Source organism: Lepus europaeus, chromosome 4 (genome assembly GCF_033115175.1).
Source record: "Lepus europaeus isolate LE1 chromosome 4, mLepTim1.pri, whole genome shotgun sequence".
NCBI lineage: Eukaryota > Metazoa > Chordata > Mammalia > Lagomorpha > Leporidae > Lepus > Lepus europaeus.
The window spans coordinates 97,933,345-98,077,523 of record NC_084830.1 but is presented as its reverse complement, the minus strand read 5'-3'; the positions used below and the strand labels follow the sequence as shown (position 1 = coordinate 98,077,523).

At 43.7% G+C, this 144,179-nt stretch overlaps 1 protein-coding gene across 5 annotated transcripts; it reads right to left on the bottom strand.

Moving 5' to 3' along the window:
- Positions 1–61,944: 61,944 nt before the first annotated feature.
- Positions 61,945–126,669, bottom strand: LOC133757757 (zinc finger protein 717-like). 5 transcript variants are annotated; one of them, XM_062188530.1, is made up of 6 exons: positions 125,838–125,944; positions 107,401–107,455; positions 97,874–97,931; positions 72,663–72,789; positions 71,697–71,789; positions 61,945–69,498 (listed from the first exon to the last, which is right to left on the bottom strand). In XM_062188530.1, the coding sequence occupies exons 3-6, from the start codon at positions 97,886–97,888 to the stop codon at positions 67,235–67,237; spliced, it is 2,499 nt and encodes an 832-aa protein (XP_062044514.1). In that variant the 5' UTR covers positions 97,889–97,931; positions 107,401–107,455; positions 125,838–125,944; the 3' UTR covers positions 61,945–67,234. The 5 variants fall into 5 exon arrangements, with proteins under 5 accessions (XP_062044514.1, XP_062044512.1, XP_062044515.1 ...); XM_062188528.1 differs by lacking the exons at positions 107,401–107,455; positions 125,838–125,944 and adding an exon at positions 100,585–100,760; XM_062188531.1 differs by lacking the exons at positions 107,401–107,455; positions 125,838–125,944 and adding an exon at positions 100,593–100,670.
- Between the last annotated feature and the right edge of the window lie 17,510 nt (positions 126,670–144,179).

Here is a 144,179-nt window from a genome sequence, read left to right as displayed (position 1 = left end):
GACTAGCCCCTGGCCCTCCACTCTCGATATGAGCAAGGGAAAGGAGGTGTCCCTGGGACAGGCTATTAGCTCTGCAGAAGGGGACATGGCGGCAGAGGCTCAGGGACCTGCTGTCCCAACCATGTCTGATGGCAGGCAGGGAAACGGAGGCCTGGGAATGGATGGGTGGGCTCAGGCATGTGGGTGCTGCCTGACCTCGCAGGGGCCCAATTTCTCTCCTTCCCTTGGGTGCCACTCAACTCAGAGGCTGAGCAAGCTCGGCCAAGACCTTGTGCAGCTTCGCAATCAGGGGCTCTGGCTATGCGGCTTCAACCCTTGGGGGACAGGGATGGGCACCTGGTTGCAGGCTCCAGCGCTCAGAGGGGATATGCAGGTGAGCCCTCCCCCCAGGACAGCTTGTGAGGCCTCTGGAGACATGGGCAGCAAGGGGCTGAGGGCTGAGAGCTCAGGCCAGGACCCTGCCCCCAAGCCTCAAGATCCTGGAGCCTGCCCCACCCATGGCAGGTTCACTCACATCTACGAAGTCCTTCATGGCGATGTCCAGCCTATCCAGATACAGGATGAAGGTGCCAAGGAAGGGGACGACTCCCTGTGCCATGAGGTGGTGGTGGTGAGCAGCTGCTCTCAGGTGCCACCAAGGCCCGGCCCCTGAGATGCTCTCCACCCCAGCTCCTGGAGCCCTGGCCACATTCCCCATTGGGAAGCTTCCCGCCCCTAAACTGCCTTTCCCAATTCTCCCTGCAGTCAGCCAACTGCCTCTAGAAATGGACAACCCTGGGAGCCCTGACGGCATGATAACCAGTCACGGTGTGGGGTGCCAGCCCCAGCTCAGGCCCAAGTCTGCTGGGAGCCCTTCAGCTCAGGCCCTCGGCCCTGGTCTCTCTCCACTGGGGCCTCTCAGGTACTGTGGTGATGGGCGTGGGCAACAAGGGAGGCAAAAGGCCCTGCTCCCTTGACGTGGGCCCCCAGTGGGAGGGAGGAGCCCCTGCCGCCCCAGGCACACTCGCCTTCTTCTGCAGCCGCTGCCGCATCTGTGTTCTCTGGGGGTTCTGCTCCCGGGCGGGCAACTTGCAGATCGCCATCTGCCAGGGGCGGGGTCACATTCAGGGAGACAGTCCTTTCCTGACCGGCCCACACTTGTGCAACTCCCCTTGGGCCCTGCATGTCTGGCTCACTTCCGTTGGCACAAGGCCCACCCTGCACTCCCCTCCCCTCACCACGTGCTCTGTATGGATTCATGCAGCTCCCACTGGTAAGGTGGCTTTGGGGGATTGGCCACACCTCCCTGTGCCTGCTCCTCAGCTGGAGAAGGTGCTGGGCTGCCCTCCCACCTCAGGTCACCCTTGGGCTAAGGATCCTCAGACTGACCTGTGCCTCAGCATGTCCCTGGGAGGAGGCCAGGCCCTGCACCCCATGCCCTGCCCCCCTGGATGCACATGAGGTTCCCTGTGCAGACTGAGAGACAGGCTCATCTCATCGTGCTTGCTTCTCTCCTTGAGAAGACAGCACTTCTGCTCCCAGGGTAGCCAGTAAGAGCCAATGCTTGGCATCCCACTCGACCGCTCAGCCCCTGGCATTCCCGAGCTGTGCCATGCGTGGCACAGGCTTGGCAGCCCTCCCCATGGAAGGCTGAACAGAGAACACTGTAGCAGGCCTGGTTTCCAAAGGCCCTCTAGGGCCCCAGGGCAGACGGAAGGAAGGAAGCCCTTGCTGCCTCATCCACCTCACAGCCTGGGGGAAGCAGGAACAGCATGGAAGCCAGAGACCTGTGGGTGCTCACAGCCCCCTCTGAGAGCCAAGCTGCTCTCGCGGCAGCCCGTTCCCATTGCCCTCTGAGCCCGACTCCATACCACTACCTGTGACCACAGCCCTCTCTTTGCCTGTTGTCCTAGCAGGCACACCCCAGGTTTTCTGTGCAAGCACACTTTCAGTGACACCCAAAACCCACCTCTGCCCTGATGCCCTTACAGCCACACCCCTTCCCCTCCTGCCAAGCCCTCACCCCTGTCCCAGAGCCTCCACTTTACCTTCATGGGCACATCTCTGTTGACATTTTTGTCCTGTGTGCAAAGACGTTGAAATTTCCTGGCACTTTTTCTGTTGTGAGGGGAAAACCGGAAGGAGATATTTGGATGGAATGGTGAGGTGGTGAGTTCAAACTCCTTTGGTTTAAGAACAAAGATCAGAGGATCCACCCTGCCTGGTATTATCTTCTGTTTTGAGTGTGGTGTGTGAGTGTGTGTCTGTGTGTGTGTGTGTGTGTGTAAAGAGTTGGAGTGCCCAAGCAGGTCCAGTGCTGCGTGGTGCACAGGTGCAAGTACATAGTTTGGAAGCCACATGTGCCTGACTAATGGAAATGTCATCCTGAGGCAGAAACCCAGTCCTCATGTCCCAGGGCAGCTGAAAGATGGTGCTCCCCACCCCTGCCCCTGGCAGTCCACGCCTATCCCTGTGTCCCAGCATACCAGCCTCTCTGAGTCTTGGAGGATTAGTGCTTAGGCCTGAGGGTAGCCCCGGGTCCAGCAGGTGCTTTGAGAGATGCACACCCACCTGGAGACTTCTCCCCACGTTGTTTTTAGCTGGCGTACCGGGTGGCTCTGCAGAGCGCAGAGGATGGTGTGGACCGAGCAGTAGTTCTGGAGGGCCAGGCACTCCTAGGGAGGGGAGCGGATGAATGGCAGGTGGCTTGGAGCCCCACCTGAGCCAGGCTCAGCCAGCTGTGCTGACATCCCCCTCGTGCATCAGAGAGTTGGCCAGGGAGCCCCAGGTCAGTGATAGGTCCCCCATGAGCCACGCTCACATGGGCTAGGATTGGGTACAACCCCTGTCAGGGGCCTAGGCGGGAAGTGAGCATTTAGTTCTGGGACAAGTGAGTCAGATCAGGCCGCCTGGTTGATGCGAGGATTCCCGGGATTGGGCAGGATCTGTGACCACAGACTGTACACCTGAGAGCTGAGGAAGCAAAGTGGCACGTCCTTGCCATGCAGAGGGGGAGCCCCTGGGCCAGCCTCAGCTTACCTTGGCCACCTTGATCCAGTGTTCCACCACGCGGGCCCTGTCCTCTGCCTTCATGCTGGGGTCCCCCAAGCACATGGTAGTAACACAATGGGCCACACGGTGGTAGTGGATGATGACAGCGAGCACAGTGGGGGGCAGCTGCGCATTGACCTCCTTGTTCTGCTGGATCCGGATGGAGCTGTGGCACTGATAGGGGACCACGTTCTGGAAGAGCTCCTGGGGGCAAGAGGGTATCCCTTGGGCACAGCCACCCTTGCTCAGAATGCAGTGAAGCCCACCCCCCCTGGCAAGTGACAGTGCTTGAAGCTGCAGCTCAGGGAGCTTGGCATGCAGCTGCCCAACGTGGGAGCAGCTGGGCTGTTTTCTGCCACTGAGGGCGCCTCGCTCCTGCCAGCCCGGATCCCAACCCTCTCACCCCTTGAGCGAAGAGACAGAGGTGTGTGCTCCCAGGCATCCCGCCCAGTATCTCATCCTTCTGCCTATCACGGCATCTGCCCTGGAGTCCTTGTCCCTGTGCCAGTGCTGCTCCCTGTGGCAACTCCAACAAGGTGCTGTGTGGCATGTGTGCGCTAGGACACAGGACACCTGTGGCATCCCAGGCAGATGGGAAGGCAGTGGGTGGACCTGGATGCCCTACACCTAGGACCGCCCAGCACTCTGTGGGTCAGAACCAGCCCTGCTTTCTGCCAGGCCCATGTCAGTCGATCTGCAGAGTCACTGTGCAGCTGGTGTGGTTTGTGTGCCATCTCTGCCAGCCATGGGAGCAAGGCAGCCTTGGGAGTGAAGCAATGAGGCCAGTCACATAGGTGGTGGGACCTGAAGCCTGAACTGGAGCAAGGCCGCTGGATTCCGGTGGGGGCAGCTGTGGGGAGGCTGGTGCCAAAGGGGTGTTCGGCCCTGGCCCTGCCGAGACAAGCCCACTGCTCACCGCGTCCATCAGTGTGAACTGTTCCGCCAGCAGCTTGGCGGGGAATGTCGTGATGCCAGCCGTCTTGTGAGGCTGCTTGTTTGCAGGCCCCCGGCATTCACAGGAGACTTTGGTAGTTGTCTTTGGTGCTGCTTCTGCGCATGGGGGCGGCCTCAGTTTGGAAGTGGATCCTGGCTCCAGAATAGGTTCTAGCTCTGGGAGCAGTGGGGGATCTGGCTCTAAAGCCAGTGTTTGGCATGACTGCAGCCCGGCAAGTAGAGCAGGAGCTGGGAGAAGAGAAAGGGTCAGCAACATCAAGCCCTTTGCAATGGCCTCTCCCAACCCAGGAGCGATCCCATTGCCTCGAAAGGGACTCCAGTCCCAAAGCCCACTGAGGGAATCTTGCCCAGGGCAGTGCATCTCACCAACTGCCTCTGCCTGTGTGGCATTTGGGTAGGCCATCCTGACACGCAGAAAGTACACACGGATCTGCAGGTCTCCTATGGGCAAGCGGACCTGCTTGTAGCCGACCCTCATCTTCAGAAGCGGGAGATCCATGCGATCGCAGAGTTCTGCCTTGTACTTGGCTTTGCAGCTTTCCAAACAGGAAGCCATGTTCCTGGGGAAGGAGAGCAGGCAGCAGAGTCAGCCTTGACCTTTCCCTGCTTGCTGTCCTTCCAGGACTCCCTGTGTGGGGTGGGGCACAGAGCCTGCCTGTGAACTCTAGCTTCTTAAAGACAATGCCATGCTTTGCTGTTTCCCAAAGCGATTTCTTTCCTGTGAATCCCAAGAGTTACAGAGAGGGAGGGAGAGACACACACCGGGGCAGAGATCTTGCATCCACTGCTTGACTCCCCAGATGGGCACAGTGGACAGCACTGGGCCAGGCTCACACGGGGAGTGCAGAGCTCCATCCAGGTCTCCCACATGGGTGGCAGGGGTCCAAATGCCTGGACCATGTTCCCCTGGTTTTCCCAGACCGCGAGCAGGGTGCTGGATCTGGACTGCAACAACAGATACACCAACCAGCACCCATGTGGGATTCTGGCATTGCCGGCAGTAGCTTTCCTTTCGATGGCTTCTCCTTTTCCTTTCAGTGCCTTCCCATTCATTCCCATGGTGTTGTAAGGTGGAGGCCCCTAGGCTCTGGCTCTGGGCAGACTTGGGAGTAGGTTGCTCCTGGGATGGTGGGTTGGGTCTGGAGGTCAGGGAGGGTAGGCAAAGCTGGAAGCAACTGCCCTGGGCATGGCTATCTGGGTTTTGTCTGTGAGCCCCAGCGTGCCCGCTCCTCGACACAACGTGTCTGCTCCTGTCCCTAGCACTGCTCTTCAGCACTTCCATTTGGGGAGTGACCCAGCACATAGAAGAACTCATTCTCTCTTTCTCTCAGTCGAACTCTGCCTATTAAAGAAAACATTTCCAATTCTTGCAAAAGGGGAAAGCAGGATCGCCATCTGGGAGGTTTCCAAACATAGGGTCCCATGGCCGGTTCCCACCTGAGTAGAGAAGTTGGTTCGTGAGGGTGCAGAGAAAGAAAATCAAGAGGTGTGACGCAGTGTGCCAGCAGCCCTGTCCACAGAGAAAGGCACCCGTTCCATGCCCGCCATGTCTTAAGTCGCTTAGGTCATCTACAACAGGTCAGATTCATCTCTGCATCACCGCAGTGCTGAAAGGCAGGTACCCACCTGTCAAATATCTGGTCTAAGTAATAGGGGCTGGTGGAGAAGTCGCTGTATGCACACAGGAAGGTGTTGAAGTAGCAGATCCTTTCTCCCGGGGGGCCCGGGACCAGGGCATCCACCAGCATCTCTTTAGTCTCTGGCTGTAGGGTCCGCATGGCACAGAGCTCTGCCAAGTACAGCATGGACTCATTTCCATACTAGGGAGGACCAGAAAGGACGTGAGTCAGTGGCAGCTCCAGGGAGCACAGGCAAGCAGACCCCCGGGTTGGGAGAAAACCCCAGTTGGGGCCAAGAGCCTGAACAGGGACTGAGGGATGAGAAAGTCCTCCCAGGGGGCCAGCAGTGAAAGATGATTCCGTGCCCCTGGGGGAGCTAGAAATGAGGGCCACCGTGTGATTTGCTTTGCCACCAGACTGCAGGATGGAAACAAGTGGGCAGAGTAGGATAGGAAGCCCCAGGGGAGGCCAGATCCTGAAAAGAAGCCGTATTCAGAGGTGTCTGCCTGTGGCGTAATGGCCACAGGCATTCTGCAAAGTGCTGTGACTTCAGCCATTACACCGACACACGTGCAGACCCTGTCCCCAGCCAGCCTGGTCCTTGGAGTTTGTACTCAGCAGGGCATCACTGCCTGTTAAGAGCCGAATTGTGGCCCCCATCACCAACACACACGTGGGGTTGTTCTGACCCCCGAGCACTTGAGTGTGACTGCTGCAGTTGGGCCAATAGTCCGCAAGGAGGTGATTGAGCTGACCCCAAGAAATGGGGTGGGCCCCATCCCATTACCTTGCTGTGCTCATTTGCAGAGGCGACAGGGGCACAGAGAAACCCAGGGGAGCATATGAAGCTGGGGATGGAGATGGCAATGAGCCCTCCTGAGAAATCACCTCGGCCATACCCTGACATGCAGCCACCAGAAATGGGAACAAGCGACTCCTGTTGGGAGAGCTGCCCAAGCTGGGCTCCTGTGCTTTGAGCAGCCTAGCAGACTGCGCTCCGTGAGCAGACACTGAGGCTGTGTCCTACAGCACCGCTGCCGTGGCAATGCAGCTGAATCCCAACGCTTCCCAGCAGCCATGCAAGTGTGGCCACAGGGGCAATGTCATCACATGGAATAGAACAGGTGGGGGCCAGGCTTCAGTCCTGTGTGATATCTTCACCCTTTTGGGTGAACCCTCTGCCCTTTTTTTTCGGAAAACCTTCCTGGTAGGATCATTGAGTCCTAAACCTTGGAGAAGACCTGGAAGGCAGTGGAGCTGACTAAGGACTGCACAGGATTCTTGGACTAGGTGGGAAAACATTCAGCACCACGGCCACACACGATGCTTGTGTGAACAGAGTGTTTCCCGACACCCAGTTGCCAAGGGGAGGAGACTTATTGGAGAGTGGGATGGAGGTCAGTGACTGAGTGGGAGAAGGCGAGGCCAAAAGCCAGGGGCATTCCTCCCTTCGGAAAGTGGTTCTAGGCACACCGTGGTCATCTCGTGCCCCAACACATGGGTACTCCTGGGCCCCTCGCTCACTCCACACCAGCATTAGCCAAGTTGTTGGCCTGACTCACGTGTCCATCGACGATGCCGATGGCTTCCTCCTATGTTCTGTGTGTGGACTCCAGTGTGGAGCTCTGCAAAGAGAGTGTGTGGCAGCCCGGACCAAAGGCATCAGTGTTGTGCTTGGCTGTCCCCACAGAGAATAATTCCCCCCATGAGGCATCCTGTTACCCAGGTCAGGAAAGTAGGGGCATCTATACCCACCTCCAGGCAGAGAGGACTCCAGAAGACAAGAGGAGGTCCCCCAACACCCACTTGGCCCAACCAGCTGTCCACAAAAGAGGGTATGAACACGGTAGGCACAGTAGGCTCCTACACGTGAATCGTGTTGCTGGGCAGCAAGAGCCCCTCTTCTTCTGCCACCACCATGGTGAAGGGAGGGGCAAAGAAGGCCCCGATAGGGTCACAGGGGATCCCCTGTCAGGGCGGGACTGTTCCTGTTACCTGTGGCTGCCTCCCGGGCTGTTCTGTTCCCTGTGGTTGCCTTGCAGTACGAGGCCACAGACACCCAATGTGAGAGCGGAGCCAACGTCTCAACCGCCAGAAAAAGCCTTCACCCTGGGCCCTGCTAGGGCCAGAGCCTGGCAACGATTGGCACCAACAAGAGAACATTGTCTTCTCCTGAACGTCTCCCATCAAGTGAGCCGCTAAGGACGGTTGCTATCAGAGTTTAAGTTCTATCACCAAGGAAGTGAGGTCACATCTTCAAAGTTCCATTATGTGGACACTTTCCCCTTACAAAGATATGCCAAGGCCCCTCTAGGCTGCTGCCGCAATATCATCCCTTAACCGTACACAAGGATGCAAACACAGTCCCACTCCTCGGTTCCCTGAAGAGACTTGAATGTAGACAGGGCCCTAAGCTTGAGGACATACAGCTGGGTCCCAAACCTACTTTTCGTATCATTTCCAAAACACTCTAGCATGTTCCTTCGGGAAAACCCCTAAGAAACAAGCCAGGTATGGGGACCCATGAAAAGCCAAGGTTAGGGACACAACAGGCTATAAACTCCATCTTTGAGTCATGGATACTGCCCCTTCAGGAGATTTCGAGGTCGCAGCTTAAAGCGCATCTTCCCGGAATGCGGGTTCAGTGTCTCTGGCTATGATATCAGCCACGTCCAAGAACTCCAGGAGAAGGGGAGAGAGCTCACCTGAAAGCCATCCCCCCAAACTGGCATCAGATCTCCCATCTTCAGCATGCAGGGCCCCAGAAACAGGCCACCTTATCGACAGAGCAAAAGACCTCACAGAAAATCACTAGGGCTGGGGGATCAACTACTGGTTAGGAAGCTTCTTTGTTACCACAGAGAATGACATCCATTTGGAAACAGGTCTGAGCTCATTCAAATTGTCCAGCCTCTTTAGAAGAGTGCAATACGACGAGTGCCTGATGAAACAGACTCCTTCCGTGTCTGGTTTGCTTAGTGTTTTATTCAAGAATCTCAGATGACATGGGCCAAATCATTTTCCTCCCTAGGGAGGCAAGTGAGGAACTTGGCATTAGACTTAGTTTGTAATCCCTAGAGTTTTGGGTGAGCTGCTTTCTTTTCCATGTCCTCCAAGCAATAGGAAGAGCCCTAGTCCTCCCTGCTTCAACCCATAAGGCTGGGGAATTACGGAAGTCATGACCGAGGCCAGGAGTCGTTTTGGTTCATTTTGAAGATGTATTTATTTAATTTCAAGTCAGTGTTACAGAGAGACAGAAGAAGACAGACAGATATAGATAGGTAGGTAGATAGATAGGTAGGGAGATAGATAGATAGATAGATAGATAGATAGATAGATAGATAGATAGAGTTCTTCCATCCCTTGATTCAGCCCCTAGATGGCCGCAACGATTGGAGCTGTGCCGATGCAATTCCAGCAGCCAGGAGCCTGCTCTAGGTCTCCCTACCGGGTGCCAGAGCCCAAGCATTTGGGCCATCATGCACTGCTTTCCCTGGCCCCAGTAGAGAGCTGGATCAGGGGAGGAGCAGCCGGGACTCGGACCAGCACCCGTAGGGGATGCCGGCACTGCCGGAGGCGCCTTTACCCCCGATGCCGCAGTGCCAGCCGCTGTGCTTTCTTTTTCCCAAGAATTCCTATGTATTTGTTTGAAAGGCAGAGACACAGAGATTTTCCGTCTGCTGGTTCAGTCCCCCCAAACTTAAGTCAAATAAGGTGTCTCAGACTCAATTTGGGTCAACAACATGTGTGGCAGGAGCCCAAGGATTTGACTCATCACTTACTGTCTTTCCAGGCTGTATATCTTTCCCAGGCCATTAGCAGAGAGCTGGATAGGAAGTGGAGCAGCCGGGACTCAAACTGGTGCCCATATGGGATACCATTGATGCAGGCGGGCGCTTAACCTACTACACTACAGTGCCAGCCCCTCCTAACGACTTCTTATCTCTCATATGGCCTTTTGTCTTCTTTGCCATTTATTTGCATGGTTGCCCATTGTGTTTGGCTGATCTTCTATAATGACATACTTTGGTTGCTTATCATTGTCTTTTGTGTATCATCTGTAGGTATCTACTGACTCATTTCAATGGGAATCTATAAACTATTCACACCTATAAACATTTATTTTAGACTTCAACTTCATCCACATACAAAACATTTTGTTCCAAATTACTTTCTACAAACTACACATGAGCTCATTTTGTATTGGGATACGGAGATGAATGTTGGGGGGGGTTGGTGCAGGATGCTAGGGTTTTGATGTTGAATGTTCCCCAAAGGCTCATGTTGTGAACCCTTGATCCTCAAGGTCTGTAGTGGGTTGTGGTGGAAGCCTTGGGAGTTGGGACCGAGAGCGAGGCCCTAGTTCACTGGTGGGTGCAGTCAGAGAAGTTTTCCCAAAAGGCTGTATTTAAGTTTATTCTGAGCCCCCCACCGCCTCCGCCACCATCTAATAGTGAATCACATCACCTCCAAAGCAAGCTCTAGGCCCAGTAGTAGCCAGTTTCCAGTCTCCCCTCCCCCAGCAATTGCAACCACCCGTTAGTTCTCGGTCTCTGAGTATGCTCTGGATTTTTCATAGAGATAGCATTATAAACTATTCTCTGCTGTATCTGGAGTCCCTCAACTTGCATCATGTTTTCAAGGTTTGCCTATGCGGTAGCCCGTATCAGTACTTGTATTCTACTTCATGCTGAATTCCATCATACGAGTATACCATATTGTGTTTGTTCATTCATCTACTGATGGACCCTGGAGCTGTGGTTGTGTTTTGGCTAGTGTGCATCCTGTGAACTCTTCTGTATAAATAGTTTTCATACTTATTTCCAGTCCTTTTAGATAGCTAGTTGAGAATGCAACTGCAGGTTCATGGTTATTTGAATAGCCTCTAGGTGGTTTTGAAGGGCTATCCATCTCATTGTAGACTAGATTTGTGATGGCCAGTGACAAATAACACTGTGTCCTTTTCGTAGAGCTCTTGCGCTTTTCGTCTTTGGAGAAATGTCTGCCCTTGCCCTTGGCCATTGTTGAAGTTAAGTTGTGGGTGAACGTTGTGATGCTATGCGTTAAGCCAATTTGGGGGATGTTACTTGTCTCCTTTCGCTTGCTTTTCCTGATTTTCACTCATACAAAGGACTTAGCAGACAATGACTGTACGAAATCATCACTCTTGTGGTGGGCATCTGGTCCAGTGATTAAAGTACCACAAGGGGCACTCATATCCCATTTTGGAGTCCTTGTTACTCTGTGCTTCTGCTGTAAGATCCTGCAGATGCACCTGTCAAACAGACTATGCCCCAACAGATGACAAAATGCCACACAATTCCAAGACCCAAGATTGAAGTGCTGGCTCCTGGCTTTGGCTTGGTCCAGCCCTGGCTGTTGCAGGATTTGGGAAGAGAACCAGGGAATGGAAAATACTCTGTCTTTCCCTCGCTGTCATTCTACCTTTCCATATGGAATCAATAAATATGAAATATGAACCCAGGAATCTTCAAAGTAAATCAGGAAAGACTCTTAACAAATAAAAATAAAATTAGGTTGCTTAGGCTTTGGTTGAGTTTGTTTCCTTCTGTGTTCTAGAAAGAGGACCATCATTTGTAAATGGTATCAGCATTTAGTTCACCTCTTCAGAACTGAGCAGGCCATCAATTTTGTCTATTTTACAGTATTCACTGTAGAACAATGGTTGCCTTTGATGAATTCTTCTTTCAGTTTTCTTGAGATGTGGAAACACACACACACACACACACGAGCAAAGTGACAAAGAGAGAGAGCGCGAGAGAGAGAAAGAGAGGAAGAGAGAGACAGCGAGAGTGAGAGCGAAAGAATCACTATCCACTAGTTCACTCTCCAAATACCCACAACTGTCAGGGCTGGGCCTTACTGAAACCAGGGATTGAGGCCCCTGTCAAACAGGCTTCATGTGGTGTTCAGCTAATTTGCTCTCTTGCCCTTCTGCCTTCAGCCTTGCACCATGTGACAATGCAGTGGTAAGACCTTCATCAGACAAAGAATGCTGATGGCCTGATCTTGGACTTCCCAGGCACTCCAGGTGTGAGCACAATAAATTTCTGATCTTCCCAGATTATCCAGTCTCAGGCATTGCGTGTTAGCAACACAAACACAGAAACCACATATGCCCCTATCCTTGTGGCGTTAACTCCCAGAAGTGACACTGCCAGTGCAAATGGCAGATATAGTGTAGAACTCTATTGCTAGATTCCCCTTTGATAGAGGTTGTATGGGTTCGCATGTTCATTACCGCCCCTCGAGGAGTGTCTTCTTTTTCCACTATGTGCTGCCAACTACTTGAATTTTAGCCGAATGAGAGATGTGCAGTTTTTACTTGCATTTCTCTGCACAGCAGAAAGGTGGCGCTCTTTCCATTGGAAGAAAAGCCACTTGTGTCCCTTTTCCTGTAAACTGTCCTTGTCCTTTGCCCATCTTTCTGTTGGAATTTTGGCCATTTCTCCCTCGTTTCCAAGAACAATGTGTACGTTAGGTTTCTTTTATTTTGATATAATAGGAATGCCAACTACACTTTCCTAGTCGGTATTTGTTTTTCCTTTATCTTGCTTTGCCATGCATGAATTAAGGTTTTTGTGTGGCTGAATATAACAGACTTTTCCTTTATAACTAATGCATTTTGTTTCCGAGTTGGCAGGGCCTTCGCCACTCTTCCCATCTTAACATAAGAAATGAACGGAGACAGAGAGAGGGGAGAGGAGCTCCCACCTGCTAATTCACTCACTTCCCAATGCCACAAGTGCCTTGAGATGTGCCAGACTGCAACTGGGAACTGGCAATTCCAACCAGGTCGCCCATGTGACTAGCATGGAACTTGTTATGGGAGCCGGGGTCACCATTGCCTCCCCAGATGTATTTTAGTAAGAAACTGGAGTCAGGCTCCAGAGATGAGTATCAAAACCAGCTACTCTGATGTGAGAATTGGGCATCTGAACTTGGCATCAAAGCATCTAAGCCATTAGGCTAAATTCCTTCTCAACCCATGTTTCCTTTGTTAATAGTATCCCTTGACTGTCACACCCTTGCCTCCCACTCCACAAAAGCACACATCAGTCTTGGATTTGTTGGAAGCGCAGTGCACCCTCTACTGCTAGACTAGACAGGAAAATAGACGACTAGATGTCCATAATTTCTTCCCAAATGGCATCTTCTAGAGAAAAGATGGAAAGAGCGTTGCCCTGGGTGTGCAGCAAAGAGCCCCTGTAGACACTGATTTTCTCTACACAGTGCACAGCCAACCATGGAATCCTGGAATGTTTTATTTCAATGTGTTCCCAGACGCCTTTTATGGAAGCTATACCAACTTCATGCATTTCCTACACACGGCTTTAGGAACATGGTGATTCTCCCACCATACCTAACTTCACACCAGCCCTCCCACCCTTCTTCCTCCTCCATCTCCTTTAGGGGCATCTTCTCTGACAGCAGTAGAATTTACCTAGAAGTCATCGACAGAACATGACCGGCTGCATACTATACATATTTTGAAACTTTGGAATGGCATATACTTCTATGAAAAAGAGTGGACATTTGGAGATGCAGTTAACTGAACAATGATGTATTTTCTTTTTGATGTGTTTCTTTATTTTTATTTGTTGACAAAGAGTAGCTGTACATCTTGATGTGGTGCAATGTAATATTGCCCTACATGCATACATTTAAATGATCATATTAGGTCATTCGCATCCACCCCTTCCATATTCAAGGTTTCTTTGTAGTATGTACATTCAGAAGTCTTTCTTCTAGCTTTTGAGAAAATACTGTATGTTTTTGTGAAGTAGTATTACCCTACTATGCAATAGAACACCGACAGGCTTGTTTTTACAACAAACAAGAGATGCAAGTACTTTTTAATTCAAAGAAAGTAAGGCTTTCTGAGATTTGACTTACGTAGGTATGTATTATCAGTTGCGGTTGAGTGAGATAACTTTGGAGAAGAACCCAAGGACGGCGTGACTTTAGCGAGTACTAGACATTCTTCTAGCTTATAATCCATAGGTGATGTCATCCACATGAAAGTGTGGTAGACCTTTGTGACCAAGTGGTACTGTTAACTCACATACCTCAACTCTCTGAGGAGAGAGGTCCTGCGTGGGAAGTCAGTGCACAGTGACCCCTGTGGAGAATTTAAGAGTTAGCACATGAGCGAACACCTGAGGATCTTGACCTGAGCTGCCTAAGCTGTGGAAGCCTATGGAATCCACTGACTCCTTCCTAAAAATATTTAGACAGGGCCATGGGGAAGTGGAAGTTCTTTCGTGCCTTCAGAGTAAAGTATATCGTTTGTGGATGGCCACGTCTTTGTCTTAGGGTCTACCCACAGAAGTCCTTCCTGTGGAACCCTTTTTGCCACAGTGTTTTGTCTTCCCTTGCCTGACGTGCTCTCATAGGTGTTTTAGCCACATCAGAATGTCTTCAGGGTTGATTCTGAGCCAGGGTGTTATTTGAAGTGATTGTCATTCTGGGAGTCTGCTATATGGAATACTCCCCATGTTGGAGCATTCATTCTTTTTTGATTCTTTCTATTATCATTATTAATATTATTGTTAATATTACTCTATCAGTGCTCTAGGTATTAATATCTATTATCTATTTTTATAGAAAGCTTTTATTTAATAAAGATAAATTGCAAAAGTACAGCTTTCAGATTGTAGCTGTTCTTCCCACCTACCTGCCCTCCCCCTACACCCTCTCGCATCCCATTCTTCATTAAGATTCATTTTTAATTATCTTTATATAGAGATCAACCCTATCGTCAGTAACGATTTTCACAGCTTGCACCCACACCGACATACAAAGGATGAAGTAATGTTTGAAGGTTAGTGTTGCCGTTAATTCCCATAGTACAACACCTTAAGGGCAGAGCTCCTACAGCAGGAGCAAGTGCACAGTGACTTCTGTTGTTGATTTAACAAGTGACACTGTTACTTGTTCTGTCAGTGATCAGCCGAGGCTCTTGTCATGAGCTGCCAAGGGCATGGATGCCTCTTGAGTTCACAAGCTCTGACATTATTAAGATAAGGCCATCATTAAAATGGAATTTCTCTCCACCATTCAGAGAAAGAAGGTACCTCCTTCTTTGATGGCCCCTTCTTTCCCCCGGGATCTCACTCATGGAGATCTTTCATTTCTACTATTGATTGATAATCTATCTCAGCCAGTTCTTGTTTTTTTTGTTTGTTTGTTTTTCTTGTAACTTGGCCTTAACTCAAAGAAGCTGACGTTGTGCCAGACACTACTGCTTTCCCAGGCCATAGCAGAGTGCTGGATCAGAAGAGGAGCAGCCGGGCCTCGGACAGGCAGCACCATGGGATGTTTGGCTAACTTGTGGTTATTGGGACAATACTATAACAATGAGTGTGTGATGTTAGTGTAACTTTTGCCAGTTGTGTGTGCTGTTAGTATTTTGTGTTGCCTCATGTTTTAGACAGTTGGAAATAGGGTTTCTCAGTCTTGGCACTGTTATCGCTTGGGTCCAGATGCCTCTGTCGTGAGGAGGAGGACGTTGCTGTGTGTTGCAGAAAGTTTTGCAGCTTCTCCAACCTCTACCCAGTAGATTACAGTGACACCACCGGTCCCCGTGGACACAACCAAAGAGGTCTTCTGAGGTGAGGCATCCCCTGAAGGACACACCTCAGTTGATAGATACAGACAAGAATTGTAGAAATCATGTACTTTTACAAATTTTAAAAGAGATAGCTTAACGAGACTATTGAAACATCTTAATGCACTCAAAGTAAGCTGGTAACTTTTAATCCTCACCGTTCATATTAGCGACTTAAGCCATCAAGTTAGCTTTGTACAGACAGCCTCTCTAGAAGATGGCCAATATTTTTTTTTCTTTTGCACTTGGCTGAGTTGTTTCCTTTGATATCTGCTGGGTCTTCTGAGCTGAAAATATCCTCATTTTACAAGGACATTTGGGACTGAGGGTATTCCCTGTTTAGTGATAAGGAAAGTCACCTTAATGATGTGAAGTGAAAAAGATCATGGTTTGTAGGAAAGGAGGCAAAATGCAACATGCACGGTTACCTGTTTACTTGAACAGGCAATGGAGTCTCGGCAAGAGCTAAGAAATGTAGTTCTCTTTGATTGGGTGGGGTTAAGAGATGCGAGCAACCAAGTGACTAGAAATGAGGCTAGGGATACCTTTTTCACCATCTGAATGCAGTTGTAACCTTTATTCAGTAACAGGGATATAACAACTGCTGAGAATAAAAATAGATGTAAACCATTTAATGATTTGAAATGAAGCAAGTTGCAACTTGTGCTCTTTTAGGTGAATTGCATTTCCTTGACTGGGAGCTCGACAGGGACAGGGAAGGTTCTGGAATATGTAACGAATTTGAAGATAGCGAGGGTGTCGTGGGTACCTCAGACTGTGCTTCCTCGCAAGTCGGCAGTCTTTGACGAGTGATGACAGGCTCTCTGAGTTTGCTAAGGTAAGAATGGCTCATTTCAGAAACTCCTATTCTTCTATAACATAGGTTAATCAAGGCCTTTTGGTGTTTCTCCCACCGTTCCTTCTCAGGGATCATCCTTTTCACTCTTAGAGCTTTCTTCTGAGCTCCACACCTTGGTCCTTAAATCACATGCTGGTGTTGTGCTTCTCAACATGGGGAAATATGGAGCTCTCCTCCCCCTAACTCTCCACTGCCAACTAGGCAATGAACTTTGGCTGTCCCTCCAGTGCCCTAGTACAGATATGTCAGGGTGTGGTTAGTTTAGTATGCAGCATTTACATCATTGTAAATAAATAGGGAATCTTGATCATCAAGACCAGTGCTAATTATCATGATTAGCTTGAACAACTATTTGTGTTACTTGGGTTTTTTTTTTTTAAATGTGTTTGTTGGAAAGGCAGTGGGACCCAGAGATTGTCCATCTGCTGGGTTCCTTCCCCGAATGCTCCCAGCAGCCAAGGGCTGGGTCAGGCTGAAGCCAGGAGCCTGGAACTGCATTTGGGTCTTGCACTTGTGTGCCAGGGATCCAGGTCCTTGAGGCTCCTCTGACCACCTCTCTGGGTGCACATGAGCAAGAAGGTGGACTCTGAATCGGAGCCAGGACTCAAACCCATGCACTCTGCCATGGGGTGTATGCCTCTCCAAGTGGCATCTTTACCAATGCATGAAACACCTGCTCCCCATATTGACCCTTTGCTTAGCTCATTTTGCTGAACATTCGTAGAATCCTAATCTTTCTTTACTGTCTTACAGTCTCATAAACATTTCTATATGTAGCAGACTTTCTCTCAGTTTTACTTTCATGGTGAACGTTTCCCTACCACCTCCTAGTTTCTCCAACGTGGATTCAAGATCTTTTTCTCTTTGTGGATATTGTCAGCCTGGGGTTTCTGTTCCCCATCATTCCAGGAATTTGGTCACTTCTTTCCTGGTGGTGCTCCTTCATCCTGCATTTCATGTTTTCCTCATAGTTTTTTGTTTCCACGCTTGATTTTTTTTAAAAAATATTTATTTATATATTTATTTATATTTATTTAGTTGACAGGTGGAGTTATAGACAGTAAGAGAGACAGAGACAGAGAGAAAGGTCTTCCTTCTGTTGGCTCACTCCCCAAATGGCCCGCATGGCCTGCTCTGTGCTGATCTGAAGCTAGGAGCCAGGTGCTTCCTCCTGGTCTCCCCTGTGGGTGCAGGATCCCAGCACTTGGGCCTTTGTTCACTGCCCTCCTTGGCCACAGCAGAGAGCTGGATTGGAAGAGGAGCAACCAGGACTAGAACCCAGCATCCATATGGGGAGCCGGCACTGCAGGCAGAGGAAGAACCAAGTGAGCCATGGCGCCAGCCCCTCCACGCTTGGTTTTCTTGAGCACATCTTCTGGTAGGTTCTGAGCAATGACATACAGAAGAGTTTTTGATGCTTGGCATCTCTAAATATGCTTTGATCTTACTGTCCTTTAATGTGTGATTGAAAACATGTATGTGCTTTTAGGTTGGAAATGGTTTTTCCCAAGTTCTGAAGGCATTGATGCATTGTCTTTCAGCTCCAGGATTTTGTGAGTCAGGCTGAAGCTTCTCATTTTTTTAAACTTTTATTTAATGAATATAAATTTCCAATGTACAGCTTATGGATTACAATGGCTTCCCCCACCCATAACTTCCCTCCCACCCACAACCCTCCCCTCTCCCGCTCCCTCTCCCCTTCCATTCACATCAAGATTCATTTTCAATTCTCTTTATATACAGAAGATCAATTGAGTATATAAAGATTTCAACCGTTTGCACCCACCTAGAAACACAAAGTGAAACATACTGTTTGAGTACTAGTTATAGCATTAAATCACAATGTACAGCACATTAAGGACAGAGATCCCACATGAGGAGCAAGTGCACAGTGACTCCTGTTGTTGACCCAACAAATTGACACTCTAGTTTATGGCGCCAGTAACCACCCTAGGCTCTCGTCGTGAGTTGCCAAGGCTATGGAAGCCTTCCAAGTTCACCGACTCTGATCATATTTAGACAAGGTCATAGAAGACAGAGTGAAAATAGTAACCAATGATCCTAAGAGTGGCATTAACCAGGTCTGAACAATTATACAGCATTAAGTGGGGAAGAGGACCATCAGTACACACAGGTTGGGAGTAGAGCCATTGGAGGTAGAGTAGAGGTTATGATTACAAAGGAATGAGGCCCAAGTGCGCTAGACAGGGTCTAGAACAAAGGACAGAGTCATTATTAGAGGAGCTAAGAAAGGTGCTGTCTAAGCTACAATTAAGTTTTCTGATTGAGAGGCAAATAGAACCTGATAGAAGGGGCTTGATAATAATCTGATGGGCTTTAGGCCTTGTAAGTTAAGAGGCCCAGACCTATCTATCTCTTTACATGGGGTGCATCCTAAGGGAGGTGTGAACTTCCTAGGGGAAGGCACTCTGTTGACTTTCATTACTTAGCTGGCCTGGGAGGAGAGCTGGCCAGGTAAAGGCAGGGGGCATCTCTAAAAAGAAATTTACAGTTCTGCCTGCCATGTTGCTGACCCTACTTGGCCATCCCCTCAGCTGCAGTGGTCACTTTGGAAGTTGGGCTGAGTGAAAGGCTTTTCAGCTTAGAGCCAATAAGGTCCGAGGCTCTGACCTGGGCACCCTTTGACTCCAGGGCAGGTCCATTTCCAGTGATCCAACTCTTGCCAGAGCTGCCAGGGCTCTTCACAAGTTGACTTTTGCTGAAGCCCAGGCTTACCACATTGAAAGCCACTGCAGTGGACTGGCCTGTTGGGTCTCCTTGAGGGCAGATCACTGTACAGATCAGCCATTAATAGGCCTGCCACCCATTGCTTCTGATGCCTAGCTTTCTTTTCCTCCTGGTTTGTGTTAAAGCAGACCAGAGGATGCAAGTCAAGGGAGTGCCCAAGTCCCATCTCTAATCTTCGGTGGCCTGAACTGCAAGTCTCTAGTCACAGGCATGTTCTGTAGTGGCTTTTCTAATGTAGACAATGCCCATGAGGAAAATTATATTCTCACTTAAAAACTTTCTTTCCCTTTGGTCTGAAAGGGAGGTTTTTTCTACTTACTGTTTACTTCGCTGATGGCGAAGTAAATCTAGCTATGAGATTATTATTTAAGCTCTTATTTTGGCTATGCTATTACAGAAAAATGTTAGCCATCTCTTTCATTAGGTCTAAAGATTAAATTGTGCATCCTACAGATTCCTTTATAATAGAATTAGTTTCCTTCCTTGAGGAGAATAGAGAAATGAAAGAACAAGTAGGGCTTAGAATAGAGAAATGAGGGAGCAAGTCCTAGATCGCTTGCTGACAATAGCAATATTACATGAATACATAGCAAACCGTTTCAACCATTAGACACCAACTTAAGAAAGCATTTACCAGAAGGTCCAATGCCTTCTAGACATTTTAAGAATCATGTATTTGGAAACACCTCTTAAATATCTAACATGGTGTAGTTTGTTTAACCAGTAGACTTAAGCACAACCATATAAAATGTTTTTAGTTTCTTTGTACCAACAAGTATAAAACATATGCTGCAGAGATTCTGGTCACACGAAGTAAAATGGATCTTTGATTAAATTTAGCAGCTTAAATTTATGGACAATCTTATCTATAAGCCAATTAAAATAAAACTCAATACAATTTTCCTATGTGGACATACAATATGTACACACAGATAACATAACATAATAGACCAAAATAGCAATTTTAATAATAGCTTTTAAAATCTTTAACTCTTTTTTGTAGATTGCCAATTGATTTGAATTGCTTTTTGTTGTTAGTAACCTCAGTTAACCATACTTTCTCTCAGTTGATGCTCTTAATACATCATTGGCTTCATCTGTTTACAGAGCCATCCCAAAGTACCGATTACAATAGAAGTGGCTGGAAAAAGTCCATAGGAACCTATAGGAGGACAGCTAAACCCAGAACCAACAACGCTTTAGTTTTATGAGCAGCAAATCATATATAACTGTGGATGACAAAAGACTTTAAGTTGCCATGTTTAAAACTATAACCTTATCAACCAACAAGAGGCACTTGCTTACTTCACAGTATTTTTGAAAGCACCTGTAGGATTTTACAAGTATTTAACCCTTTAGGCCTCTGGGGCTTTCTCATTAAAATAACTATCATGTCTAGTAACACAAGATCATTAGACTTTTTAATTCTCCAACATTTGTATTAATAGCATTTTCCATTATAGAAACTTAAAATTTAGTACCACGTCACCAATTGACAGTACTTCTAATATAATCCAAATAGCCTGATTAGTTGGTGTCTCTATAAGATGAGAGACATAGGTCCTTCGATTTTTTCAGTTGGGCCCAAACTGGAAAAAAACAAAGTCCAAGTTTTACTAGAAATTTTAGAGTCCAGATTGTTTGGAACTTTGATTTTTTGAGTGCCTGTCAAGAATGCTAAGAAGGCTCAAAATCCAAAATATCTGGTTGAAATAACATTCCTTAAAATCATGACATAGCATAGACCCAAATTGATCATTGTTACAAGGTGATTATTCAAATCTTTGAAAATAAGCACATATTTCAATAACCCATAGCTCTTAATAAAAATTCAGCTGTTTTTGAACAATTAGAATTTAACAGACATCAAGAGAACATAATAGATTACTTTAGCACATTGCCATAACAGAGAATCAGATTTTAATTCTATGTCAAAGACAAATTGAGCTTCCTGTGATCTTGTGCTGTGAGGTTTCCTTGCTTTACCTGCTTTCATATTGATGACCATGTTTCTGTGTTTCTGTGTGTAACACATCTTTAAGCATCTTTTGCAGGGCTGGACGAGTGACGACAAATTCTTTCCATTTCTGTTTGCTATGAAAAGTCTTCATTTCACCTTCATTCACAAATGAGAGCTTTGCAGGATATAATATTCTGGGCTGGCAGTTGTTCTCTCTTAGTACCTGGGCTATGTCTCGCCATTCCCTTCTAGCTTGTAGGGTTTCTGATGAGAAGTCTGCTGTGAGTCTAATTGGAGATCCTCTGAGAGTAATCTGACGTTTCTCTCTTGCACATTTTAGAATCTTTTCTTTATGTTTCACTGTGGTGAGTTTGATTACAACATGTCGTGGTGAGGATCTCTTTTGGTCATGTTTACTAGGGGTTCTATAAGCTTCCTGTACTAAGATGCCTCTGTCCTTCTCCAAACCTGGGAAATTTTCTGCTAGTATCTCACTGCAAATGCCTGCTAATCCTTTCTCCCTCTCCATGCCTTCAGGAACTCCCAGAACCCAAATGTTAGGTTTTTCACTAGTATCCTGTGGATTCCCGACAGTATTTTTTAGATTTCTAATTTCCTCTTCTTTTCTTTGGTTTTCTTGTTTCCTTTCCTGTTCTCGGTCTTCTAAGTCTGATATTCTCTCTTCTGCTTCACCCACTCTGTTTTTGAGGCTCTCTAATGTGCTTGTCATGTGATCTATTGAATTCTTCATTTTATTATGATTTCTCATCACTATCACAGTTTCTTGTTCTACTAGTTGATTCATTTCATTTTGATTCCTCCTTAATATTTCATTTTCACAAGAGAGATTTTCTATCTTGTCCATTAAGGACTTCTGTAGTTCAAGAATCTGTTTTTGAGAACTTCTTAATGTTCTTATCAATTTTTTGAGATCCGCTTCTTGCATTTCTTCGATCTCATCATCTTCATGATCTTGAATTGGGGTGTCTTTTTCATTTGGGGGCGTGATAGTGTCTTCCTTGTTCTTGTTCCCTCGGTTTTTGCGTTTGTTGTTTGGCATGTTGGAGATATTTGGTTTCTTCACTGTGGTGTTTTTTCTTGTTATACTATGGCTCTAAATTAAGTGTACTGTCTGCTTTCGGTGGAGTCTTAGAGGCTTGAGATGAGTCTGTCCTGAGAGCTCTGTTTGGTTCCTGAGGGTTGAGGGTGTGTCAAAGGTGACACTCCCAGGTTAGGCGTGGTAAATCTCTCTTTCTTTCATTTTTTTTATTCAAAAGGGAAGTAATTCCACACAGCTAAACGCACAGCTGAATGTAATTGGAGGTAGTTAGCAGGCAAATGATATACCCACAGGAGCCAGAGATCGGAAGCTCTTTCCCAAGGACCACACAGGGAATCTCTGCTGCCCTCGGTGTGGGCTCCAATTCTCCTGCAGTCTCCCACTGGGTTGCCAAGTTAGATCCTAATCTTTTGTTATTTCACCCCGCCCCAGAGTCAGGTTTTTCTGCTAGGCTCAGGGCCGGTGCAGACCTGAGGTTGCCCTGCTTATGACGTATGTCCAAAATGGCGCCTGCTCCTTGTCTTGCTCACCTTTGAGGGGTGAGCGGAGAGAGAGAAACTCATGTCCGTATCGGTCCCTTTTTTTTTCCCCCTCTCTCTCTTCTAGTTAGCCTGGTGAACTTTTCCCCACGGAGTTTCAAGCCTCGTTCCCTCTAGTCTCCTCTTTCCGCTTGCCCGCTGGTGTCTCGGGCTATTGGGGTTCAGCTCACCTTGTGTTCCAGCGCTGGTGTGTTGAGTCTGCCGCTGGTGTCCTGAACTTGGGCTCCCATGCTCTCCACGCAGGTCCACTGTGAATCACTAGTTCCAGAAGAGTTTCCTCTGCTGTTTCTTCCCCTACTCTTCCCTAAATCTGCAGTATCTCCACTTTTATTAAACTGTCTCTTCCCAGACTATCAGTGTGCTCCCTTCCTATTCCACCATCTTGCTGCTCCCCTAGCTTCTCATTTTTGATCTTTGAAGGTTTTGGTGTTGCTAGTGGTTTTCAGCAGTTCATTGGGACGTGCTTTGGTATGTTTTTCTGCTTAGCGTTTGTCGAGTGTTTTTTGATCTGTGGGGTTTGAGGTGTCCCCAGGAACACCGCCAGGTTTGCTCATCTGTAGGACACTGGAGAGTTGATGTAGAGGCATCTCAGGGCTACAGTGAAAGGAAAAGAAGCTGTGCCATCAATTCCCCATGCATCCTCTCCCAGTAGATTCACCTCATGTGGACAAGCTATGGAAATTGTGCTCTTCTTGGAGAACTCTAGCTAGTCAATGACCAGGATGTTTCCTGGGGCTCCTACCCGGTGTTCTCTCTTCCTACCCTGTCCTAAAATCCCAGGTTCCCAGAAGGCAAATCCATCCTCAGTCTAAACTGTACATTTTTGCAGCTTCAGCATACATTGTCAAACATCAGTTAATTTGTCCAAGAGGAACATGAGATATCTTTCCCATGATCATGGCATATATTTATAGCACCTGTGGTTTCTGTAGTAGTGTTTTACAATGATCACTAGACCGATCTTTTGTTTTCTTGGTTCAAGTTACTGCTTTAGTATATGACTTGTATTTTAATTTTTTCAAGATATATTGATCAAAGGCAGAGTTGCAGGGAGACTGAGAGAATGAGAGAGCGACCTCCGACCTGCAGGTTCCCTCCGCAAATGGCTGCAATGGCCGGGAGTGAGCTGACCCAAAGCCAGGAGCCAGTTGATGATTCCTTGTCTCCTACAAGTGTGCAGGGGCCAAAATATTTGTGCCAGGCACTACTGCTTTCCCAGGCCATAGCAGAGTCCTGGGTCAGAAGACGAGCAGCCAGGCCTCAGACAGGCGGCACCATGGGATGTCGGCCCTGTAGGCATCACCTTCACCTGCTATGCCACAGTGCCAGCCCCTGTGTTTTCATGTTTTAAAGAATTCTGACTCATTGGTTTGGAAGGCAGAGACACAGAGATGTTCCAACTGCTGGTTCGGTCCCCAAATACTTCAGTCAAGTACGGTGTCTGCAACTCAGCGTGTGTCTCCAACCTGCGGGGCAGGGACCCAGGTGTTTGAAATAGCACTTCCTGTCTCCCAGGCTGTACGTCTCTCCCAGGTCATCAGCAGGGAGCTGGGTAGGAAGCAGAGCAGCCGGGACTCACCATGTGGGGTGCCTTTGCTGCAGGTGGATACTTAACCTTCCACACTACAGTGCCAGTCCCTGTTAACTACTTCTCATCTGTCTTCCGGCTGTTTGTCTTCTTTTCCATTTGCATTGTTGCCCAGTGTGCTGGGCTGGTATTTCTGTCATGACATACTTTCGTTCCTTATCAATTTCTTTTGTGTATCATCTATAGGTATTTACCATCTCCTTACAGTGGGAGTATCTAAATGATTCACACCTGTAAAACTTTATTGTAGACATTAACTTCAACCACCTGCAAAGATTAGTCAGAAATTATTTTGTAGACACAGATGGACTACTTATCGTTGCTGTAAGTTCTGTGATTTTACCTGAACTTTCCTGACAAGATGTAAAATGATTTATGTCGCGTTGCAGTAGTTATGACCCTGTATTTGTCTGTACATTTCATCTTGCACAGGAGAGCTTGGCCTCTAGTTGGTTGTTTTCGGTTGCGATGTGGTGTCCATTTGCTTCCACTAGAGGGCAATGTAGCATTCCTGTCAGGCCAGGCTCATGCTGAACTCCCTTAACCTGCCCATGTCTAAGATGTACTTTTCGTTGGTTGGAAGTGTATTCTTTCAGGTATGTGAAGATAAGCTTCTACATGCGTCAGGCCTGTAAAGTTTCTTCTGAGAAACCTGGTGTTCTTACTGAAGTGTGTATCCTCTCTTATATTGATAGTCTAAATCTCTGGGAAGGATCCAAGAGCTAGTCCTGTCCAGCTTTGGTGGATGCTCTTCGACTGCAGTCACAAAAGTATCTCTTTCTGCCAGACATGCATAGAGTTCCACTTTGCACACACATCCTGTGCAACACAAGATTTCTGAGTGCTTTTAAGTTACTGATGGCCTGCTGTGTGTTCAGAACCACATGCTGTTCTGGGGAGGGGTGCAGGAAAGGCTCTGGTTCACAGTGGATACTGTGGGGTATCAGCTGAAGCAGTGTTACTGCGGTTAACTGGATGAACTTTCCTCTCTTCCTCATTCTCCTTGCCTGTCTTCCTGTCACTCTGCCTTTCAAACACACAAATAATTGGACCGGCAATGCTATAGCAGCAGGGCTGCCCATCCTAAGTCCACATGTATCCCAAATGCCAATCATGAAACCCAAGGATTTATGGTTTGCTCTGCAGGTTTCAGACTTGCCTTGAGACAGTTCCTCCTTTGGACTCCATTGTCTGTTCTTGTGGGGATAGCAATGTGTACCCAGGGCCTACTCCATTACCAGACCTTGGAAGAATGTAACGTCCAAAAAAAAAAAAAAGTCATTGAGAGTTTATTAGCTAAGGGATTTGCCTTCAGTGAGACTTTAGACTTGGCATCATGACAATGCTCAGACAGCAAGAACTCGAGGTTCTGGGTCATGGAATGAATGCACTTTGTATTGTGATATGTGGATGTATCTCTGAGGGATCCAGAGCAGGATGCTATAGTTGTGATGGTGAATGTTCCCCAGATGCTCCCGTTCTCAAGACTTGATGCCCAAAGTCTCTACTGGGATGTGGCTTAAGCTTTAGGAGTTGGGACCCAGAGAGGCCCTGGGTCACTGCTGAGGTGTTCTCTGAAAGGAGTTTCCCCAAGGGCTGTATGTATGTTTCTTAGGAGCTACAGTCTCCTCCCCTATCTTATAGTGAATCACATCACCACCAAAGCAAGCTCCATGCCCATTTGTGGTCAGTTACTAGTAACCTCTCCTCTTCCAGCAATTGCACCTGCCAATTCGTTCTATGTCTCTGACTGTGTTCTAGATAATCTTGCACAAGTTCACTTGCACATGACAACAATTTTCTGTGCTTTGAACTTTCTCCCTACTCTAGCAAAACGCAGAAGGAATCTCGTTACTTTTCATAGCAAAACCATCCATCCATAAGTATAAATTCATGGATAACAGCACACCTGAATGCATACAAATCTGTGTGTATATATGCTAAATGCCACACCTATGACATACATGTTACACATATATGTGACATATATGTGTATATATATGTCCTATGTTACACCGATGACATTTTTTGTCAGTGTTGATTTCCCAAGATTGTGCACTCTTATTATGTGCACTTCCCACTAATCGCACAGGGGATTGTCTCTGGTGACTAGAGCTGATTTGTGTGCTTGGGCCACTTTGCTGAACCCTGGTGACAAACATCATTTGGGAAACACTGTATAGAGGGGACCACATCGGAGTCAATAGGGCTTCGAGCAGCAAAATCCCAAAACTCATGAGAGAGTGTGGAATCAGTGAGACCCTTGTTCTCGCCAGATTCCGAGTGATGTATGAATTGCACTTCTGAAAAGAACCTTAGGGACTCCCTCCACGAGACAGCATGGGGCTCCATGTAGGAGCCTCAGAACTGAAAGAGCACTCGTGGTTGTGGCACCCTGCATGGGGAGACACAGCCCTCTCGAATCTGCATGAATGTCTTTGTCTGTGGGTCTAGAGAATGGTGTCTAAGTAGCAGGGCAGGGAAGGGAGAAAGAGGAAGAACGACACTCACAGTCTAACAGGTATACGTACTTTAATGAAAGGCCTAACAAATTGGTACTAATCATGAGTAACTATAAACATAGGGAAATCTAAGAGGAATACGTGAAATTGGTGACAATGTGACCACCCATTTGAGAGAGGGAGGCCAGTCTCCCAGGCACTGGGTTGTTGCTTGGTCGGCGGGGAACAGAGCGAGTGTCACGGTGCAGTCCCAGAGCCCACAGATCAACTCTGCAGCACTGACTCCCTGCCTGCACGGGGGACTCAGTCATGCTGATGTTCTCCAAGGCCTGATGTTCTTGGCCTTGAGGATGAGGCTGACATTCTAGCACAGGGGCTGGAGTAGGCAGGACAGGTTGTAGCTGCAGGACACAGAAGTGGCCATGAGTCCACTCTTGCTCATCTCAGGCTCCCTCCAGGGCCCGCCCTGCAGCTGCAGTCCTGGAGCCCCGCAGTCCCCATGTGTAAGGCCCTCTGCTGACCAAGGAGCCATGGATAGCCCTCTCTGCAGTGCGCGACAGGAGAACCTTCCCCATCTGCCACCCTGGATGTCCCACAATCCCTGCCCAGCCCTCACCTCTTAGTGTCACCGAGCCTCTCCATGGATTGGAACCACAGTGCAAACTCTGCGTCACGCAGAAAAGTATATTGGCTGGCTGCCACCTGGAGCCGCTGCATTTCCTGGAGAACTTTTATCTCCTGTGGCAAGGGGGGCAGAGAGGATGCTGACAGGCCTGCACTGGGACTGCTGGAGGGGCACACTGTGGGAGGGGCAGGGGGCTGGCCTCTGGGTCTTTTTTCTAAAGAAGCCTTCTCTGACCGTCCCTTCCAGGCTCCAAGCTGTCCTCTGAGTAGCATACACACAGCCCCTCGCCCAGGAAGTTCTCCTGGATTGCAGTCCCTTAGCCACAAGCTCCCTAGGGATGCTCTCCTCCTTCTGTGTGTATCCATCCCAGCGGAGAGAGCAGACAGACACAGATGGGCTGGAGCCTGGGGTTCCCGCCCAGGGCATCTCTGACCCCTCCATCCCCTCTGTGCCTGGAAGATAGGGCAGAGCTGCTCACCTTTGTCATTTTCAGCATGTTGTGTTTTCCCTGGAAGGCAGAGTCCATCAGAACAGCCCCTGGCCTGTGACTAGCCCCTGGCCCTCCACTCTCGATATGAGCAAGGGAAAGGAGGTGTCCCTGGGACAGGCTGTTAGCTCTGCAGAAGGGGACATGGCGGCAGAGGCTCAGGGACCTGCTGTCCCAACCATGTCTGATGGCAGGCAGGGAAACGGAGGCCTGGGAATGGATGGGTGGGCTCAGGCATGTGGGTGCTGCCTGACCTCGCAGGGGCCCAATTTCTCTCCTTCCCTTGGGTGCCACTCAACTCAGAGGCTGAGCAAGCTCGGCCAAGACCTTGTGCAGCTTCGCAATCAGGGGCTCTGGCTATGCGGCTTCAACCCTTGGGGGACAGGGATGGGCACCTGGTTGCAGGCTCCAGCGCTCAGAGGGGATATGCAGGTGAGCCCTCCCCCCAGGACAGCTTGTGAGGCCTCTGGAGACATGGGCAGCAAGGGGCTGAGGGCTGAGAGCTCAGGCCAGGACCCTGCCCCCAAGCCTCAAGATCCTGGAGCCTGCCCCACCCATGGCAGGTTCACTCACATCTACGAAGTCCTTCATGGCGATGTCCAGCCTATCCAGATACAGGATGAAGGTGCCAAGGAAGGGGACGACTCCCTGTGCCATGAGGTGGTGGTGGTGAGCAGCTGCTCTCAGGTGCCACCAAGGCCCGGCCCCTGAGATGCTCTCCACCCCAGCTCCTGGAGCCCTGGCCACATTCCCCATTGGGAAGCTTCCCGCCCCTAAACTGCCTTTCCCAATTCTCCCTGCAGTCAGCCAACTGCCTCTAGAAATGGACAACCCTGGGAGCCCTGACGGCATGATAACCAGTCACGGTGTGGGGTGCCTGCCCCAGCTCAGGCACAAGTCTGCTGGGAGCCCTTCAGCTCAGGCCCTCGGCCCTGGTCTCTCTCCACTGGGGCCTCTCAGGTACTGTGGTGATGGGCGTGGGCAACAAGGGAGGCAGAAGGCCCTGCTCCCTTGACGTGGGCCCCCAGTGGGAGGGAGGAGCCCCTGCCGCCCCAGGCACACTCGCCTTCTTCTGCAGCCGCTGCCGCATCTGTGTTCTCTGGGGGTTCTGCTCCCGGGCGGGCAACTTGCAGATCGCCATCTGCCAGGGGCGGGGTCACATTCAGGGAGACAGTCCTTTCCTGACCGGCCCACACTTGTGCAACTCCCCTTGGGCCCTGCATGTCTGGCTCACTTCCGTTGGCACAAGGCCCACCCTGCACTCCCCTCCCCTCACCACGTGCTCTGTCTGGATTCATGCAGCTCCCACTGGTAAGGTGGCTTTGGGGGATTGGCCACACCTCCCTGTGCCTGCTCCTCAGCTGGAGAGGGTGCTGGGCTCCCCTCCCACCTCAGGTCACCCTTGGGCTAAGGATCCTCGGACTGACCTGTGCCTCAGCATGTCCCTGGGAGGAGGCCAGGCCCTGCACCCCATGCCCTGCCTCCCTGGATGCACATGAGGTTCCCTGTGCAGACTGAGAGACAGGCTCATCTCATCGTGCTTGCTTCTCTCCTTGAGAAGACAGCACTTCTGCTCCCAGGGTAGCCAGTAAGAGCCAATGCTTGGCATCCCACTCGACCGCTCAGCCCCTGGCATTCCCGAGCTGTGCCATGCGTGGCACAGGCTTGGCGGCCCTCCCCATGGAAGGCTGAACAGAGAACACTGTAGCAGGCCTGGTTTCCAAAGGCCCTCTAGGGCCCCAGGGCAGACGGAAGGAAGGAAGCCCTTGCTGCCTCATCCACCTCACAGCCTGGGGGAAGCAGGAACAGCATGGAAGCCAGAGACCTGTGGGCGCTCACAGCCCCCTCTGAGAGCCAAGCTGCTCTCGTGGCAGCCCGTTCCCATTGCCCTCTGAGCCCGACTCCATACCACTACCTGTGACCACAGCCCTCTCTTTGCCTGTTGTCCTAGCAGGCACACCCCAGCTTTTCTGTGCAAGCACACTTTCAGTGACACCCAAAACCCACCTCTGCCCTGATGCCCTTACAGCCACACCCCTTCCCCTCCTGCCAAGCCCTCACCCCTGTCCCAGAGCCTCCACTTTGCCTTCATGGGCACATCTCTGTTGACTTTTTTGTCCTGTGCGCAAAGACATTGAAATTTCCTTGCACTTTTTCTGTTGTGAGGGGAAAACCGGAAGGAGATATTTGGATGGAATGGTGAGGTGGTGAGTTCAAACTCCTTTGGTTTAAGAACAAAGATCAGAGGATCCACCCTGCCTGGTATTATCTTCTGTTTTGAGTGGTGTGTGTCTGTGTGTGTGTGTGTGTGTAAAGAGTTGGAGTGCCCAAGCAGGTCCAGTGCTGCGTGGTGCACAGGTGCAAGTACATAGTTTGGAAGCCACATGTGCCTGACTAATGGAAATGTCATCCTGAGGCAGAAACCCAGTCCTCATGTCCCAGGGCAGCTGAAAGATGGTGCTCCCCACCCCTGCCCCTGGCAGTCCACGCCTATCCCTGTGTCCCAGCATACCAGCCTCTCTGAGTCTTGGAGGATTAGTGCTTAGGCCTGAGGGTAGCCCCGGGTCCAGCAGGTGCTTTGAGAGATGCACACCCACCTGGAGACTTCTCCCCACGTTGTTTTTAGCTGGCGTACCGGGTGGCTCTGCAGAGCGCAGAGGATGGTGTGGACCGAGCAGTAGTTCTGGAGGGCCAGGCACTCCTAGGGAGGGGAGCGGATGAATGGCAGGTGGCTTGGAGCCCCACCTGAGCCAGGCTCAGCCAGCTGTGCTGACATCCCCCTCGTGCATCAGAGAGTTGGCCAGGGAGCCCCAGGTCAGTGATAGGTCCCCCATGAGCCACGCTCACATGGGCTAGGAATGGGTTCAACCCCTGTCAGGGGCCTCGGCGGGAAGTGAGCATTTAGTTCTGGGACAAGTGAGTCAGATCAGGCCGCCTGGTTGATGCAAGGATTCCCGGGATTGGGCAGGATCTGTGACCACAGACTCTACACCTGAGAGCTGAGGAAGCAAAGTGGCACGTCCCTGCCATGCAGAGGGGGAGCCCCTGGGCCAGCCTCAGCTTACCTTGGCCACCTTGATCCAGTGTTCCACCACGCGGGCCCTGTCCTCTGCCTTCATGCTGGGGTCCCCCAAGCACGTGGTAGTAACACAATGGGCCACACGGTGGTAGTGGATGATGACAGCGAGCACAGTGGGGGGCAGCTGCGCATTGACCTCCTTGTTCTGCTGGATCCGGATGGAGCTGTGGCACTGATAGGGGACCACGTTCTGGAAGAGCTCCTGGGGGCAAGAGGGTGTCCCATGGGCACAGCCACCCTTGCTCAGAATGCAGTGAAGCCCACCCCCCCTGGCAAGTGACAGTGCTTGAAGCTGCAGCTCAGGGAGCTTGGCATGCAGCTGCCCAACGTGGGAGCAGCTGGGCTGTTTTCTGCCACTGAGGGCGCCTCGCTCCTGCCAGCCCGGATCCCAACCCTCTCACCCCTTGAGCGAAGAGACAGAGGTGTGTGCTCCCAGGCATCCCGCCCAGTATCTCATCCTTCTGCCTATCACGGCATCTGCCCTGGAGTCCTTGTCCCTGTGCCAGTGCTGCTCCCTGTGGCAACTCCAACAAGGTGCTGTGTGGCATGTGTGTGCTAGGACACAGGACACCTGTGGCATCCCAGGCAGATGGGAAGGCAGTGGGTGGACCTGGATGCCCTACACCTAGGACCGCCCAGCACTCTGTGGGTCAGAACCAGCCCTGCTTTCTGCCAGGCCCATGTCAGTCGATCTGCAGAGTCACTGTGCAGCTGGCGTGGTTTGTGTGCCATCTCTGCCAGCCATGGGAGCAAGGCAGCCTTGGGAGTGAAGCAATGAGGCCAGTCACGTAGGTGGTGGGACCTGAAGCCTGAACTGGAGCCAGGCCGCTGGATTCCGGTGGGGGCAGCCGTGGGGAGGCTGGTGCCAAAGGGGTGTTCGGCCCTGGCTCTGCCGAGACAAGCCCACTGCTCACCGCGTCCATCAGTGTGAACTGTTCCGCCAGCAGCTTGGCGGGGAATGTCGTGATGCCAGCCGTCTTCTGAGGCTGCTTGTTTGCAGGCCCCCGACATTCGCAGGAGACTTTGGTAGTTATCTTTGGTGCTGCTTCTGCGCATGGGGGCGGCCTCAGTTTGGAAGTGGATCCTGGCTCCAGAATAGGTTCTAGCTCTGGGAGCAGTGGGGGATCTGGCTCTAAAGCCAGTGTTTGGCATGACTGCAGCCCGGCAAGTAGAGCAGGAGCTGGGAGAAGAGAAAGGGTCAGCAACATCAAGCCCTTTGCAATGGCCTCTCCCAACCCAGGAGCGATCCCATTGCCTCGAAAGGGACTCCAGCCCCAAAGCCCACTGAGGGAATCTTGCCCAGGGCAGTGCATCTCACCAACTGCCTCTGCCTGTGTGGCATTTGGGTAGGCCATCCTGACATGCAGAAAGTACACACGGGTCTGCAGGTCTCCTCTGGGCAAGCGGACCTGCTTGTAGCCGACCCTCATCTTCAGAAGCGGGAGATCCATGCGATCGCAGAGTTCTGCCTTGTACTTGGCTTTGCAGCTTTCCAAACAGGAAGCCATGTTCCTGGGGAAGGAGAGCGGGCAGCAGAGTCAGCCTTGACCTTTCCCTGCTTGCTGCCCTTCCAGGACTCCCTGTGTGGGGTGGGGCACGGAGCCTGCCTGTGAACTCTAGCTTCTTAAAGACAATGCCATGCTTTGCTGTTTCCCAAAGCGATTTCTTTCCTGTGAATCCCAAGAGTTACAGAGAGGGAGGGAGAGACACACACCGGGGCAGAGATCTTGCATCCACTGCTTGACTCCCCAGATGGGCACAGTGGACAGCACTGGGCCAGACTCACGCGGGGAGTGCGGAGCTCCATCCAGGTCTCCCACATGGGTGGCAGGGGTCCAAATGCCTGGACCATGTTCCCCTGGTTTTCCCAGACCGCGAGCAGGGTGCTGGATCTGGACTGCAACAACAGGGACACCAACCAGCACCCATGTGGGATTCTGGCATTGCCGGCAGTAGCTTTCCTTTCGATGGCTTCTCCTTTTCCTTTCAGTGCCTTCCCATTCATTCCCATGGTGTTGTAAGGTGGAGGCCCCTAGGCTCTGGCTCTGGGCAGACTTGGGAGTAGGTTGCTCCTGGGATGGTGGGTTGGGTCTGGAGGTCAGGGGGGGTAGGCAAAGCTGGAAGCAACTGCCCTGGGCATGGCTATCTGGGTGTTATCTGTGAACCCCAGCGTGCCCGCTCCTCGACACAACGTGTCCACTCCTGTCCCTAGCACTGCTCTTCAGCACTTCCTTTGCATGTGGTGGGGCCAGAAGTTGGAGTTACACCTGCTGTCTGCCTCTGCCTTGCCTCAGCCCTCATTTTCCTGCCACTCTCTAGAGTGACAGAAGGCCACATCTGCACCCCAATCTACCCGCATCTTAGTGGGACGTGGGGTTCTCCTTCTGATCAGAGTAGGGGACGTTGCAGCTACTCCCAGAGGAGGTCTGCAAGCCTCAGCTCTGCCGCTGCAGGACAGGACTTGTATAGGATCTGGGCTGTGAGGGTCTGATTCCCCACAAATGGGAGGCCCTTGAATGCTTTGCTCACTGGATTTGTAGCAAGTGTCTGGAAAACTGCGCAAAGTGAGGGCTCAACATATATGTGTAGAGTGAATGATTCCTTGCAGACCTGCCAGGTCGATGAGAGGTCTGGGCAACTGCTACAACCCTGAGGGCACCTGTTCTGTGCATATATCAAGGACAGGAGCAGCTGGAACAAGCAGGAAACATGGCTGGTACCAAGGTATAGCAGCTTCCAATCCCCCTGCCCACATGTGATGCTGGCAAACCATATCAGGGTTGGCCAGTTCAAGTCTTGGCTGTTGTCCTTGGTATCCAGCTCCCTGCTAATGAGCCCGGGGAAGCGCCGCATGATGGCCTAAGTAGTTGGACCCCTGGGACTCCTGAGAGGGGGCCCAGATATAGCTTCAGGCTCCTCGGTCTGGCTTGCCAGAGCCCTGCCTGTTGCAGCCATTTGGGGAGTGACCCAGCACATAGAAGAACTCATTCTCTCTTTCTCTCAGTCGAACTCTGCCTATTAAAGAAAACATTTCCAATTCTTGCAAAAGGGGAAAGCAGGATCGCCATCTGGGAGGTTTCCAAACATAGGGTCCCATGGCCGGTTCCCACCTGAGTAGAGAATTTGGTTCGTGAGGGTGCAGAGAAAGAAAATCAAGAGGTGTGACGCAGTGTGCCAGCAGCCCTGTCCACAGAGAAAGGCACCCGTTCCATGCCCGCCATGTCTTAAGTCGCTTAGGTCATCTACAACAGGTCAGATTCATCTCTGCATCACCGCAGTGCTGAAAGGCAGGTACCCACCTGTCAAATATCTGGTCTAAGTAATAGGGGCTGGTGGAGAAGTCGCTGTATGCACACAGGAAGGTGTTGAAGTAGCAGATCCTTTCTCCCGGGGGGCCCGGGACCAGGGCATCCACCAGCATCTCTTTAGTCTCTGGCTGTAGGGTCCGCATGGCACAGAGCTCTGCCAAGTACAGCATGGACCCATTTCCATACTAGGGAGGACCAGAAAGGACGTGAGTCAGTGGCAGCTCCAGGGAGCACAGGCAAGCAGACCCCCGGGTTGGGAGAAAACCCCAGTTGGGGCCAAGAGCCTGAACAGGGACTGAGGGATGAGAAAGTCCTCCCAGGGGGCCAGCAGTGAAAGATGATTCCGTGCCCCTGGGGGAGCTAGAAATGAGGGCCACCGTGTGATTTGCTTTGCCACCAGACTGCAGGATGGAAACAAGTGGGAAGAGTAGGATAGGAAGCCCCAGGGGAGGCCAGATCCTGAAAAGAAGCCGTATTCAGAGGTGTCTGCCTGTGGCGTAATGGCCACAGGCGTTCTGCAAAGTGCTGTGACTTCAGCCATTACACCGACACACGTGCAGACCCTGTCCCCAGCCAGCCTGGTCCTTGGAGTTTGTACTCAGCAGGGCATCACTGCCTGTTAAGAGCCGAATTGTGGCCCCCATCACCAACACACACGTGGGGTTGTTCTGACCCCCGAGCACTTGAGTGTGACTGCTGCAGTTGGGCCAATAGTCAGCAAGGAGGTGATTGAGCTGACCCCAAGAAATGGGGTGGGCCCCATCCCATCACCTTGCTGTGCTCATTTGCAGAGGCGACAGGGGCACAGAGAAACCCAGGGGAGCATATGAAGCTGGGGATGGAGATGGCAATGAGCACTCCTGAGAAATCACCTCGGCCATACCCTGACATGCAGCCGCCAGAAATGGGAACAAGCGACTCCTGTTGGGAGAGCTGCCCAAGCTGGGCTCCTGTGCTTTGAGCAGCCTAGCAGACTGCGCTCCGTGAGCAGACACTGAGGCTGTGTCCTACAGCACCGCTGCCGTGGCAATGCAGCTGAATCCCAACACTTCCCAGCAGCCATGCAAGTGTGGCCACAGCGGCAATGTCATCACATGGAATAGAACAGGCGGGGGCCAGGCTTCAGTCCTGTGTGATATCTTCACCCTTTTGGGTGAACCCTCTGCCCTTTTTTGTCGGAAAACCTTCCTGGTAGGATCATTGAGTCCTAAACCTTGGAGAAGACCTGGAAGGCAGTGGAGCTGACTAAGGACTGCACAGGATTCTTGGACTAGGTGGGAAAACATTCAGCACCACGGCCACACACGATGCTTGTGTGAACAGGGTGTTTCCCCAGTTGCCAAGGGGAGGAGACTTATTGGAGAGTGGGATGGGGGTCAGTGACTGAGTGGGAGAAGGCGAGGCCAAAAGCCAGGGGCATTCCTCCCTTCGGAAAGTGGTTCTAGGCACACCATGGTCATCTCGTGCCCCAACACGTGCGTACTCCTGGGCCCCTCGCTCACTCCACACCAGCATTAGCCAAGTTGTTGGCCTGACTCACGTGTCCATCGACGATGCCGATGGCTTCCTCCTGTGTTCTGTGTGTGGACTCCAGTGTGGAGCTCTGCAAAGAGAGTGTGTGGCAGCCCGGACCAAAGGCATCAGTGTCGTGCTTGGCTGTCCCCACAGAGAATAATTCCCCCCATGAGGCATCCTGTTACCCAGGTCAGGAAAGTAGGGGCATCTATACCCACCTCCAGGCAGAGAGGACTCCAGAAGACAAGAGGAGGTCCCCCAACACCCACTTGGCCCAACCAGCTGTCCACAAAAGAGGGTATGAACACGGAAGGCACAGTAGGCTCCTACACGTGAATCGTGTTGCTGGGCAGCAAGAGCCCCTCTTCTTCTGCCACCACCATGGTGAAGGGAGGGGCAAAGAAGGCCCAGATAGGGTCACAGGGGATCCCCTGTCAGGGCGGGACTGTTCCCGTTACCTGTGGCTGCCTCCCGGGCTGTTCTGTTCCCTGTGGTTGCCTTGCAGTACGAGGCCACAGACACCCAATGTGAGAGCGGAGCCAACGTCTCAACCGCCAGAAAAAGCCTTCACCCTGGGCCCTGCTAGGGCCAGAGCCTGGCAACGATTGGCAGCAACAAGAGAACATTGTCTTCTCCTGAACGTCTCCCATCAAGTGAGCCGCTAAGGACGGTTGCTATCAGAGTTTAAGTTCTATCACCAAGGAAGTGAGGTCACATCTTCAAAGTTCCATTATGTGGACACTTTCCCCTTACAAAGATATGCCAAGGCCCCTCTAGGCTGCTGCCACAATATCATCCCTTAACCGTACACAAGGATGCAAACACAGTCCCACTCCTCGGTTCCCTGAAGAGACTTGAATGTAGACAGGGCCCTAAGCTTGAGGACATACAGCTGGGTCCCAAACCTACTTTTCGTATCATTTCCAAAACACTCTAGCATGTTCCTTCGGGAAAACCCCTAAGAAACAAGCCAGGTATGGGGACCCATGAAAAGCCAAGGTTAGGGACACAACAGGCTATAAACTCCATCTTTGAGTCATGGATACTGCCCCTTCAGGAGATTTCGAGGTCGCAGCTTAAAGCGCATCTTCCCGGAATGCGGGTTCAGTGTCTCTGGCTATGATATCAGCCACGTCCAAGAACTCTAGGAGAAGGGGAGAGAGCTCACCTGAAAGCCATCCCCCCAAACTGGCATCAGATCTCCCATCTTCAGCATGCAGGGCCCCAGAAACAGGACACCTTATCGACAGAGCAAAAGACCTCACAGAAAATCACTAGGGCTGGGGGATCAACTACTGGTTAGGAAGCTTCATTGTTACCACAGAGAATGACATCCATTTGGAAACAGGTCTGAGCTCATTCAAATTGTCCAGCCTCTTTAGAAGAGTGCAATACGACGAGTGCCTGATGAAACAGACTCCTTCCGTGTCTGGTTTGCTTAGTGTTTTATTCAAGAATCTCAGATGACATGGGCCAAATCATTTTCCTCCCTAGGGAGGCAAGTGAGGAACTTGGCATTAGACTTAGTTTGTAATCCCTAGAGTTTTGGGTGAGCTGCTTTCTTTTCCATGTCCTCCAAGCAATAGGAAGAGCCCTAGTCCTCCCTGCTTCAACCCATTAGGCTGGGGAATTACGGAAGTCATGACCGAGGCCAGGAGTCGTTTTGGTTCATTTTGAAGATGTATTTATTTAATTTCAAGTCAGTGTTACAGAGAGACAGAAGAAGACAGACAGAGATAGATAGGTAGGTAGATAGATAGGTAGGGAGATAGATAGATAGATAGATAGATAGATAGATAGATAGATAGATAGATAATAGAGTTCTTCCATCCCTTGATTCAGCCCCTAGATGGCCGCAACGATTGGAGCTGTGCCGATGCAATTCCAGCAGCCAGGAGCCTGCTCTGGGTCTCCCTACCGGGTGCCAGAGCCCAAGCATTTGGGCCATCATGCACTGCTTTCCCTGGCCCCAGTAGAGAGCTGGATCAGGGGAGGAGCAGCCGGGACTCGGACCAGCACCCGTAGGGGATGCCGGCACTGCCGGAGGCGCCTTTACCCCCGATGCCGCAGTGCCAGCCGCTGTGCTTTCTTTTTCCCAAGAATTCCTATGTATTTGTTTGAAAGGCAGAGACACAGAGATTTTCCGTCTGCTGGTTCAGTTCCCCCAAACTTAAGTCAAATAAGGTGTCTCAGACTCAATTTGGGTCAACAACATGTGTGGCAGGAGCCCAAGGATTTGACTCATCACTTACTGTCTTTCCAGGCTGTATATCTTTCCCAGGCCATTAGCAGAGAGCTGGATAGGAAGTGGAGCAGCCAGGACTCAAACTGGTGCCCATATGGGATACCATTGATGCAGGCGGGCGCTTAACCTACTACACTACAGTGCCAGCCCCTCCTAACGACTTCTTATCTCTCATATGGCCTTTTGTCTTCTTTGCCATTTATTTGCATGGTTGCCCATTGTGTTTGGCTGATCTTCTATAATGACATACTTTGGTTGCTTATCATTGTCTTTTGTGTATCATCTGTAGGTATCTACTGACTCATTTCAATGGGAATCTATAAACTATTCGCACCTATAAACATTTATTTTAGACTTCAACTTCATCCACATACAAAACATTTTGTTCCAAATTACTTTCTACAAACTACACATGAGCTACGTATAGTCATTGCAAGTTCTGTGACTTTATTTTAAATTTCATTCCAAGTTGTCCAAGTGATTTCTATTCCATGGCAGTAGTGAAGATCTTGTATTTGTCTTTTCCTTTTCTCTTACCCTGGGGCGCTTTACCTCCTTTTGGTTGTTCTGTGTCGCCATGTAGTGTCGATTTGCTTCCACGAGAGGGAAGCATTCCTGTCAGGCAGGTCTAATGCTGATGCTGTCCCTTAACTTGTCCATAATAAGATGTCATTTTGGTTGGAAGTTTATTCCTTCAGTTATGTGAGGATAACCTTTCACACGCCTCAGGACTGTAAAGTTTCTTGTGAGAAACCTGATTGTCTTACCAAATTTGTTATTTCTCATGCATGGCTGTTACTAATTCTCTCGGCAGGATCCAAGAACTAGAATGCTTGAGAAGAAAATCCTGTTCAACTCTGGTAGATGTTCTTCCACTGAAGTCACAAAAGTATCCCTTTCTACCAGTCATGCCTAGAGTGCGATTTTCTACACATCCTGTGCACCCCCAAATTGCTGCCTTCTCTAAAGTTACTGATGGCCTGCTGTGTGTTCAATACCGCCAGCTGTACTTTGTCCCTAACTTGCTGTGAGGACAGGACATGTCTGGTTAACAGTGGATACCGTGGGGTTTCAGCTGAAGCGGTTTTACTGTGTTTAACTGGATAAGCCTTCCTGTCTCCCTCCTTCTCCCTGCCTGTCTCTCTGGCACTCTGCCTTTCGAACAGAAAAATAATTTGGCCAGCAAATCTATAGCAGCAGGTTTCAGACTTGCCTTGAGACAGTGTCTCCTTTGTACTTCAGTGCCCCTTCTTGTTGGAATCGCAACATGTACCCTGTGCCTATTCCATTACCGTCCCTTGGAAGCGTGTCCCTTTCAACAAAATTCTTATGGAGGTCCACAGCTGAGGGATTTGTCTTGAGGGAGACTTTGGACTTGGCTTTTTGTGTAATGCTCAGACATTAAGACTTCGAGGCTCTTGGTCATGGAATGGATGCATTTTGTATTGGGATACGGAGATGAATGTTGGGGGGTTTGGTGCAGGATACTAGGGTTTTGATGTTGAATGTTCCCCAAAGGCTCAAGTTGTGAACCCTTGATCCTCAAGGTCTGTAGTGGGTTGTGGTGGAAGCCTAGGGAGTTGGGACCGAGAGCGAGGCCCTAGTTCACTGGTGGGTGCAGTCAGAGAAGTTTTCCCAAAAGGCTGTATTTAAGTTTATTCTGAGCTTTAGTGCCCCCCACCGCCTCCGCCACCATCTAATAGTGAATCACGTCACCTCCAAAGCAAGCTCTAGGCCCAGTAGTAGCCAGTTTCCAGTCTCCCCTCCCCCAGCAATTGCAACCACCCATTAGTTCTCGGTCTCTGAGTATGCTCTGGATTTTTCATAGAGATAGCATTATAAACTATTCTCTGCTGTATCTGGAGTCCCTCAACTTGCATCATGTTTTCAAGGTTTGCCTATGCGGTAGCCCGTATCAGTACTTGTATTCTACTTCATGCTGAATTCCATCATACGAGTATACCATATTGTGTTTATTCATTCATCTACTGATGGACCCTGGAGCTGTGGTTGTGTTTTGGCTAGTGTGCATCCTGTGAACTCTTCTGTATAAATAGTTTTCATACTTATTTCCAGTCCTTTTAGATAGCTAGTTGAGAATGCAACTGCAGGTTCATGGTTATTTGCATAGCCTCTAGGTGGTTTTGAAGGGCTATCCATCTCATTGTAGACTAGATTTGTGATGGCCAGTGACAAATAACACTGTGTCCTTTTCGTAGAGCTCTTGCGCTTTTCGTCTTTGGAGAAATGTCTGCCCTTGCCCTTGGCCATTGTTGAAGTTAAGTTGTGGGCGAACGTTGTGATGCTGTGCGTTAAGCCAATTTGGGGGACGTTACTTGTCTCCTTTCACTTGCTTTTCCTAATTTTCACTCATACAAAGGACTTAGCAGACAATGACTGTACTAAATCATCACTCTTGTGGTGGGCATCTGGTCCAGTGATTAAAGTACCACAAGGGGCACTCATATCCCATTTTGGAGTCCTTGTTACTCTGTGCTTCTGCTGTAAGATCCTGCAGATGCACCTGTCAAACAGACTATGCCCCAACAGTTGACAAAATGCCACACAATTCCAAGACCCAAGATTGAAGTGCTGGCTCCTGGCTTTGGCTTGGTCCAGCCCTGGCTGTTGCAGGATTTGGGAAGAGAACCAGGGAATGGAAAATACTCTGTCTTTCCCTCGCTGTCATTCTACCTTTCCATACGGAATCAATAAATATGAAATATGAACCCAGGAATCTTCAAAGTAAATCAGGAAAGACTCTTAACAAATAAAAATAAAATTAGGTTGCTTAGGCTTTGGTTGGGTTTGTTTCCTTCTGTGTTCTAGAAAGAGGACCATCATTTGTAAATGGTATCAGCATTTAGTTCACCTCTTCAGAACTGAGCAGGCCATCAATTTTGTCTATTTTACAGTATTCACTGTAGAATAATGGTTGCCTTTGATGAATTCTTCTTTCAGTTTTCTTGAGATGTGGAAACACACACACACACACACACACGAGCAAAGTGACAAAGAGAGAGAGAGAGAGAGAGAAAGAGAGGAAGAGAGAGAGAGCGAGAGCGAGAGCGAAAGAATCACTATCCACTAGTTCACTCTCCAAATACCCACAACTGTCAGGGCTGGGCCTTACTGAAACCAGGGATTGAGGCCCCTGTCAAACAGGCTTCATGTGGTGTTCAGCTAATTTGCTCTCTTGCCCTTCTGCCTTCAGCCTTGCACCATGTGACAATGCAGTGGTAAGACCTTCATCAGACAAAGAATGCTGATGCCCTGATCTTGGACTTCCCAGGCACTCCAGGTGTGAGCACAATAAATTTCTGATCTTCCCAGATTATCCAGTCTCAGGCATTGCATGTTAGCAACACAAACACAGAAACCACATATGCCCCTATCCTTGTGGCGTTAACTCCCAGAAGTGACACTGCCAGTGCAAATGGCAGATATAGTGTAGAACTCTATTGCTAGATTCCCCTTTGATAGAGGTTGTATGGGTTCGCATGTTCATTACCGCTCCTCGAGGAGTGTCTTCTTTTTCCACTATGTGCTGCCAACTACTTGAATTTTAGCCGAATGAGAGATGTGCAGTTTTTACTTGCATTTCTCTGCACAGCAGAAAGGTGGCGCTCTTTCCATTGGAAGAAAAGCCACTTGTGTCCCTTTTCCTGTAAACTGTCCTTGTCCTTTGCCCATCTTGCTGTTGGAATTTTGGCCATTTCTCCCTCGTTTCCAAGAACAATGTGTACGTTAGGTTTCTTTTATTTTGATATAATAGGAATACCAACTACACTTTCCTAGTCGGTATTTGTTTTTCCTTTATCTTGCTTTGCCATGCATGAATTAAGGTTTTTGTGTGGCTGAATATAACAGACTTTTCCTTTATAACTAATGCATTTTGTTTCCGAGTTGGCAGGGCCTTCGCCACTCTTCCCATCTTAACATAAGAAATGAACGGAGACAGAGAGAGGGGAGAGGAGCTCCCACCTGCTAATTCACTCACTTCCCAATGCCGCAAGTGCCTTGAGATGTGCCAGACTGCAACTGGGAACTGGCAATTCCAACCAGGTCGCCCATGTGACTAGCATGGAACTTGTTATGGGAGCCGGGGTCACCATTGCCTCCCCAGATGTATTTTAGTAAGAAACTGGAGTCAGGCTCCAGAGATGAGTATCAAAACCAGCTACTCTGATGTGAGAATTGGGCATCTGAACTTGGCATCAAAGCATCTAAGCCATTAGGCTAAATTCCTTCTCAACCCACGTTTCCTTTGTTAATAGTATCCCTTGACTGTCACACCCTTGCCTCCCACTCCACAAAAGCACACATCAGTCTTGGATTTGTTGGAAGCGCAGTGCACACTCTACTGCTAGACTAGACAGGAAAATAGACGACTAGATGTCCATAATTTCTTCCCAAATGGCATCTTCTAGAGAAAAGACGGAAAGAGCGTTGCCCTGGGTGTGCAGCAAAGAGCCCCTGTAGACACTGATTTTCTCTACACAGTGCACAGCCAACCATGGAATCCTGGAATGTTTTATTTCAATGTGTTCCCAGACGCCTTTTATGGAAGCTATACCAACTTCATGCATTTCCTACACACGGCTTTAGGAACATGGTGATTCTCCCACCATACCTAACTTCACACCAGCCCTTCCACCCTTCTTCCTCCTCCATCTCCTTTAGGGGCATCTTCTCTGACAGCAGTAGAATTTACCTAGAAGTCATCAACAGAACATGACCGGCTGCATACTATACATATTTTGAAACTTTGGAATGGCATATACTTCTATGAAAAAGAGTGGACATTTGGAGATGCAGTTAACTGAACAATGATGTATTTTCTTTTTGATGTGTTTCTTTATTTTTATTTGTTGACAAAGAGTAGCTGTACATCTTGATGTGGTGCAATGTAATATTGCCCTACATGCATACATTTAAATGATCATATTAGGTCATTCGCATCCACCCCTTCCATATTCAAGGTTTCTTTGTAGTATGTACATTCAGAAGTCTTTCTTCTAGCTTTTGAGAAAATACTGTATGTTTTTGTGAAGTAGTATTACCCTACTATGCAATAGAACACCGACAGGCTTGTTTTTACAACAAACAAGAGATGCAAGTACTTTTTAATTCAAAGAAAATAAGGCTTTCTGAGATTTGACTTACGTAGGTATGTATTATCAGTTGCGGTTGAGTGAGATAACTTTGGAGAAGAACCCAAGGACGGCGTGACTTTAGCGAGTACTAGACATTCTTCTAGCTTATAATCCATAGGTGATGTCATCCACATGAAAGTGTGGTAGACCTTTGTGACCAAGTGGTACTGTTAACTCACATACCTCAACTCTCTGAGGAGAGAGGTCCTGCGTGGGAAGTCAGTGCACAGTGACCCCTGTGGAGAATTTAAGAGTTAGCACATGAGCGAACACCTGAGGATCTTGACCTAAGCTGCCTAAGCTGTGGAAGCCTATGGAATCCACTGACTCCTTCCTAAAAATATTTAGACAGGGCCATGGGGAAGTGGAAGTTCTTTCGTGCCTTCAGAGTAAAGTATATCTTTTGTGGATGGCCACGTCTTTGTCTTAGGGTCTACCCACAGAAGTCCTTCCTGTGGAACCCTTTTTGCCACAGTGTTTTGTCTTCCCTTGCCTGACGTGCTCTCATAGGTGTTTTAGCCACATCAGAATGTCTTCAGGGTTGATTCTGAGCCAGGGTGTTATTTGAAGTGATTGTCATTCTGGGAGTCTGCTATATGGAATACTCCCCATGTTGGAGCATTCATTCTTTTTTGATTCTTTCTATTATCATTATTAATATTATTGTTAATATTACTCTATCAGTGCTCTAGGTATTAATATCTATTATCTATTTTTATAGAAAGCTTTTATTTAATAAAGATAAATTGCATAAGTACAGCTTTCAGATTGTAGCTGTTCTTCCCACCTACCTGCCCTCCCCCTACACCCTCTCGCATCCCATTCTTCATTAAGATTCATTTTTAATTATCTTTATATAGAGATCAACCCTATCGTCAGTAACGATTTTCACAGCTTGCACCCACACCGACATACAAAGGATAAAGTAATGTTTGAAGGCTAGTGTTGCCGTTAATTCCCATAGTACAACACCTTAAGGGCAGAGCTCCTACAGCAGGAGCAAGTGCACAGTGACTTCTGTTGTTGATTTAACAAGTGACACTGTTACTTGTTCTGTCAGTGATCAGCCGAGGCTCTTGTCATGAGCTGCCTAGGGCATGGATGCCTCTTGAGTTCACAAGCTCTGACATTATTTAGATAAGGCCATCATTAAAGTGGGATTTCTCTCCACCATTCAGAGAAAGAAGGTACCTCCTTCTTTGATGGCCCCTTCTTTCCCCCGGGATCTCACTCATGGAGATCTTTCATTTCTACTATCGATTGATAATCTATCTCAGCCAGTTCTTTTTTTTTTGTTTTGTTTTTCTTACAACTTGGCCTTAACTCAAAAATCTGAGGTTGTGCCAGACACTACTGCTTTCCCAGGCCATAGCAGAGTGCTGGATCAGAAGAGGAGCAGCCAGGCCTCAGACAGGCAGCACCATGGGATGCTTGGCTAACTTGTGGTTATTGGGACAATACTATAACAATGAGTGTGTTATGTTAGTGTAACTTTTGCTAGTGTGTTTGCATGTCAAAACCTGGTATTCTGATGTCTATTCTAGTTATGTTCCTGTATATAGCATATTGTGAAGATCATGTTATTTTTCTCCGTTGACTGTTAGAAAATCGGAGCACAATAAAAAAGTTACTCGTGCCTGGATTTATCAACTTTAGCCTTTTCACCTACTTCCAATGTGAACCAAAATTAATGTGTTTTTTTTGCTTGTTATTATAGTCTGCTTTGTCCCAGTAGAATCTTATTATTGTTTCATCCTAATCTGGACTAGTATATTTCCAGAAAATATGGGGGATTTTTTTTGTTTTCCAGGAAAAGTTAATATTGTTCTATCACCTGTTCTTCCTGTTTGTGGTATAAAGGGCTTTATTATTTGAAGTTAGTCCCAAATTTCTGTCACTGGACTTCCAAAGGTTAATGAATGTACTTTGCTTTGTGGCTTATCCAAAGGTTTGTTGTTGCATATGATAGTGTATCTTGTAGTCCTGTAATTTGTGACATATTCAGAGCTCACATATCAGGTCCTGGTGTGGTAGTATATGAAGCAGCAGCGGAGTGTTACTGATGACCAAATAAGAATTATGTGGCTTACAATTATTATCAGCAGAATTGAAGGCAGAGATGGCTTAGAGTTTTAGCAGCCCTTATATTATCCTTCGTATTGTGGCATGTACTGCTGTTATGCAGAATATAAAGTTTCCTAGTATTTCTTTGTCTTTTAAAAAAGATTTATTTATTTATTTATTTACTTTTCAGTCAGAGAGGTAGACAGAGGTATCTTCTTTTTTTTTTTTTTTTTTTGATAGGCAGAGTGGATAGTGAGAGAGAGAGAGAGACAGAGAGAAAGGTCTTCCTTTTTGCCGTTGGTTCACCCTCCAATGGCTGCTGCGGCCAGCACATCACGCTGATCCGAAGCCAGGAGCCAGGTGCTTCTCCTTGTCTCCCATGCGGGTGCAGGGCTCAAGGACTTCGGCCATCCTCTACTGCCTACCTGGGCCACAGCAGACAGTTGGCCTGGAAGAGGGGCAACCGGGATAGAACCCGGTGCCCTGACCAGGACTGGAACCCAGTGTGCCGGCGCCACAAAGCAGAGGATTAGCCTGTTGGGCCATGGCGCCAGCCAGATGGAGGTATCTTCCATATGCTGATTCATTCCCCTGATGGCCACAACAGGCAGCACTGGGCCAGGCCAAGCTGGGAGCTGGAAGCTTCATCCAGGTCTCCCACACGGGTGGCAGGGTCCCAAATACTTAGGTCATCTGCTGTTACTTTTACCAGGCCAATTAGCAGGGAGCTGGATTGGAAGTGGCACAGCCAGGACACAAATTGGTGCCCATATGGGATGCTGAAGTTGCAGGAAGTAACTTTACCCACTATGTCACAATGCCAGTCCCTGTTCCTTTGTCTTGAATATCTACTTTACTGAGCAGACAGCACAGTAGTGTACCCTACTAATGTTAGAATTGGTATTCATGTTTAAAAAATGCTCACTTTATTACTGTAGTTTGATATAATATTTTTTTGAGTTTGTCTAAGGGTGGTTTCTAATGTTTTATGTTAGTAGAGTTTCCCTTTGCTTCCTGTGGTCCATTATGTGTTTCTGTCTCCATTGACAATAACATCTTGAAAGGAGATGGATTGATAATTTTTAAGTTTTGCATTTATATGAACTTGCATTCTTGTCTATATCTCTTTTATTGTTGACCATATATTCTATAGAGTTTTTTTTATAAATAAACATGAGTGGTAGATATTGTGGTGTAATGGGTTAAATCACTCCTTGGGATACCTGTAGCCCATACTGGAGTGTGTCTGGTATTGAGTCCTGCCTCCACTTCTGATTCAGCTTCCTTTCTCATGTGCACCCTGGGAGACAGAAGATAATGGCTCAAATGCTTGGGTTTCTGCCACCCACGTGGAAGACCTTTACATCTGGGTTTCTGGCTTTGGCCTGGGCCAGCCCCAGCTGTTGCAGGCATTTGGGGGAGTGAACAGATGTTGGGAGAGTGAACAGATGTAAGATCTATATCTATTGATCTATCAATATCTAATCTAGCAGCTACTTGCTCTTTTTTCAAATAAATAAAAACTTTCTAAAAAAATCAATGAATGTGGGATATCATGTTATTCTTTTTCTCTTAAGGTTACAACATGCTATAGGCAGTGGCAGTTGGAAATCCTTTTGTTGCACTATAGTTCTTAATTGCCTTTTGAATAGAACATGTCCTATATCCCGCTGCTGTAGTATTTCATGCCAAATGGAAATTACATTGTATGACCCATTTATCTGCCAGTCTTTGTGCAACCCTGGCTATGAAATATGTTCGCTGCTCATTCTCTTTTATTTAGGATTCCCAAGGTGGGTTTTCCAGTTTTCCAGAGCTAATGTTAATATTGTGAATTTTTGTAGATAGGCTTGTTTTTGCCAATGCTATTCCTATTCTTGAATTATCTATATTATATATATTATAAACACACACATATCTGTAGCATATGGTTAATGTCATAAAAATCTATCATGCATATGTCTATTGAATTTGTGAATCTATATTTCTCTAGGTTTGTTTTACATTGTCCAAAGTTTGTTAGTGCCCTCTTAATTTGCTGCTGTGTTATTTTCTGGTTTCTATCTTAGAACTATTTAGGTAGTGAACATGTCCCTAGATGTTCCTCTTCCTCACAAATAGTCAAAATTACCTGAGGTGTGTATTCTGCTGCTGGGATTTTAAAAATGTTGTAGACAACCTTTTAAATAGTAAATGAAGCCCTTTCTTTTTAATGGTGATGAAGGGTACTGGTGGTAGTTCCAATTCTTATTTTTTCCTTTCTGGTGTAAATGGAGGTTAAGGTGTGCCTCCATGAGTTGTTCCAATTTCTATCTTTAATTTAGGTATTTGTTTATCATTTATTGTTATGTTTCTTATTAATGCATCCACCTGATTTTTGTATTGCTTTTCCTCTGAGTTATCTTTTTGGTATAGTGACAAATGTGAGAGTTACATTTTGATTTTTTCAACTACTTTATATTATCCTTCCCAATATGTTCTAGATTCCACCTCCTTTCCATTAATTTTTAAATAATTTGCCTTTCACGTATGTGACCAAAGGGCTATGCTATTTTTCTACTGTCCATGTATCTCTATACACTTTCTTTTTGTCCTTCCTTCATTGAGCATCTGTCATCACTACTGCTATTAATTTGACATTTCATACTGATAATGTTTTATCTGTTTCTTTGAGGTGAGTTGATCAAGACAGCTGCGTCTGTTTTATTTGTCCAGAGGTCACTTCACAGAGGTTGGTCCATCTGGAAACCAGGAATTTGGTAAGACGTTTGACCAGGCTGAACCCCAGGCTGAAGCTTTGAGTTCCAAGCATGAATTTCTCCATCCTTAGAATAAAATCTGGTAGGTAAATTTCTGTCTTGTGCATCTCTGTAAGGAGTCCTGGCTTTATGCAGGTCAAAAGTGTCATATTTTTAAGGCTTTGTGCATTAGCCATATGTACAGCTCAAAAGGTGAGTATTCTCAGTGTACAGGAGCTGGTAAAAAGAATTTGCTCCCTAGTTCCTTTTTGCACAATGCCCATGTACCAATTTTTATCTACGTCAGTTGTGGTGAGCAGGTCCCATTTGTAAGAAAAGGGTTGTCTACATGAGTTACGTTCTTCCACAATGTCAAGCTTTATTAATGGGTCACATATTAACTCAGTTACAAGCTACATGGGCTTCACTGAGCACACAATGACCTCAGGTACTCCCCACTTCACTTGCTTGCCATTAGGTCAAATTGGTAAGGCACATGCAGTCATAGCAAATGGGAAAATGTTCTCACGGATATACTACTATAACTTATCATTAATACAGTGATTAAAATTATAATCATACCATAAATCGAAGAGAAATAGGGAAAGACAGAGCAAGAGATTTGGGGTTCATGAACAAGTCCCAGATGTAGTCCAGACGCAGGTCCTCACCTTGCAAGGGAATCTTCTGGTCAGTGTCTTGCAAGGAAGTTGTAGTAGAATCATCTGTGAAGTTGTCTGACAGTGAAGGTTTAGCAGCATCTTCTGTAGCAACCACTAAAGATGACACTGATTGACAAGACCACTTGCAGACCATGCATGGGAGGCAGAAGCATGCTGTGGGCTGGAAACTCCTCCCTTTCTGGTATTTTGGTTTGGATGGTTCTAATCACACCTTAGGTTTTATTGGCTACATCCTTGGTTCTTTGTTCTTGGATTGGTTATACCTTATAAATTAGTTTGCCTTCTGATTGACTGTAGCTGATGTAATCCTGACTACTTTTTGGTATACGTGTTGCTTTGAAGACCCAGTTGCCTCACTTACTTCAGAGTTCTATGTTTCTCAAAATGGACTCAGTCTTACTCTCTACACTATTGTATGAGTTAATATGACTGCCCAGCTTCAAGGTCACCTGCCTTATACTCCTTAGGTTCCTCTCTTTTAAAATGATTCATAAGTAATAAATTCACAACAGTTTTGGATTTCAGTAAACATTAAAAGAAAATGTGCCAGAATAAAGCACTTTATTACAACAATTCACCTACTACATAACATGGCTGGGTGATTCAGTAGAAACTGACTTTGTTTAAGAGCCTCCAGAATTACAGAGCTGGTGGTTTGGCCTTTGCATACTGGTGAGAACAAAGGACCCTGGGAGCACCCAGTGACAGTCTCCAGAGCAAACGTGACTGAAAAGGAACCACAAGGGACCAGTGTTATGGTATAGTGGGTAAAGCTGCTGCCTGTGACACTGACATCCCATATGGATACCGGTTCAAGTCTCGACTGCTCCACTTCTGATCCAGCTCCCTGCTAACACACCTGGGAAAGCAGTGGAAGATGGTACAGGTGTTCAGGCCCCAGCATACATATTGGCGACCCGGAAGAAGCTCCTGGATCCTGACTTCAGCCTGGCCCAGCCCTGGCTATTGTGGTCATTTGGGGAATGAACCAGCAGATGGAAGTGTTTCTCTCTCTCTCTCTCTCTTTTTCCCCTCCTCCTCTGTACCTCCCTCTCTCTAAAATTGTGTCTTTCAAATAAATAAATCTTAAAAAAAACCCACTCAATCCTTCCCAAAACTAACTTGACCTGCTTATCATTAAAAGTAATTAAAAATGCAAAAAGTACTGCAAACATATATATGTATATATACACATACACAGTCCTTCCTAGTAAATGAAAGAAAAAACAACAATTTCTTACATCAACTATTCAAAACCATAAAAAGTCAGGCTATAAAGGGTTTCTTCACAAAATACAATATGCATTCTACATTGAATGTTGATAATGATGATGTACTTTTCTACATGATATCGAATATGATGATGTTATTGCCATACATTTTAAATCTTTAATATGAAGTTTAAAGTGCCATATTTGTGTAAGCAAATAAATCACACACAAAACCCCATTTAAATAAAAGATTCTGTAAGTTTAAGAGCAAACAACAGGGCTGGGAATTTGACTCAGCAGTTAACTATGTTGCTCATATCCCACGTTGGAGTACCTGGTTGGAAGTGCTGCCTCAGCTCCTGATTCCAGCTTCCTGATGATGATGCCACTTATACGGGAGACCTGTATCAAGTCTCTGACTCATAGTATCAGCCTGATCATTGTTATTATGGGCCTTTGAGCAATGAAATAGTTGGAAGCTCTCTTACTTTCTCTCAGTCTCTCCCAGTCTCTCTGCCTCTCAAATAAAACACTCAGTTTAAGAAAAGAAGCAATATTGGCAGATTGTTACCTCTCCTTTATTAAACGGCACTCAGACCACTCTGAAAGGCTCTCTCTGGTCCTGGGTTTTACAATCCTACTGACCCCTGTTTACAGAGATCTTATTACTAAAGGATTTTGGAATTCTCTCCATTCTGATTCTTTTGTCTCTCTGAATGGAAACCATACATGATGTTTGTGATCTGAGATTAGGCCCTAGGTTCTCACTGAGCAAATGAAAAAGAAGATAAAGAGAATAATAAAGAGAAAATAAAGTGGCAAGTCTCTTCCAATTCTGAAGTTTCACCCAGAGTCAAGAGAAGTTTACTAAACATCAAGTCTTTGACTCTTCTCTTTTCAGTTACAGATCCTATCCAGATCAATGTTTTTGGTCATCTACTTTCCATATTTTCGACCACACTCAGAGCGTATTTGCTTGAATTAATTAATACCTTTGCTCCTAAGACTCTCATATCATTGTACAGAAACAGGTTAGGTGTAAAAATTAAACAGATTAGAGCTTAAATCGTGTCTTCGCTGCTTACTATCTGTGGCGCTTGGTTATAACTTTATACTCTGAGCCTTAATTTTTATTACCTAAAATGATAATATAGGTCTATGTGCATAGAAGTCTCTGAGGTTGATACATAGTAGGGATGCAAAATGAATAGCTGAATGAGTTCCTCCTTCCTCCAGGATGTTTTCTTCTCAACAGGGCTTACAGAATTAATTTCTAACAGTGGACTTTAAGTGACAAATGCTAGCCTGTGTACACGATTCTTGTCACAGGGGTAATGTCTTCAATTCTTTCTCATCACTCACTGCTCACTGGCTACATGTAGTTGTTTCACACTCTCTGGGATGGTTTACTGCTTTGCTGGTTTCCCCATGTCCATAAAACCCTTTCAGTAAGCAAACGTGTTCTTGAGTATGTACCTCTTGAAAAGCAGTGTGGATGTGGAAATTAAAATTAGTTGAAAATTATGGCCATAACTGCAAAACAGCATTTTAAGGAAAACAAGTTACACATTAAATACATAATTTTTCCTCAGCAGTCTTGACTATTGGGGGAAAAGGCCCAGAAGAGTTAATGGGGGGAGAGGGGGCTCAAATAGAACATGTGTATATCTCTAAAACTAGACGTCACAGCTTACTTTCCTGTGGGATACTGGTAATCCCTCCAGGAATCAATTATCAATTCATGGCAATTATTCTCAGAAGACTAAGCTTTGCAATTATGGTGTTGACATTACTCTCCCATTTGAAAAAATAAAGCTTAAATGAAGGGCAGTAAACTACTTCAAAGGAATCATTGTATTAAGTTTAATATACCTTTCATTTTTGAAACATAGGCCTGAAATGGTTCTCCTCCAGGAAGTACAGTATAGAAACCGAGTCTTGTATTAAATTTTCTCCAGCTTTAAAAATCTTCCATACAGTGGTCCTTTAAATTATATTTATAATTATACAGATAAAACAAAAGTTGAGGCCAGCGCCGCAGCTCACTAGGCTAATCCTCCGCCTTGCGGCGCCGGCACACCAGGTTCTAGTCCCGGTCGGGGCACCGGATTCTGTCCCAGTTGCCCCTCTTCCAGGCCAGCTCTCTGCTGTGGCCAGGGAGTGCAGTGGAGGATGTCCCAAGTCCTTGGGCCCTGCACCCCATGGGAGACCAGGAGAGGCACCTGGCTCCTGCCATCGGATCAGCGCGGTACGCTGGCCGCAGTGCGCCAACTGCGGCGGCCATTGGAGGGTGAACCAACGGCAAAAGGAAGACCTTTCTCTCTGTCTCTCTCTCTCACACTGTCCACTCTGCCTGTCAAAAAATAAAAAAATAAAAAATAAAAAAATTTTTAAAAAAGTTGAAGAACATAAGAATTTCTTTTGTAGGTAATATTTCCATTTGTCTTTTCCACATTTACAAAGGATAGCTTGTTGCCTTTATGTTTATTTTTATATCATATATTACCAAAAGAACATAATATTTGGGGAATATATAGAACTGGTTTTATTGTGTTATGCCAATTAAATTAGAGTTCCAAGAACAGAGAACTTGCTCACAACCTAATGCTTCTGAGTACCTAAATACTTAATTAGACTTGGGTAATAACAATTGTCCAGAGCAGCCTTCTTCCTGATGCTTTTACTAATGCAGACTTCCTTTAGAGATTCAAGTGTTTTTTTTTCAGAGCTACTTCTATGATGCAGTTTTTCAGAATAATCAATTCAAAGTATACTAAAGAAGTATACTTTTGGGTAGCATATTCTAGTCTCCTGCAATCATATTTTTGGCATGCTGTGTACATAGTCCCTACAGTGGCAATAACAGAAAATCTAAAGTGTACTTTTCTGTTCACCCTGAAACTCTGTGGTATTTGAGACAAAATAGCAGAAGACAAGCTGGGTCATCTGCAAAAGGAGCCACAGAATGGCAGTTCCAGTTGCCAAGTAGTGGGAGGGAACACCATGGATGTCTTCAGTAACTTTTCAGATTGCCATTTCCAGTGTCCTTACTTGTTACGTGAGGATTTCTCCTCTTTCTATGCATTAAGCTTTGTAAACAAGACAGTGGCCTTGATGGAAGTCACATGATACCATCACAGTATATGTTCTCACCAATAAGGGTTTTAACATGTCTACATTGAGGATACTATGGCCAGGCCAGGCCTATTCCTGGAGCTAAGCAACATCAAAGGGACCTTTACTCCAACCTTACACCTTGCATCCCAATGAAACTGCCCTGGATTTTTGGGTGGTGACTAAGGGAGAGAGGACAGCAATGGGAAAGAGGCAATGAAGTGCATGCTTAGCACAAACCAGATGCCAAAGAACTTTTAGGAGCCTGTATCCCAACTTCTCCATGTGCCCTTAAGTATGATTCATTATGTGTTACCTGTGTTCAGTGCCCTCCCAATAAATTCATTTCCTATTAAAATGAAAAATTCTTGTGCCCGGTATAGATGTAAAAACCTAGGAAGATGAGTTGTGTGAAGGAAGGAAGGACTGGGCTGGAGTGGGTCTTTGGAACAGGCACAGAACATTTTTTGCAGAGTCATGTAGAAGGGAGCTCTTTCTCCCATAGTGTCCCACATGGTGCAGGGAGTAGAAGCCATCTGCATTACATTCAACTGAGCACGCAAAGAACTGCAGATTTAGCCTTGAACAACGGATTGCCTTAGAGGCAGCAACATGCAAAACTCAATTATTTTTCAAAATATTTTATTAACTTTAAAGGCAGAACAAGAAACCTCCCAAGAACTCATTGTTTCTCAAATCCCTGCACCAGCTGGGGTTGGGCAAAGCCAAAGTCAGGTGCCAGGAATTCAGTGTGGGTACAGGAATACTATGTGGGTGCAGGAATCCAATAACCTGCAGCCTCCAATGGCGTGCATTGCAGGAAGCTGGAATCAGGAGTAGACCTGGGATTCAAACTCAGGCACTCTCACATGAGATGCAAGCAGGCACAAGCTGCTTCAAAACCACTGCACAAAACTTTCATCCTCCAAACTCACTTTTACCAAGGGGAAAGAGACTGAATGAAGGAATAGCCAGAAGAGCAAAGCCAAGACCCAGGGAAGGTGGTCACAGCTGCTAAGAATCATGCATGTGTGTGTTTGTATATATGTGTGTTGTGGAGAGGACAAGTAAGTCTCCAGGCTCACTTGGCTTGGTGGATGCTGCTACCCACAGTCCTGACTCCCACCCTCATTGGCCATTGATTTAGAACAACAGAAGCCCTGGGCCACTAGGTCCCATGCCCCAGTTCTATTCTCAGGCACACTTCCCATCGTTGGCCAGGAGTCGTATCCTTGCCAGACTTCTCAAATTTCTCAAAACTGCTCTTACTACCTCTTGCCTACTGCTCTGCCTGCCGTTTCCCTTCTGTGCCCCCTATTCCCACCAAGGCCTGCCTGACCTTAGAAATTCCTCCCTAGGAAGAGCCTGCCCTGAATAAAGGATAACCCACTGGGGTATCTAACTTCATTTACCACCTCCCCAACTCAGAGGATGTAGCTGGCATGAGGACACTGGTTAAGGACCACAGCCCAGCAGAGTATCAGACAAGGGAATCCCAACACCTTGAATTGGGCTAACTGTGGCAGGGCAGGAGGTGCAGCTTTGCCCCTGCATGTTGCCATGGGAGTTCGTGAGTTAGTGGCTGAGGAGGGAGTACAGAGAGGGAACTGGAGTGGCCCTAGTGCTTGGAGCAAAAAGCATTACTGCTGCCTGAACTTTTTTCAGAAATGTAAATGTGTTCTCTGTTGTGAGGGAGAAAAGGGGATAGGAGAGGTCTGAGTAGATGAGGGGTGGTAACAAGAAGGAGAATTGCATATTTTACAGCTCACTGACCATTTGGCAATCCATTAAGAGGAGGGTTTGGAAATGTGACTCTTTTGTAAAGCACTTTCTAGAACTGGGGCTTCTAATTTACCTCTCATTAGCTATTTGGGTGGCCAGTGAGGTATAAGGCCAGCAGGAAAAGCAGAGGGTCAAGATCCTTGGCACACATGGACAGATACCCTGTTACAGGCAGATTGCCTGGAGAGGACAGGCAACTGTATGCAGAGCCTTCTGACTTCTAATCCTGTGCATGTTTACTTGGATGGCACTGGATGGATTCATCAAAAAGATATCTTCTTCTGTGGTATAGGAAATGAGTCCAAAGTTGACTGCTTCATAGTGACCACTGCCCCTCAGTGACATCAGCTGAGTGATCCACCAGGAACTGCCTTGCACCTGGCTCTCCATGTCCCCTCCCCAGTCATGTACTAACCTAGCAGCTATCAGTCAGGCTTGTCTTCCCTGTGTCCACCCAGTCATCTGCACACCAGCAGGTTGGACTACTAGAGGCATGGACATGTGAGGGTGCTTGTTGTGGGGACTAAGAAAGACTGATTTCCCATCGTACTCAAGAGTTGCTCATGATGGGGTGGTCCCATGGCATGTGCACTGCAGGGCAAAGAGTATACTTTACTGTCATAGCAGGAAGCTGATCTTTGTCCAGGATGGGATGCAAGGGAGGCTTAGTCAAGGAGCTGAGGGCTGAACTCTGCTATGTGAGCAAGAGTTCCTGAGGTGGAGGAAGACAGGTGGGCATTCCAGGCAAAGACAGGTGTGAACAGGCCTAGCAGCGAAGGATGGCTTATCCTGCACAGGGGACTCCATCCTAGGAGCTAGGAAGGTGCTGCTGCATTTTATTAACAAGGAGATAGCTACCCAAGTTCCCTGCTGGGAATGGGGTTATGATCCTGACTCTCACAAGAGGAAACAGGTTTGGGAGATTGGGTGCTTGCCAGACCTTTGAATGGGGGACTAGGAGGTGACTACTGTAGGACTCTGGGGGAGGAATCACGTAGGCTAGTTGAAGGTTCTGGGACACAAGTTGTGGAAAGATCTGAGGTGGGGACGCTCAGAGATGGTGAGCTCAGTTACTAGGAGGACCCAACATGGCACCCCCTCAGGCCAGCAATAGGCTGGCGGCTTCTACCCTGTAGAAGCTCTGGGGAATCTGAGGCCCCCACATCCATATGACTGGTGACTTCTGTCCATACTCACAAAGCTTATGGCTTTGGAGACACGATTTCCTCATCAGGAAAATGGAACGAAAGACCCTCAGTGGCTCATACACTGCTTATTCCACCCTTCCTGGCCCACTATATGTTCCCATCCTGAAGTTTCAAGGCAGCCTTTGCTTCCAGTGGCTGTGGCATCTATGGGCTGACCTCATCCCTCATGACCACCTGCCTGTGCTCAGCAATGTCAATGTTGGAGGCTCCAGGCATGGTGTCATCAAGCTGCAGTCTGAAGACTCTCACACTCAAGGTGCAAATGCACAAAAAACATTTTACCCACCTGGCAAATCCCATGTGCTGGGTCTTCCTCAATCACTTGGAATGCCATATTTTGCCATGTCTCATAGGACTCCAGGCTATGCCCTTTCTGCTCCCAGTATCACTGTTTATCAGTAGTCAATCAGTAGGAGGAGACAGACATGTTGTACTCTTCAGTTTCTGGATCCATGGTGCCTTGTCCTGGCAAGAAACTTGTTCAGTATATGGTTGTATTGGCAGGTCCTGTTAGCCAATATGGTTAACAGGACACTGGCAGTCATATGGGATACTAACCCAGTAGTTTGCTCTCATGGCTTCTTTGCTGGTAATGGCTGTCATCATGGGGGAAGAGATTTGTCATTCTCTGTATTCTGTAAATCAAGGCAAGAGCTGGAAGGCCATTCTTCTATGACAAAGTGATCTCTATACAAACCCCCCAAGGGCATACTTGATGGCATCAGACTTGGATCTGGTGATCAAGTAGTGGGATCTGGGGGCTAGTAAGTATAAAAGGCAGTACAAAGGTCACATGGATGAGTGCGCCTGTCTGTCCATGCATGTGAATAAGGAATAATGAATCCTGGTGGCACTGCACAGGACTGCTACATGAGAATCTGGAGCCTCCAAAATACCCACCTGTTCAGTATTCCTTCTCCTCCAAGGTCAACATTTCCAGTGTGGCCTCCTCTTCTTGGCTTCAGGGTCCTGAGGGGTGCTGGGATTGTTTATGGCCATCCAATGCAAGCTTAACACTGTTTCTACTATAGCTTAGTCCTCCAGGGTGCAATGTGTAGGAAGGCAGATTTGACTTTAAGGGAGTAAAGAATGACTTCTTTCTGCTTCTAATGAGAGCATTTTAAGTGACGTGTAAACACGTCCCATTCTCCTGGCTGCTGAGGGCAAGTACTAAGTGTTTTCTGTGAAAATAATACTTCAGCAAACTTGCATCACATAAATTCAGTGCTCTGAGAGCTTAGAAATCCTTTTCATAAAAGCATTTATTAAAAAAAAGAGGTATTTTTTTCTTGTTAAATCCCATAGAAGAGTCCCTCCCCCCCCCCTTTTTTTTTACAAAACTTTTTTCAGACCCTACAGACTGAAGATTAGCAAAAACTAAAATAATTACACCTCTTTCATAAAATGCCCTTTGAACAAACCTAATGATGAAGCCAGCAACACTGTTTTAGTAGTCTGGGAATATCTGGGTCCTAGGAATATGTTCATTCATACTTGAGATAGCCACCTGAAGTGGAAAGAGGAAGTCATTTCTCTAAGTTTATACAGAAAGAGTTAAGGCTAGAGTTTGGAATTATAAACCTAACTGTCTCAAACTCAGCATCAACAGCAGCAATCTGAGATTTTACTGTTTTATGCATACACTTTGGAAGGGAAGATATTTTTATTTTAAAATTTTAAATTATTTTCATCTTATTTGAAAGGCAGAGAGACAGAAAGCAAGGAAAGACATAAATAAAAAGATCTTTCAATATTTTGAGCCAGGCCAAAGCCAAAAGCCTGCAGTTCAATCCAAGTCTCCCATGTGCACCGCAGAGACCCAAGTACTCAAATCACCACTGTTGCCCTCCGGGGTGTGTGTTAGCCAGAAGCTGGGACTTGAACCCAGGCACTGCAATATGAGATGCAAGAATCCCAAGTGGTATCTTAGTGACTATTCCAAACACTTGTCCCAGGAAGATCTTTTTAAATGCTAGAATTTTAAAATAGTTTTTACTTGCCTTTGTTGAGGAAACATCTAGAATCTGAATGGCAAATTTAAGGGCCCAGGGTCAAAGAAAATTGGCAAGACTTATGTTTTGTAGTAGCAGTGGTATATGAGATATTTGTATCAAGTGTTAAAGAATCTGTGCATCCACCAACCAATAAACCATGAAGAAACAAAAATTAATAATTTTCAGAGATAATACCTAGATAAAAATAAAAATTAAAATGCCTTTAGAAGTTATAAGAAGGGGGATTATTTCTTTAAAATTTACAAAAACCAAATTTTTCAAAAATTAGAATACACTAAAATGAAAATTCTATTCATTAAATAACACTATTAAAGAGTGGGAGAAAACAATTTCTCACATATGACCAAATGCTATTTTAATAAGGCAGAGATCTGAATAGAAAGGTAGACAAGACCTTGAAAAAATTACTTCACACAGATTTCTAAGTGTTTGACAATCATATGAAACATGCTCTATATCTTTATAAATGAGGGAAAATGCAAAACACCTCAGATAAACAAAATTAATAAACCTTTCCAATGAATTAGTGGAACAATTGAATACTCATGAACTGATGCTGGGGTTTAGGTTGTTTTATACATTTGAGAAAACCTCCTGTGGAAGATACATGATACATCACCATAGGCATAAGATTTAGAGGAATGTCCACATGTGTGTTTCATAGAAGGATACTCACAGTAGCATTAGTCCAAACACTTGAATCCCAGGCAGAGTAGGACAAGAGGAGGTATATTCAGGAAGAGATAAATGGGAAGGTGTGTGGAAAGTGGTAGGGGTCAGCCATGTCCAAGGTTTTAAATGTTTCATTTAACAAATAATATAAACATTACGTAAGTTTTATGTTATATGCATGTCCTATTTCATATATGTGCATTTTTAAAAAGAAATATGTACACTCTATAATATAATAAAGGCTTGCAGTACATAAGAAGACTTGAATACACATACTTTGTGTGTAAATGAGAAAACCCATCATTACAAAGATGACCATATTTCCCCCAAATAATCTATAAATATACTATCACATTGAAATATTAATGGAAAAAGGCACCCCAAAATTATAAAATTTATCTGGAAGGTTATATACAAATACACAAGGGTACTTCAAAAAATTCATGGAGAAAATGAATTAAATTATTTTGGTGCCAGTTTTGAATCTATGCATAGATTTTTTTGTATGTATTTCTATGAACTTTGGAAGAACCCTCCTATATTTGAAATTAGCCAAGAAAGTTACCAAATATCATAGCAATGGGAGTAACTACCATTATGTGACATTAACATACATGATATAATATTCCAATACTAGACAAAGATAGAGAAATCAGAATATGAACAAAATCCAGAAATGGATCCATATGAATATCGAAATTGCTTGTATGTTACAAGTTACACTGAAGAGCAATAGAGAATAAATCCAACAATACAGGAATAACACACTAAATGTGAAAGGATTAAATAACCAATCAAAGGCAGATTTTAAGGGGGGAGTGACATCAGCAACATAGCCAAACAGGATGCTCCTGACTCACCACCCATGAATGCACCAAATATGCATCTCTTCATGTTTCAATTGTCTCTGTTATTCATATGTTGAGTACAAACAAGGCAATTCATGAAATAACCCCATGAAATGGGTAGGAAAAGCTGTCATACATGGGTATGGATACTTCTCCAGGCACTGTGCCATGTAATTAGCAAGGAAAACCCAACACTGAGCATCACCCTGAACACAGGAGGGTTTGAGTCATGCATATAGTACCCCAATTCTAAAGTTCCTCATGTCTTGACTCTTAGTTCATTTAGTTCTGGTGACCGATAAGATTAGGCATGCATCAGTCTCCCTTGACCATAGAACAAAGTGGCAGCTGTATATTATCCTGAGAGTATTTACAGGGTCTTCATTTCCCAGGGCCAGTGAATGGAAGGGGTAAAACTCAAACGTGCCACTTCCTCCCTAGTAGGTATCTGCTAGCTTACTGTGACAATTGGCAACTCTGTCACTTGAACTGATCAACAACCTGCATCAGGAAGTGAATGGGTCAAACATTTGTCTCTGGTATCCCAAGTACCAGCTCAGCCCCTTCCAAGACCTCTTTTGCGGATTTCCCAGTGATAACTCTAGGTCAACAATTCTTCCTGGAAGTAGTTTGTCTATGTATCAAGTGCCTTAAGTTTTATACCTTCCATTCAAGGGATGACATCCTATATTGCCTAAGCTCTGGGATCAGAGATTAGTCTTCCCAGATCACAGAAAAAGGTAATTTAAAATGGATGTGCAAGCACTTCCAGGAGCTACAATCCCAAGGAACAGTGCAGAGAAAAGACTAAAAAGCACAATTTCCTGTTTCTCCACAGAAGGGATTCACAGCATACTTTCAGTGCCTACTAGCTGCATCTTGAGTAGCCCTAACAGGCACCTGGAACTTCCTTCCTGGAAGAAGCTTAACTATGCATCAAATGCTGTGACTTTCATAGCTCCTTCCAAGGACGTGCCTCTGTAACCACCATCTTTGGAAGAGAGGGACTCTGCATTCCTGTCTCCCTGACCCACAGAAAACAGAGATAAACACACAATGGGCTCACTTTCAGTTCCTATACCCTCAGGAACAATGGGTGCAATGTGAAAGCAACTGCAGGCATACACAGTACAGATCTTTCACCAGATTAGTGCAGAGTGAGAGATAAATGCCCACTTTCAGCTTCACTGTGAAGATAGAAGGAACTGGAATATATATCTAACACTCCAAGCTTGCTAGTCACATCTACAGTCTCTTCTAACTTATGGTTGTGGAGTATTGACAGATTGTAGTATGCTCTAATCACTTGGGGGCCACAGAATTAGAAACAGCAGACTGGACAAATACAAATTTGAGTGATACTTTTAGAATCTCTGAATGAATAAATAGGTGAGATTCTTCTCTTTAAAAAGGACAGTCTGATAAGACTGGGAAAGATAACTCTCTTACCTAATGTGTACAAACCAACACAAAAAGTCAAGAAAAAAGAGGAACTAAATGCCAAATAAAAGAACAAGATAAACCTAGAGCCAACTCTAATGAAGTGGAAATCTGATTTATCCAAATAGGAATTCAAAATAATGGTCATAAAGACATCCACAGAGATCAGGTGAGCAATGCAATAACCAAATGAAAAATTTAACCAAGGAAGTATTAAAAAGGTGCCAAACATAAAATGATACAGCTGAAGAGTATTTTAACTGAACTGTAAAATTAAAATGAAGTGTTTGGCAGAAAACTTAAACAAAACACAGGATCAATGAACTTGGAAGACTGGTCATTGGAGATCATTTATGAGAAGCAAAAAAAGTAGGAAAGAAAATGAGTGATGAAAGCTTAAAAGATGAATGGCACACCATCAACTAAAACATATATACTATTAGTATACTAGAAGGAGAAAGGGAAGGAGAAACAATAGAAAATATATTTCTATAGTGACATAAAACTCCTCAAGTCTATGGAAGCAGGCAGAAATTCACAGTAGAAAAGCCCAAAGGACATCAAATAAGATGAATCCAGAAAAATCCTTCCAAACTGAGGCAAATCATAATCAAACTGTCTTAACTTAGAGACAAAGGATTTTTTTAAATCAGCAATGCAAAAGTATCTTTTTATTATCCATAAAATATTTAGCATATCTTTTCAGCAGAAATTTTGCAGGTTAGAAGAAAGTGGTATAATATATTTAAAATTCTGAAAACAAGATTAAAAACAGTGAACGTAGAACACTATCCACTAATTCTGTATTTGAAAAATGGAGGATACAGAAAGCCATTCTCATACAAACAAAAGATGAAGGTATTTACCACAACTTGACCAGCCTGACAAAAATGCTAAAAGGTGCTCTTAAAGTTGCAGAAGGAAAATAATGGTAATTAGTAAAATGAAAACATATGAAAGTATAGAGTTCATCAGTAAAAGTACAATGTCAAACCCAAACCACCTATATGTAATTATGATGGATAAATCAATTATATATCTAGTATACAGATTAAAAGGAAAAACACTTAAAAGCAACCATATAAAATATTCTAATGGGTGCAAACAAAAAATGTAAATACAATGTACAATGGAACACAATAAAAGCAGTTCTAAGAGGGAACTTTCTATTATCATATATAAATAAAATATATAAATATATTATAAACTAACAGCATTGTTCATCTCAACAAAACAGAAAAAGAACTTTCTAAACCTAAAGTTAGCAGAAGGAAGCTAGTGACACAGATCAAATTAGATATACGGAAAGTGAGACTCAAAAATAATAATACAAATGAAACTCCAGTTTTTTATCTTAAATTTAAACAAAATTGACAAACCCTCAGCTAGACTAACAAAAAGAGGGAAGACACAAACTCAGAAATAAAAGAGGAAACATTACAAGGAATAACACAGAAGTTCAAAGGGTTATAAGAGAATATTATGAAAAAAATGCACAAATGAAATATGTTACCTAAATGGGTAAAATTCTAGAAAAATATAACTCACCAAGATTGAATTATAAAGTTATAAATATTAGACCAACAACAAGTAGAGACAGTGCATCAGTAACAGAAAGTTTCCCATCAAGGGAAAGCCCAAGGCCAGATGGGTTCATGGCTGAATTCTACCAAATATTTAAACAACCAATCTACAAACCTTTGTAAAAAATTGAAAGGATACTAAATAATTTTATAAGGCTACCATTACACTAATACCAAATCAAGACAGACATTACAATGAAAACACTGGGGAAAAAAACATGACCTTAGACTAGGTAATGATTTCTTGGACATGAAAATAGTATGAAAGTTCCTCATAAAACTAAAAATAGAACTAAATAGCATACAACAATGCCACATCTAGGTATACATCCAGAGGAACTGTACTTCTATTTTCACTATAGTATTATTCACAATAGATATGACATAAAACTACCAACACATCAATGAATGGATAAATTGACTACAAAAAGGGAGGGAGCACTTAATTATACTCAGCCTTAAGGAAAGTAAATTCTGTCATTTGTGACAAACATGAATGAATATTAAGTGACATGAGCCAGACACAAGAAGACAACTGCCACAGGATCTCTTATATATATGGAGTATGAAAATATTAAATTCACAAAATTAGAAAGAATAATGGCAATTAGCAATGGGAGTTTAGGGGGAAATGGGACACACTGGGTCAAAGAGAGCAAAGTTTCAAAGAGTAAGTTTTTGTGCTGCACTGCATAGAGACTATAGTAATGTGCATTTCAAAGTTGAGAAGGATGGATTTTCAATGTTCTCATCATAAAGAAATACATCTGTGCAGTAACGGATATGTTACTTAGACTGAGTTGATCATTTTGCAGTGTATACCATTCATCAAAATACCACACTGTGCCCCTGTAAACATATACAACAATCAGTCAATTTAAATCAAAATTACTAAAAAGGAAAAGAACGCCAGATGTGATTGAAAACAGATTGAATATAGCACAAAACTTCAAATTTAAAGACAGAAACATTGAAAGTTAAAGGATAAAAAAATATATCCCAAGCTAGAGACTTGTAAGAGAGCTTTTTACATTAACTGACCATTACAATAGACAGAATTAAGTGACATTTAATGGTAATAAAGGGTCAATCTGGACAACATATCAGTTATAGATATATGCAAAACAGATCAAAATTAAATGGAAAGTAAAGGAAAAATTTAAGGAAGAAATAGACTATTCGACAGCAATAATTGGTGACATCAATATCCCACTTTGAATAATAGCTGAAACAATAAAAGGCTAAGGATATTCAATTTTCGAGCATCACAGAACTATAGATATGTCTACATCTGTGTATTTAGCCCTATTTTATAATAGGGCACACACCATCAAACAACAAAATACATATTCTGTTCAACTGCATATGGAATTGCCCATTAAAAACCATTTCCTAGCTCCCAAAGTAGCCTAAATAAAATTTAAAGGATTGAAACCAAATTATGTAAGCTGCACACAATGGATTTACACTGTAAGCCAGTAACAGGAAGTCATCTGAGAAGTGTACAAATGTGTGGAAACAAGAAACATTCCCAAATAGCCACTGGGTCATAGAAAGAGATCAAAGAGAAACTAGGAAATATTATAAGATGAATAAAAATGAAAATACAACACACAAAAGCGAAGAGGATGAAGGAAATTGTAGCTCGAAATGTGCTTTTTTAATACTTGAAATCAGTAAGTTAACCTTCCACTTTAAGAACCAGAAAAAGGGAAAACTAAGCCCCAAACAAACTCCAAGAGGGAAATAGACTACATTGGAAAAGAATATAGAAAGGATGGTATCATGCTCTATTCCCACCGGGATGAGAACCAGGGATGGGATTGGTGGCAGGTGGAAAGCAACATCTCTGCCCACCAACACACTACAACCTTTGCACCCACCCACACTCCTTGGGGTCTGTACTAGACCCCATCCTGCCCTAGTTACTCCTGACGCCCCCTCTGAATTCTCTTGTATCTCTGCATAGTGACATTGTACCTGTAGTGCTGGCCAGCTATACACCAAGACCAGGAAAGGATCATGTCAGCCTTGATCACACATACCACTTGCTTGTCCAAGCTGCTTCCTGCCAGGTCTTCTCCACCCAGGTCAAGACTGTAAAGGGTCTAGACTAGCCTCATTTTCAAGTGGACAAATTGTTAGTCACCACGTGCTAACATATTACTCAGACCAGGTCACAGGGCTATGAACTGTGCTACCACACAATGTATAACTTCAGTACGAGATAATTCATTTTCATCCCTTGCTTAGAGAACCAGGGGGCAATCTTAGAGTTCCAAATGGAAGCTGCAAGTTTGCTGGGCAAACGGGAGGGGACGCAAGGAACCCAGGATGTCCAGCACCATATGCATCTGCACAAATCACAGCAAGTAGAAAACAAGGGAATCCCTACTCACCCATATTGGTGGTCCTTGACTAGCTGTGCTGTCCACATGACTGGAACAGCTCCTCAGAATACAGACCAAGATTGAAATATGTACAGGATGATTGAGGACCAGGCAATGCTTGCCATTCCCACAATCCACGCTCCTTGTACAGTGGGTTGTCAACTCCTGTCCCCAACCTATCCTCCTGACTTCGTTTCTTGGACACACAGACTTCAAAAGCTGTGGCCCAGGAAGAAGTCTGTGCAGTGGTGCCTTTACTGTGACCCTGTTTCCATCCATACCAAAATGCACACATCCTCCCATTTCTGTCCCCTTTTCAGGACTGGGTCTCCTGATGACTGTAGGAGATTGGGGTAAGTGGTTACCATGGACTCCAGGAGGCTCCTCTACTGGAAAAAGGCTCTGAAGCAGCAACACCAATAGATGGGCAGGCTGGATGGGCCTGGCAGATCTTCTGGAACTTGCAGAGTCTTGGATCTGATGGGTTGCCGTATGTTCTTACAGCTATCTCCTAATTTAATTTCTCCTGCACTGTGGGATGTTTACTGTGTTATCCATAAATATTTTCCTGGGATGGTGGAAAACATCAATGAAAGCCAATATTCAAGGTATTTTGCATCCAATGCTATGAAGCTGAAAACAGGAGCATTTCTGTTTCCACTTACTACTTTTTCCATCTCCATTTTCTACATCTCACTCTCCATCTGAATACAAAGGAGAAAAGGTGACTATCTTGCAATTTAATCATAGATTTGTCTACTCCTTTGAAATCTGCTATGCACACATAACATATGCTAAAGCTGATTTGTGGGCACATTTAGAAATGCTAAAGAAACTTGACAGATTAAATCCCATATAAACTTTGTTCTGTATATAAACTTTGTTCTGTTTACAAAAATGTTTTTGGCCTCAAAGTCAACTGTGTCAGAAATAAGAAGTATTTTGGCTTTTAGTGTTTTCATAAAATACATAAACCATTTGTTACCCTTTAAATCTATTTTTATCTCAATAGGTAAGGTCTGAATTCTCATGCTTAGCACTTGGGAGATGACAAGGGCCAATGAGACTATTTCCAGGGGGTAGCAGGGAGATGTGACAGGGCTGACTCACAGGACTATCCTAAAGATGGATAAATCTTCACAGGACATCACTGTGTTTGAAGCTTGGTCACCAAAGAATGGCTGCTACCCAGGTGAAATGTTTCATCTCAAGTGGATATCCACAGAGATCTAAACTGAATGTAAATCCAATCAGAATTCAAGAAGGGCTTTGCGAATATGTGATGGAAATTCACAGAGATTTTAAATAAAAGTATGGATCAAAATGAGGGTAGGTAAAATTTTAAAATATTAAAAGGATATTAAAGATGCCACGATGTTCTCTACTGTGTATTTGTGTAACGGGTTCAAACAGTTCAGTGAGAAAGATCAAAGAGGTATCATGATAAGTCACATAAATTCAGTCACTTCAGGACTCAATTAAAAATAAAAGCAATCCACCTCAGCAGAGTATAAGGAAAACAAAAGAAAAAGAAAAAAAACAACACTGGCCCAGTATTAATCACAGGAAGACTGCTGGGACTTTAGGACACAACAACATTCTGTTCATGACATCATTTTATCCTATACCTTATAAACACAGACTGCTAGTAGTACAAGCAGCTCCAGGTCCATACAAAACAGGTCTGTGATTATATATACCACCAGAGAACCGCTACCCCAGACAAAAGACTCATCATATAGGGTAGGATGCACCACATTATGGATGGCACATGAGTCAGGTTGTTGTCACACATCCAGTCTGTACTAGAATAATGGGTGGATGGAATGAGGGGCAAACAAAACAACAGCCGTTCCAAATAACTGAGTAAATAAATTTAGTACATGAATTCAAATAAGTGGGTGTTTGGGCTTGAATATTGTTTCTCAAAATTAATTTGTGAAGGAAGAGCTCAGGTTCCACCCATAATAAGGGGAGGCTGAAACTGTAAGCCATATGTTCAAGAGAAGAGAACAGATTTTGAGGAACACATATTCAGTATTAGCTATTGGGAATGGAAGGTATTCCTTGTGTGGGCTCCCTAAAATCTGTTGGGTGTATGACTTCTGGAAAAAGATTTTTCCACATTCATTACATTCTTAGCGTGGCTCCCTCTGTGATTTCAGTGATGCTTCTCAAGGCTTGACTTATGTTAAAAGGTTGTTTTACATTCATTATATTCATAAGATATTTTTCTACTGTGAGTGCTCTAATGCCTGCTGAAATGTGACTTTTGGCAAAAGGCATCTCCACATTCTTTACATTCATATTTTCTCACCTGTGTGAGTTCTCTCTTGTGTCCTGAGGTGTGACTTCGGGCAAAAGGTTTTTCCACATTCAATGGGTTTTCCCATTGGAAATCTCGGATATCTGCTGAGATGTATCTTCTAATAAAAGGCCTTCCCATATTCAGTATATTCATAAGGTTTTGTCCTTGTGTGAATATACTTGTGTAAATACAATGTACAATGATATGTGACTTCCAGTAAAAAGTTCATCCATATTAAGATGTTTCACCTGCGTGGATTCTGATGCATCATCAGGTCACCCTTCCTACATAATGATTTTGTTTTAAGCATTCATTACATTTCCAAGGTCTCTCCTGTATTTTCTGTGTGACTACTTTGATGTAAATCGAGAACTGACATCTGGTAGGTTTGTCCACATTCATTCCATTTATATGGATTTTCCCGAGTGTGAATTTTGTGATGTACATTGAGAGCTGACTTAGAATAGTAAGTTTTCCCACATTCTTTACATTCATATGCTTTTTCACCTGTGTGAGTTCTTTGATGTGTCCTGAGGTGTGACCTCCGGTAATAGGTTTTCCCACATTCATTACATTCGTAAGGTTTTTCCCCTGTGTGAGTCCTCTGATGTATAATGAGGTCTGACTTCCTGTAAAAAGTTTTCCCACATTCATTACATTCATAAGGTTTTTCTCCTGTGTGAGTTCTCTGATGTACAGTGAGGTGGGACTTTCGGCAGAACGTTTTTCCACAGCCAGTACATTCATAAGGTTTTTGCCCCGTGTGAATTCTCTGATGTATAGTGAGGAGTGACTTCTGGCAAAAGGTTTTTCCACATTCATTACATTCATAGGGTTTTTCACCTGTGTGGGTTCTCTGATGTACTGTGAGGTGTGACTTCCGGTAAAAGGTCTTTCCACATCCACTACACTCATAAGGTTTTTCCCCTGTGTGAGTTCGCTGATGTATAGTCAGGTCAGACTTCCGGCAAAAAGTTTTTCCACATTCATTACATTCATAGGGTTTTTCACCTGTGTGAGTTATCTGATGTCTGCTGAGGTGTGATTTTCGGTAAAAGGTTTTCCCACATCCGTTACATTCGTAAGGTTTTTCCCCTGTGTGAGTCCTCTGATGTATAATGAGATCTGACTTCCGGTAAAAGGTTTTTCCACATTCACTACATTCATAAGGTTTTTCCCCCGTGTGAGTTCTCAGATGTATGTCAAGGACTTTCTTTCGGTAAAAAGTTTTTCCACATTCATTACACTCATAGGGCTTTTCCCCTGTGTGAATTCTCTGATGTACAGCAAGGACTGACTTCTGATAGAAGGTTTTCCCACATTCGTTACATACATAAGGTTTTTCTCCTGTGTGAGTTTGCTGATGCATGCTGAGGCTTGACTTCCTACAAAACGTTTTCCCACACTCATTACATTCATAGGGTTTCTCCCCTGTGTGAGTTTGCTGATGTCTAGTGAGTTGAGATTTGTGGTAGAATGACTTCCTACACTTTTTACATTCATATGCTTTCTCATCCGTGTGAGTTCTCAGATGTTGAGTGAGGTATGACTTACAGGAGAAAGTTTTACTACATTCTTTACATTCATATGGTTTCTCACCTGTATGAATTCTTTGATGCGTCCTGAGGTTGGACGTCTGACAAAAGGTTTTCCCACATTCATGACATTCATAGGGTTTTTCCCCTGTATGAGTTCTCTGATGTATAATGAGATCTGGCCTCCGGTAAAAGGTTTTCCCACATTCATTACATACATATGGTTTCTCACCTGTATGAATTATTTGATGTGTCCTGAGATTTGACTTCCGGTAAAAGGTTTTTCCACATTCATAACATCCATACGGCTTTTCCCCTGTGTGAATTCTTTGATGTATAGTAAGGCTTTGTTTACAGTTGAAAGATTTCTCGCACTGGTTACATGCAAAGGGTTTTTTCTCTGGATATGTCATTTGATTTATGTTAAGACCAGATTTGCTAATGAAAGTTTCATCATAACCAATATATCCATAAAATCTCTCTCCTGTGTATGTTTGCTGATGTATAGGGAAAGCTGCTACTTTATAGAAAGTTTCTTTTCCAATTTGAGTTGCCTCTCCAACAATGAAACCTGACATATCACAGGCTATTCCATATTCATTGTATTTATAGGGCGTCTCTCTCATGTGAGCCTCCTTAGGTGTAAAGAATATTGCCTCCCTGTTGAATACATTTACCTGTTCACTATATTCAAAAGGCGGATGTAAAGTTTGAATCTTGTGCTGCTGGCTGAGATGATCATAGCACGTCAGGGATTTCCCAGTTATATTATGGTCACCAGGTTTCTCTTGAGCATACATCTCATTTGGCTCCCTAGGGGGAATCTCATTCTGATATACATTAAATGCCTCAGGTCTTACTTCTGAATAATCTTCATTTTTTACAACCAATTTGGAAATATGGCTTGAATTTAAATCACATGTTTTCCTTAATTCAACTCGCTCCTCAGTTGATGTGTTGTTGTTTACGACCACTACTTCCCAAAAAGTTATGCCTTGATTTTCCTGGCTGGTCCCAGTCAGGTCATCCATTTTCTGGACAACTGAAATGAGAAAAAAATAACCATTTCCATGAACCACATCTCATGGAATGCTCATGTAAAGGTAAACAAATTTATTCCTATTCTAAAGTGGCATAAGATTTTCAAATATCAATGAAAGGTGCTAATTTATAACAAGTATATGGTTCTTCTCCTTTATGAATTAATAGGTTACGTTAATAGATTTTCCAATGGTAAATTGTGATTTTTCAAGGCCTTTTTTTTCTTTAAAAAAGTCAGGAAATATTTAATCAAATGATTTTCCTACTGCCTAGATAAAGTATGAGGCTGAATGCTTTTCACCAGTCTCTGTTCTTTCCAGTTTTTCCTTATAACTGAGTATTTTGTGCTTCTCTTATGCTGATCTCTCAGATTTGAAAATGCCAAGGTACCCGTGGATCAGTTACTTGGAAGTGCAGGAAAAGGCCATTCTATGACTTAGAAACAGGATTTGGACCTGTGGTGGTTTAGTTTTCACTCCTCTTGGGGGAATGATTATAGGCATCTTTAGGGGTTTCCAAATACATGATAGCTTGTTCCCCACACTAAATAAAGACAGCTATCTCCATATTCTTTTTCTTTCTTTTTTTTTTTTTTTTTTTTTTTTTTTTGACAGGCAGAGTGGATAGTGAGAGAAAGAGAGAGAAAGGTCTTCCTTTTTGCCGTTGGTTCACCCTCCAATGGCCGCCGCAGACGGCGCATCTCACTGATCTGAAGCCAGGAGCCAGGTCCTTCTCCTGGTCTCTCATGCGGGTGCAGGGCCCAAGCACTTGGGCTATCCTCCACTGCCTTCCCGGCCCATAGCAGAGAGCTGGCCTGGAAGAGGGGCAACCAGGATAGAATCCGTCGCCCCAACTGGGACTAGAACCCGGTGTGCTGGCACCACAAGGCGGAGGATTAGCCTGTTAAGCCACAGCGCCGGCCAGCTATCTCCATATTCTAAAATAAACCTAACATTACCTACTTCTCAGAACATTATCAGATACAGAAAGATTCCAGTACATTGTCATGTGCACTCCCTTCCTGCTGGTATAAAGGATTACGTTCTACAACCCATTTAACACCCACCAATTTTGAAAAATATTTTTCTGGCTCCTGAGATGAAAAATTTCAACATTCTCCCCTGCTCTAACATTTACTGGTTCTGAAAACTTCTGTTTTCTGTGTTGGAATTTCAGTTTTCTCCAACTCTCACAAAGCAAAAAACAAAAACAAAACACGCCCCCTCTGAGAGTTCTATACATATCTTATCTCTGTCATTTTTGAACAATTCTGAAAAAGGAAAAATGCAACCTTTGAACTCCATTCCCAAACAACTCTGACCTTTTCAATATGAAACAATCACTTTACAATGCCTTGGGACCGAGTCTCCTGGTTCTCCTCTAGGGCCACCATTTTCATTCTCCCAGTGCTAGATACAGCTTAGTCTCATGATTTCTGATGTTGTGGTACACAAGGCTCATTCCTGGACCTACTTTCTCTCATTTTCTTAACAACTTCCTTGGTCAAGATTACCTGGTAAGTATGACTTTGAATACTAGCTTTAAGCTACTGATTTGCATATTTGGTTTCCAATAGTGATGTACACTATTCTAGATTTTATATCAGTCTATATATTACATGACAAATTTGGAAAACTGCCTCAAAATTAAGCTAACTCAGGACAAATAAATATCTCTTTAAAACTGTCTTCCTTTAAGACTCTGTCTAAAAAAATGAAACACTATTTTCTCTTTTTTTCTCAATCTGATAAAACATCCTTGTGGCTCTTATCTCATCACCATATATATTTATTTGGTTTTACACTCTCAAGAGAAGATACACCTGTTTCCTTATAATAAGCACTGAGAGAATTCATAAATATATGAATGAATGCCTGAAGGAAAATGGGGTATTAAAAAAAAAGAAAAAAAAAAACTGAGAATTTAGAGAATGTATTGAACCCAGAAAAAAATTCTACAAAGAGCCAGACAAGGATCAGATTTTTTTAGGAAGTCATAAATAATACTTATCAACAATAAAAATAAGGAACAAAGGTAGAAATGTGACAGACTTCCTTGCAGGCTTTCTACTGGGTACCTGATAGATGAAACCAGCTATACTCAGGGTTGGGACTTGCATTAAAAATTGGTGAAAATAGCTAACACAATCAACTGAGCTTCCCTTTTCTAACCCTCCCAGCCCAGCATGTACTCACTGACCTTGGAGACTCTGCTGTGGGGGTTCTTCTACTGTCCATGGTTCTGCTCCTTGTTCCAACTTGAAGATCACATCAGGTTTGGTTACACAATATCCTGTTAATGCGAACAATGTAGAATTTAGGCTAATGTTACATCAGGTGCTTTTTAGATTTATTCATTTATTTCGAGAAGCAGAGAGACACAGAGAGGAGAGAAATAGAGTTCCCATCCACTGGTTTACTCCCAAATGCCAATGGGTAGAACTGGGCCAGGGCCAGAGCCAAGGGCCAGGAACTCAATTCAGATCTCTCACATGGGTAATGAGGACCCAACACTTGAATCATCATGTGCTGACATTGACAGTGCACCTTAGCAGAAAGCTGGGATCAGGAACAGACCTGAGACTCAAACCCAGGTACTCCAATATGGGATGTAATCATCTAAATCACCGTCTTAACCCCTAGGCCAAACACTCACCCCTAAGTGAAGTCCTCTGAAGAATAATAGCTGCTTGGCTTCAGGAGTAGTGCAAAGAAAAGGCCAATTTGAACTTTTTCATTTGAGAATGTTGATACATTCTTCATAGACTGGAATCTTTTACCTAAATACCATTAAACCCATAAAGAGCTCATTTATTATTTTTAATTTTTTTTCTTTATTTACTTTAGAGGCAGAGAGAGTGTGAGAGTGAGTACCTTTATTTGTCAACTCCCTTCCCAAATAACACAGCAGCAGGGACTAGGCCAGGTCAAAGCTGGGAGCCAGGATCTGAATCCAGGTTTCCCACTCAGGTGGCAGGAACCAAATTACTTGAGCTATCACCACTACCTCCCTGGATGTGGCAGAAAGCTGGGTATTGAATCAAGGTACTCTGATGTGGGACATGGGCACCTTAACCACTAGGTGAAATGCTCACCCTCTAAAGGGTTCATTTGTTCAGGAATAAGAAGGTGTTTCATGTGGGGATTGCTGAGGAGTTACACTCACCCAAGGACAGTAGGCTGTTGTATGTCTCCAGCATCACATCCCTGTACAGGGTCTTCTGAGCATTGTCCAAGTCCTGCCACTCCTCCCATGTGAAGTCCACAGCCACATCTTCAAATGACACCAACACCTGTAACAAAACATTTCTCCTTAACATACCAGCTCTTGGTCACAAAAGAAGATTGGGAGTTTATTCTTTTGTGTGTGTTATATGTGTCTTTTACAAAACCCAGCCTATTCTGCTTTCTATATGGTGCTACAAATAAAAATTACAATAAAAATATCTTGCTTCTTCATAATTCCAAAAATACAATAGAGTTTCTGTCATATCTGTAACTGTACTTGTTCCTAGCAAGAACAGAACAATTAAAATCCTTACTGGCTCTCCAAGGAGCTAATAATATAGTCTAAGTAAGCATAAACGCATCCCTGAAATAACATGTTAAATGAACTGAGACATATGTTCAATGTAGATCAGGGTAACAAAGAAGTAGAAAAAGATTTTTTATGTGTTATCAGGTTGTATTTCACTGAAACACCAAAGATTTTTAGATCCTCTATATAATTCTAATCTCATGAGTATGAAGCAACAAAAATCAGTTGTGAAAGTACAAAGAACATATGCTAGGTGAATGGAACTATATAAGCACCACATCTAGGTGAGTGTTCCCAGGCTGTTATAAGAGATACAGGCAGTGGTGCCGGAGCTGTGGTGTGGCAGGTAAGGCCACTGCCTGCAGTGCCAGCATCCCATATGGGTGCCGGTTCAAGTCTCAGCTGCTCTACTTCTGATCCAGCTCTCTGCTATGGTCTGGGAAAGCAGTGGAGGATGACGGCCCAAATCTTTGGGCCTCTGCATCTGCATGGGAGACCTGGAATAAGATTTTGGCTCCTGGCTTCAGATCGGCTCAGCTCTGGCCATTGCAGCCATTTGGGAAGTGAACCAGTGGATGGAAGATCAATCAATTTCTCTCTCTATCTCTCTGCTTCTCCCTCTCTATTATTCTGCCTTTCAAATAAATAGATAAATCTTTTAAAAAAAAAGAGATACAGGTGGTAATGATGTTCAAGGAACAGATAGCTGATAGTAACTATGGTTGACTTAATTCCAACAATTAAAATTGTGCTTTCTTAAAATTATTTACAAACTAAATTATGTATAAGTATTTTTCTAATTCCAACATCCAAAAGAATTGCTATTCACATGAAAGTGATTACCCACTTCCTAAACCACTGAATGTAAATAATGAAGGACCAGTGAAAAAGTGGTGAGTCATCTCCTGGAAGGGGAATTGGAAAGTTTTAAGGGACAGTAATAGGGGAAGAAGCCAAAACGAGACATGACCACTTATCATCAATAATAAGAGTACAGAACAGGGAACTCAATATAAAACAGATAAAAAAAGGGGGGAAAAAAAAAACAACACAGGAACGGAAATCAGTACTAAGTTGTGCAGAGGATAAAAATGGAGTCATAAAAGTAGAGATTAATTCCATTCTATCTGCATGAGCAGCTATATAGATACTTACACTAAAAATTGAAATTGGGAAAAAGAACAGAGTATGATGTAAAGAAGTGAGAATAACCTTAGACAAATACTTTAAATTTTCCATAGTCAAATATATTAGGATATTCAACTATATGAATATATGATCTAGAACTTAGAAAAGAGATGTAGCTGAAGATAAATATTTGGGAAGCAGTAAACTTCAGTAATGTCTGAAGCCATCAAAATGAATTAAGTGCTCAAAGAGAAGCTAAGAGATAGGAAGAAGAAAAGGAACAAGTAGAGAATCTGAGGACACACTGACATTTACTGACAGAGGAAGGGAAATACATAATGAGAAACACAGAAGGATTTTTTAAAGTTTATTCCAAAAATAAGGAAAAGTTTAATATTAAGAAACCTATTAAAGTTAACATGTACAATTCCAATTTTTTCCACATCAAAATAAATTTGCATGTCAACTTTATTTCCCACAAAATTTTTCAAGTGCCCTTACATATTTCACCATATTCATTGCTGTTTGTGGGGGATGAGGGGCAGGAATCTATGACCATCCACATAGACAATGAGAAAGTTATTTTTTAAAATACCATCCCATCTTAATATAGACCCTTAATACAAGGTTTCATGGCATTTTTAACATTTTATTATTTACTTGAAAAGCAGAGAGACAAAGAGACATGTTCCATCTTCAGGTTCACTTCCCAAATGCCAGCAAAATACGATACTAGTTCAGATCAAAGCCAGAAGCCAAGAACTCAATCCAGATCCTGCAGGTGGGTAGCAGGGACCCAAGTACCTGCTGCTTCTCAGGGTATGTATATGCAGGAGGCTGGAATCAGAAACAAAACTGGGACTCAAACCTAGGAACCCTAATATGAGCTCTGTGAGCATTCCAGGCAATGTCTTCACTGTGCCTAACGCTCACTCCTTAAAAAAAAAAAAAAAAAAAAAAAAAAATTGTTTATTTATTTGAAAGTCAACATGCACAGAGAGAGAAGGAGAGGCAGAGAGAAGGGGGGTGGGGGAGTCTTCCATCCACTGGTTCACTCCCCAGTTGGCTGCAATGGCCGGAGCTGTGCCGAAATGAAGCCAGGAGCCAGGAGCTTCTTCTGGGTCTCCCATGGACTTGAGCCATCTTCTACTGCTTTCCCAGGCCATAGCAAAGAGCTGGATCGGAAGAGAAGCACCTGGGACTTGAACTGGTGCCCATCTGGGATGTGGTTTTACCTGCTACGCCGCAGCGCCAACCCCCAAACACTCACTACTTTCACAAGGAAGCATCACAGTTAAAGGGGCAACACTGGAATGAAATGTCTCATCACTACAATTATTTAGCATTGTATGAAAGGTATTCCTCAATTCAAATGAAAAGAAAAAAATAGGTATGGTTATATACAATTCATACCTACAAAACTAAAGGGAATTTCCTGAAAACTATTACAAATAGGATGGTTCAATAACTTGACTATGAACATATTATATAAAAGACATCACATCCCATACTGAAGTACATGGGATTGATACTTGTTTCTGGCCATTGGTTTCAATTTCTTGATGATGTAGATGCTGGAATGTAACAGAAATGACTCAGTGACTGTGTTCCTGCCACCCATGTGAGAGTCCTTGATTCAGTTTCCAGATCCCAGCACTGGCCTTGGCCTAGTTCTGGCCAATGCAGGCAGTTAATGAGTAAACCAGTGGATGGGAGCTCTCTGTCTGTGTCTGAGTTTCTGCTTCTTAAATAATAATAATAAAAAAAACATTTAAACTCTTTATATATAGGACAACATATACATTAACTAAAACAAGAAAAAGATAAAATACCTGGCAACACATTTAACATAAAAAGCATAGAGCAGACATTGTGGCACAGTGGGCTAAGCTGCTGCTTGGGATACTCACATCCCATATCTAAGTGCTGGTTCAAGTCATGGCTACTCTACTTCTAATCCAACTTCCCACTAATACATCCTGGGAGATGCCAGAAGATGGTCCAAGTTCTTGGGATCATGCCATCCATGTAGGAAACCCAGAAGTAGTTCTGGGATCCTTAGTTCAGCCTGGTCCAGCCCTGACAGTTGTGGACATTTGTGGAGCGAGCCAGCAGCTGAACAATCAATCAATCAATCTCTCTCTCTCTCTCTCTCTCTCTTTCAAGTAGATGAAATGAAAGTAACGTAAAAAAATTTTAAGTACAAAAAGTATAAAACTGTACTTGTAAGAAAGGAGGGATAAAAGACTAATCAACTGAAAAGACATACCATGTTCACAAACAGGAAAGTTATACATCATTAAGATGTCAATGATATCTAAGTCAGCAAATTGGTTAAACATTACCCTACCACAAACAAAACACTGTTAGATACACACACACTAATTTAAAAGTTCATGTGGAAAAGTCAAAAATTGAGAATAAATAGTATATGGTGGGCTCTATTCCTGTTCATAATAAATGCCATACATTGAATAGTTTAAATAAAGAGATATTTTATTTCCATAATTCTACAGGCTAGGAAGTCCAAGACCAAAGTGTTAGCCAATTTAGTCCCTGACGATGTCTCTCTTCCGACCTTACAGAGCAGCAGAGAATGGGCCTTTCTATGGTGATTTCCCCCAGAATTTATATACTTAAGACCAATCTTAAACTCCATATGACTGGAGATATGGCTTTTAGGACATTAGGAGATAATTATGGCTAAATTATGTCATAAGGGTAATGTCCTAATCCTATAGGATTGATGGCCTTAGAAGAAAAGGAAGAGAGAAAATGAGAGAGGGGTGTGTGTATGTGTGGGAGAGGGAGAGGGAGAGAGAGGGAGAGGGAGGGAGGGAGGGAGGGAGAGAGGGAGAGAGGGAGAGAGGGAGAAAGAGAGAGAGAGAGAATATGAATGAATCATTCAGTCCCATATTGAAGTTCAGCTCCTGATTCCAGCTTCCTGGCAATCCAGATACAAGGAGGCAGGAAGTGATGGCCAAAGCAGTTGGGACTCTGCCAACTATGTGAGAGACCTAGACTGAATTCCCAGCTTCTGGATGTGGCTCCATGGCCAACACCAGCCACTGTGGACATTTGTAGGAGTGAACCAGTAGATGGGAGCCTTTAGTCACCCTGCCTCTTGAACTTTTTTTTTTTTAACACATTCATATCAGGTGAGACATTATAAGGGTTATAGACTTGGGAAATGTTTTCACTTCCTTAAATATCACCTCCCAGTGAAGTCAGCAGTTACATGTATGTGATATCATTTCATATCACTTCAGGCACCGCACAATATCCATTACTTTCATCTGAGAGCTCATGTTAATGGAGCCTCTTCCCCTGGTATCTTCAGTAAATGAGAATGAATAAAATCTTCTTATCTTTTTAAATTCTGCACTTAACAGCTTTTCCTGTAGACCTTCAGTGTCCATGTGTTGAGGCCCCCTCAAGGTGCCAATTTTGTCATTCTATCACCTTATGACATCCAGAAGCTTTGGTGGATTTTCTATCCTCAGAATCTCCCCTAGGGAAAGTTTAGAAACATAATCCACTTAAGAAACTATTGCAGAGGTGACAGTTTATGGTGGTATGTGAAAGATTATTTTCAATGGAAATGGATAGGGCTATATTTTGAAGATTTAGCCACTAAATTAGGGTAATCATCTTTTCCTTCCTATTGCTCCAAAAAATGAAGTCTTGTAAAATTTTGACTTATCATATGTATTAGGTAAAAATGTATTGCAGTGAAATTTTCACTTTCATTGCTCATTTGCTGAGATAGTTTGACCACTTTTTCATATTTTTAAACATGGGTTTAAAAATTTTAAATTCATTTATTTGAAAAGCAAAGCAGCACACAGAGATAGAAATTTCTCATTCATGGTTCACTCCCCAAATGCTGGGTTGGTCTTGGATGAATTTAGGAGTCAAGAACTCAATCAACGTATTCCATGTAGATGGCAGAGACCCAACTATTTCAGCCTTCAATACTTACTGCCTTCCAGGGTGCACATCAGTAGGAAGCTGGAATGGGGAACAGAGGCAGGATTGAACTCAGGTACTCTGATATGGAATGTCCCAAGCATCATCCCAACTGATACACCAAACATCTGCCTCAGACTGGGTTTTTGCAGAGCAAGGGAGTGAACTGAAATCCTTTGCTCATTTTTCTATTGAGATATTGATTCTTGACAAACTTTTTCTTCTGAATATCTACTAATTCTTCTGATTGGGAAGGTAAGCTTTTTGTGATGTGACTTGTTATTTTTCTTTTAATTTGGCTTTCTGCTTTTTTATTTTTAAAATTTTGATATTTATATATTCAGATGTCACAAATTTTCCTTGTATAGCTTCTGGATATATAACTAAAAATATCATTGTAATGACAAAGTATTCAGCCATAGACTTTTTGTCTGATTTTCCTTCATGTTTATGTATTTTTAGGATACTATGTTTCCTTAAGAACACTTTATTCCTCATCTTTCCTTTGGCCATTTTGGGCGATTAAAAGAAGGAGCCAACTTTATCCATCACAGATTCTTAGCAATGACTTTCATGATCATAACTTTCATTTGTTAATTACCACGAGATTGAGTATTGCTGCTCTTGATTTCCAAAGCATTTTTGGTTCTATTTTTTTTTTTTCTATAAGAACTAGAAGAGGCAAACTTAACAACATTAAATGATAAACAATGAGAAATACTTCTCAGTTTTCCAATCTTATATGACCCCAAATTTCTAGTATTTCCCTATTCTGCTTGCATATTGGCTTTTTATCACTTTGCTCAACAGTCAGATGAAACCTCATAAAAATTATAAAATTCTAACAAATTTATAGTACATTTATCTCCTGATAAACTGGAGAGCAATCAAAATTAAAAAACAGGAACTGAATTGAGAAAACCCTTAAAGGTGAGTTCATAAATTGTTGGTATTTCACTAGAAGACATTCTCCAGTTTGCACACAAATCACAGAAACAAACTCTGCAGCTTGACCAGCTTAGGATGTTACAGGGTCAGGTTTAAAACTGAGAAGACAACCATGAATTGAGGGAGAGAAGAAGTACTGCAAGAAGGTAGTCAAAGAATGAAATCACTCAAATTTTCATACAAAACCCGCCAAAACTTTTGGCTATTAAAACTATATGATATGTGGGAAATCTCAGAAAAACCAGTAAAAAAATAGCCATTGGAAGAAAAAAAAATGGAGAATTGGCTAATGATTACTGCAAGGAATACAGAACTGAGAACTCGAATCCGGGGAGCAACTGCCTCATAGAAGAAAAATCACTCTTCTGTGGAATGAGGATCCACAAACTCTGTAACACAGGATGTACAATAAATAGGATAGAAACCAGAATCACTACACAAGTTAAGAAGAATATGTGACTCATATTCAAGAGAAAAGAGTCACCAGGAAGAAACTCAAGTTAACTCAGATTGTGCAAGTAGCCCGTAAGATGGTTACTCTAGTTCTAAATATTTTCAAGTACTTAAAGGAAGATACAAAGATAGCATGTTAGAGATGTGTATTGGTAGAAATGTAAACAAAAAAATGGAAATTTTAGTGTTCTAAAGTATAGTGACTGAAATGAAAATTTACTTACCAGCTTAACAGCAGTTGAAAAAGACAAAAAAGGCCGGCGCCATGGCTTAGCAGGCTAATCCTCCGCCTTGCGGTGCTGGCACACCAGGTTCTAGTCCCGGCTGGGGCGCCGGATTCTATCCTGGTTGCCCCTCTTCTAGGCCAGCTCTCTGCTATGGGCCGGGAAGGCAGTGGAGGATGGCCCAAGTGCTTGGGCCCTGCACCCGCATGGGAGACCAGGAGAAGCACCTGGCTCCTGGCTTCGGATCAGCGCGATGCGCCAGCCGCAGTGGCCATTGGAGGGTGAACCAACGGCAAAAAGGAAGACCTTTCTCTCTGTCTCTCTCTCTCTCACTATCCACTCTGCCTGTCAAAAAAAGACAAAAAAAATGGAACTTGAAAGCTGACAGGTTTTTTTTTTTTAATTTTTAAAAGGATTAGTTTATTTATTTTAAAGAGTTAGAGAGAGAGAGAGAGAGAGATCTTCCATTTACTAGTTCACTGCCCAAATGGCTGCAATGGCAGGAGCTGAGCCAATTTGAAACCAAGAGCCAGGAGCTTCTTCCAGGTCTCCAACGTAGTTGCAGGGGCTATAAGGACTTGTGCCTTTTTCCACTGGTTTCTCAGTGCATTATCAGGGAGCTGGATCAAAGTGCAGCAGCCAGGACTTGAACCGCCACCCATATTCCCATATTCCTTGCTGGCACTACAGGCCGGGGCCTTAACCCCCTGCACCACGGTGCCAGCCTCAAAAAACTGTTACAGTTTTAATATGTGCCACAAAAAACACAGGTTGGAGGCCAGCACTGTGGTGTAGCAGCTTAAGCCTCTGCCTGCAACATGGGTATCCCATATGCACACTGATTCTAGAACCAGCTGCTCCACTTCTGATCCAGCTCCCTGTTAATGCGCCTGGGAAAGCAGTGGAAGATGGCCAAAGTTCTTGGGCCCCTGCACCCACATGGGAAACCAGGAAGAAGCTCCAGATTCCTAGCTTCAGCCTGGCCCAGCTCTGGCTGTTGTGGCCATTTGGGGAGTGAAGCAGTGGAAGGAAGATCTCTCTCTCTCTGCCTCTCCTCTTTTCTCTGTAACTCTACCTTTCAAATAAAATTTGTTTAAAAATAATAAATAAATAAATAAATCTTCTTAAAAAATGCCTGTGTTAGAAACTTAATCCCCAATCCCTTTGGAATGGATCAATGCCAATTACAAAAAGGGTTCAGACCATGAGTTCCATCTCTTGGTCTCTCATCATATGATGTCTCCTGACATGTTATGATGTAGCAAGATGGCCCTCCTCTTGACTTCTCAGCCTCCAAACTGTAAGAGATAGCTTTCTCTTCTTTACAAATCCCCAATATGTAGTATTTTGTCAGAGCAACACAGAATAAAGACAGAAACCAAATCAAACAATATTTTCTAGTCTTTATGAAAGAAAGAAGAAAAATGGGCGAAGGTTCAAAGACTGGTAGTGTAATTTCGAAAGCAATTTAACCTATAGGAGTACTTCAAAGAGTTCATGGAAAAATGAAATTGAAGGATAACTCGGTTTTGTTGCAAAAAAAGTTTTGAAATGTGTGCATACTTTTTTTTCAAAATATACATTTTCTGTTACCTTTTTAAACAACCCCTTGTATGGTGGGAAAGGGTAAAAGCACAGAATGTATTCAGCTACAAGTATGTTCACAGCCTAATCCTAGGGGCCTAGCAGGAGAGGAGTGAGATGTCCTGATAAGTCTGCACCATTTCCTGCTTGACAAATACCCAGCCCCAACTAACTCAATGATTATGTTTGCTCCACTTTCAGCCTGACAAATACCCAGTCCCTTCTGATCCAACCACAATGGCAGGTGCACACACACACACAAACCCCTCCTGATCTGCAGCTGCGAAACTTGCAGAACTGGAAAGTCCCTCCAGACCTTACTATATAAAACCTCAGCCTGTGACAGGGGAGTCATTGATTCCTGTGAGTAAGGACCTCTCTCAGGCTCATTCTGCAATAAACCTGTCTCAGCTGTCAAGTTGCCTCTCTCTATTTCCAATTCTTTCACTGCCACATTTTCTTTCTCTCACAGCATGCACAGATTTAAAAATTATGCACTAAAAGCGGGGGCGGGGGAGCACTGTGGCACAATGGGTTAAACTTCCTCTTGGGCTGCCCATATCCATTTCAGAATGCCTGTGATTAAGTCTCATTCCTGCTACTGATCCAGCTTCCTGCTAATTTAACTTGGAGGCAGCAGATGATGGCCCAAGTACTTGGGCTCCTGTCACCCATGTTGCAAGCATTTGGGAGGTAAACCAGCAGTTGGAAAATCTCTCTCTGTCAAATACCTAAAAACAAATAAAACTTTGTTTTAGGGGCTGGCATTGTAGCAGGTTAAGCCTCTGCCTGAGATGCCGACATCCCATTTGGGTGCCAGTACCAGACCTGGCTGTTTCACTTTTGGTCTAGCTCCCTGATAATGCACCTGTGAAAGCAGTGGAAGATGGCCCAAGTACTTGGGCACCTAGCACCCATGTGAGAGACCCAGAAGAAGCTTCAGGCTCCTGGCTTCAGCATGGCCCAGTCCCAGCTGTTGTGGCCATTTGGGGAGTTAATCAGTGAATGGAGGATCTCTCTCTCTCTCTCTCTCTCTCTCTCTCTCTGTATGTGTGTGTGTGTCTTCTCTCTGTAACTCTGCCTTTCAAATAAGTAAAAAATAAAAATCTAAAAGAAACTACTTTAAAATTATGCACTAAAAGAAACTTATGTTTAATTCTATTTCCATGAACTTTGTGAAGTATCCTCATATGTGTAACCAGAGTTTCAGAAATGAAAGACAAAAAGTGGGACATAAAATATATGTTTAAAAAAATGGATAAAACCTTCCTACATTGCATGAAAGATTCAATTTACAAATTCAAAATGTTCAATGACCCCCTAGTCAGGATAGATGTGAAGAAAAGTACTGTAGGTAAGCCATACATTATTCTGTCTTCTGCAACAAAATAGATGCAACTGGAAAATATTATACTTAGTGAAATAAGCCAGTCCTAAAAAGACAGATACCATATGTTTTCCCTGACCTGAGGTAACTAATAGAGTACATAAAAGGTAATATATTGGGGTGAAATTGAAATGGACACTTGGAGAATCGACAATTGTTTACAGCCCTTGTCTCTTCTGTTGAAGAGCAGTGTTCTCTTTTTATTTCTTCATATTATTTTTTGAACTCTTTTTTTTTTAAAGATGTATTTTATTTATTTGAAAGTCAGAGTTACAGAGAGAGGTAGAGACAGAGAGAGAGGTCCTCCATCCACTGGTTCACTCCCCAGATGGCCACAATGGCCAGAGCTACACCAATCCGAAGCCAGGAGCCAGGAGTTTCTTCTAGGTCTCCCACATGGGTGCAGGGGCCTAAGGACTTGGGCCATCTTCTACTGCTATCCCAGGCCATAGCAGAGAGCTGGATCAAAAGTGGAGCAGCCGGGGCCCATATGGGATGCTGGCGCTTCAGGCCAGGGCTTTAACCTGCTGCACCACAGTGCCTCCCCATGTTGAACTCTTATACTTAGTGTAGGGTTAACTTCATGAATATTAAGTTAACTGAAAATAGATCAATTTTTTTTTTAAAGATTTACTTATTTACTTGAAAGTCAGATTTACACAGAGAAGGAAAGGCAGAGAGAGAGAGAGGTCTTCCACCTACTGGTTCACTACCCAATTGGTCGCAACAGCCGGAGCTGCGCAGATCCGAAGCCAGGAGCCAGGAGCCTCTTGTGGGACTCCACGCACGGGTGCAGGGGCCCAGGCCATAGCAGAGAGCTGGATCGGAAGTCAAGCAGCCAGGATTTGAACTGGCATTCATATGGATTCTGGCGCTGGGGGGCATGGCTTTACATAATAATCTTTATATAAATTAAGAGTGGGAATGGGAGAGGGAGGAGGAAAAAGGGTTAGAGCATGGGCTGAAGGGAGGGTGGAGTGGAAGTATCACTATGTTCCTAAATCTGTATATATGAAATACATGAAACTTGTATATCATATATAAAATATTTTTTAAAAATCATAAATTCAATAAATCCAAAAGCAAAGAGAAGATTTTGAAAGCAGTGAGAGAAAAAAACAGCAAAGAGCACACTACAGCACAACCATATATGAATGATGGCTGACTTTTAAGGCATCTTTAAAATTTCAAAACAAAAACCAAAAAATAAAACTTCAAACCATAGTTCTACATCCAATGGAACTGTGCTAAAATTAGGGTGAAATATCATTTTCAGATTTTTTTAAACACTCTAATGATCAATCACCAGTAAATAGACCTATACCATAAAAATAAAAATGTTAAAGGTGGTAAGGAGGCTCCAAGATGGGCAAATAGAGGTGTTCACCATTTGTCTATTACCCTACAGAGAAGAACTAAGCAAGTAAATAGCTATTTCAAGATGAGTGCCCAGGGGGAGAAAACTGGGACTCAGCAGGAAACCCGCAAGAAATCCTTAGGACACAGAGATGAGAGATAGACACACAAAGAGCAAAATTTGCCAACCACAGAGACCCCGGCCCCAGAACCAGGGGGAATATCCACTGTAGGGGGAAGGGTAAGCAGAAGAACCCCAAGAGACTCTATCACCCAGGACACTGAACATCAGCAAACTTAGCTACAAGAAAGACCCACAATTGTCACAGGCTTGGATTCCAAACAAGGGAGCAAGCTGGCTCCCTCACAACCCTCAGAACAAAGGCTGTAGCAGTTGTGTTGCCATCTTGAGAAAGAAGTCACTGTCTAATTCCATACTACCTTAAGGTCCCCAGTTGTGCACATTCTACCATTCTGGAAAAAGGGACCACAGACGCAAAGACCCAAGTAAACCCAGCAGTAATGGTAGCTGCAGTGCCTTAGGTCAAGCAGTGTTCTGAACTCCATGGGAAAATTAGTCTACACAACAGGTCCTGCATTCCTTTCAGGAGTTTAGAAATTTGGGAACTAACTACCGCAGACTTGGGCATACCCTGTACTCTCTCCATCTTCCCAGGACAGTAAATCCTAGGCACAGGAGGGGAGCCAGTGCAGACAAGGCTAACCTTGGCCCACCACAGCTCTGTATCCTAAGCCTGTCCCCACTCTAGGGAGCACAGTCATACATGCACAACCAGGCAGGCTGAGCAGCTCTGCCCAGTGGGCTCTGGCTTTAGTAAACAATCCAGACTCTGGCCCACTGAAGCCCACTGCCATGACCTTGGTGGATGTGTCTGATCATGCACACAATTAGGGCTGCCTGCTGCCTTCTCCAGGAGTTCTCAGCATTGGCAGGCATGCTTTTACTCCAGCCCAGTCCAGCTTGAACATGCCCCTGCTTTAGTGGACATGTCTGGCTACCACACTTTCATCGGCTGCTGGCTAGTGACTTAGATTTGGTGACTACTGTGACTCCAGCTCCAGCTCAGCCTATACACACCCCAGCTTTACTGAGTATGTATCACCATGCACACCAGCCTAGGCTGTTGGCTGGCAACTTGGCTTTGGAATGCTGCAGACTTCAGCCCCACCTCAGCTAGAATCACTTTTGGCTTTGATGGATGTGTCTAACCAAGTGCACCTGACTAGGCTGCTCATTCCCATCTCTACTGGCATCCTACAATGATGAGCACCCTAGAACCCAGCCTTCCCGTGACTCAAGCCTATCCCAGCATTGTCTGGTATGCTTGACAGTACACACTGGGGCTACTTCAGCTGTGTAATTTGCTTCTCCAGCTGGCCTCAGCTTTAGTGAGTGCCCAATTTCAGTCCCAACACACCCTGACCCACCTTAGCTTTGGTGTGTGCCGTTGGTATTACCTCCCTTCTCCCGCAGATACCTGCTTTAGTGAGTACCCCAGATTCTAATCACACTGGAGCTTGAGCCTAATCTGGCTTCAACAGATGCAGCTGGTCACCCACACCTGCCCAGGCTGTTTGGCCAGCCTTCTCCAGTCTGTGTCAGCTTGGCTGACTGACCCAGACTCCAGCTCTACTGTGGAAAGCCTGCCCCAGCTTGTGTAGTCATGGTTAGGTGGTTAGGTGGTTAGTTGCTCATGGCAACCCAGGCTGGAGGGGCTGCCTTCTCTAGTTTGCCTTAACCTTGGTGAGCACCCCAGACTCCAGCCCAGGTCTAAGCCTGCCTCAGCTTGATGGGCACAGGTTATGGAGCACACACCCCATGATCCTGGCCACAACAACTGAGACCGTGGATGCCCCTGCTAGGGCTCAGAGGGTCCCAACCCCGTAATGTCCCTAATTCCAATGCCATCATGAACAGTGGGGTATAGGTTTTAGGGTGCCTACACTTCAGCATTCACCTGAAAACTAAAGTCAAAATAGCCTACCAAACTGACACCTAAAGACACGTCTTCAGGAACCAGTTTTCAATCCACAAAAGCCATCCTTTAAAAATGATACAGATGATAATTGATCATAATGATAGGATTAAGTGTCAAAGGGATCACATAAACAAGACTAGTGTCTGCTAATAATAACTGATAGTATTTCAGGCATGGAAAGCCAAGATACTCTGGCAAAAAAAAAAAAAAAAAAAAAAAAAAAAAAAAAAAAAACTAAATGAAAGATCTCTGTGAGTGAGATCCCAGTGGAAAGAACGGGTCATCAAAGAAAGAGGTATGTTTCTCTGAAGGGAGAGAACTTCCACTTTGACTATGGCCTTGCCTAAATAAAATTGGAGTTGGCAAACTCAAGAGGTTTCCATAGCCTTGGCAGCTCATGACAAGAGCGTCGGGTGATTACTGACATCATAAATAAGAGTGTCAACTGTTAAATCAACAACAGGAGTCACTGTGTACCTACTCCCCATGTAGGATCTCTGTCCTTAATGTGATGCACTATGCAAATTAACGGTAAAACTACTTCTAAAAAAGTACTCTATACTTTGTGTTTGTGTGGGTGCAGTCTGTTGAAATCTTTACTTCGTATATATACTAAATTGATCTAAGTATATAAAGATAATTGAAAATGAATCTTGATGAAGAATGGGATGGGAGAGGGAGTCGGAGATGGGATGTTTGCGGGTGGGAGAGAGGTTATGGAGGGGAAAAGCTGCTATAATCCAAAAGTTGTACTTTGGAATTTTATATATATTAAATAAAAATTGAAAAAAATGATATAGATGACCACCAGATACACAAAACTCAACACATAGATACAAGAAATACAAAAATCAACTCAATATGTTGTTGTCAAAGGAATCAAATAATGCTTTAATGTCAGATATATGTTGAAAAGACTGATAAAGAATTTGAAAGAACAGCTATAAGGTTACTCAAAGAGATACTAGAAAACGCATTTGGAAATTTAAAGAAATTAGTAAATCAATGTATGATATGAATGAGACATTTAGCAAAGATATAGAGATCTTGAAAAAGAAACCCTAAAGATGAAAAACTTAGTACGTCCAACTAAATATGTAGTTGAGAGCTCAAACAAGCTAGGTAAAGCAGAAGAAAGAATATTTGAACTGGAAGACAGATCTTTTGTAACACCCCAGTCAGGAAAAAAAAAGAAAGAAAGAAAAAATATTTGCAGTACTGGAATTTCTGAGGGAAAGGAGAAAAGTTAAATGTACAGAAAACCTACTCAACAAATAGCTGAAATTTTCCTCAATTTAGAGAAAGATATGGACACTCAAGTAAAAGAGGCTATAAGGCCCCAACTAGACATGATTAGAAAATATCACCACAGTGCATTACAGTCCAACTCTCAAAAGTGCAATACAGGGGGTTGGTGCTGTGGCGTTATCAGGTAAAGCTGCCCCCTGCCGTGCTGGCATTCTCATACAGGGGCCAGTTTGAGTCCCAGCTGCTCCACTTCCGATCCAGCTCTCTGCTATGGCCTGGGAAAGCAGTAGAAGATGGGCCAAAGATGTATGAAAAATAAGTTATTGAGAAAAATCAAAGGAGAAAATTTTAAATTTCTTTAACAAAATGGAAAAACAATGTATCAAAACTTATGAGATACATTGAGGGGTACTGGGAGGTTGTTTGTAGCAATAAGTGCTCACTTCCAAAAAGTAGAAAGATATTAAATGAACAACCTAACAATGCATCTCAAGGACCTAGGAAACAAGAACAAACCAAACCCAGAGTCTACATAGAAGAAAAGAAATAATAAAAATTAAAGCAGAAACCAAGTGAAATAAGGTAAGAAATCAAAATATTAAAGAAATGTAGGATTGGGTTTTCTGAAGATAAAATTGATAGACTAAGAAAAAAAGATTCCAATTAATAAATAAGAAATGAAAAAATATTACATCTGATACACAGAAAAATACAAAGGATCACTAGTGACCTGCATGAACAACTATATGCCAAAAACTGAAAAACCTAAGAGAAATGTATAAATTTCTAGATATATATGTATATGTATATATATATATGTATATATATATAATTTTCCAAAATAGAACTAAGAAGACAGAAAAAACTGAACAGACCAATAACAAACAATGAGACTGAATCAGTAATCAAAAGTCTCCAAACTTAGAAAATTCCAAGACCAGATGGCTTCACTGTCAAATTCTACCATGCTTTTGAGGACAAGCACCAATCCTTCTCAAACTATTCTTAAAAACTTAAAGGGAAGAAACCCTTCCAAACTTGCCATACAAGGCCAGAATTACCCTAATTCCAAAACCAGCTAAGTGCATGTACATGCACACACATACACAACTATATTAAGTGAAATAAGCCAACACAAAAAGACAAATTACCACATGTTCTCTCTCATATATGGGATATATATTGAATGCAGGATATTGGGTACTAAAACACAGTAGAGTGAATGCTTATCAGGTTCTGGTATTTAGCAGCAGAGTGGGATGACTATGGCTCATGATGATGTACATACACCATCCTATATAAAAAACTGAAGAAGAGCTAGTAGACTCCAAACACGAGAAATAATAATGAAAGGGGAAATTGCTTGGTATTTATGCACTGAAAAGTTGTACTGCACACCTTAAAAATGTGCAAGTATTATATGTTAAGTTAAAATTTAAAATCAAACACTTTTTTTTTTTTTTTTTGGACAGGCAGAGTTAGACAGTGAGAGAGAGAGAGAGAGAAAGAAAGAAAGGTCTTCCTTCCATTGGTTCACCTCCAAAATGGCTGCTATGGCCAGCGCGCTGCGCCAATCCAATGCCAGGAGCTAGGTGCTTCCTCCTGGACTCCCATGCAGGTGCAGGGCCCAAGCACTTGGGCCATCCTCCACTGCCTTCCCAGGCCACAGCAGAGAGCTGGACTAGAAGAGGAGCAACTGGGACAGAATCTGGCGCCCCAAATGGGACTAGAATCCGGGGTGTTGGTGCCTCAGGCAGAGGATTAGCCAAGTGAGCCGCAGCGCAGGCCCAAACACTTTTTAAATCATAAAATTTTACGATGAAAACAAACTAGAAAATATGCTAAAGGAAGTTTCTCAGGCTGAAAGAAAATGATGTACAGGAAGTAATCAGGAACATTTATGGCTAAACAGAAAAGGATTATGTATCGTTTTAGTTGTGTAGTTTCTATAAATTAACAGTCTCAGCTATATGGATATCTGGGATATGTACCAATAGGTGGCAGCTCCTCTGTTTGTCTCCCTGTCTCTCAAAAAGATAGTTTTAAAAATTAAAAAAAAAAAAAGGAATGATTCTTTAAGGTAAAAATTATCATAGCATGCAGGAGGCCCCATAATATATGTTCATTCAATATATAAACACATAATGTATAAAAACAATTGTACAAAGGATAGGAATCAAAAATGGAATGATTCTATTAAGAAGTCCCTATACTGTATGTGAAGCAGTACAACATTACTATAAGGACACTGTAATGACTAAAGATCTGTTTTATAAATCCTTAAAGAAATAGGAAACGAATGCTTATAATTGTGTCAATCAAATAAAACTCATTGCAACACAGTGCATCTGTGTTGGGCTGCTATAACAAATACTACAGAGCAGGTGCCTGAAACAACAGAAATTCATTTGACTGAAAGCCCAAGAACAAGCTGCTTGCAGGGTTGGTTTCTCCTGAGCCCCTTCTCTTTGGTTTGAAGACAGCCAACTTCTCACCATGTCCTCAAACGGCCATGCCTGTTCTGGGTGTGCATCCAACCCTGGTGTCTCTCTTACAAAGAAACCAGACAGACTGGATTAGGACCCACCCATAGAACTTCAGTTTGAAGGGCCTATTTCCAAATACAATCACTTGAGGTTCAATTTCCACATATGTGTCTGGGGGCAAGGGGAAGGATACAATTCAGTCTATAACATAGAGCTAAAAAGCCAATAAGTTCCAACATAGGATATTAAATATGTTTGGTTAACCAAAAGGAAAGTAGTAAAAGAGAAACAGAGGAACAAATCAGAGGAGATAAATAGAAAACAAGTGGCTCGCCGGCGCCGCGGCTCACTAGGCTAATCCTCTGCCTAGCGGCGCCGGCACACCGGGTTCTAGTCCCGGTCGGGGCACCGATCCTGTTCTGGTTGCCCCTCTTCCAGGCCAGCTCTCTGCTGTGGCCAGGGAGTGCAGTGGAGGATGGCCCAAGTGCTTGGGCCCTGCACCCCATGGGAGACCAGGATAAGCACCTGGCTCCTGCCATCAGATCAGCGCGGTGCGCCAGCCGCAGCGTGCTACCGCGGCGGCCATTGGAGGGTGAAGCAATGGCAAAGGAAGACCTTTCTCTCTGTCTCTCTCTCACTGTCCACTCTGCCTGTCAAAAATAAAAAAAATAAAACAAAATAAAATAAAAAAAAAACAAGTGGCTCAATCGCAGACAGAATTTGAAAGCTATGAATAATTAGTTTAAACGTAAATGCACTAAATATTTTTTTTTTAACTTTTATTTAATGAATATAAATTTCCAGTGTACAGCTTATGGATTACAATGGCTTCCCCCCCCCCATAACTTCCCTCCCACCCGCAACCCTCCCCTCTCCCGCTCCCTCTCCCCTTCCATTTGCATCAAGATTCATTTTCAATTCTCTTTATATACAGAAGATCAATTTAGTATAAAGATTTCAACAGTTTGCACCCACATAGAAACACAAAGTGAAACATACTGTTTGAGTACTAGTTATAGCATTAAATCACAATGTACAGCACATTAAGGACAGAGATCCCACATGAGGAGCAAGTGCACAGTGGCTCCTGTTGTTGACCCAACAAATTGACACTCTAGTTTATGGCGCCAGTAACCATCCTAGGCTGTCGTCATGAGTTGCCAAGGCTATGGAAGCCTTCCAAGTTTGCCGACTCTGATCATATTTAGACAAGGTCATCAAAGACAGAGTGAGGATAGTAACCAATGATCCTAAGAGTGGCATTTACCAGGTTTGAACAATTATACAGCATTAAGTGGGGAAGAGGACCATCAGTACACACATGTTGGGAGTAGAGCCATTGGTGGTAGAGGTTATGATTACAAAGGAATGAGGCCGAAGTGCACTAGACAGGGCCTAGAACAAAGGACAGAGTCATTATTAGAGGAGCTAAGAAAGGTGCTGTCTAAGCTACAATTAAGTTTTCTGATTGAGAGGCAAATAGAACCTGATAGAAGGGGCTTGATAATAATCTGGTGGGCTTCAGGCCTTGTAAGTTAAGAGGCCCAGACCTATCTATCTCTTCACATGGGGTATATCCTAAGGGAGGTGTGAACCTCCTAGGGGAAGGCACTCTGTTGACTTTCATTACTTGGCTGGCCTGGGAGGAGAGCTGGCCAGGTAAAGGCAGGGGGCATCTCTAACAAGAAATGTACAGTTCTGCCTGCAATGTTGCTGACCCTACTTGACCATCCCCTCAGGTGCAGTGGTCACTTTGGAAGTTGGGCTGAGTGAAGGGCTTTTCAGCTTAGAGCCAATAAGATCTGTGGACCCAACAGGCCAGTCCACTGCAGTGGCTTTCAATGTGGTAAGCCTGGGCTTCAGCAGAAGTCAGCTTGTGAAGAGCCCTGGCAGCTCTGCCAAGAGTTGGATCACTGGAAATGGACCTGCCCTGGAGTCGAAGAATGCACTAAATATTTAAGGCAGAGATTGTCAGACTCAGACTTGATCAAAAACAAGATACTCCAATATGCTATTCATAAGTGCCATGCTTTAAATATAAGAACACAAACAGATGGAAAGCTAAGACATAAAAAGAGATAATATTATATAAACACAGATCATAAAAAGTATAAGTTATTGGGGTGAGCATTTGGCTTGGCAGCCAAGATGTCAGTTAAGAAAGCTGTGTCCTGTATCACAGTGCCTGGATTCAAGTTCTGGCTCTGGTTCCTGATTCTCACTTACTGCTAATGTAGACTCTGGAAGGTACCAGATGGTGGCTCAAGTATTTGGATCTCTGCTGCCTATGGAGGAGACCTGGATTGAATTCTCAACTCCCAGTTGGTCTGGCACAGACCCAGCCATTGCAGGCATTTAGAGAGTGAATCAGTCAACAGGAAGCTCACTCCCCAAATGCCTGGGCCAGGCTAAAGCCAGGAGCCCAGAACTCAAGCTGGGTCTCCCATAAGGGTGGCAGGCCTCAAGTACTTCAGCTGTCACCTGCTGTGTCGACAGGATGCACACTAGCAGAAAGCTGCACTGGAAGTGGCAGAGCTGGGATGCAAACCAAGCCCTTTGATATGGGATGTAGATATCCCAAATAGAGCCTTAACTGATACATCAAACACCTGGCCTTCAAATTATTTTTTTAAAAAATGCTCAAGTCTTGGTAGCAGAAAAAATAAACTTTAACACAAAATATATTACCTACAGATAGACTTTTCGTAATAATAAATGGACATGCCATAAAAAAGCCACAGAATTCAATGAAAAACAAAAAAAAATCCACAATTAAAGTTGCATAATACCTTTCAATAATTGATGGAAAAAGCATAACAAATCAGAATACAAACATCAATGAGAATATACTGACCTTACTGATATTTACAAAGCACTCTGTGTAACCTTCATGAGGAAGGAACATATGCTAAGCCATAAGACAGTATGAAGACTGAAATTGTGGGGCCTGCACTGTGGTGTAGTGGATAAAGCCGCCAACTGCAGTGTCAGGATCCCATATGGTCACCGGTTCAAGTCCTGGCTGTTCCACTTCCAATCTAGCTCTCTGCTAGATTCCACTGGGAAAGCAGTGGAAGATGGCCCAGGTCCTTGGGCCCCTGCACCTGTGTGGGAGATCCAGAGGAAGCTCCTAGCTCCCGGCTATGAATCAGCATAGCTCCAGCTGTTGCGGCCACCTGGGTAGTGAACCAGTGGATGGAAGACCTCTTTCTCTCTCTCTGCCTCTGCCTTTCTGTAACCTCTGCCTTTCAGATAAATAAATAAATCTTTAAAAAAAAAATCATTTGGCTTAAGAAAAAAAGACTGAAATCATACAGTGTATTTTCTGACCACAATGGAATTATAATTAGAAATCAACAACAAACTCAGAAGAGCTTCAGCCATCAATTTTTAAATAAATAACAATTTACATTGTGCTGTACTATCAAACTATAATTGTGAATTTAGGTAGAAAAACAGGATAAATTTCATTACACTGGGGTTAGTAATAATTTATTCAATATGATCTTGATGTAACACAAACAACAAAAGAGATAAACCACGTAATTAAAACCTTTTGTGCAACAAAACACACTATCCAGGGCAGGTGTTGTGGAGCAGGAGGCTAAGCTGTCTCTTTGGATACCTGCATCAGAGTTCCTCAGGTTCCAATCCAGCCTCCTGCTAATGTCCTGGGAGGCAGCAGATGACGGCCCAAGTACTTGGGTTCCAGCCACCAATGTGGAAAACCCAGATGGAGCTCCTGGATCATGGTTCTGGCTTGACTCACCCCCAGCTGTTATGAGCATTTGGGGAGTAATCAGAGGATGGACGATCTCTTTCTGTCTTCTCTCGGTAATTGTTGTTCAAATAAATAAAACTTCAGTTTCAAAGATTTATTTATTTATTTGAAAGGCAGAGTTACAGAGAGAGAGATAGAGAGGAAGAGAGACACAGAGAAAGATCTTCCACCAGAAAGTGCTGGTTCACTCCCCAAATGTCCACAACAGCCAGGGCTGGGCCAGACAGAAGTCTGAAGCCAAGAACTTCCTCTGGGTCTCCCACGTGGATGCAGGGGCCCAAGTATGTGGGCCATCTGCTGCTGCTTTCCCAGGCACATTAGCAAGGAGCCAGATTAGAAGAACAGCAGGGACTCGAATCAGCCCTCTTACGGGATGCTAGCATCGCAGGTGGTGGCTTAACCCATTAATCCACAATGCTGGCACCTAGTAAAAAACAACCAAAGGAATGGGATAAAATATTCCCAATAGGCACACAGATACCCAGCCTGGGTTGGCCCTCCTCTTGCAAATAAAGAGAGAATCTGGGCTTTCTGAGGTATGGGTGGGACAGAGCACAGTCTGATACAAACAGGGAAGGATGTTCAACATTAGTTATTAAAGCACATGTGTGTCCTCTGGTCTCTTCCTTTTCTTATAGTCTCCTGTATCCAACTGTGGGGGTTCCACTCAGATGACCTTATCAAACTCTAATCATTTTCCAAAGACTCTACCTCTAAAGACCATAGTTGGATTACATTTCCCCCTCTTAACACTTCACAGTGAGAATTGAATCCTAACATGAGTTTTGAAGACAAATCATACCAACATACATGGAACATTATTAAGCTTTAAAAGAGGAAATTTTAACAAATGATACAGTATGGATGAGCCTTGAACACATTATGGTACATGAAATAAGTCAATAAAAAATGACAAATACTATATGTATTCATTTACATGAGGTTTCTAGAATAGATAAATTCATACAGACAGAAAACAGTGGCAGGTTATGTCACCACTTGGGTCTCCCACATCCTAAATCAGAGTTTCTGGGATTCAGGGCTGCCTCTGTGTTCTAATCCAGCTTCTTGCTAATGGGCTAGGAAGACAGTGGATGAAGGCTCAAGTATTTGAGTCCCTCTCACTCACATGGGAGACTCAGATGCAGTTCTAGGCTCCTAGCTTCAGCCTGACTCAGCTCTGGCTGTTATGGGCATTTGAGAAGTGTACCAGGGGATGGATGATATCTCCTTATCTCTCTTTCTCGCAAGGAAATTAAAATAAATAATTTATTAATTAATTGATTTTAAAAGAAAGCAGATTAGTGATTGACAGTGTATGTGGTAGAGTGGAATAGGAATTTAGTATGTGATGTGTACAAGGTTTCATCTGAGGAAAATAAAAAAATTCTGGAGATGGATGGTGGTGATTTTGTTGTTTTTTAAAGATTTATTCATTCATTTGATAAGGCAGAGTTAGAGAGAGGCAGAGGCAGTGAGAGAAAGAGAAGTCTTCCATCCGCTGGTTCACTCCCTAAATGGCTGCAACAGCTGGAGCTGTGCCGATCCAAAGCCAGGAGCCAAGAGCAGTTTCTGGGTGTCCCACACGGGTGCAGAGGCCCAAGGACTTGGACCACCCTCTACTGCTTTCCCAGGCCACAACAGAGAGCTGGACCGAGGTGGAGCGGCTGGGACTTCAATCAGTGCCCATATGGGATGCCAGCACTGCAGGCGGTGGCTTCACCCTATATGCCACAGTGCTGGCCCCAGTGGTGATGTTTTAAGTCGTGTGAATACATGTAATGCTGCTGAATGTGACATTTTAAAAAGGATTAGAGTTTTTAAATTATACATATTTTATCACAATAAAAAGTTTGTTTTTAACCAACTGTTAACCACAGTTCAAATCTATACTTGTAGCTATAACTGATACATATATCTATTTTCCCTACTCATTGTTTAACTGATTAACTGAAATAACAATGCAATCTTTAAAGAGACTGAAAACAGGACAAGTCAGGCCCGGCGCTGTGGCATAGTGGGTTAACGTCCTGGCCTAAAGCTCCGGCATCCCATATGTGCACCAGTTTGACACCCAGCTGCTCCACTTCCAATCTAGCTCTCTGCTAAGGCCTGGGAAAGCAGCAGAAGATGGCCCAAGTCCTTGGGTCCCTGCACCCACGTGAGAGACCTGGAAGAAGCTCCTAGCTCCTAGCTTCAGATCGGCACAGCTCCGGCCATTCCAGCCAACTAAGGAGTGAACCAGCAGATGGAAGACCTTTTTCTCTCTCTCTTTCTCTCTCTCTGCCTCTCTTCTCTCTGTGTAATCTTTCAAATAAATAAATAAATCTTTAAAAAAAATAGGCTAAAAAAAAACCAGAAAACAGTACAAGTCATTTTTGAGCTACATACATACAAGTATATTAGTATGAACTACAGATAGAATCACTGACATACAAATGTATATGCAAAAGGTACAAATTACTAAAACATGTGCTCCCTGTCATTATTCTGTGTATATCTTTCTCTTGACTTTTCTTTACATATGTCCAACTAATTTCTGAATGTTTTCTCCCACTGACTACTACTGGCAGCTAGCCCACCTCAGGAGGATAGAAACTCATCACTGGGCTAGTATATCTATGGATTTTGCCAAGAGTGACAATTACAGTATAAAAAAAAAATGGACTCCATTTGTTTTTGAACACCAGGAGCTCTCTTCTTTTATACAAACTACATGTAAGTAACAGAGTAAAAAAAGAAAACAAAGAAGAGTAACAGGATTTGACATCAGATAAAATTAAACCTAAGAGACAGAAAACAAGAGTCCAGGAAAAATCACATTACAGTGGATTGGGTCAAGCTTGGCTGGTAATACATTCACACATGTTAAGGGAAGAATGAAAGATGTGGTTTTCAGTTTGGATTTGTTGGGCTTGAAGTGTCTTTTGGATAGCTGTGAAGAAGTATTCAACGGAGAGATGAACATATTTATGGTATAAAGGCTGGGGAAGTGATCCAGGCTGGAGAGAAACTGTGTGGAGTTTTAGATCACAGAGCACAAGATCAGTCAAAGAGAACTGCAGAAGGAGATGAATGGGGGACCAGATGGGACATTAGATGTTATGTTAGAAGAACAAAGTGGAGCCGGCTCCACGGCTCACTAGGCTAATCCTCCGCCTAGTGGCACCGGCACACCGGGTTCTAGTCCCGGTCGGGGCGCCGGATTCTGTCCCGGTTGCCCCCCTTCCAGGCCAGCTCTCTGCTGTGGCCAGGGAGTGTAGTGGAGGATGGCCCAAGTGCTTGGGCCCTGCACCCACATGGGAGACCAGGATAAGCACCTGGCTCCTGCCATCAGATCAGCGCGGTGCGCCGGCTGCAGCACGCCAACCGAGGCGGCCATTGGAGGGTGAACCAACGGCAAAGGAAGACCTTTCTCTCTGTCTCTCTCTCTCACTGTCCACTCTGCCTGTCAAAAAAAAAAGAAGAACAAAGTGGAGAGATTCAGGGAAGAGAGGAGAAAACATCATTCAAGTCATGAATCAGAGAAAAATTTCCAGGAGATCATGGAGAGCAGTTTCAAATACTGCAAAAGACTCAAGTAAAGCAGACTAAAGAACAGTCTTTGGATTTACCTAGAATTTAAGATATTGCTAAACTTTTATAGAATTGAACTAAGACTATACCAAGTGAGCTAAGGTACACATGAGCAAAGGTCATCTTAGCCTGAAAGTGTAACTTTGGACAGTCTGTGATAATAACCTGCATATATAGACTGAGAGAAATGTATGAAGAATTCTTTAAAGACCTACAGTGGATAATATATGCTAGATATTCCCAGATCTATCTGTGCATCAATTACAGTCTTCCAAAAGTTATGCAGGACCACACTATTTTGCAACTCCATAAAAAGACTATTAACTGATTTGTATTTTAGCATAGGTAACTGTTACCACTAAAAAATGCTGAATGTCTGAGGATTTATTTCCAAAACAAAAACACTGTCTACTATATCAATGTTACTAGTAAAGATTGTTTCAGTCTTCATATCTCATGACTCTCCTCTTAGGGTCAAATTAAATCACCTAATAAATGTGACTCTGGTCTTTCCAGAGCTCAATTTGCACTCAACTTAGATGGCTCTAATGTCTTCTAACCATGCTAACTTTATCCTGTTTATGTATACATTCTTCTAAGGATGAATTTTATTTATTTCTAGTTTTCCATTTTAATTATTGAGACTTCATAACACTTCTAAAATAAAATGTAAAGCAAACTGAGGAATAAACAACTTACTGGAGATGTATTCATTTTCTTTGCTCTTGGAACCACGTAGAGGATTCTAGAATCAGACCTGGAAAAGAAGGTGCATAGAGGGAGCCATGAGAGAAATGGTGTGGCTTGTTCCTAGATTCTACAGGGAAAAACAAGATCATGATAGAAACTAGCTATAACTGTAACAACAAAACAGAACGGAACAGAACAAAGCTTCCCTGTAGAAGAATGAGAAGAAACAGGAAAGACCTCACTGAAAATGCATCCACAATTCTATCAATTGGTAGAGATAAAGTAGAATCATTAGTCTAAGAAAAACATTTATTTGCTATTGAGTTTTTTAAAATTAAAGTTACTGTGAAGAAATAATTTAAACTTAAGTACACTAAAGAAACATGTCACTAAAATTTACATTATAGAAAGATACTTTTGTGGTACTATTTTACTGTCAATACAGATGTGCCACAGAGGACTACATACTACTGTTTCCACTAGAAAGCTTTTGTACATCGAAATTCCATAGGAAGTATGCATCCTGCAACCCAACACTTTCACCCACAATTGTGTACAAGAAAAGTACATATAATGTGTACTACTATAGTATACTTTTTCAGGAATGGCTCCAAATGACACATCTCCCTGTATCCATGCCTTCACCTAGGCCCTCTCCAGAACGACTTTCACTTGCTTTACCCAATGGGACATCAGTAAACGTGATACACAGTTTTGAAAAGCATTTGTTTATAGGGGTTTCAATTCTTAGAATATCGTTACCTTGTGAAGAGCTTGAGGCTTGCCTGTTGAAAGCACAGGGCCTAGCCAAGAGCTAGCACAAAGCACAAGACACATGAGTGAAACCATCTTAAAGGAGCCAGCCTAAATCAAGACACCAGATGACTAAACCCTCACTTGTGAGTCCAGGCAGCACAACAGAACTTGCCCAGCTAGCCCACTCCAAAATGCAAACTGGTAATTACAAATAAAGTGGTTATTTTTCAACCCAGTAAGCTTTTTGTGATTTGTTACACATCAAATGCTGATACTGGATAAGAAGGGAAAGAGAACTGAATTACAAGCCAACTACAATAACCAGAACTTCACAATCACATGTAGAGGCTTTCATTAACATGATAAATGTCAACCAGATGGATCTCAGCAAGGCTGCTGGCACAGAGAGGCCATGTGAGTCACACAAAAAAACTAGAGCTCATAAGCCTATGTTTCATATTTTTATTTATAGGTGAAATTATATTGTTTTATTTAGATTTTAAGAAACTAGCAGTAAAAGTGTGATTCAATCAAATTTTGCATTTTTTAAAATAACAGAAAATAGGCCCATAGTAATATGCTATAGCATTTATGATTTTTAACAACAGAAAATGAGACAAATAGAATGACTTTTCCACTAACATTAAATGAGAAAAACCAGTAATTATAAACCTTTTGAGCTCTCACAATCCAAAGAAAGTGAGGAAAAGGGACAGGTATATTTAAGACAAAGTCTTCTAAAACATGTTCTATGCTGACTGTAATTCCTTAAATTGATCTCAAAACAACCATGAGTTTTGAACTAATTATGGAAAACTAAAGAACAGTCAAAATGTCACAGTGGCCTGACATCTGCAAACCATGTGAAACTTGTCAACTCGTTTATCTCCTGGAGCCTAATTTATTTAGTCTTTCTTATCAGGCAGAATCACCTCACTCCTACCCTTCCAAAAAGAGCTATCAGGATAGAGAGATGGAGGGAGCATCAGCATATCTCTAGACACCAAATGTGGTGACAGACTAGGTTTGGGAGAGGGCCAATTCTCGAAATAGTGAGGGCAGAATGAAGCAATCAGAGTGTTAGAGAACAAGGCAGGCAGATTCTCAGATATTAAAGATTATCCCTCACTGAAGGCCACACCCTCAGGACTGGTCTAATAAGAATGTTTCCTAGGACCCTTGCACTTCCTTGTCATCCCACTCTCTCTCCCTTCTGAAAGTTGGTACAAACTTTGCAATATTACTAAGTCTCTGAGTACAGATGACATAGTGCAGTACCACTCATGTCCTAATTAGCATAGGATTGGTAATTGCTTGGGCCATCACCTTTCTGGGACTCTTTCGCTTCTGTGAAGCACTAGGAAGAGGGTAGGGGGCAGAGGGGGTGTTCTTTCAGGTAGAATTCCTATTATGGAGCCCCTTCCGCACACAGAATAAGGACTATGTTCCAGTGGAAATGGAACAATCATCCACCACCCTGCTCTCCCTCATGGAACTCACTGTCACTGGAAACTGGAAAGGGACCAGAAACTTCACTTGCTGGACACACGCCACGAAACGCCGCAAATGCCACAGTGAGACTCCATCTGCACACACACCAACATGATTTCTCGGGGATCCTGGCGACATTCACTAAGCAGATGGGTAAACTGACGGCGTACAGGTCACCCACAGGATCCCTACGTGTCAGAGCTGGAACGTGGACACCCCCAGCCTGCCGCCATCTTAAACAGATCACCCCATTAGCGGAGCTTCTGGAAACAGCCTCTGCACCCCGGGCGGCACACACACGGCCCGCCTTCTGGCGGTGCACCATCTCCTGACAAAAGTGAGCACTGAAATCAGTCTGAGTCACTCCTTCCTCAGCTCGGAACCCGAGTACCCTGCCGCTAGTGACACCCTCCCAGACCCTACCCGGTCCGCGGCACACATATGCCTGTCACGTCCCCCTGCCTGAGACTCACCAACTTGCCTGTTCCCACCAAGTAGGACACCCTTTCTGGCCGCTCCCCAAGACTTCCGGCGGGCTGCGGAGCTCCTCTTGCACCCTCGTACCGATCGTCAAGGACACAAAGCCCAAGCTCGGTGCCAGCAAAGCAGCGTGTGCAGCGCCGCAGCATCCGGAATTTGTCAGAGGAAGATGGTGGGAGTGGGTGGAGCAGCACAAGCGCAGAAGGAACCCAGAGGAGTCTTCCCACAGTCCTGAGCTGGTGATGTCATGGAAGGCGAGACTACATTTCCCACAATCCCTGGCGCCCCTTTGTTAGGAAACCGGGAGAGTGATTTGTGTGTTTCCTGGGGTGGTCAGCCTCAGCTGTGGCCGTCTGGAGACGGGAGAACTGATCTCTGCCCGTGTGACAACCACATCGAATTCCGGCTGTTTATCAATTCCTGGTTTGAAAAATCCACGTTGGAAAGAACTATGCTATGAGACATCTGGGTGGAGTTTTTGATAATTGTCACTTGCTTTTTTTTTAAGTTCCGATCTTGATATTGTTTACAGACCCACGTATACTTATTACAGATGCTTCCTAAATGACTATCTTTAAAATAATTAAGCATGAAACTGATACTCCTACGAAAAACTCACTTCTTGCCTTTTTAAAAAGATTCTTGATGTTTTTGGCATCGTGGATAAGATGCTGTTTGGACGCCTGCATCCCCTATCAGAGTGCCCGGGTTTGAGTCCTGCTCTTGCTCTTGATTCCAGATTCCTGGAGGCAGTAGGTGATGAGTTGGGTACCTGCCACCCTCGTGGGAGACCCAGATTGAGCCTGGCTCTTGCGTTCAGGGGGTCATATCCTACAGCTGGGAAAACTATCCTACTGCTCATCACTAATGAAAATCGGGGGTCAAGTACCTGCGACTTCTGATCATGTTTTGTATGAATTTAATTAATTAATATATTCCTTTTAAAAGGCATACACATAAGATTAATGTCACCTTTCCTCATGATCCCTACCTCTCAACTGAATTTGCTCAGAACGTAGTCCTAGAAAAAAGTAATCTGGGTAAGAAGAGAAAATGACAATGTCTAACCACATCATGGATGTTAGACCCCCAACTAGCAGCTGGCAGGAGCAGGAGCCCTAAGTTCTTGACTGTACTTGTGTGGAATTAAGTTTCCAATACACTGTGTTGGGAAAGTGGAGGGAGGGGCAGGTCTGGATTCAGGTATCACTGAAATCCTACACTTTTACTGAATCTCAGTGGATTTTTCTCAGAAAATATTTCATTTCCTATATATCCTTGAGACCACCTTTGAGACTAAGTATTTTGCTTTTTATTTTGTTTTTAAATAATTTTCAGGGGCCCACACTATGGTGCAGCAGGTTAAGCAGCCACCTGCATTGCCAGCATCCCTTATAGATGCCAGTTTGAGTCCCAGCTGCTCCACTTTTGATCAGACTCCCTGCTAATGGCCTAGGAAAACAGCAGAAGATGATCCCTGTGCTTAGGCCCCTGCCATCCACATGGGAGACCAAGATGAAGCTCCTGGTTCTTGACTTAGCTTAGCCTAGCCCCAGCTGTTGCAGCCAGTTGGGGAGTGGACAGAGGATGGAAGATCTCTCTGTCACTTCTTCTCTCTCTGTAACTCTGCTTTTCAAATAAATAAATCTTTAAAAAAATTTCACCAAGTTTACCGAGATGGGGGTTCATAGAGCTACTCATGCTGTCATGCTAGACATCTCTCTAGGAATCATATAACTTCAATGCTTGTATGTACAATGGCTTATGAATAATTGCTACATAGCTAGCCAAAAAATTAAACACAATCAGTTGTTGGTATCCTGTGATAGTCATATGTTTTGTTAGTTTTACAGATACTAAGATGACCTGTATCATTATCATTTAAATCCTATAATTGTAAGATCTGATAATAATTTTTTAAGTGCTGGATATTATAAAAGGTCATCAAGGAGCTGGAAAACCCAAAATGATTTACTCTGTTGTTACTTTAGTAGATAATGTTGAGAAGATAAGCATTAAATGAAAATTTCACTACAATAATAGTAGGCTTATGGCTTGAGAATGTACATTTTCTGTGCATCACATCATCCTAACTACTAGTTTTGAGTAACATTAACTTAAAATTTGAAAAATCTTTATGAAAATATTTCTCATGTTGACTGATCTGTACTCATATAAGGTGAGTTTTTTTTTATTTTGTTTCTAATAATCCTGTATTCATCATTTAGGGACAATAAATAGTGGACATCATACACACTCCCATGTAAATTCAGAATTTGTTTCAAAATACTACTTTGAAATTTAGAAATCACCCTTTCTACTTCTCATTATTTTGATTGTTTCCTAATATACCACCTTATGGATTATTGTGTTAATTTTACCTGTATACTACCATCATACTTTTCCATTCTGGCTCTTGTATGTATATACAGGTGCTTGTGTTTGTGTGTGTGTGTGAGCATGCATGAAAATGTGTGCATGCATATTTCCATGTAGAACAAACTATTGAAAACAATACTATGAGGACTCCTAACTCGCATTTCAAAAATGAAGGTTTTGCTAACATTTTGCTGTCTATAAGGAGAGCAGTAAGCCCCTTTCCCATGCTGTGGACAGAATTGGGTCTCCCAAAAATTTGTATGTTGAAGGTCTAACCACCAACATAACTGTATTTGGAGGATAAGGCCTTTTAGGAGGTGATTAGATCAGATGATATCCTATGTCCACTGACAGAGGAAACACCATGTCAGAACACAGCAAGAAAGTAGCTGTCTAGAAGCCAGGGAGAGTGGCTTCAGGAGAAACCAAACTTGCTAACACCTTGATCTTGGTCTTCTAACCTCTAGAACTATGAGCAATACATTTCCGTGATTTAAGCCATCCATCAGTGGTACTTTGTTATGGCAAACCTGGTGAACTAATGTGTCCCATCTCTGCCTCATTTCCCTGTAGCATATGACACTTGCACTAATTTTAACACTTTGGAAGTTAATCTAACAAAGAAATTAAAAACTATGGTTCCTTGGGGATAAAACTCTAAAACAGAAAAAGAGAGAAAAAAGGAAATAAAGGTAAGGAAGAAAATGGAAAACTTCCCCACAAGAACCTAGATATGGGAGGAGGAAAATAAGAAAATGAATGGATTATATACATATTTATGCTTAATTTGATCCAACTGGAAATCTAAAATTCACTTTAAAATTATATAATGAAAATGATTACAATAGCACTGATCAGCTTGTGTGTTTCTACTGTAAACACTTTTGTTTTTCTAATTAAAATCTAAATTAACATTAACATCCACTGAAATGCACAATTTGTGAAGCTCTGTAATCAACAATGTGTGACAAATCACAATAATACCTGGGGATCCCCAAAATTTATACTCTCAGGAAAGTTACTAAATATAAAGTAGAAGAAAATGTATTAGCTATACCTCACTTTAACTATAATTTAGGTATTTGCTATACCTCACTTTAACTATAATTTTGCCAAATTACCCATAGTCATGTGTATCCTAAAAATAGAGAAGAGATGCTCTAACACAATGAGTAGTAAATTAAGATTAAATTGGTTTTAGGCAGTTACAGATCAGCTGGTTAAATTGGGATTTGACAGACCCTCAACTAAAGTAATTAATATGGTCCAATGTAAGTTAAAACAAGGCCTCCAACAAATGAAACGTGTTATATAGGCCCCAATTAACAAAGGAGTGATTATTGGCACTCCTACTTTGGCAACCCAATTTTGCCTGTACTTAAAGATGGAAATAAGCTGCACCTGATGTCGGATCCTACATTCTTACAGCTGTATGCCATCCATTACATCTTGTTTTTTTTTAAATATTTATTTATTTATTAAATATTTTATTTATTTATTTGAGAGGCAGTGTTATAGTGAGAGGGAGAGACAAAGAGAAAGGCCTTCTATCCCATGATTCACTCCCCAAATTGCCGCAATGGCCAGAGCTGAGCCAACCTGAAGCCAGAAGCCAGAAGCTTCTTCCGGGTCTCCCACGTGGTTGCAGGGGCCCAAGCACTCAGTCCATCCTCTACTGCTTTCCCAGGCCACAGTAGAGAGCTAGATCAGAAGAGGAGCAGCTAGGACTTGAACCAGAACACATATGGGATGCCAGTGCCACAGGCAGAGGATTAACCTACTGCATCACAGCGCAGACCCCAAGATTTATTGGTTTTTTATTTGAAAGGCAGAGTTACAGAGAGGCAGAGGAAGACACAGGGAGAGAGAGGCCTTCCATCTGCTGGTTCATTTCCCAAATGGAGCTGAGATGATCCAAAGCCAGGAGCCAGGAGTTCTTCTGGGTCTCCCACTTGGGTGCAGGGGCCTAGGGTACACCTTGGGTATCTCAACAGCTTTGCCATCTATTAGGCACAATCTCTGCAAAGATTTGAACTGCACCTACCTTTCACCAGGGGCATACATATGATGTCACAGTGATAATATCCACGTTCATGAAGAAGACACAAGCATAAGAGCTATTGTTTTAGAATTTGGTGTCAACATTTTAAAATTTGGATTAACCTTATTGGACTTATTTTAGAAATGAGCCCACCTTCTGGCACTGTGGCATAGTGGGTAAAGCCACTGCCTGCAGTGTCAGCATCCCATATGGGTGCCGGTTCCAGTCCTGGTTTCTCCTCTTCCGGTCCAGCTCTCTGCTGTGGCCTGGGAAGGCAGTGGAGGATGGCCCAGGTGCTTGGGTCCCTGCACCAGCATGGGAGACCAGGGGGAGGCACCTGACTCCTGGCTTCGGGTCGGCACAGCTCCAGCCGTTGCAGCCACTTAGGGAGTGAACCAACGGAGGGAAGACCTTTCTCTCTGCCTCTCTCTCTCACACTGTCTGTGGCTCTGCCTGTCAAATAAATAAATAAAATCTTTTAAAAAATGCTCTAGAGTCTGTCAAAATATAGCCATGGGCCTTGTGTCCCCCAGAGACTTCTTTACTCTAGGGGCTTCAGCAACCTTTCATGCATCCTGGATTCTCTTGGACCATCTTTGATGGTCATAAATTCTCACAGGCTGTGATGCAAAAAACTTTCCCTCTTGGCCCCAAGCTATACACCGACAAAATGCCTACTGTGATCTGGGAATAACAGGTTCCTACAGACCCTGAGCCTATGACTCTCAATATTCAGCTTCCTGTCATGTTTTTGGTCATGGAAGCAGTGCACCACAAGTTCAGCGTGGCTACTGAGGCCTACTTAATATAGGATGGAGCTAATCCTGGGCCTATTCGCATATTCCACCTTCCAGAAGAGATGGCCTCTCTTATCTCCTGCCAGATCCCAGGGTACTGGAAAAGGTCTCCCCTCCAACACTGAACAATAAAAGTCATTCAACTGCAGCTGCACACTATTCTGTTGATTGTTGTTCTCCAGAGGTCCAAATCTTACAAGTAAGACATTGCTTCAACCAAATCATACAGCCCACGCTGCTATCAACTTTGGCTAATACATGCCCTGCAACCCAAAGATTTTGCAGCCAAATTAACAACTGAGCCAAAGAGCCATCTTAATTTGCTAAATGACAGAATCAGACTACAGTATAATCCTGCAGTTCCAACATTAGCTGCAGATATTTTTATTGGCAAACAACCTGATACTCTATTAACAACATATGCTCAAATAAGGTGATATTATTTAAAATCTATTTACAATAGAATAAACACCCTTTTCAAAACCCATCTGGAAAAAACCTTGCCGAGTTGGACACTGTTAGATTTGTCCTACTCTGACTGGGGCTTTAACTGTGCCAGTTGGGTTCTGGAGCTTGGGCCTGCACCCGCATGGGAGACCAGGAGGAAGCACCTGGCTCCTGGCTTCAGATCAGTGCAGCAATTTGGGGAGTGAACCAACGGAAGGAAGACCTTTCTCTCTGTCTCTCTCTCTCTCTCACTGTCTAACTCTGCCTGTGGGAAAAAAAAAGAAACCATATATGAATAATAACTGGCTTCTCATCAGAAACAATAAAAATGCCCCGAAAGAAAATTTACAACCCCCAATTTGATATTCAGTAAAATATCCTGTGAAATAATGACATTTTCAGACAAACAAAAAGTGATCATCTACAGACATGCACTACCAGAATGCTAAAGAAAATTCACCAGGCTAAAAGAAAATGACACTAGATGTTAGTTTGAGTGTACAAGAAAGAATCACAATAAATATGTGGGTAAATATAAAGGACTATATACCTTTTTATTCTCAACTTTTTAAAGAAGACATGATTATTTAAAGCAATAATTATCCTATCATGGGAAAGAATCATAACATATACTGATTGAATACATAAACACACACACACACACACATATATAAACAATGGTACAAAAGATAGGGGTTATAAATGGAACTATTCTATTGAAAAACTAGTTATTGCACATGAAGCAGTATAATATTACTCCAAGTGTATTGTGATAAAGATTCATATTGCAGATCCTCAGAGAAATTAATCTGAAATTAACTCATACAATTGTAAGATGTCAACCAAATAAAATTAATGTAACAAAGTAGTACATTTGCTTGCTAGGGCTGCTATAACAAACACTACAGAGCAGGTGCCTGAAACAACAGAAATTCATTTAACTGAAAGTCCAAGAAAAAACTGCTTTCAAGGTTGGTTTCTCCTGAGCCCCTTCTCTCTGGCTAGAAGATGGCTAGCTTCTCACCATGTCCTCAAATGGCCATGGCCTCTTCTGGGTGTGCACCCAACCCTGGTGTCTCTCTTACAAAGAAATCAGACTGGATTAGGGTCCACTCACAGAACTTCAGTTAACTTTGGTTACTCACTTGAAGGTCCTATTTCCAAATGCAGTTACTTGAGGTTGAATTTTCACATATGTATCTGGGGACAGGTGGAAGGATACAATTCAGTCTATAACATAGAGCTAAAAAAAAACAATAAGTACCAACACGGGATATTAAATATATTTGGTTGACCAAAAGGGAAGTAATAAAGAAGAAACAGAATAAATCAATTTCAATAATACAAATAATTAGTTTAAATGTAAATGCACTAAATATTTAAGGCAGAGATTGTCAGACTTGATTAAAAACAAGATACTTCATTAATGCTATTCAAAAGTGCCAGGTTTTAAATATAAAGACATAAACACATGAAGTACAATGGAGGTATTACTACTAGACAAACTAGACTTTAAAAAATATTACTAGAGACAAAATGTTATTTTTTCCTAATAGTAAAAGGATCATCTAATAGGATAAAATAACAGTTATAAATGTATGTTCCTAAAAGGATAACCTCAGACTACCTAAAACGAAAACAGCAGAACTAAAGGCAAAATTTGTGTTTTTAAATTTTTTTTATTATTTATTTCACAGACAGTAAGAGAGACAGAGAGAAAGGTCTTCCTTCCGTTGGTTCACCCCCCAAATGGTCGCTACAGCCGGAGCTACACCAATCCGAAGCCAAGACCCAGGTGCTTCCTCCTGGTCTCCCATGTGGGTGCAGAGGCCCAAGCACTTGGGCCATCCTCCACTGCCTTCCCAGGCTGTGGTAGAATGAGAAGGCCACAGCAACACTGGGCCACAGCAGAGAGCTGGACTGGAAGAGGAGCAACCAGGACTAGAACCCAGCACCCATATGGGATGCCGGGGCTGCAGGCAGAGGATTAACCAAATGAGCCATGGCACCGGCCCCAAAGGTAAAATTTGACAAGTCAACAATTACAGAATTAATACTCTTCTCCAAGTCTCAGTAATTGATGCATCAGACAAAAAAAAAAAATCAGTAAGAAAACAAACCTGAATTGCACCATATTGGTGCAATATGGTATTGATGCATAGTTGGTATTTATAAAGGACTGTAAAACTCTGAGAAAGGCCTATGCTGAGCTATGACAAGTTTAAGGGCATGCTCTTTAAGTAAGATGAAATTAAATTAAAAATAAACAAAAAGGGGCTGGATCTGTGGCATAGCGGGTAAAGCCACCACCTGCAGTGCCGGTATCCCATATGGACAACGGTTCAAGTTCTGGCTGCTCCACTTCTGATCCAGCTCTCTGCTATGGCCTGGGAAAGCAGGAGAAGATGGCCCAAGTGCTTGGGGTCCTGTACCCGTTTGAGAGACCAGGAAGAAGCTCCTTGCTCCTGGCTTCGTATCAACACAGCTCTGGCCATTGTGGCCAACTGGGGAGTGAACAATGGGATGGAAGACCTCTTTCTCTCTCTCTCTCTCTGCCTCTCCTGTCTCTGTGTAATGCTTTCAAATAAATAAATAAATCTTAAAAAAATAAAAAAAAATTACAAAAAGCTTCAAATACTCAGTAATAAAATAACACATTTCTAAATGAACTGAGAACCACACAAGAAATTACCAAGGAAATAGTAACATTTTTTGAACAAATATATTCTAACAAACAACACTTGCAGTAGGTAAGAGGTAGCTGCATTTTTTTCATATTCCTGTTTTTGAGATGGAAACTAATTCCTCTTGAATGTGGACTCATGTTAGGATCTTGCTTAGCCAGCGGAACATGCCATAAACGGAACACTATTAAAACTGTAATAGACCCATGCAGGAGTTAACTGCAGCCTTGAAACACAGCCCAGCATCCTTTTGTGTGGGCTGTGAGCATTAAGGAAGTTTGCACAACGTAAAAGAAAATCCTAAGAGACCACTAGGGTCTGAATGTGTCCCCAAAATTCCTATGTTGAAATCTAATACCCAGTGGGTGATATTGGGAGCTGGAGCCTGAGATGTGTCTAGGTCATAAGGGAACAGAACTCCTGGATGGATTTAGTCCCCTTCTTTAAAAAAACAAAAGGCCCATGGAACTTGTTTGTCTTTTCTATCATGTGAGATTACAGCAAGAAGATGGTCCTCACCAGATACCAAAATTACCAATGTCTTTGCTCTTAGACTTCTGGGCTTCTAAAACCATGAGAAATAAATTTTTGTTCTTTATAAGCTACAAAGTTTATGGTATTTTGCTATAGCAGCCAAAGGGATCTGGCAGAGACAACAAATAGTTCATTAATTTGAACCATGAAATGTTTGCATTAAGGTAGAATGTTAGGTTCTAAATAAATTAATAAAACATATCTCATATTAAGGTCTCAAACTGCAGTTATGAATTGAAATTCCTTAGTTAAGAAATAAACATGGGGGAGCAGAACTTCATTACATTGGGTTTTGCAGTGATTTATTGAGTATGATACCAAAACTTAAAATTTTAGAAGCTTTTGTTCTCCAAAGAGCATTATCAATAGAGTGAAATTGCAACTATGGGATGGGAGAAAATATTTGCAACTCATGTATATGACTGATATCCAGAATACACTAAAAAATTCCAACTCAAAAAATAAAACAACCCTGTTAAAATAGACAAAAACTTCAATAGATATTTCCTCAAATATAATATGCAATGGTCAATAAGCACATAAAAATATGCTTAATCTACATGTATATTAGGGGGATACAAATAAGAACCACAATGATATCAATTTATACTGATTCAGATGGTTATTATTAAAAACAGAAACAGAAAAGAATTAGCATAACACATGGAAAATTAGGACACTGAATTGCATTGTTATGGGGATGATAAAGTGGTACAGTTTGTGAGGTATTATGGTGATTCCTGAAAAAATTAAACACAGGATTACTATGTAATCCAACAATTTCATTTCTGGATGAAATGTAGTTCTAAAAGGAAGTTGCAGGAAAGATATTTGTGTACTCATGTTCACAGTAGTACTATTCACAGTACCCAAAGGATGGCAGCAACCAAAGCATCTACCAACAGATGAACAAACAAAATGTGATGTACATATATGAAAGAATATTACTGACCAAAGCTTGATGTATGCCACAACATGAATGAACCTTGAATATATAATTTGAAGTGAAATAAGCCAGTCACAAGAGGAAAAATATGTATGATTCCAGTTATCTGAAATTTAGAACAGCCAAATCCACGGGAAACTAAAAGTAGAATGATGGTTTCCTGGGCAAGGGGAGGAGAAGTACGGAGTTACTGTTTAATGAATATGCAGTTTCATTTGGGGAAGATGAAAACATTCTGGAGAGAGCTGGTATGACAATTGCACAACAGTGTGGATAGGCTTAGTCCTATCTTCTGCACTGTACACTTGAAAATTGTTAAAATAATAACCATTAGGTTATATATATATAATTCAATGAAAAAGTTAACTACCAAGTTCTAGTCACAGTTATACTTATGATTGATTCACATCCCATTTTTATCTACTCATTTTTAGGGGATTAGCTAAAAATTAACTTATGAGAGAAGCTTATATGTAAGCCTTTAAACTAGCTTGAAATCATGACAGGTAATTTTTTACCTTAAAACATAGAACCGGGGGCCAGTGCTGTGGCGTTGCAGGTGAGGTCACAGCCTACCATGCAGGCATCCCATGTGGGTGCCGGTTTGAGTCCAGGTTGTTCCACTTCCAATCCAGCTCTCTGCTATGGCCTGGGAAAGCAGTGGAAGATAGTCCAAATCCTTGGGCCCCTGCACCCATGAAGGAGACCCGGAAGAAGCTCCTGGCTCCTGGCTTCAGATCAGCCCAGCTCCAGACATTGTGGCCACGTAGGGAGTGAGCTAGTGGATGGAAGATCTCTCTCTCCCTCTCTCTGTAGCTCTGCCTTTCAAATAAATAAATCTTTTAAAAAAAAACATAGAACTGTGTATTAATAACTGTAGATAGAATTACATATAGATTCATATAAGCAAAGAGTATAAAGTTTAAAATATGTGCTACTTCTTTTTCCCCTTTTTCTTATTGTTCCATGTGTTCCACTAACTCCTGAAAGCTTTGTATCATAGGACCCTGAGGCTGCAACCATATACACCTGGTTAATATCACAAACTGAGAGAGCTTTCAGGTTTTGCCAATAATGAAAATTTCCATGTAAAAAGTTAAATTACTTAAAAATAAATTACTATAGCTCTGAGCACAACAGCTATCCTCTCTTATTTTCATTGTAAGTAGACATCTGAATCAAGTAGCATAAGAAAAAGTAGCAGGAGTTGACATCAAATGCAATTAAACCAGAGAGAGAGAGAGAGAGAGAGAGAAAGCACCAAAGTCCCATTTGGGTGGTTTGATCTACTAAAGGATGGTAGTACTATCATATGTAAGTGAAGAGAGTGGGGTATACATTTCATAGAATAGTTGAGCATGAGGTACCTTCTGGAAAGCTACAAAAGCATCCAATGGGAAACTGAACCTATGGTCTGAAAGCTGGAGAAGAGATAGAAGCTGGAGAGAGTCAGGAGTGTTAAATAACAGAAGGTCAAATCAATCATGGATAATTGCAGCAATGGACAAATGAGGAACAAGATGGGAAAACTACAGAAAGTAATGGAAGATAGAATAAATTATCAGAGAGGATGTGATAAAAAAGAGTACAGAAAAATTTCCAAGAAATGATCTTGGACAAGTTTCAAATATGGCAAACAATTCAAATATAGCAAAGACTAGAGAAAAGTCATTGGATCTGAGCATAATATTGTCATTGCTGAGCCTAGAAGAAAACAACTAAGACTAACTCGAGTGGGTTAAAGTACAAATAAGCAATGGAAACAGTTGCTAGAAAATATTACTTTGAATGGTCTGCCACACACCCTGCATGTACAGATGAGCTGAGAAACTATGGAGAATTCTTTAAAGATATTCAGTCAATATAAAGCTACAGCCATCCTACGTTTTGACCATGCATCAAGTGCCATATGGAACTACATTACTCAGCAACTACATGAAAATCTTATCAAACAAATTGTGCTTTAGCACTAAATAACTGTTACCACTGAAAATGTTTATTTCCAGGATGAGTAGTGAAGCACTGTCCACTAAATCATCTATATGACCGGTAGACATTGCTTCAGTTTCCAAAGCAACCAAATCTTCATCTTCTGTAGTATGCTCTCTTCTTAGGGTCAAGTCATTTAACAAGTATGTCTGCCATTTTGCCATGGCATCAGAACCAGAGATACATTTCTACTCAACTTACAGGCCTTAAAGATAATATACTGTCCCTAAATCTACATGCTCACTTTATCTTGTTTATGTTCCTGTCCCTGAATCTGAATTTCTACATTGCCACTTTAACTTATGAGATCTCATAAAGTTCATAAAATACAATGCAAAACAAGACAGTGTAATACATTATAATAAAGTATAGGAGCCAGCACTGTGGCACAGCAGGTTAAAGCCCTGGACTACAGTGTTGGCATCTCATATGGGCACTGGTTCAAGTCTTGGCTGCTCCACTTCTGATCTAGCTCACTGCTGATGTGCCTGGGAAAGCAAAAGATGGCTCAAGTGCTTGGGTCCCTGCATCCACTTGGGATACCTGAAAGAAGTTTCTGGCTCCTGGCTTTGGATCAGCTCAGCTCTGGCTGTTGAAATCCACTGGGGAGTGAACCAGCAGATGCAATACCTTTCTCTCTGTCTCTACTCTCTAAACAACTCTTTCAAATAAGTGAGGCTGTAAAAAAAAATAAAATAAAATAAAGTATAAACCAGGGCAGATGATATTCAGCAGTCATATTGGTTAGTTTGTAGAAGAGGGATTGATGCAAACATTAAGGTCTATTATTAGATTTCTGTTTTTTATAAAAAACATTATATTAACTTATATTAAGCCTAATCCTATAATTCTTTTAAAAAACATTATCAGAAAAATAAATTCTGTGATTAACAGGTGAGTATTGATTATTTCATCCCATAGTTACTTAGGTGGCAGGACTCTTTCAATACTGGAGCATGTAGTTTATAATGATCTATTTAGGTGCCAGGAGTGGAATACACAGTAATTGTCAATGTTTTTAGTACTAACTTTTTAAAAAAGATATTTATTCATTTATTTGAAAGGCTAAGTTAGAGAGGGAGAAACAGAAATCTTCCACCTGCTGGTTCCCTCTGTAAATGGCCACAACAGCTGGAGCTGGGCCAATTCGAAGCCAGGAGCCAGGAGCTAGAAGCTTCTTCCAGGTCTCCCACTTGGGTTCAGGGGCCCAAGCACTTGGGCCATCTTCCGCTGCTTTCCCAGGCACATTAGCAGGGAGCTGGATTGGAAGTAGAGCAGCTGGAACTTGAAGCAGTGCTCATATGAGATACTTGTGCTGCAGGCAGCAGCTTTACCCGCTATGCCACAGTGCCAGCAGCTAGTACTTACTTTTAAATTATTGTTCTCAGATGGAGATTCCCTTGGATACTTTTATTCCCTTTCTGCCCTTACCTTTTCTCTTTTACATACATAATCAGGCAGAATATGTTTGGAAGACAAAATACTGTGGTTTATTTCTAATAAAGATTATGTATATGGATTAATAATGCTTAATGGTTTTAGAACACTTGAAGGGAACTGAAACATCCTGAGGGCATTAAGTAAAGTTGAAGATGGGAATGGGGGTGGGAGGGCAGGTATGGGGGGAAGAACCGCTATATTCCAAAAGCTGTACCTATGAAATTTATATTTATTAAATAAAAGTTTTTTAAAAGAAAAAAAAACTAATACATAAAGAGTTCAGGGAGTTGTTTTTTTGGTTTTTTGTTTGTTTGTTTGTTTTTTTGACAGGCAGAGTTAGACAGTGAGAGAGAGAGAGAGAGACAGAGAGAAAGGTCTTGATTTTTCCGTTGGTTCACCCCCCAAATGGCCGCTATGGCCAGCACGCTGTTGCCGGCATGCTGCGCCAATCCGAAGCCAAGAGCCAGGTGCTTCCTCCTGGTCTCCCATGCGGGTGCAGGGCCCAAGCACTTGGGCCATCCTCCACTGCCTTCCCGGGCCACAGCAGAGAGCTGGATTGGAAGAGGAGCAACCGGGACAGAATCCGTCGCCCCAACCGGGACTAGAACTCAGGGTGCTGGCACTGCAGGCAGAGGATTAGCCTAGTGAGCCGCGGCGCCGGCCAGGGAGTTATTTTAAGTACTTTGACTTATACTATGAGTTAATAAAGGAACAAAACATACAATTATTAAATTAAACTAAGGAATCATCAAATATAGTCATCTACATCAATATAAAAATGCCTACAGAAACTAATAGTATAATCAAAAAGCCCTTGAATTGGCAGAATTTTCCCTAAAGAAATGTTTAGATATATTACTTATAAGTGTGCTATGTACATATGTCTAAATTTAATATTTCCTCATGTAAATATTCCCGTATGGCCCCCTAATATTTTTGTATAATTCAAAAGCATATTATCAAAATGATTACTTCCTTCCACTGATGAGGAAGTCCAAAATAGTTCCAAACCATTCATTAATTTCCCATTCACCTCTTGTCAAATGCCTTACAGTATTTACCTTATCCTTCTTAAATGTGTTAGTTCTAATGTAAGTAGAGTAAAATAAAGTCTTAAAATGATTCATTCATGACTATATTTTATTAGTATTATATGGTTTGTCATTCTAACATGAATGTTCTATACACCAAAATTTTAATATATTTCAATAAAAACAGATGAAAATATTTTAAAGACAAACAAATGGACTATTTTAACTCAAAGTCATAGTACAATAAATTTTCTCCTTGGTACTTGCTCAAAGTTATTCTTCATATATGACTTAAAATTTCTATTATGTTCAAAAGACAGCCAGGACATAGAAAGAATTAGGAATTTAATAAGTTGTGATTGAAATAAATACTGACCACGGTAATGAGGAGTAATATAAAATATGTGATTTTATCCATCTTCAGAATTATTTGTATTTCTAATAAGATGCAAAAATAACATATTTGATTTTAATCTTTTAATCCCATTCCCTGACAAAATTTTTAATTATAACTGAAATGACTTAAAGTCAAATATTTTCAAGGAAATATTAAAAAGGTTATGATCCTAGAGGTAAAATCAGCAACTGAAATAATTAAAGTTTACCTGTATATAGACTTACATGGAATCCTAATCAATTAAAGGGAGATGTCAAAGAAGCCCTTTTATATAAGGATTCTCCTTTGCCAGGAAGTATAATTCATTTTAAAGAACTGAAGTAAGTCACAAATTATATTGCTTAAGATATTTTTTTTTCCATGCAAATAAAGCACATTCAATTCAAAGTCAAGAGGGTGTGTCAATTGCTGTGCTCTATAAGCCAAATTTAGACACTAGTTTTTACCACAAAGGAAAGAGTTTATTTGTGTGGCTGGCCAGCAAAGGTAGAGCTACTGTTCCAAACTACCTCTCCCTCTAGCTCAAAGAAGGTGTTTCTATCAGTGCAGAAACAAAAGCTGGGGCTATTTGGGAGGTAACCTTGGGTTTTATGTAGCATCCTTGGGACATATTTGCTCTTGTGGTATACGTGCAGATTCTGAAGTGATCTCTATAGGATGAATATGTCAATAATGTTCCTTGAGTAGACTCGGTGGCATCTGTCTAGAATGAGGAATTATTTCAAAATAATACTTTTTCTCTAAAAAAAAAAACTTGCAGGTGGTTAACAATTATAACATAGTTGAACAATTTGTATTCCTGCTGCTGGCAGGGGAAGGGAAGGAGCCCCTAAAGGAAGAACTGGTCTTTTCATTTTGGGGTACTCTGTTGCAATATTACTTTAAAAAGTATTACTACTTGTTTGTTAATTCATTGATTCAGTACATATCTATTGTTTCCCTTGTGTGAGGAACTTCTCACTGAAACAGAGAATTGCCTTCTCTTACCAACTTTTCTCTGGCTAAGTGAAGAGGATCAATATTTATGGTGACAAGTGTGTAGGTCATTTAATTAGGGCAAAGCAATAAAGTCAATAGATGCCTATTTTACACTGGTTCAGTAGAAAAGCACTTGCTATGGAAATGATACTAAACAGTATCTTGGGCAAACTAAGCTGAAAAAGTTTCCACTTACATAGCCCAAAAGGAAAAAAATGCCAACAGAAGGACCCTCTGGTGGTATCAAGGTGGAGATAAATAATAAATTCTTTTTAGCTTAGATCTGGCAGTAATAAGAATAAAAATATCAGAAATCAGATAAGACAAAATGAAGAACAGGATGTCAAATTGTTTTTCATTTTTTAAAAAGATTTATTTTGTTTATTTGAAAAACAGAGTTAGAGAGAGAGGTAGACACAAAGAGAAAAGTCTTCCATCTGGTGGTTCACTACCCGAATGGCTGCAATGGCCAGATATGAGCTGATCCAAAGTCAACAGCCAGGAGCTTCTTCCTGGTCTCCCACGTGGTTGCAGGGGCCCAAGGAATTGGGCCATCCTCTGCTGCTTTCCCAAGTGCATTAGCAAAAAGCTGGATCAGAAGAGGAGCAGCTAGGATTCAAACTGGCGCCCATATGCGATGCCAGCACTGCAGGCCGTGGCCTCAACCCGCTGTGCCACAGCACTGGCCCCTGTTTTTAAATTTTTAAAAATCTTTTCAGAGGCAGAAATATAGAGAGGTAGAAAACTCCCATCTGCTTTTTACTTTCCAAATATCTACAAAGGCTGGGACTGTGCTAGAGACAAAACCAAGAGCCAAGAACTCAATTTTAGTCTTCCACATGGGTTGCAGGAGCCCAACTACTGGAGCCATCATTGCTGTTTTCCAGAATCCACAAGTACCAAAATGCTGGAGCCAGGAGCCAGAGTTTGGCATCAAACCCAGGTACTCCAAAATGGGACATGGGTATCTTAACCGGTGTCTTAACTGCCAGGCTAAATTCTCTCTCCAGGATGATAAATTCTTAAAACAGCACCATTTCCCACTCTATTTCCCAATGGAAGACACTGCTAATCTGTCAGAGAATCATATTGCAGCACATTCTGCTATGCCTTCTGAATCCTCAGTAACAGTGTTCAGGGAGTCAGAAATTGCTCTGGAGGTAAAAGTATATATGAGTACCTCTGTCACTGTAGTTCTTATGCCTTGATAAAACCAGTGCAAACTGCTTTTTTGTGAGCTTAACCTACATACTAGCTTTGAGAATCTTTTGATACGTTTACTATTCATCCCACCTTTTTATAAGCTGTGGTTCACAGTTCTTATTTTAGAGTAGAATCACCCAGGAAAGCATTTTTTTAAAGGTTCAGTGTTCCAGCCTGGATGGTTTAAATTACAATCTCTGAGCACAAGGCTCAAGTCAGGATATTCCAGAAGTTCCCAGATGAACCCTAACATGCAGCTGTTTCCTGTATGTGCATTCAGGTAGTTTATTATTAAAGTAATAAAAATAGAAACAAAACCCTTGAGAGGGCTGTAGAATGACCATCTGCAAATGCCTACCAAGTTTCAAAGTGTTACTTTCCATTTGTTAGCTGATTGTTTCTTTGTTAGTGTTCTGAAGTGCATATCCTGACATAAAGTCCCATTGCCTCTGAACTACTTTAAGTGTCACAATTGGAAAAACAATACAAATAACTCATGTAATATTAACATGAATTATGAGGACTTCAAAAAGTTCATGGGCAGCCACAGTTGTGGCATAGTGGATAAAGCCACCACCTGCTATACCAGCATCCCATATGGGCACTGGTTCGAGTCCCAGCTGCTGTGCTTGCAATCCAGCTCCCTGCTAATGCACCTGGGAAAGCAGTGGAGGATGGCCCAAGTGCTTGGGTCCCTGCATCCACATGGGAGACTCGGAGGAAGCTCCTGGATCCTGACTTCGGACCGGCCTAGCTTCAGCATTATGGCCATCTGCGAAGCAAACAAGCTAATGGAAGATCTCTCTCCCTCTCTCTCTTGTTCTCACTCTCGCTCTCCCTCTCCTGCTCTCTGTAACTCTGCCTTTCAAATAAACAAATAAATCTCCAAATAAATAAGAAAATAGACATTATCTTCTAATTCTATTTTCTATGATCTTTTTGAAGTCCTCTTTATATTATGTAGCTTAAAAATAGTAGTTATGGCTTTTAAAATAGCAAAGTATTTTTCTCTGTTTAGCTACTTAGGAAAATGAAGTAAATATATTATTTCATTAGCTCATAAATGAAATTAAGAAGTAACACAATTTCAAAAGTGAACATTTAATGACCAAGTTCATCATGCTACATTTATTTTTAAGTAGTGTTCATATTTTTTTAGAGTCCAAAACACATTTCCCCCTTCTTTGGGCCCACAGTGGATTTCCTTCTCACAATGACTTCTGATTGCTGATAAATAAGATGTTATTGTTCAGAAAGTTAGAAATAAAATTGCTTGTGCCACAGATTTCATTGAAAGAAGTACATAATATAGAGTGAAATGGTTCTTTTCTTTTTTCATTTTATTTGAAATGCAGAGAATCGGAGAGAATGAGAGATACACAGAAGCAGAGAGAGATCTTCCATCCACTGGTATACACCTCAAATACCTGCAACAGGCAAGAATGGGCCAGGCCAAAGTCAGGAGTCCAGAACTCCCTTCAAATCTCCCACATGGGTGGCAAGGGTCTCCAGTTTACCTATACTAATTAACAAACTTATATGTTTCAGAACTCGACTTCTGGGAGTAACTGACCATGCAGGGGACACAGACGTTGGCAATGACTGAGACTGCTCCAGGTCACAAAACAAACTCGTTAGAAAGGATTAGACAGAGACTTCCAGACCCTGGATAGGCAGGGCCTGCACTACGCCCCTCATAAGCAGGAAGAAGTTACAGAAGAGATGATTCAACATCTATCAACTTCCCTTAGGATTAAGGGATGGAGTCTCTGAGAGGGGAATGAAGTAGGTAGGCACACAGGTTAAAATCCATTAGGTTTGTGAGTTGGAAGACCATGCCTTCGCCACGCCCTTGTGTGACCTCACGCTCTACCTGATACCTTTACCTCGCCCCCATGTGACCTCATGCCCCTACCTGGCCACACCTGTGTGCCCACCAGCCAATCAGCTTCCTAGCATCAGATGCTCATTTTCAGACAGTGCTCAAGACCATCCTGCATAGTATAAGTTTTCTATTGACACTGTGTCACATTGCTGCAAACTTAGTAGCTTGAAACAACACAAGTTCATTACCTTAAAGTTTCACAGAAGTTGGTGTCGGCCTGGCCACATTCCTTCCCAGGGATACCAGGGGGGCACACATGCCTGAAATTGAGCCTCTCTGCCCCTGAGGCCTGTGATTTAGACTTTATCAGGTCCCAGTATCTCTCTGTCAGCTTGTGGTACCTCTGTCTTCACTTGAGGATTACAACTCAACTATTTACTTAAGCATAACTCAATTAAGAAAGTGGCACAAAGATAAAGCAGGCCCCCAATAGAACCTGAATAACTAAGACTCAGAATTCAGTTATCAACTCCATATTTAACATCCCAATGCTAGACTCTATTCACAGGAACTTTAAGCCCTGGCCAAAGTAACATCCAACCTACCCATAGTAGGGATGGGGAAGCTTTTTTCTGCCAATGGCCATATGGATATTTACAACATGACTCACAGGCCATACAAAATTACCAACTTAAAAATTAGCCTGCTGCAGATTTACTGAATTTTGAGTCCCCTTTGCAGTAGCCTTAGCAGGTCCTGATCAAATGATTTCACAGGCCTTAGCCCACATTGCCATCATCAAAGGTATGCCAGCTTCTTATCACTGACCAATCCATAGATGGCCATAGCACTGTGCGTTGAGACCTGCACACAAGCTGGTCACACACTGTTCAATTCCAATTGTATCCTGTAAAAGTCACTGTCTTTAATACTTCAGGGAGTTTGGGAATTGAGCAATAGCTGCACACATCCTTTCTCACTGCATTGCAAAAATAAACTCCTGTTTTCTTCTACTTCAGTGTCAGTGATTGACAAGTGGACCTAGGTCTTACGGGTTCTATAACATTGCTTTTTCCAGCTTCAGGAAGATAACCATAGTCCTTGCCTAGAGGTCCCCATCCCCCATGTTCAATCCTCCGTGTCCAAAGCCAGAAGCATTGTATCTCTCCGACTGTTTTTATGTAGCCATATTTCTGACAACTGCTGGGAAAGATTTTTCACTTTAAAGGATACCTGTAGTTAGAATCAGTACACCTACTTTATTCAAGTTAAGCTCCCTATCTCAAGTTCCTTAACAAAATTGCATTTTCAAGTCTGCTTTGCCACCAAAGGTGGCAAATTGATAGCTTCCTGGGATCAGGACATCCTTGTGGGAGAGGATTTCCTGTTACATGTACCATGAAGAATGTCCTCACTTTTAAAATAACTTGCTCACTATGGAACACTGAACTGGAGAGACACACCATGGCGAGTTGGTGACCTCCAGCTAACCTGGCAGCCTTCAGTTTTTATTTGCATTTGATACCACTTAAGCAATGCTCAGGAGACAAGCACTTGATAGTAGTTAAGGTCTCACGTGGGAGGTCTGAATCCCGTATCAGGGTGCCTCGGTTTCAGTCCCGGCTTCACTTTTGACTCTGCCTTTATGCTAATGCCCACTCTATGATGGCCTAAGTACCTGGGCACCTGCCACACATGCAGGAGATCCAAACTGAGTTCCAGGCTCCTGGCTTTGGCCTCACCCAGTCCCAGATGTTGTGGACATTTAGGGAGTGAACAAGCAGAAGGAAACTATCTCTGTCTTTCAAATAAATGTTTTTAAAAAGAAGAAGCTAAAAACTGATGCTCATGATTGCGCCCACTATCTCCATGAGCTTATTTTGTAGTTTCTGCCTAAAAAGAAGCTAAGAGATGTCAGGATGACATCGGGGTGGCTTGAAAATCCAGTGCTAAGATACAGATCTACATATCTACACTTGACCTCTGCATATTTCATCAGCTTTAAATCCCTGAAGAGCTCTGTACTGCCATAGCCTGTCTTGCATAGTGCCAGAGGTTCATATTCTATGGATTCCTGCTAGCTGTCTTTCTAAAAATGTATTAAGGAGCAGAGAAGGAATTAGCAAAGGGAGGGTAGAAGAGATATGACACAGATGCCCTTCATTATTTAATTCCAGGGGAAGGAATCTTAATACAATCCATGATAGTTACTTTTTAACTATCAAGTTACTTTTTAACTTCAAGTGCATGGTTCTCTTATGATTTTGAACCTTTATTTTTAAATAAAAACACATACCCATAATATAATTTACATGTTTCAATCTGTTACGAATTTTAAGATTTGGGGTTCCAAATAATATTCCTGAATTGTTACCCTAAATCTTCAAAGGATAAGAATAAATATTAAAACAATCATTAATTTTTATTATAGCTAAGGTATTTTATTAATATGAGTAGTGATTAAATTGTATTTTTATATTATTTGTGTATGTAATTACAATGAAATTTGACATTTAACAGTTTCCTATTCTCAGATATTTTAAGTGAATTGTCACCCATAAGACAATATCACCATGGTACAGCTATCATTATTTCTTTTTTACAAGTAAGGAAACTGAAGTTTGTAACACTCTTGTGAAAGATTATCACAGTTACCAGTGAAGCCAAGACTGGGATTCAGATTTCATGTCCCATTCTTTGGCAGCTGTATGAGAATAGAATCACTGTGGAAATTTATTCACATTGTTGCCTATTCCTTAGATGATAGTGGAGGTCTTGTTTACCGATGACCTGAAAACACTTTTGATTTACTGGTTTCAGTTATTATTATACTAGTTTAAATTTTATATTGACTTCTTAAATATATCTTTATGACGGCCAGCGCCGCGGCTCAATAGGCTAATCCTCCGCTTAGCGGCGCCGGCACACCGGGTTCTAGTCCCGGTCGGGGCACTGATCCTGTCCCGGTTGCCCCTCTTCCAGGCCAGCTCTCTGCTGTGGCCAGGGAGTGCAGTGGAGAATGGCCCAAGTGCTTGGGCCCTGCACCCCATGGGAGACCAGGATAAGCACCTGGCTCCTGCCATCGGATCAGCGCGGTGCGCCGGCCGCAGCATGCCGGCCGCAGCGCGCCTACCGCGGCGGCCATTGGAGGGTGAACCAACGGCAAAAGGAAGACCTTTCTCTCTGTCTCTCTCTCACTATCCACTCTGCCTGTCAAAAAAAAACAAATATATATATATATATATATATCTTTATGAAATGTATGATTTTATTTAATGCTGAGTAATTCAGCAGGCCAAATCTTCAGTTTAACATTTTTTTACATGAAAAATATAAAGGGGTGTGTAAAGCTGGCTGCAAGGTTGGACTGCTGAGAAAGTCATCCCCGCCTAGATTCCACAGAGATTATATTGCCAGATGTGAACTATGGCCATATGGAGGAGAAGAAGCAAAATTCCCATTGGAGATTTCCTTTGTCTCTGATATTCTTTTTCATGTTTGGATTTTTAAGCTAAATTCTATTTTCTACATATCAGGCATTTTATAATTTACTTTAACAGTGACTTTCTATTAAAGTTTGTATAAATATCTTAAAGTTTTACTAATATGGCAATTGGCTATCCTATCTTTATTACAGAAACTTTGAAACAAGCAATAATTTAAAATTCAAATATTGGAGCCAGTACTGTGGCACAGTAGGCTAGGCCTCCACCTGCAATGCCAGCATCCCACATGGGCACCAGTTCAAATCCTGGCTGCTCTTCTTTCAATCCTGCTCCCTGTTTATGGCCTGGGAAAGCATGGAAGATGCCTGGGCACCTGCATCCACATGGGGGATCTAGAATAAGCTCCTGGCTCCTGACTTTAGATTGGCTCAGCTCTAGCCATTGCAGCCATTTTGGGAGTGGACCAGCAGATGGAAGACCTTTCTTTCTGTCTCTCCCTCTCTCTGTCTGTAACTCTGCCTCTCAAATAAATAAAGTCTTTAAAAAAATAAAGTGCAAATTTTGTAAAATGGTTTCTTCTATCTGCATATCCAATGACTAATAACTTCAAAACACAATGATTTTTAGTTTGTCATTATTGGTTGAAAGCAGATTAAATGGGTAAGAATAGTCCAATTAATTGAGTTTAAAATTGCTTACTTTGGTGTAAATTTTCTGTTTTATTTCTCACTTTAATATCCATTTGTCTTGTTAGCTTTTCCTTGTACTCCTATTTCAGTATAATACCACTGGAAAAATAATGGGAACATGTATAGTTCTTTATTTAAAGGAGAATAAAACATTTTTCTTATAGGAGAGGACAAAACTGCAACAATTTAAAGATCATAATTGGCTTTATTTTCAATTATATGATTAGACAAAATGTTGTTCCACAACATAGAAAAAGTGTTCTGATGGGCTGAGCACAGAAGTTTGGCTTTACAGATAGAGAAAGGCTAAAGAAAGCAGAAACAAACAACAGATGGATTGGCACCCAAAGTGACTTTCCTTCTAAGGTGAGGACAGGGAGAAAGACTCATAGAAAAATACCTAATTGGATAAAATTGGATCACTTGAAGTTGATTATTGTAAGGAGTGAAAAAGCAGAAACTTCATTGTCACACCAATTGAAATTTTGATTCTTTCTCTTCTGATTTCTTGGAAGGTTAGATAACAACCATGCCTTGGTGTGGTACCAAGACCTTTAGCACTGGTGACTCCATTTTTACTTTTAGCCTGACTGGCTGGGGCCTAACTACCAGAACTGCATCCAAAAAATGCCTTCCTTTAATTTCGCTATTAAAAAAATGACAACATTGAGTCACAAAGTCATAAAAGAGCAATTGATCAAAATAAATACATCAATATACAAAATGTCTCCTTTTAGATAATCCTAAATTCATGTGCATTTCAAAATATGTTGCCTTATACAAGCCTCCTTTTAATTCAATCAACATATTTTTTTTTCCAGTCATCATTTCCCAAAATGGTGATGACTGGGCCTTTGGTATTGTATATCTGTATTTCATAGTATTAACCAAAGGAAGATGAAAAATTGTATGATTTCACTTTACTTCATCCAAAGCTAATCATTATCACACAAAATGCTTCTGTTTCAAGAAAAAAATTTAGAAGATTGTCATTCTTAAGCCTTTCATAATAAAGGTAATTATAATAAAGTCACATCACTGGTATGTATATTTTCCTAAGTTTTAACACTAGAAAATCCAACTGACTTATCATTGCTACAACTCACCAGAAGCTGACATTTGGGAAAACAGACAGTTTTTCCAACCGCATGAGACTTAGCGAACATCAAACAACCCTTGGCACCAGGGCGGCTTTGTGTTACCAAGTAACTGGGTTGAAGTTGATACTCTGCTATCTTCTGGTTCAGGAAAGTTACCATATGCAGAGAACTGTGTGCATAAATTTTATTTTCATTGTATTTTTCAACATTTTTAAAACTTCAGATGGCTATGAACATTATTTCAATGTTTTATGCTGATGTTTTAAGTCAAATATTTTCATACATGTCCAAAGACTGCTCTAGAAATAAGAATAAACTACATATAGTTCAAAAAGTTCACATGCATATTTTTCATAATATAAATTTTAATGCACTTTCTGAAGACCCCTTAAATACAAGATGTTTTTGGCACCCACTCATTTCAGTTCCATTTTCCCATAAAGTTTTTGAAGTGCTCCTGTACAATGCATAGCATATTCTTACGATAACTTAGAACAAATTTTGTTTTAACTACTGTTTATTCAATTAACCAATGAAGAATCTGAGAGCCATATATATATATATATATATATATACACACACACACATGTATGTACATATTTATCAAGAGCCAAGCATGTAAAAGGCAAAACGGGCATTGAATCCACCTTCCAATTTGATTGAGCATGAAAAACCAACTTGATTGCTAAACACATGCAGATTTACATAGAGCATTCTTTTAGGCACAAGTGAAGAGGAAGGAAGGACTGATGAAAAGAACCAAAAAAGGAAAATAATTTTTGCTTCTCACAAATTTCAGCTTCTCAAGACTTTCTGTATGTGGGACAAAATCTCAAGAAAGTCACTTTGTACTGCCCTTTCATTTTCCCTCCTCTACAAATCAAAAAGTGAAATGAACTCAGATCACAGGGGTGGTTCCTACATCACCCTTAAAAGCTGAGTCTTCATCCTCTCTCTTGTGCTTTTCTTGGGATAACAGCACAGTTGGGGAAGCATTTGCTTTCAGGAGTCTGAGTTGCAGAGACTGTATAGCCACCTGAGGGAAGCAGCCATCTGTCCTCACAGACCAGCCTTTGTCCCTTGCCCTACCCCGTGTACCCCAGGACTCTCCCACTTGGTACCCACCACTCAGCCACTGCTCCCTTCTTTCAGGATACCTATCATCCAACCGGCTGGCAAACCTTCCAGAGACCCTGTCAGCACCTGGGTCAGTGCCCAGTATGGCCCTGGACAATGTCTGGGCATCCTGGCTGCCAACCAAAGTCCTTCCCTCCAAACCGGAACTGTGCCCCAGCGGGTGCCTGCTCTGCCCATACCCACCTTCCAAAGTCCAGGGCCACGCCGCCTTCTCCACGGAGCCCCTCTGACAACTGGCGCCGGAATCAATCAACAGGAGTCCTGCTGGCAACTGTCCTCCACATGACAAGCGCAGGCTAGGCTATTCGATCTTCCGAACCGCAGCTACGGTGATCTAGCTCCAGAAGCTAGATGCACTGGGGTGCAGTCGTTGCTGCCCACCCAAGGCGATGATGCCCTGATGCCGGCAGCGCGTGCTCAACCAACACCCTGGGCTTGGTTGAGGTGGCGCTTGTGGAGGGTGGATTGACGAAGCTTCCAGGCAGCGGGAGGGGTGCTGGTGTGGGGCGGGAGGGACAATGCTGCGAGTGCAGTCCCAGGATAGTTGGTTGTGGACACTGCTGGGAGGACAGCCGCAGAGCACACTGGGAGATGGAGTCCCCTCGGTCAGGTCGACCAAGGGGCCTTCTGGGGGTTGTAGTGCCTTGTTCAGGCCGCCCTCGGGGTTTACTGGGAGTTGTAGTCCTGTCGGTCGGGCAGCCTACGGAGTCCTCTGGGAGATGGGCTTTTGGTACGCGGCACCTGGCCTGAAGCCCTGAGCAGCTGTGACAGTGTCCCGTGAAGTTGCGGCTTTCCTCAAGCGAAGCCCTTAGGGTGACACTGCGTCTGATTCCTTTTTCCTGCCGGGGAAATTCAGGATCAAGGGAGAGGTTCGCAGACCCCGGTCACGCCGTGCGTCCCAGACAGCCTGCTACAGAGCTGGGAACCCCAGAGGCGATGGTGGGCCTCACAGTTGCTATGTGCAGCTAGGCAGCCCTCCCTTTGCTCCGAAAACGTCCCGTCTCCTCAGCGCCGCGCCAACAGCTCCCAGCGTGCCCTGCACTGCCTGCGTGGAGCGGCCGGAATGCGAGGGGCGGGCCGTGCAGCAGGGCCTCCCATTGGCCGCCCGCGCCCGGAGCCGCCCCGCTCAAAGCCAGCGCCGACCGATTAGCGGTGCGAGCACGAAGTCTGTGTTTTAACCGAGACGGTTCCACTGGGATTCCATGCTTCCATTCCTTGGGCAGCAGTGCGGCTCCAGAGCCTGGCAGCGAGCCGGCAGGTAGGCGGGCAGCCAGCACAGGGGGAAAGGGGTTCAGGGGTCCTGGCCTCACGAAGTCCCAGCTCACCGCGTCTTGCTGCTGCCTTCTGCCCATTGTCCTGAAGTTTCAGCCTTCGCCAGGCTTGGCCCCATCAAGTCTCCGCTGGGGCTTTGCAGAGGGCAGAGATCCCCGTAGTGCCTCCTGAATGCCTCCCCGGGAGCCCACTCCCCACGGTGTCAGTGCGGATTTTCGCTGGGGCACCACAGGCTGGGCGGAGACAGGCTTAGGAACTGGTATGAGGAGAGGGTTGCTGATCCTTTTAAGCTCCTCCGTCACCCCCCTCACCCGCATCCCTCTTAGCAGAGACCCTTGTATGTTGATCTCTTCTCCCTTCTTCCCTAAAGCTCTGTCGTGGCACGAGGGAGTCCTGTGTGTTCTTCATCTTTGTATCCAAACCTCCCTTACTCCATGTGTGTTTGCAACTGTTTCTTTGGACTCCACAGGTCAGTAGAACTCCTGGACTTCTCTGTACCCTCTGTCTCCACAGCTTCCCCCATTGTCTTGGATGTTTTTGCCCAGTTACCGACAAACTGTGGGTCCTGTGCCAGTTTCAGTCCTCATCCTGTCTGGCTTGCTGCAGATGTGGGGCTGAACACCTTCTTTTCAAACGCTTTTTTTTTTCCCCCCAACCAATTTCTGAGAGCATGAAGGCTGTGGGTAGCCTCTTGCTTCCCTCATTGCCTCCCTCCTCTGTCTCCTTTTGCAGCGTTGTCTTTCAGGAAGCACTTGTGTCTTGTCTTTTCTTCAGATAACATCTAAAGGGCTCACAAATGCACCTTTCTAGTTGGGAACTCTTAATGTGAAACACCTGCTGGCTCACTCCTCCTCACTTCAAGTGTCAGGAGGATTTCACCTTCCCAGGCCCTCCCAGCTCTTCTGGGAGGCCTTCCCAGCCCTCTTCTCTAGCTCATCAATGGCTGCTTCTCCAGAGGGCATCATTGATGCCCCTTACACTGCCTGTGGGCCATCACCAACTCCAGCTCAGACACCTGAACCTTGACCTCTTCTCTCCAAGATGCTGATTGTTCCCAGGACTGGTACAGTAGCAACACTGCTGGGCCCCTTACTCTCCCCTTCCCCCACACCATAGTCATTTCTTTGGTACCACAGAGCAGCTTGAAAACTGCCTGGCAAACTTGTCACATCTTTGCTCAGGGTCCTTTTCTTGCTCCTTCATCAGTGGAAAAACCCCATCTGACAAAGGCTGGCTTTGTGGCATTCCCACCGTCCTTGAGGCCAGGGACTGCCAGAAAGCCACCCTGAGGTCTAGCCTTGCATGTTCTGCAGTGACTGAGTCCCCAAGTTGCTCAGCAGAGACCTAAATCTCCACACTTCCCACTCATCACACATGGCCCACTGGCCAAGTCAGGTACAGCCTCTCTTGCCCTGACTGCTGGAGCCTGTAGAATCCTCCCCTGCCTCCCTTCTCTTCTGTATCCAACCCCTCAAGCCAAGGAGATGGCAGCATCTGGTGGCACTGAACTCCTTTTGCTCCAGTCCCTCTGCCTTGCTTTTCTTCAAGCCAAAGCCCCCAGCCACCCCTCAAGTACCTGTGTTAGGTGGATCCTTCTGTCATGAGCAATCCTTAAATCAGGAGTGCTCTAGGTCAAAATGGTGATAAAATGTGTGTCCTGTTGATCAGTACAAGGAACTGAAGAATAGGAGTGGAGCCATGATAAAATCTGGGCCTCCCTGATACAGGATCTCCTCCCCACCTACTAAAAAATTTTGAATCTAACTGCTTGTTTGCCTTCTTCCAGCTCTTACCCTGGGCCTTGACCCTCCGAAAGCCCTGGTCTGCTCCCTGATCTGAGGGAGAGCAAGCCAGAGCCACTGTCCTGCCTCTCTGTTTCATGGACTCAGCCTCCTCTGCCCCTTCATGCCTCAGGCCATCTGCAGGGATCTGTGGGGAGTCCAGGACTTCTGGTTTTCTTGCAGGCCAGAATTTTCCTCTCTCTCCTTAACCCACAAGTGACTTCTCAGACACCTCTGCAGATCCACATATGCGGAGGATGAAACTGATGTAAGGGAAGATGTGAGCAGCCCAGCACTGGCCACCCAAGGAGCTGTAGTCCATGTGTGCCTGGTCCATACATACCTGTGCTCCTCCTTTCCCATAGCTCATTATGACACAGCATCTCTCCTGACAACTGTGCCTGATTCATACCCAGTGTGTCACCTTGCCTTCACTCAGTTTCTTGCTTGTGATACAGGAAAGTGATAGGACCTGCCATGACGGGTGTTACAAAGGCAGGGAAGGGGTTATAAAAGCCTGAGAGCACCATCTGAGACACAGTGTGCATCCATGGAATATTAATTCCCTAATTTTTTTTTATCAATTTCTGCCTAATATTGTTTTTGTTTTTGTTTTCTAAAGATGTATTTATTTATTTGAAAGGCAGAGTTACAGAGAGGCAGATGCAGAGAGACAGAGAAAGGTCTTCCATCTGCTGGTTCACTCCCCAGATGGCCACAATGACCAGAGCTGCGCTGATCTGAAGCCAGAAGCCAGGAACTTCCTCCAGGTCTCCTGCACAGGCAGGACTTGGGCTATCTTCTACTGCTTTCCCAGGCTGTAGCAGAGATCTGGATTGGAAGTGGAGCAGCCGGGACTCGAACTGGCACCCATATGGGATGCTGGCACTGCAAGTGGCAGCTTTAGCCATTAAGCCACCGTACTAATACCCCTAATATTGTTTTAAGATCCCCCATCATTTACTCACTTACCTGTTAGGCTTTTGTTAATCATTTTTGTTTTTCTATGCTCCATTGAAGATCATTGTAAATAACCTACTAATGCATCTTGGTTTCTAGTAGTAGTTTTTAAAAAAAAAAGTATTTCTAGGTTCCAGGACCCATTGGAACCCAGCCCTGGGCCTTGTAGTCACAGGGAGACTTACACTGCAGAGACATGATCGATGATGTGCTGGATCCCATAGGTTTCAGTGGATGAGTCAAGATGGGCACCCTTGTTCCTGAATTTGGCTGTAATCGCTTCCCAGAGGCAGCTTCCCTGCCGTGTGGGAACCTCTGTTCCCCAGGTTTCTGCACTGTGATGAGATGAACCAGAACGGTCCTGGACACAATCCTGTCACCCTCCCCTCCACCTGCCCAGGCCCTGGCCTCTACTCTCTGGCTGCTGACAGTAATATACTGTCTCCCTCTCTGGTTGCCCTTGAATCGTGACTGATGTCCCTTATACTGATGTGCTCCAAGGACATTTCTGCCCAGACTGGACATCTGGCCGATGATCTTGAGGAGTGCTTCATGAGGCACCCTGCAGACACTGTTATAGGTGGTTGTGGTTCCACTCTGGATGGACCATGAGCTTCTGTGTCAGATGCTATGACTATTTGGATCTTGTTTGAGGTGGCAAAAGTGTGCGTGGCACTTGGATTTTCTGCTGGAATCTGCAGTGTTTGATGAGAACTAGACCCTTGCAGCCAGAACGGAGACTTCCCATGCACATCCCAGATTGTTATATTATTCATTCTCTCCCCTCCCCTCCCCTCCCCTCCCCTCCCCTCCCCTCCCCTCCCCTCCCCTCTCTCCTCTCCTCTCCTCTCCTCTCCTCCTCTCCTCTCCTCTCCTCTCCTCTCCTCTCCTCTCCTCTCCTCTCCTCTCCTCTCCTCTCCTCTCCTCTCCTCTCCTCTCCTCTCCTCTCCTCTCCTCTCCTCTCCTCTCCTCTCCGAAAAATAAGGCAATGAGGGGAGTTAAGAGCAAAGAAACAACTGCTGCTTGAACTCCCTACTGCACTTCACCCACCGTACCTGGGAGCACCTGGCGCAGCAGAGGCAGACTGAGCTCCTTAGACTCCCCTCTTTTCCTCCACCCTCAGTCCGTGGTAGAAGTATTATTATTTTAGTTTCTTTCTTAGTTATCATTGCAGCTATAAGTTCCTTGAGAGGTATGTATTTAGATACATATTTTGTCCATCAAACAACAGAATCCTGGGATTTACTGCCTTTATCAGGAGGGTAGAGGCACTATGAATTGACATCTGTTTCTCAGTGTTCTATCAGACTATGCATCTTTTTTCTTGGAGTTTCTAACTGGCTTTGTCTTTCCCTGCATTGTCTGCTTTGATCACATCCATAATGTTGTCCTGTGCTTCAGACATCCCATCTCCAAACTCACTGCTAAAAACCCTCATTTTTTCTGTTCCCGTTTAAATGACATATCCCTCGATCTGGGGTGGAGCTAGCATCCCTGGAGGTCCCAAAACTGCTTTCCTGGGTTGCTCCCATGCTTCCTGAGTTGCAGTTCTCATTCTTTCTATTTTGAATTCCTCGTTGAAGAATGTCTTCATTTAACTTTATGAGAAAGAGTGTCTGTGAGATAGATTCTCTGAGTCTTTGAGTGTTCTGTAAGTGTCCGTAATCTGCTTACATGAGGTATTTTTTTTCCTCAGAAATTTGAAGGCATTTTTTGGGGGGAAATATTAAGTGTTGTTGAGTCAGATGCTATTCTGATGTTTATTCCTCAACATACAACTGTTTTACCTTCCTTGGAACTTATTAGCTCTTTTTTTTTTTAATTAAAAAAATAAGGATTTTTTTTTTACATTAAAATTTTATTTACTTGTGTGGGAGGCAGAGAGACGGAGAAAGACTGAGAGCTGCCATCTGCTGTTTTACTGCTCAAATGCACGCAATAGCTCTGGGCTGGGGGCCAAAGCCGGAAGCCAAGAATTCAATCCAAGTCTCCCTTGAGGGTGGCAGAAGCCCAATTACTTGAGCCATCACCTGCTGCTTCCCAGAGTCTGTGTTAGTAGGAAGCTGAAGTCAAAAGCTGGAGCTGGATATGGAACCCAGAAACTGATAGGGTACATGGGTATTTTAACTGGTGTCAACTAAATGCCTTTCCCTGGTTCTTTTTTATTTTGATCAGTTCTGTTTTAGCTTGGTGTTCTGAAACTTTACACTGATGGACTTAGACAGGAGTATTTTTAATTGACCTTGCTGTAAAGCCTATCTGCTTAAAGAACAAGATCCCCTTTAAGTTTGGGGCATCTTTTGAAAATATTCCCTGTCCTGTGCCCTAACTCCCTGTCAGATGCCCATTTGCCCTTGTATCCTGACTGCAAAATTGTGTAGGCTGTGCTTATGGATTTTTCACACTTCGCACTTCGAGAGAGAAGATATAACATTGCCATACTAGATTTGAACCAGATTACCCACACTAGAATTTAACTTTATTTCCTCCAGCTCAGTGTCCTTCTAAGTTCTGTGTGAAAGAGGAAATAGCAGAAAGCAGAGGAAGAATCTTATTCCAGCTGATCAGAAAGATGCCTTTAACCTAAGAAAGTTCTGATTAGCTGGTAAGCAGATTGGTCGTTACTCGGGGAAAGGAGGGAGGACAGTAGCCTTACCCACAGTCCTGTTACTCTGTGAAACCAGTGCCATCTAAGTAGTACTTATTCCACCTCAGAAACCAGTGCCATCTAAAAGTAGTACTCATTCTACCTCCTAGACTGAGTGAGGGCAGTAAAGAACCTTACCTGTTCAGACCTCTTCTCTCCTAAATGTGTGTACACCAGAACTGATCAAAGTCACAGTAGCTTATCTTTAATAGTGAAAAATATTCTTAGACATTCTCTGAAATATTTTAAGTGGAAAACAAAGAGTAGGATAAAGTGATGTAGTGACAGCTTACACCTCAGGGAAATCTCTGTGGAGCCTAAAGTAAGAGGTGAAAAGGAACCATGAAGAACTGGTAGCCAGGTTTCCCATGAACTAGCCCCAAGAGGGTACTGAAGTGAAGTGACCATTGTGTTTCAGAGGGCTAAGCTATCGCCTGCGACACTAGCTTTGGCCTGGCCCAGCTTTTCCTATTGCAGCCCTTTGGGGAGTAAACCAGCAGGTGAAAGCTGTCTTTCTCTCCAGATCCCTCTGTCTATCTCTCTACCTTTCAAATAAATAAATCTTTTTTAAACAATAAAAAGAGGGGTCGGGACCTACGTTAGGCAGGTTAAGCTGCTACCTGCCATACCAGCATCTCATATGGGTGCTGGTTCATGTCTTGGCTGCTCTATTTCCCATCTAGCACCCTGCTAACGCATCTGGGGAAGTATTGGAAAATGGCCCAAGTCTTTGGGCCTCTGTGCCCACATAGGAGACCCAGACAAAGCTAGCTCCTGACTTTGACCTGGCCCAGCCCTGGCCACAGAAGCCATTTAGGGAGTGAGCCAGCAAATAGAAGAGCTCTCTTGCTCTGTTACTCTACCTTTATTTATTTGTTTGTTTGTTTGTTTTAAAAAAATGTATTTATTTATTTGAAAGAGTTACACAGAGAGGGAGAAGTAGAGAGAGAGAGAGGCAGGTCTTTCATCTGATGGTTCACTTCCCATTTGACCGCAATAGCCAAAGCTGCGCCGATCCGAAGCCAGGAGTGAGGAGCTTCTTCTGGGTCTCCCACACAGGTGCAGAGGCCCAAGGACTTGGGCCATCTTCTGCTTTCCCAGGCCATAGCAGAGAGCTGGATTGGAAGTGAAGCAGCTGAGACCCAAACCAGCGCCCATATAGGATGCCAGCACTGCATAGGCAGTTTTACTGGCTAAGCCACAGCACCAGCCCCCTAAATAAATATTCAAAAATAAATAAATAGAAAGAAGGGACTGAGGTGAGTCACTCATCCTCATAGCCAGCAGGAGGGAGCATATGGCAAACCCAGAGGCCAAGTCTCTGACACTAATGGCTCTGTGAGGCTCAAAATGAGAAATAAGCATTGAAGTCAGCAGAATGCAACTTTATGCTGTCTGGAAGCCTAACAAGCTGTTTGAGATCCATGGTTGTGACAGTTGCTTCCTCAAAGAGGCTGAGACTCAGAGGCAATGAACCTAGTTCATGCAGCTCAAGCTGGCTGGGCAAGATGCAACATTTGCTTGCGAACTTTGAGGTCTTATTTGTTGTTCCATACATGGTCCATATTCTTTCCTTTCCACCAAAACAGGTATGGAATCTGTTTATCTGCAGGATTTGCTGACCCAGCTAGAGGCAGTCAACAGAAAGCATCCATGGAGGAGGGTCCAGCACAAGCTGTGGATGGGTAGTTACAGGTGACAGCTGCCTGGTGACACTGCTGTAGTCTCCCAACTTCATCCTCCCCTAGAGGTGAGCCCCAAAAAGATCCATGGGTTCACATGACACTTTCTGTAGGCCACATAGGAGTGCAGTGCCTGGTTTATAACACACTCCATCTCAGACCATGCACGTTGAATCCTTTCCTTTTGGATTTTTGAAAATTAACAGTATCTCCAACCTGAATCCTCCACAAAGAGCAGACACATGTATCCTGATTATTGGCCAGTGTTCAGGGCTTAACCCTCTCTAAGTTAACACTGCATTCCGTCAGCCTCTTCTTGGGGTGTGTGTATGTGTGTGTTGCCCGAGTTAAAGGCTGGCAGAATTTCGAGCAGTATTAACATCCTGATTTTATATTCTAAATCCAAAGACCAAGGCTTCCAAGACCAGAACAATAGACCAGGAGATTGCAGACACAGAGGAGGGGTGGAGGAGTACAATACGTGTTTGTGATCCTCTGATGCAGAGGCTGTCACCACTGCCCATCTTGTTCCAGCAGACATCTGTTCAATCTAAATTAAATGCCACCAAAATCAGGTCCCCAAGGCATGAGAGTCTATTCTGGGAGCTGAAGAGCAGGTTGGCTCAAGGCAGATGCCCAGTGAGAGCAGAATTGCAGTTCCGTGTGAGATAAGTGGGGGGCAGGAGACCTACAAACCACAGGCTCTGCTCACTGAGACAGCCAGATTGTGAGAAGATCCAAACCACACAGATGGACTCAATTTTTTATTCATGGCAGATGCTGCCATAGCTTATGTGTCCCCTATGGCTTGCATTGGCTGCTCCACATCACTGTCTCAGTCCTTCTGTCTGCCTCCAGTGACTCCTGCTTGCTTTGTTCTGATCTGAGGTCCTTGCTTCCTTTTCTAAAAACAGTTTCTCTGTGCTGGCATACAGGAACTGCACGTTACATGGAATGACTGGCAGTTTCTCAGTGTGCCTTTCATGTCCACCATGAAACCACAGCTGTGACAAAGGTCAGGAATGTACCCCCCTCCTGTCATCATCTTCCATGACCGTGTCTCCCCCAGGACTGCAGACCTGCATTAGGTGCATTTTATGTGAGTTAATGTAAATGCAATCACTCAGTCTGCACTCAGGAGTTTTTTTATTGCTTAGGTCTGGCTTCTTTCCCTCAGCATAACCACTTCAGGATTCATCCTGTTGCCAACATTTCATTCCTTGTTATTGCTGAACCATAATCTGTGGTGTAAATGAGCCAGTTTTATCTATTCTCCTGTGGATGGGCATTTGGGTGTCCTGATTTGGGGCAATAATAGAAAGACTGCCGGGTCATTCCTGTATATGTATAGTCTGCACAACTGCCTTCATTTCTCGTGGTGCATTACTAGGCATGAAATGGCCGGGTCACATATTAGTTTTGTATTGACCTTATTTAGGAAACACTGATTCTTATCCTAAATGGCTGTGCCTATCCATTCCCAGCTCAGGTCACATTCTATTTGAAAGGCAGAGTGACAGCTAGAGATCTTTGGTCCCTTGGTATACTCTCCAAATGTTTGCAATAGTCAGGGGAGGACCAGAACAAAGCCAGGAGCCTAGAACCACATCTAGGTCTCCCAGGTGGGTGACAGGGACTCATCTACTTGGGCCATTTCCTGCTATCTCCTCATATGTGCATTAGCAGGAAGCTGGATCAGAAGCAGAGTGGCCAGGACTCAAACCAGCTACTCTAATATGGGATGCAGGTTTCCCAAGTAGCAATTTAACCTCCGTGTCACACACATACCTGTTTACCTTGTTTAGGAGTCTGACCACTGTCTGAGTGACCTCGACTGTACATTCCTTACTTAAATCACACCAGGATATGTGTTGACCTCGTTTTGGAATCACCTACCATTGTCTCAAGTACCTGTGGTCATCTGGTCCCTGCTACACCTTCTGCTCCCCTGACTTAGTCCTAATGCCCTCTGGCCTTTCCATATCAAGCCTGTTCCTTCTTCACTGCTGCCTCTTTCCTTACATTTGTACTCCCTGACCCTGTCTCCATGAACCTTCTATGATGCCTCTCCATGGTTGCCCTGTCTGACCCGCCATGTGGCCCTGTTCACTGTATTATACATTCCTCTCTGAACATGCTACACATGTGATGGCCTTACAGGAAGTCTGTCTGAGTCCAGTATCAAGCACCTAGAACAGCTCATGTTGTATACATAGGAACCGTGACTGGGTGAATCTTGTTAACTAGGGCCCCTTGAAACAAAGCCAATCCTGATGTGTAAAGAGCATGCTAGGTGGGTTTGTCACCAGGTGTCCTCTTGAGACACAGCCTATCTTGACCCCATCCATTTTTCAGACCTGGAGCCTCATCTCCCTTTGCAGCCCTGTGTCTTTTGTGGAGCTAACCAGCTAACCAAGTGAGACCTTTGAATACCAACTGTTTTGCTCTTAACTCCTGTTTCATTAGCTAATGGTTGGAGAGGCCTCAGCAGGTGAATAAACCCAGCAAAGATAAACAATGGAAGAGGTAACTTGTGGCTGAATATTAGTGGGCTGGGAGCAGGGCTAGGGATGCTCTGAGGCAGCGTTCCTTCCTCAGTCCCAAATACGGGTGCACACAGGACCAGGAAATGCCTTAGGCAGGAAGGCAGGTTTTGGAGCCTGGCAGAGAGCACTTCTGTGTAATGCTGTGTCGATTTCTAGGATCATCAACCTGATGGCTGTGATACCTTCTGGAAAGCCAGGATACTTCCTGAGTTCTCAGGGGCAGCCTGACCTGAGCTGGCCTTCAGGAGCCAGACCAGTGCCAGGAGGAACACGGGTGGGTTGTCTGGTTATTCAGCACAGTAATTCTAACCTTTGTCCTGAATGAAAAATAGAGGTCCCCAGAGTTCCCTGAGGCATTTTACTAAGAAGTCAGGGCGTCTTAGCCCACTGCCATGTTTGAATAGTTTGCTTGCAACCCTTGGTTTTGGAGGAAGTGTTTGAGAAATATTCTTGAGATCAGAAGTCAAGGACGGATCTGTTCCACTCAGGCCAACATAGCTCCAAGGGTTGAGCTCCTGACAAGTTGTGTGCAGTAAAGCCTTTTGGAGAGAGGGGAATGTTGCTCTGCTGCCACCTCCCTGCACAAAGTAAGCTGCTCCATCCAAGGAACTTTGGGATGGAGGTGTGGGTAGTATGTGTTTCTGTGTTTGTGGATACTTCTTCCTCAAGCATTGGGAGGCAAATACAGTTAGAAATGGGCCAGGCAGAGTGGAATGAGGAAGATGTTCCTTCAGGTTGTGTAATTCATTGTGTTTGTGAGACAAATGTATTCGGTTAAATTTAAAGTTAATCAGAGTACCTAGGTTCAAGTACCAGCTTCACTTCCCATTCTAGTTTCCTGCTAATGCATACCCTAGGAGGCAGCAGATGATGGCTCAGGAACTTGGGTCTCTGCCACCCATGTGAAAGACTCAAATTGAGTTCTAAGATTCTGGCATTGGTTGGCCCAGCTGCAAATATTATAGGAAGTTGGAAAATGAACCAGCAGATGGAATATTTTTCTGTGTCTCTCTCCATCTCTGTCCCTTTCAAATACAAATGAAAATAAATTTAAAAAAAGAGAAATTAGTGGAGAGTGTTTAAAAAAAGGAAGTTTAGTTTACTTAACTGTATATCCTAATATTTGTCCATATCAAAAAACAGATATCAACACCAGCTCTTCAGTTATGGGCTAGCATTTCATTATGTGGTGTGCCCTAATTGGGTGCATCAGCATGTTGGACAAGTGGATTGTTTCCAGTGTATCCCATTTTATAAGCAGCATTAGCATGGGCATCCATGCCCTCTGTCTTTGCCCTTTACCTGGTTATTTCCTCAGGATAAATTCCTGGAAGCTGGATTTCTAAATGAGTTGTGGTAGTGCAGTAGGTTGACTGTATCCTGGGATATCTGTGACTGGTTGTGGGCCCATCTTGGGGGTGGGGAGCCGTGGTAAACCCTATGTAAGCTGGGTTTGGAAGTCATCAGCACACCAGATTGTGGTTCTGCTCTCAGAAGCCGCCAAGTTGGTTGATGAGAAAGATAAAGGCAATAAGAACTTCCTTCCTATAGGATCTTTGATGTGAGAATGAGGAGCCACAACTGAGAGACCTGGAACTTGGGATCAGGATAGTAAGAGAAGCTTGACTGAGATTGGAGGAGAACATTGTTGGGTTGGGGGAAGGATGGTGCAGCAAAGAGAACAGGTGTCTCAGCATCCAGGAGGCCAGCTCCCTGCCCTCCATGGCCCAGCATATCCCTGGCAGTCCTCAGGCCTGCAGCAGGAGTGGGGCACTTACACCAGCCTCCCAGGAGCCCCCATTTGTATGTGAATGTTTACTCGAGTTTGAAAACTGCAGTAATTGGGTAGTACAGTTAGAGTACTAGACAGAGTGAATTTCAGGGAACTCTGACCATTATTGAAGGCCTGGCGTGACCTGAATCTATCAAGAGCCTTCTGTGTGAGCCGAGACAGGATGAATATCTAGGAGAGTACAGTTGATGTTATGAGATCCTACAGAAAAAAGAGAGAAATCCCAATAACCGCAGAATAGTCCCTCCAGGTCCATCCCTCACTACAGCAGTCCTGCTGCTATTGACTTGTGCTGTTAACACATTGGTCTTCACAGCTGATAATGGACACCTGAGTTATGCAGATGAGCAGCCATACCTGCTGTCCCATTCTATAGAAATCCTATTCAGGCATGCATGGAACTTGACATTGCTTCAAGGATGGTTGACATTTTATAAACATTTATAAAACACATTTATAAATTTATAAACACATTTATAAAAATGTGTGTGTTTATTGAATCTTAACAGTGTTCCACAAAATGATTTAAAAAATCATTTTACCGATGAGAAACCTGAGGTTGAAACAAATGATTATTTTACTCCTTGTCATATTTGGAAGATGGCATATCATGGATATTTTTTGCCTTGTGATGAGTTCATAAATTTATTGGAAATTTAGTAGGAGATTTATATATGTATTGATTTATATTATATTATTATTTAGTAGAAAATGTATATATTTATTGGAAATTTAGTAGGAGATTTTAGATATGAAATGAATCCCAAGTACAAATTTTAAAACAACCACTAAGAAAGTGAGAACTAGTGTTCTACCAGATAATAACCAGGTAATTTCAGAACACCTCTCATGTGATCTTTATAATGGAGTTACTGTGCTCAGAGTGTGTGAACCACTGTGATAATGTATGAAAGGCAAGTTCCAAGTCAATAAGAAGGTGTTGTCTGGAATCCCAGACACAGTTCAGATTTCGGGACATAAATAGCACCTTCTCTAGTACTGACATAGCAATGGAACTAATCTGGGCAAGGGTAGATGCCTGATATTTTAAGAATCAGTGACCTTCGAGGATGTGACTGTAGATGTCACATGGAGTAAGCCCTGCCGGACACTTCCCAGGAGAAATTGAACTGAGATTTGTTGCTGGGTGATATCAGTCATCTGGATCTGTGGGTGAGCCCCTCAACAGCAATTGATTTATTCACAAAGCAGCTTCTCCATGTTCCCCTTCTTTCTCTGTCCTGATTCTTTCCCTCCCTCCTTCCCTCCCATCCTTTCCTTCTTTCTTAAGATTTATATATTTATTTAAAGGCAGAGTTACAGAGAGGCAGAGAGAGAGAGAAAGGTCTTCTATCCACTTGTTCACTCCCCAGATGGCCACAACAGTGGAGTTCGCTGATCCAAAGCCAGGAGTCAGGAGCTTCTTCTCTGTCTCCCATGCAGATGCAGGGACCCAAGGACTTAGGCCATCTTCTTCTGCTGTCTTAGGCCATAGCAGAGAGCTGGAGCGGAAATGGAGCAACCAGGACTCAAACCAGCGCCCATATGGGATGCTGGCACTGCAGGTGGCAGCTTTTACCCACAACACCAAAGTTCTGGTCCCTCTTATTCTTTCATAGCACTTAGATCTACCTCAGTGTGGATTTCATTCCATTGTTTTGTTTCAATATTTATTTATTCAAAAGAGTGAGGTCTTCTATCCATCTACTGGTTCACTTCCCAAATGCCTGCAGGAGACAGGTACACCATCCAGATCTCCCAACAATCCAAGTACTTTGGCCATCATCTGCTAGCTCCCAGGCACATTAGTAGAAAACTAAATTAGAAGCAGAGACAGGATTGAATCTCAGGCACTATGAGATATGGGCCTCCCAAGCAATACCACAACACCCACTCTCATTCAGCTCCACTAGATTCAGCCTCCTTGACTGTCAGTGTATATCTTTCTTGCTGTTCTACCCTTTACACTCAGAGCAGTGCCCAATATGCAATGTATATTTGTTAAATGAATAAACAAACTATGGTAATTGCTAAGGGTGCTGGTGGATCCTGTGTTTAATGGATCCATCTTGAAAATAATCTTCAGCCCTACTGTGAAACATTTATTTCCACATGTAAAGTACCAATAATTCTTAAGTCTGTCTTTGAACTTGTTATGAGCATCAGCAAATAGAGCTTCTAACACAATTTTTGGGATATTAAATATTCTTTCTGCCCTATTCAAGGCATTCAGTGTTCTCAGCCTTCAGAGAGCTTTTCTCTTGGTGCCTTCAGTGTTCATTTGTTTATCCCCTCTCCAGGCTTGAGGGTTGTGAGCTGTTCCTAGCTCAAAACTCAAAATGTACTTGCTGAGATAATTTCTAATCTCTCTTTGATTTCTTCTTCAACAACCTAAAAGCTTTTAATAGTTTTTAGTTTAATAACCCACTTAAGTGATTTTTCCTGTTTTCTTTCTGGTATTGATTTCTAATTTCATTCCATTGAGGTTGGAAAATATATTTGGTCTGATTTCAGTATTCTTAACATTTGTTCACACTAACTGAACTAACATGTGATCCCATCTGGAGAATGTTCCATAGCACTTGAGAAGCACACATATTCTGTTACTACTAGTTGGAATGTTCTGTGTGTGACTGCTTCGTTCAGCTGGTCTACAGTGGTTAATCAAATCTGCTGTTTCCATATTTGATTTAATGTTTGGATCTTGTATCCTTTATTGAAAGTGATATGTTGAATTCTGTTATGTTATGGTCAGTGTCTCCTTTCAGGTCTGTCAATATTTGCTTTTTACATTCAGGTCTGTGATATTGGGTCTATATATTTTTTAACATAAGAACAGGACACAGGTGAACAACTTAAAGATATCAGAAACAACACATAAGCAAAATGAGAAATTCAACCAATAGAGAGCAGTGTTAAGAATGATCAACTTTTAGAGATGGGAAAAATGAATAGTAGAGAATTAAATACAAGCTTCAGCTCTAGATTCACTAGAGCAGAAGAAGGATTTTTGTAGGCAGAAGTGGGGTGGGAATTGTATGATTCTAAAGTTCTCATGCTTTGGCCCAGATCCACATCTTCTACTAAGAACAGCATCTAAGATTCTACTTCAGGAACTACCCCACTCCCATTGTCAGGACAAACATTGAGGACAAACCACCTCCTGGCTGCAAGGATGAGGTCTTGTTAGATCATCTCCCTGTGGAGCTGTTGATACATGTGTACACATTGTGTCAAGGGCCATGCAATACCCTGTATTTATTCCTGCCCATGTATACTGGGCCCAGCTGTTCAGCACAGGGTCCATCTACTTCTACCTAAGTGTAAGCGGTCCAGATCTATACATGAGGAAACACCCCCACCACACCCAACCAAGAGAAAAGGGAACCTAGACCATGCCCACACTGAGTGAGGTTTACCATTTGTCCTCAGACCCTTTTAGGAAGTTAAGATTGTATGTGTACTCCTTTCCAAGAAAAAAAAAAAAAAAAAAAAAAAAAAAAAACAAGGAATTAACTGCAAAATGCCAGCAGGGCTGTTATTGTTGTGAGAATTTGAAAATAAAAAACATTATACTTAAATAATGGATCTTAACTCTACTTGATAATATTTAAAATGTTAAATTTTATGAGATGTGTAGTTGGCCACATTTTAAACATGATTTTATTGTTATAAAAACAAGGCATAACCCACGTATTTTAGCATATAAACCATTTCTAAGTGTACATTTCAATGTTGTGGAGTACAGTCATGTTATTTATGGTCAAGATCCAGAATTCTTTTCATCTTGCAAAAATGAAACTCATACCCATTGGACTAACAATTCCTGTATTTCCAGCCTGTTTCTGAGCTTTCTTGGCCAGAGGCACACTAGAGGAAGCCTTATGTTCTGTTGTATCCTGACTACCCAAAGTCCTAAACTCAGGAAACCTGCATCTTTTCTGACTTTGCAGATATTGGCCCAGCCCTCACCCTCAATATCTCAAGCATTTCAGTAGAAAGAACCTTAAGGTAGTACAAGGGATCAGAGTAATGCTGTCCATGTAGGATGAGTTTGGAAGGGTTCCCTCTTTGAATTTTTGCATTAGTTTGAGATGAATTGGCATTGGTACAGTTCAGCAATGAAGTAATGTGTTCCTGAGCTTTTATTTGTTGGCAGACTTTTGACCACCAATTCAATCTCATTACTCACTGTTACTCTGTTTAGTTTTTTTTTTTTTTGGGGGGGGGGGGTTCTTTTCTTATTCTAATTAAAGATTTTCTTTTTCAAAAAAATAATTCTTTGAGAATTTGTATTTTTAATTTTCTGTTCATTTATTTCTCTTCTAATCATTTTATATTAAATTTGAACTTTTTTTCATTGTCATTCTACATCTTGAGATGCATTATTGATTGTTTATTTGATGTCTTTCTTATTTTTCAATACAGGTGCTTTTTGCTATGAACTTCCCTGTTAGTACTGCTCTCGCTGTATCTCCTAAGTTTTGGTGCATTGTATTTCCATATGGACCCCATAGCCACTACCAAAAGAGGAGTATGAAGCTGTAGGAGCAGCACTGGCACCAGGAGTGGGCCAGGCACACAAACAGCCACCACCCTTGAGAAGGACAAAAACTGCAGGAGTGGCACTGGCATGTTGGGTGTGGACTGGGTACACCCACAGTCCTGAGCACATGCGCAGTTTCTTGCAGTGATGGGCAGACCAAGGCAGAGTCCTAGAAACTCTGTATTACAGTCTGGGTTGGGGGGAGTCTCACTGGTAGCAAGCCATGCCCCAGTTGATGAGGGGATTAAATGGAGGGAATGGGCCCCAGGTCTGAGAGGCGGGCATTCCTACTTCTAGGGCTCTGGAGTACACAGTGCTGCATGTGTTAGAGTGCCAGGGTCACTGTTGCTCTGCTGGATCTGGTTGCAACATGAGGCTGCAGATTTCTAAGCCAGAGTGGTTGAATGGCCATTGGTCCCCAGAGATGGGGATCTTCAGGGGCTTCTGACCACTAAGTAGGAGTCCCAACAGTCACTGACCTCCAAATAAATAAGGCAAAATTTAAAAAAAAAAGATTCTAGGCCGGCGCCGCGGCTCACTAGGCTAATCCTCCGCCTTGCGGCGCCGGCACACCGGGTTCTAGTCCCAGTCGGGGCACCGATCCTGTCCCGGTTGCCCCTCTTCCAGGCCAGCTCTCTGCTGTGGCCAGGGAGTGCAGTGGAGGATGGCCCAAGTGCTTGGGCCCTGCACCCCATAGGAGACCAGGATAAGCACCTGGCTCCTGCCATCGGATCGGCGTGGTGCGCCTGCCACAGTGCGCTACCGCGGCGGCCATTGGAGGGTGAACCAACAGCAAAAGGAAGACCTTTCTCTCTGTCTCTTTCTCACTGTGCACTCTGCCTGTCAAAAATTAAAAAAAAAAAAAAAAAAAGATTCTATCCAAATGTTTCATTAGATGTGTGGTTCATTTCCAGGATTTCTGCTCTGCTACAACCTGTGCTCTGAAGCTGGTTAGGGAGGAAACGGTGTGAGATCCTGCTCTGAAGCGAAGCATCCATCAGCTCTCCTCACTCCAGTGCCTGTGGATTCCTCCTATAGCTAGGATCGCAGGCATAAGGCTTTTGTGGAGATGGGCTTTGCTGAAGGGGATTCCCCCTGGCTATGGGGTCAGAGTCTGGCTTGCTGGTTGGCTCTGTTGCTCTCAATGCTGCCATCCCATGCCCCATTCATCTTGAAATGCAGCTATTTGTTTATTGCTTTTGTTCTCTGTGGAGGAGGAAATGAATGTTGAACATCTCTGGGCATCTTGGGAAAAAAGACTAATCTTCATAAAATTTAAAGTGAAATTATGATATTTTC

Excerpts from the sequence above, each read along its gene's own strand:
- LOC133757757 (XM_062188527.1), bottom strand. The coding sequence starts at position 74,849 with ATGTCTCTTTGTCTCTCTGCTTTTCAA. Across the intron at positions 72,790-74,822 it reads TTTGTCTCTCTGCTTTTCAA|GTGTTGGTGTCATTTGAAGA; the intron begins GTAAATAATAAA and ends GTTTTGTTACAG. Across the intron at positions 69,499-71,696 it reads CCCACAGCAGAGTCTCCAAG|TTGTCCAGAAAATGGATGAC; the intron begins GTCAGTGAGTAC and ends TTCTCATTTCAG.